Genomic DNA, 143,044 nt, shown 5'->3' on the forward strand with positions numbered 1-143,044 from the left:
TCTGGTGCCTTCCAGACTGCCTATTTTCCCTTTGATAATTCTGCTTCATATCCCTCTATTGTAACAAATCAGAGCCACCAAGATGACTAGCTACTGAGCCCAAAGTGCCCTCCAAGCAAATCACTGATCCTGGGGTGTCCTGGGAATCCCCACACAAAAGCCATATGCCTCATGTAGACTTCTTGCATTAAGACTGGAAAGATGGCTCATCAGCGAAGGCATTTGCCTGCAAAGCCTAATGACCTAAATTCAATTCTCCAGGGTCCTTACAAAGTGAGATGCGCAGTGGTGCACACATCTGGAGTTCTTTTGAAGTGGCTGGAGGTCCTGGCATACCGATTCTCTTTATCTCTCCATCCCTCGTCTCCCTATTTCTCTCTGCTTGAAAATAAATAAGATCACACACACACACACACATATGTATATATTGGCTTTTCAAGGTAGGGTCTCACTCTGGTTCAGGCTGACCTGGAATTCACTACGTAGTCTCAGGGTGGCCTCAAACTCTTGGTGATCCTCCTACCTCTGCCTCCTGAGTGCTGGGATTAAAGGCATGTGCCATCACACCTTGGTAAAATAAAAATATTTTTAAAAAATCTAGGGGGCTGGAGAGATGAATCAATGGTTAAATGTGCTTACTTAAAATCCTGCTAGCCCAGGTTTTATCCCCCAGTACCCATGTAAAGCCAGATGCATAAAATGGTTCATGCATCTGGTGTTCCTTGCAGTGGTAGGAAGCCCTGGAATGCCTCTGCTTATTTTGTCTGTCTCTTTCTCTTTGTCTCCCTCTTTCTGTCTCTCAAATAAATAAAAAATTTAAAATATTATTTAAAATCTTGTCATTTTCTCTGGTTTATGTATTACTCTCTCACAGTCACAAAGGGTGAGTCTTGTTTACTTACTTTTGTCAGTCCTGGCTTATCAGGACATTCAGTTTTGGTGCCCACCAGAGAATCTTCTCAGTGAATCTAAATGGTTAGGATTACAGCTGGGTTAGGGTTCACCTCCATTAGTCACATTTGTTATTCATTGCCTCAGAGTCCAGAGTGCTAACCATTACGCCACGAAACCTCACAGTCACTCTTTGTCTGTGAAGGAAACAGGAAACGGATTCCAAAAGTGCAGACTTACACATTCTTTTTCTAGGGTAGTTCTTGCAGTGGGCCATAAGGCTTTCTCTTCTCCAGGAGATGGCTCAGATACAAGATGAGATCCATATCAGGCAGATGTGCAAATCAGTCTAGAGTAAGAGCTAAGCGCACGTGTGTGTAACAAAGATATGAGCACTTCCACAGGCCCTGTGGTTACAAGAGTGACTAGTATTTAAGACAGTCCAAGGCTATGGTTTCTTATCAGAGATTATAGTTTTCCCAGTCAGATGCAGTTGACCGCTCAGAGGTCACATTTGCCATCAGTAGTATGCCTGGCAACAACATTTATATACCATCACCATAGGTTACCAAAGGAACAGTTATGGTGCCCAGCCTGGAAGATGGTTCACATTGACCCCTGTATCCTATATTCATGCCTTCTCATATCGAGTAGGACCAACCCATGCAATCGCCAGGCTCATTGGGGAAATATGTAACTTCTGAGGCAGCCTTATAAAACATGATTTCTGTCTAGTCTCTTGTTCCAGGGGAGGTCAGCTGGCAATGCTGTGAGGATACTGAAGCACTCCTATGAGGAGGTCCACGTGCTGAGGAACCAAGGTCTCTTGCCCACACGTGTGACAGTGCCATCTTGGAAGTGGGCCCTCTAGTCCCATCTAAGCCTTCACGTGAATACAGCCCTAACCAGGCTGGACTGAACATTTCTGTCTCTCTCACGTGACTTCCTCAGAGTCTGCCCTGTAGCTTAAGACTCTGCCTTCATTCTGGTACTTTTTTCTTTTGTATCTTTGGGAGATATTGGTGTTTCTTATTATTTTCACCACAATTCTATGTCGATGCCTTTACAATCCAAGGTCACACCTTTTCCAAACAATTATTTCCACTCTTTTGTAAACATATTTCTCAATACTGTTAAGATATTTACTATTCATGATGTACATAGGAGAAGGTGCAAGGAGGAAGATTAAAGACAGATAGGCTTTGTTCATTCCATTTCCAAGTGTTATATAGCTTGTGGTGCTTTTTTTAAACCTTCATAAAACTGGAGCTATCTATACTGAAATCCAGTCAGATGAGTCCCAAAAAGCAGATATGAAATGCCTTTTTTTTTGCGGTAGGGTCTCGCTGTAGCCCAGGCTTATCTGGAATTCACTATATAGTCTCAGGGTGTCCTCGAACTCTTGAGTATCCTCCTACCTCTGCCTTCTGAGTGCTGGGATTAAAGGCATGTGCCACCACGCCTGGCTTGAAATGTTTTTTGAGAAGTGAGAACATATTTTGAGCAGGGTGGTGCCAAGGTGATTGATACTGGTCCATAAACCTATTCCAAAATGTGTTGCTGGTGGGAGGGGACATAGGATAATAATAGAACACTATTTAAAGGCCTGTGGTGAACATACTTAAGAACCATGAGACTAAACAAAGTTAAGTGAGTTCTAATTACTTCAGGCCTTCTTGGAACAATTTTATATCCTATTATTACCTGTGTGGAGACTATAGCTCAACTACTCAAATTATTTGTTCATCTTTATTTTTTCTTTCTTTTACATTTTGAAAACTTTTTTTGACAACTTCAATAATTATAGATAATAAATCATAATCACCTCCCCTTCTCTTTTTCCCCTTCACAAATCCACTCTCCATCCTATCCCCTTCCTCTCCCAATTACTCCTTTATTTTGATGTCATCATCTTTTCCTCCCCTCTCTTCCTTCCCACATAGCCCCTTTCTAGCTTATTGGCCTCTGCTACTAATACCAACTCACACACAAGTCTAAACATTTGTAGCTAGGATCCACAAATGAGAGAACATGCAACATTTGGCTTTCTGGCCTGGGTTACCTCACTTAGTATAATTCATTCTAGCTCAATCCATTTTTCTGCAAATTTCATAACTTCATTTTTTAAGCCACTGAATAGAACTGCATTGTATAAATGTACCACATCTTCATTATCCATTTATCAGTTGAGGGACACCTAGGTTGGTTCCATTTCCTAGCTACTGTGAATAGAAGCAATAAACATTAACATGCAAGTATTTCTAATGAAGGGCAATGAGTCCTTAGGCTATATGCCTAGGAGTGGTACAGCTGGGTCATATGGTAAACCTAGTTTTAGGTATCTTAGGAATCTCCACACCAATTTCCACAATAGCTGTATGAGTTCATATTCCCACCAACAGGTTACTGAGAAATCAAGCTGGAGCTGAGCTAAAACCTCCTCCCTGTAGACCACCTGACAGAGAGCTGAAAAAAGCTATAGCTGCATGCAGTCCTATGGGAGACAGAAGTTACCAGTGGTGAAAACAATGGACGCTGCAAGCCTTAAGTTTAGCCAGCCAGGGCACATGACCACAGGGGTGCAATAGTGGCATGTCTGTTATGGGGAAAACCAACTGCTGTCTAATTGGTCTCTAGGACAGAGGGAATACATTCCTGGAACTGAAAACCTAATCAAAAGCCTATGGTGGGGAGGTCATGAGTCTTAGGAACGTAATGCCTGCTCTTCTCTGGCTAAATGCATATATTATGTTCAACAAAGTGCTCTTTACTTAGCGTTCACACCCACATATTAATGGTACTCTTGCTTTTGGTTAGAGAAACTTCTCTTTTCAGCTGGTGACCATCAGGATGACCCAAAAGGCACCATAGTGCTGAAAGGTGAAGGAGTGCTCAGCACTGAAACATCTCTATCACACCTACCAAGGCTCAGGGTCCATTGCGGAAGAGGTGGTGGGAAGAGCGGAAGAGCCAAAGGAAGGTAGGACTGCTTACAATGCACTCATTCAGACAGAAATAGTCCTTGATATCTGTGACTTTGCAGTGCCTACCACTAACTTCACGTAACAGGAGGAAAAGATGACATCAAAATAAAAGAGACAAACGGAGAGAGGGAGGGGACAGGAGGGAGAGTGGATGTGTGACAGTGAAAGTGGGGAAGGGGAGGGAATTGTTATGGTTTATTTTAAGTAGGGAAGTTGTCAATAGTGATAAAAAGAAGTTGAAATAAAAAACAGCTCGGGGAGGTGTCCTGGCCAAGTAACCTAAGACAGCGACAGTTGCTTTTCTCCTTGGCAAGAGATCTTCTTCATTCGGCGCCTGCGCTCTTCTCTCCCGCAGGGAGGCCGCCTTGACTCTTCCCTCCCAGTACCTCTGTTCATCGAATGGCAGCCCGCGTAGCTCCCCTTGGAGAGCGTCACCGCCGGCCCGCCCGCCCCGCGCGGAGGCACAGGAAGGACCCCGCCGCCCGGGGCTCGGCCTTCCCGAGACAGGGACCGGCGCCGGCTCCCGCCGCACAGCTCCCGCCGCACAGCTCCGCCGCCGCCCCAAGGGGCTCGGGACCACGCCCCCCCGCGGACCGGAACCGGAAGTGGCCCGATGGCGGAAGCGAGCTCCCGGCGCCCGCGCTTCCTCTCTAGGACCCGGGAGGGTTCCGCCTCTCGTTGGTCGCGTGGCCGAGAGGAAAGGGCGGTCCTGGGAGCGAGCGCCGAGCGTAGGCCGGACCCGGGGACCGCCCCGTGCCCGCGGGCACTGCCCGCGCCGCCTGCAGGGCGCTGGGGACTGCCGCCGTCATTGTTCCTAGAAAAGATACGGGAGGCTGGGGAGATGGCGCAGCGGATGGAGGTGCTTGCGTGCAAACCCTGTTGGCCCAGGTTCGAGTCCCCAGCCCCCATATAAAGCCAGATGCATAGTGTGGTGCAAGTATCTGGAATTCGTTTGCAGTGGCAGGCGCCCCGCCCCCCCCCCACCGCGCTTGTAAATAAATCCATGTTTTAAATACAAAAGATGCAGGAGCTCCCTGAAACTCCTCAATAATTTCTTTAGTGTGTGTGCATGCATTTTTTTTTTTATTGAGACTACACTTAATTTTTGTACAATTCGTGGCTGAAATGCCCCTAAGCTAACAGCAACAACAATAACAAAGGTTTCACCTGTGAAACCACTTGAATTTGAGCCCAGGCTGGGGCTGGACCTCTTCCCTGGCCTCCTCTCACAGAACCAGCTTCTTTGGTCCCTAGCACCAAGTGAGATTTCAAGAAAGCGGCTTCTGTCCATTGTCTCCACCCCACCCCTAACAGGTGTGCCCAGGACCAGACAGATAATCTCTATTTGACTGAATCTTACTGTCCCTGGGGTCTGCATGAGACTTCCTCCCATCCTGTGGCTGAGTGAGAATGTGGTTATCCAAGCCTGTTTCCTCTGAAGTTTCTACAAGCACTCCAGAGAACTCCTAACGTGCCCATAAAATTCAAACCCAGGAAAGGAATCCCTCCATCACATAGCTGTGAGTCACCTTGAGTTACAGGTGCTCAATCCCTTTCTTCAGTTCTGTTGTCTCTCTTCCCCCATGGGAAAAGCCCATAAAACCTCCTTTCTCCCCTTGCTCAGGGTTCCCAGGACTCCCTCTCTTTAGCTTTGTAAACCCACAGTCTTTCCTGACGTTCTGAAGCTTCCTCCCAGCTTTGCTTCAGCTCCCACCAGTCTCCCCTTGAGCTCTGAAACACCCTTCCCTTTTGCTTTGGATCTTGCTAGTGTCTCCTGGCCTAAAATAAAATCTTTCCCCCAAGCCCAGTGTGGTGGTGCATGCCTTTAATCCCAGCACTGGGAGGACAGAAGTGGGAAGGATCTCTTGAGAGTTAAAGATCAGTCTGGAACTAGAGTGAGTTCCAGGTCAGCCTGGGATAGAGTGAGAGCCTACTTAAAAACAAACAACATCACCTCAACATTCAAAAAAAAAAAAAAAAAATCTTGGATCCAAGAAACTCTTGGTCCCCTATGGCAGACCTCAAACCCCACACAGGCACCTGACCTCAACTGGCTCATTTGTTGATTTAAAAGTTTAGCTTAGTCAAATTTTACTCTTGCTCATATTTGTATTTTCAGCTCTAAAAATATGCAAGTATAAATACTGAATCTACTAAAATTAGAACTGTCTAGGTTCCAACAGCATACAACACAAATACTAATATAGTGAAATTAGCCCGTTTTGGGCAAATGGGAAGTGGCTGGATTTAAACTTGTAGAACTACTCAGCATTTTATATCAAAAGCTACTTAGTATGTTCATACTCTAACCCATGGCACCCCCTTCCCCCCGTGGAAAATTTATTCAAACAACACAAGAGAAAGGAAAATTAGTTCTGAAGTAATTTTTATTATATGTGGTGTGTGTGTGTGTGTGTATGGGTGTGCTAGGGACTCTTGCCACTGCAAATGAACTCGGGATGCATGCACCGTTTTTTGCTCCTGAGGATACGTTGGTGCTAGGGAATTTAATCTGAGCCAGCAGGTTTTGCAAGGAAGAGCCTTTATTTTATTTTTTATTTTTATTTATTTATTGGAGAGTGACATACAGAGACAGGAAGAGGCAGAGAGGGAGAGAGAGAGAGAAAGCGAGAGAGAGAGAGAGAGAGTGAGAGCAAGAAAGAGAGAATAGTCACGCCAGGGCATCCAGCCAGTGCAAATGAACTCCAGATGCATGTGCCACCTTGTGCATCTGGCTTATGTGGGTCCTGGGGAATTGAGCCTCAAACCAGGGTTTTTAGACTTCACAGGCAAGTGCTTAACCATGAAGCCATCTCTCCAGCCCAACAAGAGCCTTTAATCACCAAGCAATCCCCTCTTTCAGAGCCTAATGGGTGGCTGCTTAACTTCTGAAGGTGACATTTGGATGAATGACATTTGCATTCAGTTCTCCACCATACAAGAGTGCCTTGGACCCACACTCATCTGATACTCAGTAATTCTTGTCGGACTGGAACATTAGCTTACCAGTGTGTATTATGCAGATTAGATTCAGAACTTTGTGCCATGGAAAAGCTAGGAACATCCCAAGGACACCCAGCTCTCCAATCCTTGAGACATGTGGAACAATTATAGTTGCTAGAAAGATTTTGCACTGAGTTCAATTTTATCTTTGTGTAAACTCAGTTTTTGTTTTCTTTTTTTTTTTGAGGTAGGGTCTTCCTGTAGCCCAGGCTGACCTGGAATTCACTATGGAGTCTTAGGGTGGCCTCAAACTCATGGCGACCCACCACCTACCTCTGCCTCCCGAGTGCTGAGATTAAAGGCATGTGCCACCACACCTGACAAATTTGGGTTTTAAAAACTTTTTATTGACAATTTCCCCACATAAAGACAATATAACATGACCAGAATCCCCTCTTAACACCCTCCTTTTCTCCTCTCCCAACTTTCCCCTCCGTGAGTCCCTCGTTTCCAACTAGTCTCTCTTCTATTTTGACATCGTTTCCCCTCCTGCTATGTGGGTCTTGTGTAGGTAACGTCAGCTGTTGTGAGGTCATGAACACCACACTTCCTCTGTCTGGAAGACAGTAATGCAAAGCTCTTCTCCCCTTCCCTTGGGCCTTACAGCCTTTCTGCCACTTCTTCCTCTGTGGTCCCTGAGTCTTGGGCCAGTGTGACAGAGATGTTTCACTTGGTGCTGAACACTCCACTGTCACTTCTTCTCATCACTTTCTACATCACACGACACAATGCATCTTGTCAGACAACAGCAACAGTTCTTCCCTAGGGCTTTTGATTAGGTTTTCAGTACCAGGCATGAATTCCCTCCTGCGGAGTGAGCCTGAAGTCTGATCAGAGAACAGTTAGTTATCCCCATAACAGTCAGGCCACCACTGCACCATTTGGTACATTTGGCCAAGTGGCCTGTTGTAAAACATGAAACCTCCACTGCTGATTAAGACCATGGATAATGCTTCTCCCCTAACAGGCTGCAAGGCTCTTTCTAGTATCCTGTCAGTTGACAGGGAGGAAGCATCCAGCTCAGCTCCAGCTTGATTTCTCAGTGAGCTGCAGCCCACACATGTGGTGTCTTCAGCAGCGGGTTTGGATCACTAACCCTTAGCTGTTGCAGGCTGAACCTTTTAACTTAGCTCATGACCCCTACCACTTGCTCCTGCAATTTGTTAAGCATTTTTGAATTATATCATCTATATTATCTTGGATATTTATCATTTGAACCTCCATAGCAACCACACGAATCATTAAGAAATTGAGGTGTTGTTCACGGACATGTATGCAAATAAGTAGCCAAACCAGAACTCATTCCTGTTTCTTTGGTTCCATATCTTTGCTCTTCCTATGACCACAATATTGGGTCTCTTTTGAGCTGCCAGGTAACATTGATGGAAGTGAGTGACATAAATTCTGGCATTGTGTTCCTGGGTATAGGATTGATCTGTGGCTGCAGGATCCTAGAACAAATCTGTTAGAGAGAACAGGGTGTAGGGAATTGAGAGTTTCTATTAGTTAGGTTCTCTAGAACAGAACTGACAGAATGAATATATGTTATAAAGGCGGTTCCTTAGCTTGGCTTACACGCTTATGGGCAGGGTAGTCCAACTATGGCTGTCTGCATGCTGGAGAGGCTGAAATCCTGGTGGCTGCTTGGTCCATGGGTCTGGGTGCCTTGGTGGTCCCAGTGTGGCACTGAATGCCTGGAGGATTCCTGGAGAGCCACTGGCAGGCATGTTTTCTGCATGGGCTGCCACTGCAAAGGCTGTCCACTTTGAGGGAGATTCTCCCCACCTCAGTTAGTTCCTGGAAATGCCCTCGCAGACCTGCCCAAGAGTGAGATCTTTTACTTGATTCCCAATCCAGTTAAGTTGGCAGTGGAGATTAACTACTACAGGGTCTTTGAGAAGCGAGTGCAGGGGCTGGGGAGATGGCCGTGCTGTGCAAGCGTGAGTGTAAAAAGTTAGATGGTGTAGCAGGCATCTGTTACCCCAGGCTTCCTACAGCAAGAAGTGGGATGGAGATAGGAGCGTCTGCTGGAGGCTTGCCAGAGAGTTAGCCTGGTGAACAGAGAGTGAACAAAAGAGCAAGCCTCTATCAAAGTGGAAGTTCTTCTTGGACCATCCCATGCATGTGGTTGCATCTACACACTTACACTCACACATATGAACACACACACAATAAGAGAGAGAGAAAAAAGTTACAGCCGAGTGTGGTGGCGCACAGCCCTGGGCAGGCAGAGGTAGGAGGATCACTGTGAGTTTGAGGCCAGCTTGAGACTACATAATGAGTTCCATGTCAGCCTGGGCTAGAGGGAGACCCTTCCTTAAAAAAAGACAGAAAAGGGTTGGAAAGAAGGTCAGTGATTAAGGAGTTTGCAAAACCTAAGGACCTGAGTTCAACTCGACAGTGCCCACACAAATCCAGATGCAGAGTCGCATTTGCGTCTGGAACTCCTGTGTGGTAGCCCTGGTGCAGCCATTCTCTCTCTGTCTGTCTCTCTGCTTGCAAACAAGTAAATAAAATAAGTAAAGAGGGCTGGAGAGATGGCTTAGCGGTTAAGCACTTGCCTGTGAAGCCTCAGGACCCTGGTTTGAGGCTCAATTCCCCAGGACCCACGTTAGCCAGGCACACAGGGGGCGCACGCGTCTGGAGTTCATTTGCAGTGGCTGGAGGCCCTGGCGCGCCCATTCTCTCTCTCTCTGTCTGTCATTCTCAAATAAATAAAAATTTAAAAAAAAACAAAAACAAAACGGTATATTGAATTCCTATGTATTAAAAAAAAATAAGTAAAGATTTTTTTTAAAGGACAGAAAAAAAATTAGCACACAGGGTTGACCAAGAAGGGAGGCAGATGTAGTCATGATGGGTTAGGACATGAAAGTCATCTCTTTAAGGTGTGTAATTCAGTGGCATGTTCAGGTTATGCAACCATCATCACTATCTAATTACAAAATTTTCTCAAGAACATCCATGTTCATTAACTGGCATTCACTTCCATCGACTACTCTCTTGAGGAGTTGTATTTCTTAAAATGTTTATTTATTTATTCATTTGTATGCACTAGTGTGTGTGTGCTATGATCTCTTGCCACTACAAATGAATGCCAGACACTTACTTGTACAGCTTTTGGGATCTGGCTTACATGGGTGGCTTAGGAATTAAACCAAAGTGGCTAGGCTTTTCAAGCAAGTGCCTTTAACTGCTGAGCCACCTCCCCACCTTTGAGGGTTTGTAACTTTTCACAAAACATATTTGCAGGAGAGCTTAAATTTTGAGCCCAGAAAGAAATCTATCAAAGATTAGAAGGCCAAACAACAGAATCTGCCTAAGTTTCAGCTGATGTAATGAGATAAACACAGTGATAACTAGATGGTAGATAAAAATAGCTAGATAGATAAGGCTGGAGAGATTGCTCAGCAGTTCAGGACACTCACTTGCAAGGCCTGATTCAGGTCCAGGCTCAATTCCCCAATACTCATGTAAAGCTAGATGCACAAAGTGGCACATGTGTCTGGAGCTCAGCTGCAGGGGTGGGAGGCCCTAACATGCCAATCTCTCTCTGTGTCTCTTTCTCTCACATTCTGTCCTTGCAAATAAGAAAGAAATAAAAATATCAGAAAGGTAGACAGATAGATAGATAGATGGAAGGTAGATAGCAATATTATATGTAAGCAAAGGGAAAGGAGTCCAAGGAGGAGTTCAAATCAAATACAGTATCTAATGAAAGTGCAAGTAATCGATGTTGGAAATTTTTTTTGCAGGGAGCCAGGCATGGTGGCTCAAGTTTATAATCCCAGCAGTTGGGAGGCTGAGATAGGAAGATTGCTGTGTTTGGGGTCAGCCTGATCAGCACAGTGAGTTTCAGGCCAGCTTGGACTAAAGAGTGAAATCTTGTCTTAAAATTACAAAAATAAACCAATGAACCAAAACTGGGACATGATGGGCACATTGCTATAATCCCAGCACCGAGGAAGTGGAGGAAAGAGATCAGCTGTCCAGTGCCATCTTCAGATATATAGCAAGTTTGAGACCAGCCAGAGTTATATGAGACCCTGTCTCAAAAACTAAACTAAATAAAACAAAGAACAATTCTTTTATTCTTTAAAATTGTTTTTTGATTTCTTTATTTGAGAGGGACAGGCAGACAGAGAGAGAGAGAGAGAGAGGGAGAATGGGTGTGCCAAGGCCCAGCCACTGCAAATGAACTCCAGATGCATGTGCCACCTTGTGCAACTGGTATGCATGAGTCCTGGGAATTGAGCCTGGAGCTGGGGTCCTTAGGCTTCACAAGCAAGTGTTTAACCACTAAGTCATCACTCCAGCCCCCACCCCCACCGCCTGCTTTTTGTGGTTATGAATGTGGGATTGAGGCAGGTTCTCCCTGTAGCCCAGGCTGACCTGGGTCTTGAATGTAAGGTGATCCTCTTACTTCTAGAGTTCTGGGATTATAGGCGTGAATCACAATGAATGACAAGAAAGAACAATTATTGAAGGGATTAATTTTTTTTGTCCCTATACCTTTCCAATTTCTGGAGAAATCAAGGGGAAAAGGCAGAAGGAACAGGAAGTTGGAAAAATTTCCTACTTTGGAAAGCCATAGAATGATCCTGGTTCCCTGAAACTCTTGACTCCTTACTAAGGTGGGTGATGTCTTCTGGAGGCAGGAGGAGGGTGTCAGGATTTCTGAGCTGTGGGGTCCAGATCCCCTGACAATTGAGGCAGGAAAGAGCATGTGTGATTGACAGGAACCCCCAGAAAGCTACAGCTTGCCTTGAGCTTCTGCTAAATTCTTGTTTTCACTTCCCATCTCACTGCCAGCATCAGCATGCTAAGGTTACAGAAGCCCGCCATGGCTTCTGGCTTTTTATGTGGGGTCTGAACTCCACTACTCCAGCTTGAGTGGCCAGCACTTTATCCTCCGAGTCATCTCCCCAGACTGTAATTTGTTTTTACAATTGCAAATGTAACATACCATTGTAACAACTTCCAACACGACAGGATTAAATCAATACAAACGTAGACAATGTGGGCGGTGGCGGGGGAGTCAGATGACTGCATGTATTTCTAAGTCAGGAGATGGGTGCTGGTGTAGGTGCTGTCATGGAGCTGTCCAAAATGCTTCACGGTATGAGATGTCATCTCTGGGTGTCCATCCTGGCACAGACCTTTGACCTCTGGTGCTATTTCCTCAGTTTGGCTCACCTGTGTCCTTCCCATCCCCCAGCTCTATGTGTCACCCTGTCTGACTCTACTCCTAGAAGCTGACCCTAAAAGACAGCATCACATAGGCCCCATTGTCCTATTTGGGCCAGGCTGAGACAGTGGGAGGCTCCAACAGGAGACTGAGGGCAAGAACAGAGACAGAAGGTTTGTATTCTCCTGCAGTCCTGAGCACTTCCACAGCTCCTGGTGTCTTCTTCAACATTTCCCCATGTAACAGTCACTTTCTTGTCGCTGGGACAAAACACCCTGCCAGAAGCTGCATATGGAAGGGAATGATTTATTTCCAGTTTCCAGTTTTGACAGGAAGTTCCCTCATGGTGGGGAAAGCATGGCAGGAGCAGAGAGCCGGGCATCATGTCTTCACACCAGCAGGAGGTAAGTAAGTAAAAGCAGGCTTGGCTCTGACACTCCAAGGCTGGCTCTCAGTGGCACACTTCCTCCAGCATGGCTCCATCTCCCAAAGGTTCTCCAACCCGCACAACGGATTTGGGATTAAGGATTCAAACCCATTAGGCTAGTGGAGACATTTTACATCCAAACCACTCTGCTCCACTTCTAAGAAACTCTTAGAAGAAATTCTGCCTGGAAACAGACCTGTACATCTACTATGTTGAAATGGCTGAAATGAACTGCTTAAGGGTCTGTCTTTCCTTCCAGATTGTGAGAGACACACAAGGGCAAGGATGTCTTTCTTTCTTCCCTCCCGTCCATCCGTCCCTCCTTCCTTCCTTCCTTCCTTCCTTCCTTCCTTCCTTCCTTCCTTCCTTCCCTTCCCTTCCCTTCCCTTCCCTTCCCTTCCCTTCCCCTTCCTTCCTTCTTTCCTTCCTTCCTTCCTTCCTTTATTTATTTATGGGATATAGAGATGGCCCAGCAATTAAGGCCTTGTCTGCAAAGCCTAACAGCCCTGCGTTTGATTCCCCAGTATCCAAGTGGTGCTGGGTGCACAGGGTGGGACACACACCTGGGGTTTACTTGCACTGGCTCAAGTCCCTGGCATGCCCACTCACTCTCTCTCTGCTTGCAAATAAATAATAAATGAAAATTTAAAACATGCTATTTATTTACAAGGAGGGAGGGGGAGAGAGAGAAGGAGACAGAGACAGAATGAGTATTACAGGTACTCTTGCCATTGCAAATGAACTCCAAACAAATGCACTATTTTGGGCATCTGTCATTACATGGACGCAGAGGAATTGAACCCTGGATCAGGCTTTGCAAGCAAGTGGCTTTAACTACTTCATCATCTTCCTAACCCCCCCCTCCAAATTTGGTCTTTTAAAACACTGAGCCATCTCTCCAGCTAAAGAACCATGTCTTTTAAGCTTTATGTCCCTAGTCCTTGGGATGGTGGGCTTGAACCATGGTTGCGTTGACTAAGCATCCTGGGACATTTTATTGAGATGATCTTAGACCTTGGTGTTAAAGGGTATTTGCAGTTTATGTGAATAACGCTTCCATTGTACTTGAATTTGACTTTAATCTTTTAGGGGAAAGGTTTAGAATTATGTAGCTTGCACTTTATAATAGCCAGGGCAGTGTGATCTCAGGGTAGACCTTCATCACACCCTGTCATTGATGAGGACACACAGGGTGATGGTAATTATGACAACAGTGATAGAATGTCTGTTGACCTCAATCACAGAAGGGCTGAGTGCCAACACCAGGTCTCTATGCCTTATTAGAAGGTAATATTGGCACTTTGGGTGTTAATCTCTTTGTTGAGATATATAGTTTGCATAGTGACATGCTCTCATTTTTCAATTTTTTTTTATTTAGAGAGAGAGAGAATGGGTATGCTAGGACCTCTTGCTATTGTAGATGAACTCCAGATATACTTAGTGTGTCTGGCTTTACGTATTTGGGAAATTGAACCTGGGCCAACATGCTTCTTAAGCAAGTGCTGTCAATTGCTGAGCTATCTCCCCAGTCCTTTTAAAAAATTATTTATTTGTTCATCATGTGTATGAGAACATGTGAAGAGGTTAGAGGAATTTAATGTTGGTACTGGGGAATTGAACCTGGGCATTCAGGCTTTTACAAGCAAGTGCCTTTAACCCCTGAGCCACCTCCCTAGCCCACATGCTTTTATTTTAAGAGTATAGTTGGGCGAACTGTGACAAATTTAATTTGCGGGTGTAACTGCCACTCCCACTAAGACATGGAACATATCTGTCACTGCAGCTTCTTCCTGTCTTCCTCTTCTTACTCTGTCATAGGCCCACTTCAAACTGCACTGTCACTGTGACCTAGTGTCCAAGCAAGCTGACCTTGTGCTTTTATTCTCGAGCTGTCCCCTGTGGGGTTCCTTTGTTTGCCTGCCTCACCTGACTGGTGCCCCCCCCCCACCCAAAGGCTCTCTGATCTTGTCTTCTACTCAAGTTGGATAAGATGCTCTTCTTGTGTTGGCTGGATCTATCAGGCCTATATTATGTCAATACCAACTTATGCAGTTATGCCCCATCCCCCCCTTAGACTGTAAGCCCCTTGAGGACAGACTGGGTCACATTCTGCCTTGAATCCCACACCAGTACAATGCCTGGCCCACAGTAAGTTAGTTGTTTAAATAAATAGGTGAATTTCATCAATTTCTTTTCCAGGGAGTTTATTTTATTTTATTTAAACTTTATTTTTATTTACTTATTAGAGAGAGAGAGAAGGAAAGAGGCAGAGAGAGGAGAGAGAGAGAGAAGAGGGAGAGAGAGAATGGGCACGCCAGGGCCTCCAGCCACTGCAAACGAACTCCAGATGCATATGCACCCTCTTCTGCATCTGGCTTATGTGGGTTCTGGGGAATCAAACCGAGGTCCTTTGGCTTTGCAGGTAAACGCCTTAACCACTAAGCCATCTCTCTAGCCCCTTTTCCAGGGACTTTAATGCCACGTTACTTGATAGACGCTTTGGTTGGGAGAAACAGAGGCAGCTCTGTGGAAGGATTCACGAGAAATCTTTGCCTTTGGAAAGGCCCAGATCTGTTTTGCCTGGAGGGAGGTCTCCTACCACCTCTCAGGCCCTCTGCTGCCCTCTGCTTGGTCCCCTTGCTTTCTTTCTCGTTCTCGCTGGTTTCCTTTGCTCGCTTTTCATTTCTGCTTCCATCCAACTTTAGCTTTCAGTTTGCCTCTGCCGCTTCTTGTCTTAACGACATCTATTTGGCTCTAGTTGGCATTTGCAAAGGTGACAGTCTAGCAAGCTCATCTAATCTTTTCCAGACCCACATCCCGACCACCTCACAGGGACTGGCCTCTGGTTCATATGCCCAGTGTACTGGGTCTGGTGAGCTAAGGGCAGGTCTCACAAAATGTGTTGCTAGCAGAGAGGAGCCTGCTAGAAAAAGGAGTGTCCATGACAGCATCAGGCCCCTTGAGGCATCTCCTATCCTATTCCTGAGTAAAACCCTTTGCATTTAAAATTTTATTTATTTTTACTTATTTGCATGTGTGTACAGGTGAAGTAGGGCCTGTAGTCACTGCACATAAACACCAGATGCTTATGTCAGTTTTTTTTGAGCCTGGCTTATGTGGGTGGCTTGGGAATTGAATCCCAGATCAGCAGGCTTTTCAAACTATCTTCCAAGCCTCATTTAAAATGCCTGTCTGGCTTTATGTGGGTGGCTGTGGAATTGAACCCTGGTTGGCAGGGTTTGCAAGCAGGTACCTTTAACTGCTGAACCTTCTCCCCAGCCCCATCCTTTGCAGTTTTTTTTTTCTCCAGAGCAATTTAAGTTTTCCCATTCTTCATGCCTGGAAAGTCATTTCTCTTCTCTCTATTCAGGATTTATAGAACCGAGGAATGCTAATGCTAGATGTCACTTCCTCTCTGCTCAGGATTTATAGAAGGACAGAAGGCAATGCTAGAAGGAGCCTCTGGGTTTTTGTGCTCATGTGTATTCTAGGCCACATGAAGAAAAGCCTCCAGTGCTCCTCTGAGATCTCCTCGCAGCCCTGCAGCATGCTTCTCAGAGGCCTGGTTGGCTGGGCAGGCTCTCTGGCTCTTGGATGGACCCCTGCAGGGTCTGTATCCTCTCCGTTGGAGGCTGTGATTCAGGGGCTCCAGAAAAAAGGCTGCCAGCGGGACCCAGGATGAACCCCTTGACATTGTTCACAAAGTTGAGTCGCTGTTGTGGGAATGACTGTGTGGGAGTCGTAACATGGGCATGTCTTACGACCACGTCCATAGCATTCACCAGATTCTTGCCAATAAAGATGACCTGCGAGAGAAAATGAAACATGAATAAGGGCTTTCACTTTGAAGGAATAGTGACTGACCGGAACTTCCTAAGGCAAATCCCTTCATCCTTTTCCAACTTAAATATATCATGTGTATCACTGTATTACCCAGATGGATATGGACAGGATGGTGTTTGATATGACAAAGCTAAGAGGGTATTGCTGATCACTTCTAGGTGTCTCATCCTTTATTCTTTCTAGAAATGAAGACACAAACATAATCTGGATCAATATAGGTTAGTCAGTTGAAACAAGTGTACCCCTCTTGGAGAATGTGTGGGGAGAGGGGATGCATGGGAAACCTCTGTACTTTTTGTTGAATTATGCAATTATTCTAAAACTTCCTCTACCTAGTCTATTAAAGATGATCCAGAAGCAAAGGGCTGGGGAGATGACTCAGTGGTTAAAGGCATGTGAATCTTACTGGTTCCCATTCCAGCCCTCTGTACTGACATAAAGCCAGATGTACAAACTGGTGCATGTGCATGGAATTTATTTGCAGCACCAAGAGGCCATTGTTTGTGCTCTCTCTCATACACAAATAAATTTAAAGAAAAAATTAACCAGAAGCAAACACAAGAACCAGAAGTAAAATACAATTCGCTGGAGGCTACAGTTGACTCAGTAGAGATGATAGTGTTCCTCTCCCTTTTCCCTTCACTTTTTGTTTTGTTTTTGTCGAGGTAGGGTCTCACTCTGGCCCAGGCTGACCTGGAATTCACTATGGAGTCTCAGGGTGGCCTTGAACTCATAGTGATCCTCATACCTCTGCCTCCTGAGTGCTGGGATTAAAGGCATGTGCCACCACGCCCGGCTTTCCCTTCAGTTTTTGTAACCATCATCTTACCAATTAGTCTGCTATGTTTTTGATCAATCAATAAATAAAAGGCCGCCTCTGATCTTTTGTCCCCTTAAACATTTACTGAGGGCCAATCACTGTTATATATTTCTGTATTGGCTGCCAGAGGAACACTTCTGTTGGATATTATGAATTAGTTTTAAAATTTTTACTTCCCCCATAAAGAAACTGATGCTTAGAGCTTTTGTTTTATTCTTTTTCTTTTTTATTTTTTTAAGAGGCAGGCTAGCCTGGGCTGACCTGGAATTCACCCTGTATCCCAGAGGCTTAGAGATTTTAAAGGACTTGCCTGACATTGCTCAGCCGGTCAGGGGCAAAGCTGGCATGGGAAAGCCCCCCTGTTTCCATCCCGTTTTCTTAGTGACTACTCGGACTCACTTCTGGTCAGGGCTCACCCCAGGCTAACAGGCTTGGCTCAGGATCTTCCTGCTCCGCAGTCCCTGAGCCACTAGCTCACCTGAGATTCCAGGGTCCAAGTGGAGCGGGACGCCGCCCCCTGCTGGCCAGTGGGCGCCAGCGCAGCGCATGCTAATGAGTACGAGGCGCCGCTCGCTGATTGGCTGGCGCGGGGTCCAGCTGCTTTGCAAGTCGGCGGGTGCGAGGGAGAGTCGCGGGGCTGCGGGAGGCAGCGCGGGCCGTGCGCGCTCGGCGCCCAGCGCATCCCGGTCCCCGCCCAGGCTGGGACTGGCCAGGCTGGCTGGTGAACTTGGCGGTTTTCTTTCTTTATTTTTTCTCTCCCATCCCTGTGGTGGTCGCGACTCCAGCCAGGGTCCAGGATGACGATCCGACACCAAGGCCAGCAGTACAGGCCGAGGATGGCCTTTCTCCAAAAGGTACCCCTGAGACCCTCCCCCCCCCACTCCTGGGCCTGGCAGGTGGGCGGGAGCCAAGTCTGGGGGTCTTCCAAGGGATGGCTGGGCGGGAGTAGAGGGCGTCCATTTGGGGTCCGTGCGCGCGGCTTGATGGCACCAAATGACTTCGTGGCTGTCTGTGTTGCTTTTTCAAAGACTACAATAATTAGGTTTGTGTGTAAACTGTTTGTAGTGGAGAATCGGAAGCCAGCTCGGATGGTTTGCTGGAGGCTGAAAACAACCTGTTACTCAGAGAGGAGGATGCCTGAGGCGGTTCAGCCGAGGCTGCGCGGGGTTTGAGAAAGCTCGCTGATATTGATACAAGATACCAGATGTGAAATGAACGGCTTTTGCCATCCCCCCACCCCCACCCCATATAAAACTGCACGGTTTTAAAATAAGAGCCTAAGATAGACCTGGGAAATGGTGTGACCTGTAGGATCAAGGGCCACCCGGTTTACGATGCTCTAAGCAAGATCTCTTCTTTGAGGATGAGTATCTTTTCCCCTGTGTTGTTCCAGAAGCACAATGGGAACCTTTTCCTGTCTGTGAAAAACAACAACAACAACCAAACAATTGTTTGCAGACTCACTGCCCAGCGCAAGGCATCTCTCCCCAATGGGCATGTGAGAGATGGGATGTGCACGTGAGATGATGTGTTTGGAGACAAAGTAGTTGATTTCGTTCTGGGCTTGTGAGCTAGTAGATGTAGGAAGAGATCTGCACAAGATGAGGTCCCGGTCACTTGTCTGCCCTTCCTCCCGGCGCAATCCACTTTCTGCAGTGTCCTGTGTATCTTCTTAGGCTTATCCTGTTGAGTGGAATTAGCTGAACGCTTTGTGACACGCTGGGGCCTGCTCTGAGTCCCTAGGGCTCAGCGAGTTGCTGTAGCTGGTGACCTTCTGTCCTGACGTCAGAATCCTGGACAACCCCGGGCGGATCAGAACAGTGGGCCACAGAGGGTACACCGGTAGCAAGGCAGGTAGTAGAGATGTGGGAGTGATGTCTAACCCAGAAAGGAACGTTGTCTCAGAAAGAACCCAAACCAAACATCACCATGGCGGGGGCGGGGGTGGGGGGGGTGGGGGGGTGGGGGGGCGGTTCTCCCAGGACCACCTCCCCTTCTCCGGCCCCCAGGCAGTGTTGGCTGGCTTGAGGCTCAGAGAGCGACTCTGGCGGGATCTGCTTGCTCTTGGAGTCTCAGCATCCGTTCTCATCGTGACTGTTGAGTAGACCCCTCTCTTTCCCTTCTGAATGGGGTCCTGCCGTTTGGCCTCCTTTCCTCCACGCGGTCTCTCTCCCTTCCACCACAGTCCTCCTCAACTCCACTCTAGACTCCTTCACTTTTACCTCAGCCACCCCTCACCTCCGCCCAACCTCTCCTCCTACATCCAACCTCTATGCCTCCATCCCCGGCCCCTCTTGTGCCCAGTGTTTCCTCCTCTACCCCACTCTCCCTCACGCCTACCCAGCTCCCCTGAACTCCACCTAGTCGCCCTCACCTCCATTGCAGCCTTCCCTCTATCCGGTCTATTTTTTACCCTAGCCTCCCTCACTACTACCTCAGTTCCCCCTGGCGCTGAACTCCAACCCAATACCCCATAACCTCACCTGGCCCCCCTCACCTCTACCCCACCCTTCCCTCCTTCTCCCCTCCTTCCTCCACGTAAGTCTGCTCTCGCCACGCTTCCTCCTCTGCACTCAGGCTCCACGACCTCCTTCACACACACTGGTTTTCTTTCCCAAGCCCAATGACCTACCCGCCCCCCGTGGCTTGCCATGCTCATAGGATACCAGATGCCCTTCTTAGCCTGGCTGCTCAGGATCCCAACTACTTCCAGTTTCCGCTCCTGCCTTCCAGAAGAACTGAGCTGCCTAGGCACCCAGGGCTCTGAAGAGCACCCTTGTGTTTCTAGGAGTCCATCCCAGGTCCTCTGAGGCCTCAGGTTCCCTCCATGGGAATCTTCCCTCTGCCAGCTTCCCTCTCCTTTTCCCCATATGGGTTCACTGGCTGCTCCTCGGGGGACGGGGGGCTGACCCGTTGAATAGAGTGATTTAGGTGGGGAGCAAAACAGACATGGGCAGAACAGGTCTCTAGAGCCTGGGCCAGGGGGTCCTTAGCAATCGTCTAGCTAGAGTACATATTCATCTTTCTAGAGAAGGGTCTTGGTCAACAGAGCTTGTGCCTGGGGGCGGGCGCCATTCTGCAGTCATCCAGTGTGTGTTAGGACACGTGCTGTTTCTCTGGCAGGGCCTTCCATACATTATCTACCTGTTTTGCCAGAGAGTGGTTACAGCACTATTTTATAGAGAAAGAAACCAAGGCTCAGAGAAGTTAGGTGTCTTGCCAATCCTACAGGCACCAAATGATGAAAAATGGGGAAAATGCAGACATAGCTGTCGTTTGTCCAAATGTGATACGATGCTAGTAAACTTTCCTGTGATGTCGGACAGACTGTGGCAGCTGTAGGAAGGCCTGCCCGGGGGAGCCAGAGCTAAGAGCTAAATGATAGATGGGAGGCCCCAGCAGGCAGAAGGAGAGATGCTTCAAGCTGAGGGAACAGCATGTGCTGAGAAAGGAAGACATGGGGGTCTGGAGGGTCTGAGGACATGTTTGTAATTGATGGGGATTGAAGCCTAGGGAGAAGGCAGACGGGCAGGTAGGGGGAGGTAGAGGGCATGATAAGGAGGAGTCTTTGGAGGAAGAAGCCATTACAGAATTTAGAACAGATGAGACCTATGGACCACACAGTGACTGATGTATGTGCACATGAGGGGGAAAAGATGACATCAAAATAGAAGAGGGTGTAGTTGGAAAGAAGAGGGGATTAGTAAGGGGGGATAGGAAAGAAGGGACAAAGAAGGATGGTGGGAGGGGATTATGATCAGGGTACCTTGATTTATGGAAGTTGTCCATAAAAGATTAAGAGACTAAAGAAGACCTCTGGTGGAAGTAAGAGGAATGGTGGTCTATCTTCTTTTCCCTGAGGTAGGAGGGTTCACTCAGGGCACTCCCAGGCCGCATGGGAAATGGTGACTCCTCCCAGGGGCGAGGAGAACAGTACTCCCTGCTGCCGGTCCTGAGATGCCCACAGCCATCCCTCCATCTCAAGCTCCATGCAGCACCCCAGGAAGCACACCCTTTGCCTAAGTCGCTGCCCACCTGCAATACCAGGGCTTGTCTCAGGTGTGGTGGAGGGTTGGGGATGGGTCCAAGTGCTTGTCTAACATGCAGGAAGCCTCGGATCTGATACTCTGTACCCCACAAACTGGGTGTGGTGACATATGGCTGTAATGTCAGCACTCAGGAGTTAGAGACAGGAGGATTAGAAACTCAAGGATCCTCCTTGGCTATATATTAAGTTCAAGGCCAGGCTCGGCTACATGAGAGTCTGTTTCAAAAAGGAAAGGAAAGAAAAGAAGAGAAAAGACACGGTAGAAATACTGTAACACACATGTCTGTAATCCCAGCACCTAGAAGGCTGAGTCAGAAGGATTGTGCATTTAAGGCCAGACTGGGCTATATAATGACACCCTGTCTCAGAAAAAAAAAAAAAATAAAGAAAGAAAGAAGGAAGGAAAGAAAGAAAGAAAGGAAGGAAGGAAGGAAGGAAGGAAGGAAGGAAGGAAGGAAAGAAGGAAGGAAAGGCTGGAGAGATTGCTCAGTGTTTAAGGGCACTTGCTTGCAAAGCCTGGTGGCTAGGGCTCAATTCCCTAGTACCCACATGGAACATGTTTCTGGAATTTGTTTGCAGTGGCAGGAGGCCCTGGTTCACCTACACTTTCTGTCTCTCTTCCAAATAAGTAAATGAAAACATTTAAAACAAAACAAACAAACAACAACAACAAAAAAAAACTGTTAGAAAGGTGGAGGCTCACCCGGCCAGGGCTTTGCTGAGAGGCTTGCTGATGGGGGAAGAACAAGATAAGGGGCTCTGGCCCCTTGGGCTCTTACTGAGGTGCTGGCTGATATGCACATACATCAGCGATTCCTTGATTCCTCGTAACCATCCCAGGCCCTTCCACTTCCCAGTGCCCTTGGGATTCACCAGTAGATTGGTTTTCTTGATAACACGGGGAGAAGCCTTCCGTTTGGCAGTGGCTCTCCTGTTCGTGTGGCTTCTGGCGTTTCGTGCTTGCTGAGGCAGAGATACTGGGGCGGCGTGGGTGGACAGTGGAGACTCTCGTACCACCTGCCCATTCGGTAGTTCTAGTGGAGCACTTGCGTGCCAAGGTCATGGGGACACTATGGAGTTGAGAGTTCGGAGACACAGGCAGTGGATAAATAAGGACAGACACGTGTTACTTGGGTTGTGGTGGATGTCGGTGAAGGATACATCCTGTATGGGAGAGGTAAACTCCGCCTGGGGCGGGTTAGGTTTCACAAATGGGGGTTGCAATTGAATCACGTCGTGGTAAATTAATCATTTTCTTTCATGTGAACCTCAGTAAGACAAATAACATTTTAGGCCATTCCCCAGTACCCATGTAAAGCGGGTTGCTCTGGGTGGTACATGTGTCTGGAGTTCATCTGCAGTGGTTAGAGGCCCTGGCGTGCCCATTCTCTCTCACTCTCTATTTGCCCCTTTCTCTCGTAAACAAATAAAAAGTAACACACATGTGCACGCTTGTGACCTAGCCTGATGGTGGGGAGGACTCCTCACTGTCAGGATAGCTGGTCCAGAGAGGGCAGAGGGCGGGTTTGCAGTGGGTGGAAGGGAAGGCCGGCAGCAAGGGGGCCCACAGCTGGAGGACTTCACACAATTTGCTAAGGATTTGATGTTTCCTGTGTTTAATGAGATGCTGTTTGATGTTTTTAAAACCAGAGATGAATAAGATGAGTTAGTTTACATGCTACAAGGTGATTCTGATGAGAGGGTGTGAACGTGTCTTCATCCTGCCTGCACCTTAAAAAAGAAAAAACCAAAAAAAAAAAAACAGTGCTATCAAGCTGGCATCCTCAAAGCTTTTGACTCACTTGACTTGGGGGTGGGGGGTCCAACATTGTTCCTTCTAAAAGAGCTCCCCACGTGGTTTGAATAAGCAGCTGAAATGACAGCCCATGGGGACACTTTGGGTATCCAGTCGGGGATTTTACTGGCATCATGTGGGTAGAAAGAGACCAGATGCTAACTAACATTCTACAACGCATAGGTCAGCCCCTCAACAAATCAAAGGATCTCACTCAGCGTAGATTTGGTACCAGGAGGGGTGGCAGGCACATGCCTGTAATCCTGACCCTTAGGTGGCTATGGAAGAGTCTGCCCCTGGGTTGTAGCATACACTGGATGTCGGAGGCAGAGGAGGACAGGGACTGTGGTCTGGAAGCACTGGGGCAGGATTTGGTGGGCAGATAAGGCTAGTGCGGGACACGGGGGTCATCCCAGTAACTTGCTGAGCTGTAATCAGGACAGAGCGGGTTTGAAGGCAAAAGCCCGCCATGCTGGCTAAGCGCAGCCTGGTAAAACCGAGCAGCAGTGCTCGGGTGAGCCGGACTCCATGCGCCCAGGTTTCGTAAGCAAGATCCACGCTCCGCTGTTAGAAAAACAGTTCCATCGTTCCGAGGGCACTTTCCCCATCTTGACATTAAGTTCTGATTACTATTGTCCCCCCTGGGAACCTTCTCCACCTTAAAGGAAAATTCCAGCCCCGGAGAGAGAGAGATCTTCCGCTGTGAGTGACAGCTCCTTAATTCAAGGAGCAGCGTGGGTGTAGTGGGTGGGATGTCAAAGCCATCAAAGCTATCTCTTCTGATCCCTTCATGCTTTTGGGGTCCCCAGCCTGCCTTGGCACGTGGACACCTGGCAGAGGAGATGTGAGGCTGACATCCCTCCCCCCCACTCCCCAGCACAGGGTCAGATAGGGGCCCTGGCGTGGCCTGATTTTAGGGCATTTATGTGTTGCTTGGGAAGGAGATGGGGCTGAGTCTTCATCTTGGGAGGAGTGGGAAGCTGGCTGGTTGGGAGCAGGGCGGGAATGGCTGTGGCTCTCCGTCATCCCCACAGGGACGCTGGGTAGGGTGAAGATTGGTAGACTGTGGAGCACAAGTACCATGGACGGGGTGACTTAAATGACGGAAATGTACCTTCTCACTGTCCTGGAGGCTGGCGGTCAGGGCATGACAGGGCCGGGTTTTTCTGAAGCCTCACTCCTTGGTTTGTAAACGTGGCTGTCTTCTCTCCCCGTCGCCACACCACGTCCCCAGCTTGGGTCTAACCTCTTCTTACAAGGACGCCGATGCTCCTGGGCTAGTTACCACCCACATGACCTCGTATTGCATATGTTAGGTCAGGGCTCTACCACTGAGCTCTTGCCCCAGCTCTTGACTTGTTTATTTATTTATTTGTGTGTGTGTGTGTGTGTGTGTGTGTCAGTGTCAGAGACAGAGAGAGAGAGAGAGAGAGAGAGAGAGAGAAAGAGAAAGAATAGGTGCGCCAGAGCCTCCAGCCACTGCAAATGAACTCCAAATGTGTGTGCCACCTTGTGCATCTGGCTTATGTGGGTCCTGGGGAATCGAACCTGCAACTTTGGGTTTTGCAGGCAAGTCCTTTACCTCTAAGTCATTTCTCCAGCCCAGCTCTTAACTTCTTGATATAGGGTCTCCATATGTAGCCCAGGCTGCCCTTGTCTGCTTTTTCCACCCTCCTGCCTCTCCTGCCTCTAGCTCGCAAGGCTGAGGTTTCAGACATGTCTCGCCACCCCTGACCCTTACTTTTCAAAGACCCTGTTTCTCAAATCAGTCATATATACTGAGGTGCTGACTGTTTGGACTTCAACATATGGAATGTAGGGGACACAATTCAACCTGTAACAGAGCCTCTGAGAGATGGCGCCCTGAGCTAAGAATCCTGTCAGTTCCGGGCCAGGTGACTGGGGAGACCCCTCAGAGGAATTAATGAGAAGAAAAGTCTGAGGAAAATTGATCGGAATCCCAAAGTGCTGAACTCCTCCACAATGTTCCCCCAGGCAAGTGCAATGATCTCCCCCTCCATGGGCCCCTCCTTTATGTGAAGGGTGACACACCTGCTTGAAAGAAATCTGACTTTCCCCATTGTGATTTAAAAATAACTCTCATTATTCCTCCGCTGAAGGTTATTTTCAAATTCTTAATAACTAGTCTTTTTTTTTTAATAAGGCAAAGACAAGGAGTCAAACCTATTGGTTTTCTACTGGGGAAACTCAGGTTTCTAACTTTTTTTTTTCTGAGGTAGGGTCTTGCTGTAGCCCAGGCTGACCTGGAATTCAGAATTCACTATGTAGTCTTAGGGCGGCCTTGAACTCATGGTGATCCTCCTACCTCTGTCTCCTGAGTGCTGGGATTAACAGTTTGCACCACCACACCAGGGCCCCCTCCTTTCTTTCCTTCCTTCCTTCCTCCCTCCCTCCCTCCCTCCCTCCCTCCCTCCCTCCCTCCCTCCCTTCCTTCCTTCCTTCCTTCCGCAAATGAACTCCAGATGCATATGCTATTTTGTGCATCTGGCTTTATGTCTTTATGTGGGTACAACCTGGGATTGAACCCGGGATGACAGGTTTTGCAAGCAAGCAAACATTAAAAAAATAATTTTATTTATTTATGAGATAGGGAAGAGACAGAGAGAGAGCAAGCCAGAATGTACATGCCAGGGTTCCTGCTCCTGCAAATTCCAGACACATGCACCATTTTGTGCATCTGGCTTTATGTGTGTGCTGGAGAATTAAAGCTGGGCATTAGGCTTTGCAAGCCAGCGCCTTTGCTGAGTCACTTCCCCAGCCCCAGGTTTCTATCTTTTAAACTAGCAAGGTGGGTTACTATTTCTTCTTCAATAGATGGGCCCCTGTTCCCACTGAATGCTGTTGTCTCTTGTAATATGGAGAGCTTAATGAATGCAGCTTTCAGTTGACAGCTAATATGGACACAGGAGTGTTGGGCTTCGACATGGAAAGTCAGGCCCTTCATGGAGTACACTCTAGATCCGAGTGTCGCCATTAGCTAGGAACTGTCTGGAAAGTCACATGAATAGGAGGGCTGTGGCAAAGGTGATGTTCCCATCCCACATTTCCACACCCTCTGGTTCATATAGCTTCCTCCCTTTTGCAATCCCGTCTCCAATGTCTGGGATTGCCTCTGGTTCTCTCTGCTACTGACCCCATGACTGACATCACAGATGAATGAATTCTTCACCTTTGAGTGGGTTTGAAATAAAGTTTCTATTCCTAAGAATTCCGTGAGCTGGGGAAGTGTCCTTGCAGATGATGGAGTGTGCAGTCAGGCTTGCACAGGGAGTCAGGGAGTCGCTGGGCCTTCCTGCCTGGCTGAGCCCCTGGCCTTGAATATGAGCCTGATCTCAGACTGTACCTTGAGATCCTAGTTTATCTGCCAAGTCTGGTTTTGCAACAACTGAAACAGGAACCACCCCCCCGCCCCACCAGGGTTGAATGAGGAGGATGTTGTCCCACGCTCCTTGACAAGATGGGAGCCCTGCACTGTCAAAGGAGGCTGGCTGAGTGGGAGGGGCAGGGAGGATTTTCCAGCTCAAGGCTTCCCCGAATGACCTTTTGCCTTCAATGCAGCTAGGTTAGTCTCTCCTTTTAAATTTTATTTGCATTGTGGTAAGACCACTTAACATGAAATCTACCTTCTTAACAAAATTTTTTTTTTAAAAAATTTTAAATTATTTATTTATTTATTTGAGAGCGACAGACAGAGAGAGAAAGACAGATAGAGGGAGAGAGAGAGAATGGGCACACCAGGGCTTCCAGCCACTGCAAACAAACTCCAGATGTATGCGCCCCCTTGTGCATCTGGCAAACGTGGGCCCAGGGGAATCGAGCCTCGAATTGGGGTCCTTAGGCTTCACAGGCAAGCACTTAACCGCTAAGTCATCTCTGCAGCCCACATTCAGCTTTTTAATGTGGGTCCTGGGAATAGAACTTGAGTCCTCATGCTTGCTCAGCAAGCACTCTTATCCACTGATCCATGTCTCCAGCCCATCTTTAATCTTGGCCAATAAGTGATTAAGAAAGGCATGTTTCAATCTTCTGATTATGAATTTGTCTGTTTTTTTTTTTTGCTTTATGTATTTTAAGTCATGTTATTGGGTACAGTCAGATTTGTAATTTGATATCTCTCCAGCCCTTAACAAAATTTTAAGTGAATAATACAGCATCATTAGCTCCAAATACTATCTCGCACAGATGGTTTCTACAACTTACTCATCCTCACTTGACTTTTGTGCCCACTGACTTTTGTTCCCTCTCCTTCCAACCCCTGGAAACCAGCATTCTGAGTTGATTCTGCAAACTTTCCTGTAACTGGTACCCCATGAGAGTGCCTTGTCTGCTTCTGTGTCGGGCTTGCTTCACTGACCAGAGCGAGCCTGGTCCTCTGGGTCCGTCCATGTCAGACTTCATTTCTGTATGTGTATAGCGTGTTTTATTTATCCGGTCATTTTTTGATGTTTCCACATCCGCTATCGTGTGTAGCTGGAGCTGTGAACATGAGAGTGCAGATATCTCTTCGTGATTCCCATTTTTTCCCCCTGAGGTAGGGTCTCACTCTAGCCCAGGCTGACCTAGAATTCACTATGTAGTTTCAGGGTGGCCTCGAACTCATGATGATCCACCTACCTCTGCCTCCTGAGTGCTGGGATTACAGTCGTGCACCACCACGCCCAGTTTGCGATTCTCATTTTTGTTCCTTTGGAGGAATGTCCGGAGGGGGGATTGCTGGACTACATGACAGATCATGTGATGTAGTGTGAAGATCCATGAGGACTAGCCGTACCATGGTCTGTGCACCATTTTGCATTCCCACCTACAGTACACTGAAAGCATTGGTCCAAGTCTCCGCAGTCACCTGTGTAGAGAGGCACAGAAGTGTGGGATGGGAGCATCACCTTTGTCACAGCCCTCCTATTCATGCGACTTTCCCAGGGAGTTCCTAGCTAACGGTGACACTTGGATCTAGAATGTACTCCAAGAAGTGCGTCACTTTCTCATATCCAAGCCCAACACTTCCCATGCCAGCCCTCTCTTGGAGGATAGGCCAGTCTTCACTACCTAGGGCAATTCTGCCCACTTTCTATGCAGACTTTTTGGAATTATTTTAGGTTCCTGGTTCTTATTCCAGTCAGTACTTCTCCCTTTATCTTTGGGTGTATCATTCGATGTGTCCTTGCTATCTTATAAATCCTGCAGCATGCCTTAATGCTTAATCTCATTTAATCTTTGAGACAGCCCTGTGATGGTGGGGATTGTGATTTTATGGAGGAACAAGTCTTAGTAAGATTCAGCTCTTCTTTACACTTTCTTCCTTACCTCCTTCTCTTCCTTTTTCACTCCTTTTCTTCCCTCCCTCCCTCCTCTCTCTCTGTCTTTCTTTCTTTTTCCTGCTGGGGTTCATGCGTACTGAGCATGCATTCTACCATTGCGTCTTTCCCATTGCAATTTGCTCGAGACCCCTCACTTCTCAGTTGGAGCAGGGATTTGAGTTGAAATCACTCTGCATCCAGATTGCTTTTATATGTTCGTCAACTTTTTTGGGTGTGTGTGTAGTATGTGTGTGTGTGTGTGTGTGTGTGTGTGTGCATGGAGCATATGCACTCCGTGTACATACATGTGAAGGCCAGAGGACAGTATTTACTATGTAACCCAGGCTGGCTTCAAACTCATGGTGATCCTCCTGTCTCCACCTCTCAAGTGCTGGTGTTGTAGGTATGAACCACTATGCTCAATGGAATATATTCTTTTAATAGCTAAAACTTTAAAATGACTCCGAAGGCAACCAGGGCTGTCTTTGTGCCATCTTCCTATAGTTCAGTCCTTCCTTAGATGATTTATTAATATTCTTTGGCTTCAACTTTCCCTTAGCTATTCAGGACTCCCGAGTTCATCTCTCTGATGCTCATTGCAGTCATTTCCAGGCACCTTCCAGACATTGTGAATTCTCAGCAGCCGTTTATAGCCAACATGCCAAAAGCAGAGTTAGAAGGCACTTTCTTTTTTTTTTTTTTTTTTAAATTTTTATTTATTTATTTGAGAGCGACAGACACAGAGAGAAAGACAGATAGAGGGAGAGAGAGAGAATGGGCGCGCCAGGGCTTCCAGCCTCTGCAAACGAACTCCAGACGCGTGCACCCCCTTGTGCATCTGGCTAACGTGGGGCCTGGGGAACTGAGCCTCAAACTGGGGTCCTTAGGCTTCATAAGCAAGCGCTTAACCGCTAAGCCATCTCTCCAGCCCAAGAAGGCACTTTCTTTCCTCCTGTCCTCTCCTCTCCTCTCCTCTTCCCTCCTCTCCTTTCTCCTTTCTCTTCTCCTCTTCTCTCACCTCTCCTTCTCTCCCATCCTCTTCTCCTCTCTTCTTCTTTACTTTTCTCTGTTGCCCTCTCCTCTGTTCTCCTCTCCTTTCATTTTCTTTCCTCTCCTCTCCTCTCCTCTCCTCTCCTCTCCTCTCCTCTCCTCTCCTCTCCTCTCCTCTCCTGTCCTCCCCTCCCCTCCCCTTCTCTCCCCTCCCCTCCCCTCCCCTCCGCTCCCCTCCCCTCCCCTCCCCTCCCCTCCCCTCCCCTCCCCTCCCCTCCCCTCCCCTCCTCTCCTCTTCCCTTCTTTCCTTTTGTGGGACTGGGGAAAAAACCCTGGGCGTCATGCATTCTAAGCAATACTCTATCTCAGAGCTCCATCCTCAGCCCCTTTTTACTGTTTCTATTTCTACAACTGGCCGCTCTGGTCAAATAAGTCATAAACCTTAGCCTCACTCCTTGCTACCCTTGTGAGTACTGGTCATTTACAGGTACAGTCAGTCTTCAGTCCACTGGGCTTCAGAGAGCCCTGCTTCTTTGCCATTTTCTGGCTGCTGCCTGCCTGCGATTATTAATTCATGCGTCAGCTGTTAGCTGAGCACCATCTATGTGCCAGACTTCCGGGTAGTTGGAATACAGTAGGGAGTACTAATAGACAAAAGACCATTCCCTGAAGAGCTTAATTTCAAGAAGCAAGGGAAGATAGGCAATAAAAGATTTAATAAAGTGGTAAATTGCTTTGCATGCTAGAAAATGGAAGCTATGGTTAAAAAAAAAAAAACATGCAGGGGTTCAGGAATGCTAAGGGGGTTTCGGGTGTGGCTTTGGGTCAGTTAACCAGGATAGGCCTCCACAGTATTAGAAGAGGAAAGAGTTGCAGGGGTGGGGGTGGGGGGATGGGAATGAGCCAGAGCCAGGTAGACCTCTTGGGGAGACTGGCGCAGGCAGAGGGCAGACAGAGCAATGGCCTTGTGCCAGGCTGGGAGCAGGCTTGACACAGCGACGACCAGCAAGGTGTCCAGAGAGGCTGGATCCGAGGGAGACTGGGGGAGAGTCAGAGGGCCAGGAGGCTCCAACCACCGCAAGGAGCAGGATACACACTGTAGGATTCACGCCGAGTGAAATGGACCTGGTGGTACAATGGCCCATCAGAGAAGACCCAGCAATGGATCTGATGAAACTGTCAGGCTCACCTGGTTGCTCTGTTGCGATAGCTTGAGGGTCCGGTGGCAAGGGTGAAAGGCCCATGGCTTCTTGCCAGTCACTCTGAATGGGCCACGCCTCTTTTCCTGTCTTGGAAAACCTCGGTGTGTCTCCATGTCGGTCTGTTTGTCATGGGCATTGTATCAGTGAGTTCCTTGTTGCTGGGGCAAACCACTCAACCTCATGCAGCTTAGGGAAAAAAGGAGTTTATTTTGGCTGATGGTTTCAGAAGATAGAGTGCATCATGGTGGAGGTGCGGGGAAGCTTGGCAGGAAAAGCAGCGCAGGATCAGGAAGATGACGTCACAGCACCAGGGAGGAAGTACAGAGAGGTCAGGAGGTGAGGCTGGACTGTAGAAACTGAAGGCCTGCCTCACAGTGACATAGCCTCCTCTAGCAAGGATCCCTTTTCTAAAGCTTCCCGAACCTTCTCCAAACCAGCTGGGGATTACGTATTTCAGCGCATGAGTCTAGAGGGGCAGTGCTGTGTAGGATTCTCCTGTGACCTGGCCTCCACACGTCATTCCAGTTCATCTCTCCTCTTCTCTTTTGCGTGAGCTCACAGGTCCCTGGCCTACACCTATGCCTTTTCATGTGGTGTTCTCTTACTTTCTGTTCATCAAAATCCTTTTTTTTCCCCCCTTGGGTGGGACTGGAGAAATGACTCAGCAGTTAAAAGCATTTGTTTGCCAAACCTGATGGTCTGGGTTCTATTCCCCAATACCTACAATAAAGCCAGATACACAACGTGGTACATGCATCTGGAGTTCATTTGCAGTGGAAGGAGGCCCTGGCATGCCCATTCCCTCTCTCTGTATTTCTCTCTTAAAAATATTTATTTATTTGCAAGTAGGGAGAGAGACAGAAAGACAGGGAGACAGAGAGAGAGAGAGAGAGAGAGAGAGAGAGAGAGAGAGAGAGAGAGAGAGAGGATGGGTGTACCTCTAGCTACTGCAAACACACACTCAGGCACATGTCCCACTTTGTGAATCTGGCTTTACGTGGATAATGGGGAGTCAAACTCTAGTCATTAAGGCTTTGAAAGCCTTAACTGCTGAGCCACTTCTCCAGCCCTACCTAAAAACATCCTCTTTTTTTTTTTTGTTAAGGACAATCTGTATCAGACTTCTCCAAGCTCCCCAGGTCAGAATGCATCTGTTTGAGCCCTTCTGGTGCAGGAGGTCTGTAAAGTACTCTTGGAGTTCTGGTTGGTTTCTGCTCTGGGTTGCAAGCCTCTGGGTCCCCTTTGCATCTTTGGGTCCTGTTCAATACTATGAGAAACTTCCAGAACAATCTCATTCAGGTGGCTTTTCCTGCTGTGTCTTGCAGATTGAAGCACTTGTGAAGGACATGCAGAACCCGGAGACGGGGGTGAGGATGCAGAACCAGAGGGTGCTGGTCACCACCGTCCCTCATGCCATGACAGGTGATGTAACTTGTGGTTTGCTTTTGGCCTGGAACAAATCCCACAAAGTGGGTGGCAAACTCAGACACAGAGGCCAAGTTTGTCCAACAGCTTATGCTTGTAAATAAAGTTTTATTGGAACCGTCCATGCCCATCCACTTTATGTATTGTCTGTGACTGCTTCAGTTACAGAAATAAAATATAGTTGTGGGCTCAGCAGTAAAAGGGACTTGCCTGCAAAGCCTGATAGCCTAGGTTTGATTCCCCAGTACCTACGTAAAGCCAGATGCACAAAGTAGCACATGCATCTGGAGTTTGTAGTGACTAGAGAGACCCTGGCATATCCATTCCCACCCCCACCCTTTCAAATAAGTAAATAAAGATACTTTTTGTGTGTGTGTGTGCTCAGACTGCATTAGGGCCCACAAAGCTGAAATGTTTACTATCCAAAATCCTGTTTGGGGCGGGCAAGAGGGCTCAGCAACTAAGGATGCTTGCTTGCAAAATACTGACTATATGGTAGGAAAAACCTGGGCTTCCGTCTTCCCTCACCCTTTTCTTCCTTCTAATTTATACCGTTCTGAATTTTTCTGTGGAGGTGGGGCCCTGGTTCCGCCCTTTGTGGGGTTTTAAGGGCCTGCAGAGCATCTCTCGGGGGCATTACAGAGTAGGTGCTGGGTGTGTGGACGAGAATGCGTTTCTCTTAGTCTGCTAGCCAGGCTTTGTGATGTGGTTTTGCAGTGGATACCTGTCAGGGCAAGCTGTGTTGCTGGCAGAAGCAGAGCCTGGGGCTTGCCCTGTTGGCCCGCACCCTCGACGTAGACGTAGGCTGTCTCCTCACCTCCTCCTCCTTCTTCCCGACTGCTTGGAATGTGTGGTATCTACCCACAACTTCATTGTGGGCGTTGTCTTAGTAATTTTGCTTGTTGCTGTGACAAAACACCCGACAGAACCCACTTAAGGAAGGAAGAGATTATTTAGGCTCGCAGGTTGAGGTTACATCCATCGAGGCGGGGAAGGCAGGGCGGTGGCAGTGGGAAGCCCTCGGCCACGTGGCCCGCGCGGTCAGGGAGATGAGCGAGTACTCTGCTGGCTTCGCCCGAGACCCCAGCCTGTGGAATGGAGCGCTCCTACCTCCATCCACCTAATCTATTATTTAGAAAGCTGGCCCATCCAGCTTTCTTTTTTCTTTCTTTTTTTTTTAATTTATTTATTTGAGAGCAACAACACAGAGAGAAAGACAGATAGAGGGAGAGAGAGAGAGAATGGGCGCGCCAGGGCTTCCAGCCTCTGCAAATGAACTCCAGACGCGTGCGCCCCCTTGTGCATCTGGCTTACATGGGTCCTGGGGAACCGAGCCTCAAACCAGGGTCCTTAGGCTTCACAGGCAAGCGCTTAACCGCTAAGCCATCTCTCCAGCCCCGTCCACCTAATCTAGAAACCCCTCACCGAAATGCCCAGAGGCGATCTAGATCCTGCAGAGTGGACAATAAGGATCAATCATCACAGGGGCCAACAGACACGGCGAGGGAAAGTGCCAGCTTTTGCCCCCACCAGGCAAGTGCCCTCTTTCATCCCTGCGGCTGGCGCTTCTCCCCGACGGGGCCACCATTCCTGTGCTGCACTGGGAAGGCCCAGGACGAGGCGTTGCTCGGGGTCCTCGAGGGCCAGCAACAGAACGCTGGCTCCAGCGGAGTATTTGCTGAAGTGCGCCTCAGGGAAGGAGTGAGATCAGAGTAGCCCCGGGCATCCAAAGAGTGGGCACCTATGGGCAACCCTGCAGGAAGCCTCTGCTCTCCTTGGTTAAGAGGCAGATGTCCTTGAAGGTAACCCTAACCCACTGATGGTTATCACGAATAATTTCTGTCTTAAATTCACTAATTCTGGCTGGGCATGGTGGCACTTGCCTTTAATCCCAGCACTTGGGAGGCAGAGGTAGGAGGATTGCTGTGAGTTTGAGGTCAGCCTGGGACTACGTAGTGAATGCCAGGTCAGCCTGAGCTAGAGCGAGACCCTACCTTGAGAAAACAAAACCAAAAAGGAAAAAAAAAATTCACTCATTCTGGATTTGGGCTCTCTAGAGAAACAGAATGGATAGAATGAATTTATATTACAGCAGGGGAGAGGGTTTTTTAGACTGGCTTTCATGATTCAGGCTGGGCAGTCCGACAGTTGCTATCTTGTCTGCATGCTGGGGCGTCTAAGAACCCGCTAGTTCCTCAATCCACGAGGCTGGATGGCTCAGCAGTCCCAGTGTGACGCTGAAGGCCTGGAAGATTCCTGAAGGGCCTCCGGTCTCCAGGCAACGTTGGAAGGTGGGAGAAGCTGGGTACATGCACCGGCCAATGAGGAGCAAGGGTAACCTGATCAAAGGGAAACCCTCTCTGTGTAGGCTGTCCACTCGGAGACAGTTAATGCTTCTTGGAAATGCCCTCACAGACCTTCCAAGAGGCACGTCCCTTATTCGATTCCTGATCCAATCTAGTTGTCAACGGAAGTCGGCCACAACAAGGACCCTTCCGTGGGAGGTGGCTTGTCTTGCTTATTGGTCATCCCGTGCTTAGAGGTGGCCAAGATGAGATTACTGCGAGTCGGTTCTGTATTAGCACTGTGCAAACAGCCATGGACATGAGCCCTGGGGGTCAGTCCTTCAAGTGCTCTTTTCCTAGTGGGGTAGCCCGGCTCTTGGTTTCCTCATGTAAGGCAGGATAGCAATCCCTGTCTGGGGAAGGTCCTAGGAATGAAAGCAATGGTGATGCTCCAGGGCCCAGCATGCGGCAGATGCTTGCTTGGTGGTGAAAGCTAACAATTCCCCATCCTGTGTCTGAGAGCACCCACCGTAAAGTTAGGGGATGGAAATGACCACCCCCGTTTTGCGTATGGGGCTACGGAAGCATGAGAGGTTTAGGATCCCATCCCCCATGGCACTGAGGCCCTCTGGGAGTGACCTTGGGTTTGAGTTGGGCTCTGTAACTCAGAGTTGATATTATCCACTCTCGGTGTGGGTGAGCTGCTTTCCTGCTTTGCCCACCTGGCACACTTAGCTTCTGGAGTTGGGTGAGGATGCCCCCCTCCCTCACACGGGTGAGCTCTAGTTGCTGTAGAAACAGATCCCGAGGGAGAAGTCCGTGTCCTGTCACAGCTGTTTCAGCAACAGTAAGTGGCCATCCAACTTCTCCAGCGGCAGGGACCAGGACTTTCTAGAACAAAGGTGGCCGATGTGGAGACTGGGCCGCGCCAGTCTGCCACGCTGCTGGTGCCCAGGCCCCGCGGTGCAGAGGCTGGTGGCATTGTAAATTCATTTGGTCTATTTTGGGAACCAGTTAAGTGGATGAGAAAGCCCTCGGCTCCTCAGTGGAGAACGCTAATCAATCTGATGTCTGCCTGGGGCGGTCTTGCAAGCTGCATGCCTTTAAAGAGATACTTGGGGTAGAATGTTGGCCGGCACACCCAGGCAGGGGATTTTTAAGCGGCGGTTTCAGATGAAGAATTTTGCTTTTGAGAGCTGTCTAGGGGTGAATCAAAACTAAGAGCTATAGAATGGGAAGATATTGAAAGCAATCATGGTGTAGTGTGGGTACTGAGAGAAGTAAAGAGAGAGAAAAGGAGCAAAAGAGGAAGACAGAGAGAGAGGGAGAGAGAGAGAGAGAGAGGAAGAATGGCTGGGCACCTGGGCCTCAGGGTCTGGACAAGGATGAGATGTTCACACCTAACCACAGCTGGAGCTAGACAACTGAGTCCAGAGTCTACATATATACTCACACCCTCCGTGGAAGGCCCCAGAAGAAATCCCTTCCTCCTGTGTCAGAGGGCAGTATCATGTGTCCAGCCACTGGGCCCCAGGCAGTAGGGTCTTGGCACACTTTGCCTTGGCACACACATGCGGGGCCCAAGCTCCACCTTCAGGTTGGAGGCAGCGGTTGCGGGAGAATGAGGCCCCGAGCATTTTCGAGATGGTCTCTGAGCTGGGCAGCTTGGTTCCTCGGTCCTGAGGTGCCGCTGCCCTTCTCTCTAAGGACTGTCTTCAGATTACGAGGGCAGAGGCCCCAGGCTTAGGAGGAGGCTCAGAGCTTCCCTCGGTCCGTGGCAGCTTTGGACTTGATAGGAGAGCTTGTTTTAGGTTAACAGGTCCTTAGATAAACCCAAATTCTCAGGGTCCGAGGCGTGCACCTTCTCTTTTTAAAACATTTTATTTATGTGTCTGTGTGGGGAAGGCCATGACAGGGTGTTTTTTTTTTTTTTTATCTGCTATAAATTAACACCAGATGCATGCACCATTTTTTTTTTTTTGCATCTGTTTTTACGTGGGAGCTGAGGAATTGAACTCTGGATGGCAAGCTTTGCAAATAAGCACCTTTAACTGTTGAGTCATTTCCCCATCCTTCACCTTCTTTCTTCACTCTGCATGTTTTTTTTTTCCCCTGGTTCTTCGAGGTAGGGTCTCACTCTAGCCCAGCCTGACCTGGAATTCACTCTGTAGTCTCAGGGTGGCCTTGAACTCACAACAGCGGTCCTCCTATATCTGCCTTCCAAGTGCTGGGATTAAAGGTGTGAACACCACACCGGGCCCTGTGTTTTCTTTCCCTTCCTTCCTTTCTTCCTTTCTCTGTCTCTCTCTCTCTTTCTGTCTTTCTTTCTGTCTTCCTTCCTCTCTTTCTTCCTTCCTCTCTTCCTTCCTTCCTTCCTTCCTTCCTTCCGTCCGTCCTTCCTTCCTTTGCCAGTACACACCATACATTGTTTGCAGGCCAATGCATATGAGTTACAAGGTCTGAGGCAAGGATTCAAACAGAGCCCACATTCCATCGTCCTTCAGGATGTTACTAAAATATGCTCCCTCCTCTCACTCTGACAAAAGTGCGCTGGTGGCTGAGAGATGGTTCAGTTGTTAAAGTACTTGCCTTGCGAGACCGAGGTGGCTCAGTGGTTAAATTTACTTGCTGGGCAAGCCTGACTACCAGAGTTTGGATCCTCAGAACCCACGTCAAGGTAGACGCAGTAGTGCCAACATCTGTAATCCCTGTGTGCACCTATGGGCAACATGGGAGACAGAGGCAGGAAAATTCTGGAAGCTCACAAGACAGATAGCCTGGCTACACAATGGTAAACAACAAAAGTGGACCCTGTCTCAAAGTAGAATGCAAGGACTGACATTGGGAGCTGGTCTTGTGATTTTTATTTTTTTTGGTTTTTCGATTTTTCGAGGTAGGGTCTCAGTCTGGCCCAGGCTGACCTGGAATTCACTATGGAGTCTCAGGGTGGCCTCAAACTCAAGGCGATTCTCCTACCTCTGCCTCCCGAGTGCTGGGATTAAAGGCGTGCGCCACCACGCCCGGCTCTGTCTTGTGATTTTGATATGTGTTCCATAGCCTGTGCACCACCCTGCCACACACATCTCTCTCTCACACACACTCATACACTCACAAAGACAGGGAGAGGAGAGGAAGTTAAGCCATGTATCTGCTGGAATCAGATCATGGTGGCTCCAAATTAGAGGCTGCAGAGTTTGCATAGGATCTGTGAGTGGGATGATGGGGAGCATCTTTGAGGGTTGAGAAGATGATGGATAAGCTCATGCCATATAGGGAGGAGATACCATGCAGAGGAGGACACGGTGGTCAGGGGCTGGGTGAGGAGGCTTGGAGGAGACACCATGCAGAGGAGGACACGGTGGTCAAGGGCTGGGTGAGCAGGTTGGGATGTTGATCCAGTGCATCTCTGTCTTGCAGGAGGTGATGTTCTGCAGTGGATCATCCAGCGCCTCTGGATCTCCAATCTGGGTGAGGACTGGCTCTGCACTGAGGGCCAGCACACAGCACCACAGGGGAAGCTGAAGGAAGGTTTTGCAGGAGTCTCTACAAAAGTTACACTGTGATCAAAGAGGCTGGATCTTCATATGTAAAACAAGCTGAGTCAAAGGCAAAGGCATGATAATCTGGGCACAAAATAGCGATCATGTAAAAGGCGTAAACAGCAAGGGAAATACTTACTCAGAAAAGCCTTCCTTGGATGGGCTACTGCACACAGCTGGTTTGGAAAGAAATGATGCTCATGGGTTGGTGAAGGGGACAAGGATGGCTTTTCTGGAAGGGAACACTGGCAAGAGCAATGGTGCAGAGATGGAACTAATGGGAAATAGAGGGCTTGGGAGTGATAACATTTGCTGCATATGGAGGTGGGAGGTGGTGAGGTGGACATTTGCAGGTTCAAAAATTATTTGTCTTATTTATGAGAGAGACAGAGAGAGAGAATGGGCATGCCAGGGCCTCCAGCCACTACAAATGAACTCCAGACACATGTGTCAACTTGTGCATCTGGCTTAGAGTCCTGGGTGAATCAATCCTGGGTCCTTTGGCTTTGAAGACAAGCACCTTAAACACTAAGCCATCTTTCCAGCCCCAGGTTCAGAATTTTTGTTTTTTTGAGGTAGGGTCTCACTGTAGCCCAGGCTGATGTGGAATTCACTATGTAGTCTCAGGGTGGCCTCAAACTCATGGCTATTTTCCTGCCTCTGTCTCTCAAGTACTGGGATTAAAGGCATGCCCCACCAAGCCCAGCTTTAGGTTCAGTTTTTTCTTAGAGATAGGTATGAGGAAGCCACGGGCAGCTTTGGGGCTGGGCAGTGTCTCTAATAACTGTATGTGAGCTAGGACGCTTGACAGCTACGTGTGGGCGGATCACAGTGGGAGAATCCGAGGGCAGGCTTTAGACTCGAGAAAGGACTATTGGAGCAAGTTGGCATAAAACCCGTGGGTCTGGTGTGTGATGGGGGGAGTGGGCCTTGAAGAGAGAGGCTGGGAGAGAGGCGTCCCAGGACCTGGAAGGTGGAGCGAGCTGCAGCAGGGCGTGGCGCTGGAGGAAGAGGACGCGCTGTTTCAACTAGCGCTTCTAAGCAAGAACCAGGAAGGCTTCACTGCAAGTGATGCATCTCAGAACCAGGGCTTTGCTCCCAAGCAAACTGGCGAGGGTGGCAATTAAAGGACATATGTTGGAGAGGAAGGGTCTTGATGAGGGCTGGGGTTGAGTCTGGGGTCACTGACCGTAAACACAGCCCCCTTTCCTTTATCACTGTGAGGATGGGACTTTTGATCAAGCAGAGACCTTTTCTAACCACTCTTAGGACCTTTTCTAGATTAAAGAGCCCATAGAAGGGTCCCTAACTGTCTCCCTATGTCACCTGCAGTGGGCTACCTGTGATACCCATAAACATTCAGGCTTCACTGCTGGGGACCGGCATAGGGATTCTCCCTTTCCATTCTCCCCAGCCCAAGCATGTCCATAGTCACATTCAGTAACCTCTGCTCCAGCCTTTGGGACACTGTCCTGGAGTTTTAGGGTGCTGTGTGGGGTATGGGCCATTAGCTTCTGACACTGACCCTACTTTTACCATCCATGTCTGAACGCCATCACCGTAGAGGCACAGAACCTGGGCAACTTTATTGTCAAGTACGGTTACATTTATCCCTTGCAAGACCCCAAGAATCTCGTTCTCAAGCCCGACGGCAGCCTCTACAGATTTCAGGTGGGTCGTGTCTTGATTTTAGGGGTTAATGTGGGGTTCATCTGATTCCAAACGTGACCAGCTGGCTGGGTTTCCTCACAAATGCTGGAGGGGGCTAAGGTGGTTTATCTCATCCCGTTCCCAGGGCTCCATCAAGTTGTAACCCAGTGGCTAAGCATGTTCTCTGCTTCTCTTTGTAGACCCCATACTTCTGGCCCACTCAGCAGTGGCCAGCTGAAGACACAGACTATGGTAACTACCTCATTCACTCCTTCACCTCTGCTCTTGCCTAACTCAGTGCTTATTTGCTTGCTGCCTTGGGGTGGCGTTTGTCTTGCTGTCATCCTGACCTTTATGTTAGCTTAGATCTGAGCTGGGAGTAGAGACTGTCTCGCCTTCTGAACACAGTAGCTTGGGACAGAGGGAGGCCACTGAGCAGGTTTTGAAATTCGATGATGTTGGAAAACGTCATTGCTTTCTTTTCCAGCCATCTATCTTGCCAAGCGCAATATCAAGAAGAAGGGGATCCTAGAAGAATATGAAAAGGTACAGAGATATTTTCAATACCATTTATTATACTGTGGGAGGTAGTCATGAACTGTTTCCCTCTTACTGCATTACTTTGTACCCTTATCCTTCCTTCCTTCCTTCCTTCCTTCCTTCCTTCCTTCCTTCCTTCCTTCCTTCCTTCCACCCACTGATTTATGTAAGAACTGCTCACTGAAGTAAATTCTCCCCCACATGTAGTTTCAATTTCCGCCGCTGTAATGTGATCTCAGGCCTTCCCTTGGTGATTACTGAACAACGTGCTATGGTTTGTCCATTCATTTTGTTATGCCCAAACAACATAGTTGAACTAATACATATGATAACGGACAGCCGGGGACTAATACCTTTGAACTTGAGTCTGAGGTGTGAAAATAACAGGAAAGACTTAACTTCAGTGTAGGCGGATCAGCTTTCTCAAAGAACACGCGGGACCCACAGAAGGCTAGCACTTCTCGTAGAGAGCAGTACCCTTTCTTGTGCAATAGCAAAGGGATTGAACCCAGGGCCTCACACGTGGTAGGCAAGTGCTCTGCCACTGAGCTACATCCAAAACCCCCCTTTTTAAATTTTTTAATTTATTTTTTGGGGGTGTTTTTGAGGTAGGATCTCACTCTAGCCCAGGCTGACTTGGAATTCACTGTGTAGTCTCAGGGTGGCCTCGAACTGATGGGGATCCAACTACCTCTGCCTCCCAAGTGCTGGGATTAAAGGTGTGCGCCACCATGCCCAGTCACAACACCTTTTTAATTTTTTTTTTTTTTTTTTTTTACATTTTGAGACAAGGTCTCACTAAGTGATCCATATGGCTTTGAATTTCTGATCCTCTTGCCTCAGGGTTCTGAGTAGCTGGTATTACAGGATTTTGTTTTGTCACCAGCTCATTTTGTAGATTTTTAAATTTTACTTATTTATTTATTTGGTGAGAGAGAGAGGGAGAGAGAGAGAGAGAGAGAGAGAGAGAGGAGAAAATGGGAGCTCCAAGGCCTGTAGCCACTGCAAATGAACTACAGACACATGTGCCATATTTTGTGCATCTGGCTTTATGTGGGTCCTGGGGAATTGAGGCCAGGTTCTAGGCTTTGCAGGCAAATATCTTAATGGCTGAACGCTATGAAAAGTGGACTTCTGGACCCGGCCTGGCTGTTACATTCATGAACTCACAGCAGCCGTGGTTTTCTGCATAAGATTGAGCCTATAAACATTCCATGAGAGAAGGGGAAGGGTCTCATGAGACCCCACTCCTCTAGAGGAGCAGGTGGTGGTTGGTTACTGGGGAGGGGGCATTTGATTCAGTGGTGTAGCCACAAATGACCTCCCACCAATGCTCATTCAAGGAACCCTAGTTTAACTTAACGAGTCGTGAAATAAAGACAAGCATGAAAGTAGGAAGGAAATTGGTTAGGAAGAAGGGGTTCAGCAGGAGAAGGATAAGATAGGATAATGAGGGGTGAGCATGATCAAAATAGACTATATGTACGCATGAAATTGTCAACAAGTAAGTAAATTTTTTTGTTTGGTTTTGAAGATAGGGTCCCACTCTGGTCCAGGCTGACCTGGAATTCACTATATAGTCTCAGGGTGGCCTTGAACTCTTGGTGATCCTCCTACCTCTGCCTCCCAGAGTGCTGGGATTAAAGGCGTGTGCCACCATGCCTGGTGTAAATTCTCTCTCTTTTTTAAAAATTTTTGTTTGAGAGAGAGAGGGAGAGAGAAGAGAATGAGAAGGCATACCAGGGCTTCCAACCACTGCCAATGAGCTCCAGATGCATGCACCACCTTGTGCATCTGATTCTACACGGGTCCTGGAGAATCAAGCCTGGGCACTTAGGCTTTGTAGGCGGGCACCTTAACCTCTGAGCCATCCCTCCAGCCCCAAAAATTTAAAAAGAGAAAGGATTTCACCCTGGCTCACATGAGCATCCTCGTGAAGCTTGGTGGAGAGCATGGGCTGGACCCACGGCTGCAGTGAGCCAGGGGCATCCCTTCTGACTTACCATTCTCACTTCTGCTTTTTTTTCTCTAGGAAAATTATGATTTTTTGAACAAAAAAATTAACTACAAGTGGGATTTTGTCATTATGCAGGCCAAAGAACAGTACCGGTGAGTAAAAAGCAGGCACATCTGTCCTGGTTGTCTGTTTTCCCTCTTTACTTTGGATTCAAAGCAGCCTTCAGGGAGTACTGAGGCATAGAGAATAAAAAGGCACAGGCAGTGGGTCACACAGATGTGAATGGGTCACGGTGCTGCTGGGAGAGGAAGGTCATGGGGAAGGGTTTCCAGAGGGGCCTCAGAAGACGCTGAACCCAGTGTCGAGTAGGACGTGTCTAGGTGAAGGACAGTGATGTGGATAGAGAGGAGAGGTGGAGCTGCAGGAAGGACGTTCTAAGCAGGCAGAATGGAGCCTGGAGGTGGGTAGTGCCCTGTATAAGCATTTCCTGTGGCTGGAGCAGAGTGCAAACTGTAAAATGGGCTGAAGTTGGTAAGATGGTCGCTGGAGGTGTCACAAGAGCTGATCATAAGAGGACTTGGTGTCCAGGGCCACAGCGAGCCAGAGAGGGATTTGGAGTAAGAGCGAGGTGTAATCAGATTTGTGTTGGGGCTCACCCACTGCTCTCTCGTCTTTGCCTGTGGCCTCCATTGCAGTTGTGGCCACAAGTCCCATCAGAAGGATAAGCCTTGTCAATGAGAGCTGGATGCAAATTCTGGGGACAGTGAGTGAGTGATGGGAATGGTGTATCAGTCAGGGTGAGGTCTGAACAAACATCCCCTGATTCTCAGAGGTTGGATTCTGCAAGGTCCATCCCTTGCTTACATTCATGTCTTCTGTGGGTCGCCGGGAGGTCATAACATGCTCTCCCTGACTCCAGGACCCATTTGGAAGGGTTCACACAATCTGGACTCTACCCATTGCTAGAACCGAGACGGGACAGCTTGTATAGCTCAGTGACACCTGCTACCCGGGCTCACAAGGCACTTGACAAAGCAGGTTGTATGGTTTTACTTAGCTTCACAGGGCATTGACTAGGGAAGTTCCCATCTACCAGCGATCTAAGGAGTGAGAGCACCCTGGAGTATCTGCCAACCTGCCCATGTGCTTATTAAACCAGTGATTCCCATTGGGCCAGCCTCGCTCACCCTAACTGGCCAGCATCCTAGAAGGTCTAGACTTGGATGGGCTGCATGGTGGAGATCTGATTCTCATGAGGTCACCTGGGAATCGGGGGAATGAGAACACTGTTACACAGGAGTGGAGGGTTCACCTTGGCTCACGGTCCAAGGGCTCAGGCCACTGTGGTGAGGCGGTCACATCGGCGGCAGTGTGAGGAAGTTTGTCACGTTGCTTTCACACTAGGAAAGCTCAGCTCACTTTCTCCTTTTTATTCAGTCCAGCACCCCAACATGGATATGGATATGGTGCAGCCCACATTCAGGGTGGGTCTTTTCTCTTCAGCTAAATCTATCTGGAAACACCCTCATAGACACACCCAGAGATGTGTTTCTACAGTGGTTTCAAATCCTTCACAATGACAGTGAAGAGAAATCCCCCCATCCCATGGGGCATCTGTAAAGAGAGCTGGCATACACTAGGGTGTTTCTCGGCAAGGCAAGGCGGATGGAGCTGCCTACCCTGTCACCACTGGCCTTTGTGTACGAGGCTTCCGTTGGTGGTCGGGGGTGCTGTCCTCTTTTAGGTTGGTGTGGAGGAGATGCCGAGCGTCATCACTATTGTCACTCCTTACTCGTCTGTGTTGGGAAACTGAGGCTTAGAGAGGTTAAAGTTGCGTGGTCAAGGTCACCTGGCAAGGCAGTGGTGGGCTTGCACTGGAATGATTAAGTCCCGTCCCGCGGAGTTGGAGAGGGAGGCTCAGCAGGCGAGCGCTGGCCCAAGCGTGAGGGCGGGGCCGCAGGTTCCCCAGCGTCCACGCCCGAGCCAAGCGGGGTGCGCGTGCCTGTAATTCCAGCGCTGGGAAGGCAGAGGCAGGGGAGCCCCGGGTTTGCTGGCTAGCTAGTCTCTCCAACTCGGGGAGCTTCAGGTTCAGTGGAAGACCTTGTCTCGAAAAGTAAGATGGAGAGCCGGTGGCGCATGCCTTTAATCCCAGCACTCGGCAGGCAGAGGTAGGAGGGTCGCTGTGAGTTTGAGGTCACCCTGAGACTCCATAGTGAATTCCAGGTCAGCCTGGGCCAGAGTGAGACCCTACCTAAAAAAAAAACCAAAAAAAACAAAAAAACGAAGATGGAGAATGGTTGAGGAAGACACTTGATGTCAACCTCTGGTCTACACTTTCTTTCTCTCTTTTATTTATTTTTATTTATTTGAGAGCGGCAGACAGAGAAAGAGGCAGATAGAGAGAGAGAGAGAGAATGGGCACGCCATGGCCTCCAGCCACTGCAAACGAACTCCAGATGCGTGTGCCATCTTGTGCATCTGGCTAACATGGGTCCTGGGGAATTGAGCCTCGAACCAGGGTCCTTAGGGTTCACAGGCAAGTGCTTAAGCACTGAGCCATCTCTCCAGCCCTCTGCCTCCCACACTTTTGCACACGCATGTGTACTCACACATGTACACACACCATTCAGCGCACCACTTTTGCATTACTAATGGGTTCCAGCACTGGGCTGTGTCCAAGGACACAGAGACAGAGAGGTGCCCATCCTTCTGGTCCCTCCATGCCCTCCCCCACCTCTGCTCAGGTTAGGACAATTCCAGACGCCCCCCCCCCCCCCCCCGAGGAGCACAGAGCCTGATGCAAGCCTTCCGGGAGCTGGTGGTGCCCTTGAAGTTCAGAGCTGTTCTCAGTGGCTCCTGTCCTTTTCCACCAGACCTGGATCAATTTCTGAGCGCCCAGACTCATGGGAACGCCTCCTCCTCCCCCCAACCCCGCGCTCATTCTAGGAGCGGTGAGATGGGCGCTCTCTGGAGAGGCTGCCCTTCCTCTGACCCCACAGCTGCCCTCCCTCACAGGCTGCTCGGCTTTCAGATTTAGTGTCCCTCCACACAGCCACACGGGCCAGGTGTCGGTGCAGAGGGTAGTATTTTTGTCAGGCTCAGCCTCCTCCTCTTTATGTCGTTCAGTGCTGAGGTTGGAATGCTGGGCTCTGAGCCTGCTGGGCAAGTGCTGTACCACTGCCCAGCCACCCCCCAGCCTCCGAGCCTCCCCTTAGGAGCGCCCCGACTTTGCGTTCAGCTGCCAGCTCAAGATCTCGACTGATACCATATCTGCTTTGTGTGCAGCTGGACGTTTTCCTCTTACTATCCAAGCTCCCTCCTCTGCTATTACTGGTTGCGGCAGGATGAATCACATCCATCCCATCCTTTCCTGGCAACGTCTTGTGTCCAGTTACCTGGTCCTGTTGTCATCTGTGACCCAGCTCTGACTCCTTTCCACACCCACAGCTCTTTCCTACCAAGTGGAACCTGCCTCACTGGGCTGCCCCGTGACAGTGTCTTCCCAGACGCCTCTCGAACCAGCCGTAGTGATGAGGATCAAACCCAGGGACTCATGCATGCTATATCAGAGCTCTACCACCCAGCAGGAGCCCTACTCCCGTTTAAAAAAAATGGCTTAAAAGGCTGCAGAGAAGGCGTAGTAGTTAAGACACTTGCCAGCAAAGCCAAAGGACCCAGGTTTGATTCCTCAGGACCTGCGTAAAGCCAGATGCACAAGGTGGCGCATGTGTCTGGAGTTCATTTGCAGTGGTTAGAGGCCCTGGCATGCCCATTCTCTGCTTCTCTCTCCCTCAAATGAATAAATAAACAAATAAAAAAATTTAAGGCTTAAAAATTTTATTTATGTGTGAGAGAGAAAGAAAGAAACAGAGAGAGAGAAAGAGAGAGAGAGAGAGAGAGACACTATATGCATGTGCCAGAGCCACTTGCTGTTGCAAATGAACTCTGCAGATGTGTGTGCCATGTTGTGCATCTGGCTTTACATGTATATTAGGAAATTGAACTTGAGCTGTCAGGCTTTGCAAGCAAGTGCATTTAACTGCTGAGCCATCTCCCCAGCCCTAAAAAAAGTTTTAAGCAACTTTAAAAAAGTTCATTTATTTATTTATTTATGTGAGCAAGAGAGAGAGATTGGGCGTCTTCCCGCTATAAGCAAACTCCAGACACATGTGCCACTCTGTGCATCTGGCTTCTACACGGGTCCTGGAGAATTGAATACAGGCTGGCAGGTTTTGCAAGCACATGCCTTTAACTGCTGAGCCATCTCCCCAGCTCTTTAAGACAATTAAAATTTATTTCACTTGTGTATTTTTTGTGTATGTGTGTGGGGGCCACAGTGTGCATGTGGTCAGTGGACAACTTCAAGGTGTCTGTCCTCCACCCTTCTTGAAGCGGAGTCACCTGTTGCTGAGAATGAGCTGCCAGACTGCAAATGAATGCCACGGTAGCTGGTCTGCAAGCCTCAGACTCTCCTGGCTCTGCTTACTGTTGTAGGCAGCTGGGATCATGGATACATGAGCTGTTTTGCATCTAATCGTATGTGGGTGCTGGGAATTGAACCAGAGCTGGCAAACTTTGCAATCAAATGCTTTGTTTGCTTTTATTGACAACTTCCATAATTGTAAACAATATCCTATGGTAATTCCCTCCCTTCCCCAATTTTCCCCTTTGGAACTCCACTCTCCATCATATCCCCTCCCCCCTCTCAATCAGTCTCTTTTATTTTGATGTCATGATCTTTTCCTCCTATTGTGATGGTCTTATGTAGGTAGTGTCAGGCACTGTGAGATCATGGATAGCCAGGCCATTTTGTGTCTAGAGGAGCACGTTGTAAGGAGTCCTACCCTTCCTTTGGCTCTTACATTCTTTCCGCCACCTCTTCCGCAATGGACTCTGAGCCTTGGAAGGTGTGGTAGAGATATTTCAGTGCTGAGCACTCCTCTGTCACTTCTTCTTAGCACCGTGGTGCCTTCTGAGTCATCCCAGGGTCATTGCCATCTGAAAACAGAAGGTTCTCTAACCAAAAGTGAGAGTAGCATTAATATATGGGTATGAACAGTAAGAGAAGTGCTTACTGGGCAGTTTGGTGAGCATAGTATATACATTTAGCCAGACAGCAGCAGATGTTACACTCCAAGGGCTCATGACTACCCCGATGTAGGTTTTCAGTATCAGGATTGTATTCCCTCCAATGGAGTGGGCCTCAAGTCAAATTAGAGGGTGGTTGGTTTCCCCCATAAAAGATGTGCCACTATTGCACCTGTTGGCTCATTTGGCCTGGCTTGCAGTGTCCACTGTTAGGTATCTTCACTGTTGATTTCTCTGTCTCCCATTGAGCTACAGGCAGCATGGCTTTTTCTAGCTTTCTGTCAGCTGGTCTACATGGAGGAGGCAAGCAAGTGCTTTAAATCACAGAGTCACCTCCACAGCCTGCCCTGCTCCCATCTTTAAAACACAAACAGGGGCTGGAGAGATGGCTTAGTGGTTAAGCGCTTGCCTGTGAAGCCTAAGAACCCCAGTTCGAGACTTGGTTCCCCAGGACCCACATTAGCCAGATGCACAAGAGGGCGCACGCATCTGGAGTTCGTTTGCAGTGGCGGGAGGCCCTGGTGTGCCCATTCTCTCTCTCTCTCTCTATCTGTCTCTTTCTCTCTCTGTCACTCTCAAATAAATAAATGAAAATGAAAAAAAAATAAGAAAAAACACAAACAGGGTCATGTCACTGGACTTCAAGTAAGCTATAATGCTTCCTTCCAAGTCCACATCCTTTACAAAGCTCTTCTGATGAGCTCTTACTGTATTTAGACCATCCTAAACATAGTGTCTATAAATAGCAACACTTACTTATTATCTGCTATGCTATCCATAGGTCAGGACTTGGCAGTAAGATTCCAACTCAGAGTCTTTCAAGAGACTGTAGTCCAGCGGCCAGAGCTGGGAGCCTGGACGTAGCTGAGGGCTTTCTGGCACCCCCTGTTATTGTCCATAAGCCTCCAGGCCCTCCATGTGGTCTGGCGTGAGCTCCCTCACAGCTTGGAGACACTGGGGCAGTTGGGCGGCTCAGAGGTGGTGGAAGCTTCTGGAGTGTATATGGCAGTATGATAGTGGAGGTCTCCAGAGTGTATAAGGCAGTACGGTGGCGGAAGCTTCCGGAGTGTGTTTGGAAGTATGGCAGCTGTCCAGCGTTTTGTGGCTCAGCCTTAGAAATTACACCTGCCACGCTGATATACCATGTTGGTGAGAATCATCACAAAACCCCACCTGGGCTGAGGAGACAGTTCCGTGAGTGAAAACTTTGGTCCACAAGCACGAGGAGCTGAGTTCAGATCCCAGCATCCACTTACATGCTGGCAGAGCGTGATGGCCTGCTTGTAACCCCAGCACTCAGGAAGTGAGGGCAGCATGCCCTGGGGCAAGCTGGCTAGCTAGAGTAGGAGAACTGGTGAGATCTGAGAGACCCTGCCTCAGTAAATGCAGCGGAGAACGATCGAGGAGGGTGCCTGACGACAACCTCCGGCCTCCGCGTGCATTTGCACACGTACCACACATACACGTGTACAAAAGAAACTCTAGGGCTGGAGAAATGGCTTAGCAGTTAAGCGCTTACCTGTGTGAAGCCTAAGGACCCCGGTTCGAGGCTCAGTTCCCCAGGACCCACGTTAGCCAGATGCATAAAGGGGTACATGCATCTGGAGTTCGTCTGCAGTGGCTGGAGGCCCTGGCGCGCCCATTCTCTGTCTCTCTCTCTCTGCCTCTTTCTCTGTCTGTCACTCTCAAATAAATAAAAATAATAAACAAAAGAAACTCTATCTGACTGCAAGGGAAAGGCACCTCTGTCAACGGAAGGGGCATGGAAGAATTGTCGACATACTTAAAAGTCAAGGCAGCCATCATCCCTGTTCTATATTATAGTATCCTGAATGTTTCCTCACAACACACAATGCAATTTGCAATTCCCTATTTACTTCTTGACTATTTCTATAAGGCTTAGACCAAAGCTATTTGAAGGCTGGAGAGTATGTATTTCGTTCCCAAAAGATTCTAGTAGTGGGAACGTGTTGGGAGATGAATAAACCTATGACAGAATGAAAGAGTAAACAAATGCGATTATTAAGAAACCACAGGACCAGCTGCAAGAATTCCTGGTTCACAGGTTGTCCTGGATTCCATCTGTCCTGACTTTCCTCTGTTCTTATCTACCACAAAGACAGAAACTGATGCATAGAGCCAGCAAGGGCCACCAGGTCCTGGGAGAAGGGCTCTATTTACAAGACTGTAAATTTGTCAGATAGCATTATTGAATCCACTTATATCTCACGCTGCCTGTAGCCCATCCTCCTGAGGACTCGGGCTAGTTAACCTGGTAGAAAATCCAGTTAGGTTGTCGAGGGGAAATGGGAGTGTCCGTGTTTAATTTTCAGAGGAGGTTGGCAAAGCACCCTGCTGGAATGGTGGTGTTCACCCATCTGGCTCTCTCTCTAGATGTTATTATGTTATTCACAGTACATTAACGGGGAGATAAATCCACTGACTATGTCGTGAGGAGGGTGTGTGCGTCATCTCACATTGCCTGCTGCCTGGGAAAACAAGCAGTAATAAATGTGAGCAAAGCTTGCCCTGGAGGGGGCTGTACGGGGCCCTTGGCATGATAATGAGTGTTGCCTTCCTCCCGGAGGAGGGAAGCCAGCATCATTTCCTCCCGGAATTGCAAAAGGGAGATGGGGAGACAAGAGGGAATGATGTTTTTTTAGTCCTCAGTGGAGCTCAGAAAGAGCCCTGACGACGCCAGTTCTTGGGAGTGGTGGAGGACCAACGGGTAGGGAGAAGCTAGGGACTCCCCGAGAATGGCATAGCCCCCCTGCAGGTGGATTTTCTGCTACTGGTCCAGGCTTCGCCAAAGCAGGAAGCCAGTTTGAAGTCAGAGGGTCAAATTCAGCTCCGATCGTGTCCCTGCTCTCTCCAGTGGTGACTTGGTGAAGCTTATCTGATACTAGGACTTCATGGCGACATGATCTGTCCTCACCGTGGCCCAGTGCTCTCGGGGGAGCTGGATGGAGTCCCAGACTGTCGGAGTCAGGTCTCAGTTTTGCCATGTTCTGGGACTGTGACCCTGCAGGGCCCTCGCTGACGCTTGGCTTCAGTTCCCTAAACTGGCCAGTGGGGAGAGTCCCACAGGAGGACCAACTAGGGTCAGACGAGTTAACATGTATACAGAGAGTCTGACTGGCTGGTCCTGTGTTTATATGTTCCCATGATATCAGTGTTTACTGTGTCTATAATAATTGTGGCACTCGAGGATTATTTGGGCAGGTGGGGACAATGGCCCAGGTCATCGAGAAAGGGGCTGAGGAGATGGCTCCGTGGTTAAAGGCACTTACCTGCTGCTTGGGTTTGATCTCCCAACCACCCAAGAAAAGCTGGGTAGGAATTTTTTGGCAGTAGCAAGAGACCCTGGGCCATGGGCACCATGTGCGCACACATACACACAAATAAACAAATAAAAATCAGAAAATGATGGGGCGGGGGAGATGGCCTGGTGGGTAAAAGTGCTGGTCGTATAAGCATGAGGCCCTGGTTCAGCTCCCCAGCACCCAAGTAAAATGCTGGGTACAGTGATGCAGGCCTATGAGCCCAGTGTTGGAGAAGACAGACGATTCCTCGTTTAAATAAATTGGTGAGTTTAGGGTTCATCCTGACTCAAAAAATAAGGTAGAAGAATGAGGAAGGGCTGGAGAAGATGGCCTAGCAGTTAAGACGCTTGCTTGCAAAGCCAAAGAACCCCGGTTCACTTCCCCAGGACCCACATAAGCCAGATGCACAAGGTGGCGCATGCGCATGTGTCTGGAGTTCATTTGCAGTGGCTGGAGGCCCTGGCACACCCATTCTCTCTCTCTCTTTCTGCCTCTTTCCCCTCCCTCAAATAAATAAATAAATAAATGAAATACATTAAAAAAAAGAATGAGGAAAATATCTGATTTCCACCTATAGCCTCCACATGTGCATATGTGTGCATGCCTGCATACACACACACACACACGCACACACACCACGGCATGGGGACCATCACAAACTGAAGGATGCGAAACACGGCTGGCCTTGAACATGGCTTTTTTTTTTTTTTTCAGGACTGGGAAGGAAAGAAACAAGGCAGACAGGTATGCGCTGGACAGCCAGGAGAAGGCGTACTGGCTGGTGCACCGCTGCCCTGTGAGTACGGGCTCCCCACCTCTTCCGGGTCTCCCCACCCCTGCCCTCCTCACTCTGCTATACCTGTGGCTGCCATCCCTTCTTTTGGGGTGGCAGAGTGGGGAAGAACAGAGCAGCCGAGTTGCTGCTAAGTGTTGGCTGCCCACGTGGGTGGGAGAGAACGGGCATTGTGTCTGAGGGGGATCTACTCACGGCCTGCCTGTTGGTGGTATTTAGGGACCTTAATCAACTCATCTTTTATGAGGGCTGAGACGTTTTGTTGTTTGTTCCTTGGGAAAAGATTATAGAAAGGAATGCTGAGAGCACAGCCTCAAAGCAGAAAAATTAAACGTGGCGAGAAAGGCCAGCGTGCAGAGCCAAAGCCATCTTGTGTGTCTCAGTTGCCTCTTTCCCTCCCACGGATCCGGGTCGGCAGCCGAGGTGGGAGGAAGAGAGAAGCCGTGTGCTAAGCTTCTCGTGGCCGGAGCCACGCTGCTGCTGTGGCCTTGGGACTTCTAGTGGTCCCGAGAGACAAGCCATAACTGACAGGACTTGTCCCAGCTCATCCCTGGGAAATGGCAGCATTATCCTCCCGTCCAAAGAAGCAGGCTCTGCCGCCCCACCCAGTGAGGTTAACTCTAATGCCTCAGTTTCCCTCTATGTCAGGCCCATGTGCTGCCTCTAGCTCCTGGGAAGTGGGGAGAGATGAGAGCGAGTCTAGAAACTGAAGACCTCAGTATCAGAAGTTCTCAGAATGAGGAAGGGAGCTGGGCCAGACCTGACGCCAAAGCCTGCACATTTTTGGACTTCAGACTCCTCAGAGTGCGGCTGTTTGGGTTCTTTTCTTTGCACACTTAAACCAGACTTTCTTTGAGGTCTTGCTGCTGTGGTTTATGGGTTTGGATGGTGCGTTTTTGAGGTGAAGGTCCCAAATAGCTTGTTTGGGTTTTCTTTGCTTCTGGAGTCCCCCTTTGGGGAAAACTGGTTTGCTGATGTGTGACACGGGTCTCTGGAGCTGGGTGTGGGTGACTAGACACAGGGTCCTAGAGCTCAGACCCAAGTACGTGTCTCTCCGTTGGTAGCTCTGGAATGAGATTGTTGTGTGAACAGCATATCGCTCATGTGTTCTAGAAGTAGCCTGGTGAGGATGAGGGAAAGCGGATTGTTCACTACCCACTTTCCAAGATGCCCTGGTGCCCAGTGGTACCACAGCTGCAGGAACCAATTCCTTCAAGGATGGAGAGCGGGTTCTCCATTGTGTATAGCGCGAGTGAGCATGTCGTGTGACTACAGGCCTTACAAAGTCACATAGACAGGCTGTGCCCATGCTCTGTACAAGAGCCCTCTCCTTCCCTGGTCCCTATATCCAGGAGGCCTTTGGCAAGAAAATGAATAATAGACCACCCAGCTTCTCTCTGGTTCTCCTGGGGCAAGCTCTCCGCCCTGTCCAGCAGATGGCTGAGTGACCCTTCACAGCATGACGCAGGAGTACACAGGACAGTGGGAATGCGTGGCTGCCCTCCCCTCCCCCACCTCTACCACGACGCCCACCATCTCTCCTCCACCTCCATTGCCGCCTTCCCCTCCTCCCCGCCCTCCACCATTGCCACCATCCCAACCCTTGTCATTTTCACCGCAGGCACTGTCATGGTGGACCTGAGTGTCGAACTCACAATGTGCTAGGCTCTGTGGTCATTCTCTTATTGTTTGCAACCCTGTATAGAAGGTGGTGTTATTCCCAGTCTATTACCAGGCTGAGGCTCAGGAGGGGTTACTAATTTGCACACGATTATGTAGCTTGTACGTGCCAGAGAATCTGAACACAGAGAGCTGACTGTGCAGTCCCCTCTCCTGTGTCCGATGCTCTTTTGCCTCTCGTGACAGTGGCACCGGATGTTTTCATGCAAGTCAGCATGCTTATAGTCCCTTCCCTCCTTGGAGCATTGCTCGACTCACGGCCGCTCCACCATCAAGAGCACCTGTGTTCAGATGTGCTTCATCCCTTTGACATGGCAGTGGAGACCCAGCTTCAGAGGGAAGCTTGGCTATAAGCAGGGTGCTAAAACCCCAGGACGTCAGACTGCTCCTTCCGTCTGGTCTTCCCCACTGTTGCTCCCCTCAGTCCCAAGCCAACAGTAAGGTGGGATGGGACCACCTCCCGCACCTGCTCTCTAGACTCTCCTGGAATGCCCTCTGCCTCTTCTCGCACGGGGCACACGGCTCTCTGTCTGAGCAGCATCTCTGTCTGGAGTAGAGCAGTCTGTCTGATGCGCCCCGGAGCCCACAGCCTGCCAGACTGTCTCCAGGAGACTCCAACAAACCATCAGTGCAGTGGGGAAACAGCCAGCCCCAGCAAACCAGACAGGCTCTGCGGACATGGGGCAGGCCCTCAGGGGACTGACTGGGACCACTTGCTCTCGAGGGTGACATGGCTGCAGTCACCAAATTGATTTGTCCACTTGTTTATTTGTCTGTTTCTTTCTTTTTCTTTTTTTTTTGCATGTGCCTGTGTGTGCGTGTGTGTGCGCGCGCGACAGTGTGCATGCATATGTGTACACATGAGAATGGAGGTCACAGGTTGCCATCGGAGGTCTTCTTCATTGGCTCTCCACATTAGTCTTTAAATTTTTTTTTTTATTTATTTGCAAGCAGAGAGAGAGAGAATGAGAGAGGGAGAGAACGATAGAGAGAGGGAATGGGTGTGCCAGAGACCTTTGCCTCTGCAAATGAATTCCAGATGCATGTGCCACTTTGTGCATCTGGCTCTATGTAGCTACTGGGGAATAGGACTCAGGTCCTAGGGTTTGCAAGCAAGCACCCTGTTCTTTGAGGTAGCATCTTACTGAACCTAGAGCTCACTGATCCTGCTAGACAAGCCAGCCAGCAAACCTCAGGGATTCTCCTGTTTCTCCGTTGCCAGCGTTGGGATTACAGGTGTGTGCTACCACGTGTGACATTTTACGTGGGTGATGGGGTCTGAACGTAGATCTTCATGCTTGAATAGCACTTTACCCACCGAGCCTCTTGTTGCTGTCTTAATCTGTGAGACCTCTTATTAGGCCTTGATGCTGGGCTGGGAAAAGTTTTAGGAGCTGGGTATGTTAATTAGTAGCTGGCTGTCATTGCACCCCTACTGTGCGCCCGTGAAGATCTTGGCATGGAGTGCCTCGTTCTCATCTGACAATGGCGCTGTGAGGCAGGGAGCATTCTCCTCCAGTGACTCGCTTGGAGGCATCAAAGGCCAGAGAGTTCAACCTGCTCAAGGCTGGACTGTGAGTCCACAGGGCAGAGCTGTGACTCTGTAAGGTTTCCACCACGACAGCTCACAAGCTAGCTCACAGCAGAGGACCATGGCAACTGAACAGTCACAGAGGCCAAATGCCAGTCAGATTTTACCCCAATGCAGCAGAGTACAGCTGTGATGGCAGGTCAGCAGCGTAATGAGGAGAAATGGTTGCTCAAGCTGCCATGTCAGGGGCCGCCCCTGCCCCTCTGCTGGGCATCATCTGAGGGTAGGGCCCATTCCTTAGGCCCGGCTTTCTGGGTAAGGATTGCTCTCTGGTCATGCTCCCTACATCATGAGGTCAGATGACTGGATGGCAAACCTGAACAGCCTTTGTTTCAACTATTATAGACACCCAAGGAAGGGATGTCTGTCTTCCATTTTCTGTGGAGGTTGGGCTCAGTGCCCCATGGCAGAGAATGATAAAACAAATGATTGTATAGCTAGTCTGATGAGACATGGTGAAGCTATTAAGATAGTTTCAAAGGCCATTCCTTCCCCTGGAAAAGTAGTCTGACACGTATGGGGTATTGCATATGCTCTGGTTTTAATGAAAAAAAAAAATCAACATACGTCTTTGGATATCTACTCTCCTACATCAGATGATTACTCCAGTCTAGTAGAGAAGCAACAACGAAAACTATCATGTAAATGAATGAGTAATGTACAGAGTGCAGAATCAGCTTGTAGGAGGCTGGAGCTCTGCACCAGATCAGACATCAGGGAACACATCTGCATGGGAGTGACACGCGACGGGCGGTGCTTGGAGCAGCCTTCTCTAACCCTTCAACATGACATCGTCTCCTTGTCTCAGCCTCACTCCTCCGCCCTCTCTCTTTCCTGTTTACAAAACAATTTAGCATTCTATTTATCCTCTCCGTCCCATGCATCAAAGGGATTTAAAGCTTTAGGGAAGAGTCTGAAGATCACTGAAGGAGGGGAGGAGAATTAGAGAGTGCGCAGGAGGATGGGCTGAGAGCCACCACATGGGTCCCTCTCGGCTCCCAGACCTGCGCTGCCCTGGATTGCTGACTCCTGAGAAATGTCGCCTCCTCCCTGAGCAGCAAAAGGTCTCTCCTTCCCTCGCCCGAACCACCAGGCAGTTGGAAAACTGCCTCTTGCTTATGCCCAAGAGATGTTGCATGGGCGCCGTACTCTGGTGCTCACAGTTCTGGTGGAGGGGGGAGGCTCACAGCTCACCCATCTTGAAAGGGCTTCGGGTGTGGGGCACCGTTACAGAAGGCGTGTGTGTGCCACCTGTCTGCTGGCAGCACCCCGTGGGGACGTGGTGGCCGCTCTTGTGTCCTGCATAGTGACAGTGGCTCTGGGTAACTTTCAATTGAACACTTAGTGGGCCAGAAATGGTGTGAGCCGTAGCTCTGGTCATCATCATGGTCGACCAGAGACCACAGATGGATGAATCCACGAGTGTCTCTAAAGCCTAGACAGCCAGAGAGCTAGCCTTCTGACCAGAGACTGGCTGGGACCACTGCTCAGAGAGAGGCTGGGTGGTGGGGACAGCCACGGGCAGGTCCCTGGCCATCCCCGAGAGCTTGGGAGGAAGTGCCTCAGAAGTAGTTTAAAAAAATTTTAATTTATTTCTCGGAGAGAGAGAGAGAAAGAGAGAGAGAGAGAGAATGAATGAATATGGGTGTGCCAGGGCCTCCAGCCACTGTAAATGAACTCCAGACGCATTCACCACCTTGTGCATCTGGCTTTACGTGGATACTGGGGAATCGAACCCAGGTTTTTAGGCTTTGCAGACAAGTGCCTTAACTACTGAGTCATCTCTCCTGCCCAGAAGTATTTTTTGATCTAGCCTGACAGGTCACAAGGTGAGGACGCTGACTCCTCCTTCTTCCCAGTTTCCATCTCCCTCTTTGCCCCCCCTTCATCCTCTGGGCTGTAGCCCCCTAATTGCCTTCAAGGCAGCCTGCTGAACCGGGATGTCAGATTTAACAAGTTAAATACAGGGTGTCTGGTTAAACTTGAACTTCAGATAAATAACCAATATTTCTGTATCAAATAACATGTCAAAATCAATTTTATAGTTTTGGTTATAAATATACAACAAAGATAAACTGCTGGAGCTGAGTGTGGTGACATGAACTCATAATCATAGTGCTCAATAATCTGAGGCAGCAAAGTGAGTTTTACATCAGCTTGGTCCACATTGTGAGTTCAAGGCCATCTTGGCATAGACATTATCTTAAAATAAAATCCCCATGCTCAAAATAACCCAACTTATTAAGATATAAATAATTTGCTGTTTGTCTGAAATTAGCTGGATGTCCTAGCTTTTTTTGCTGTTGTTGTTAAGTTTCGTGTGTTCTGGCTAGTATACGAGGCCCCAGGAGGCTGGAACACTTGTTACCCATGACACGCTGATGGGCCTCCTCTCTGTCCAGTCTCCTCGCCTGTTCAACATTATACAGACAAGCACCCTAACAAACGAGCAGGGACCCTGTCTCCCTCTGCCGGGTGAGTGTGAGGTGGAAGTCAGGGTCTGGATGTCCCCAGAATGTGGCTTCTTATCATGCTCCCCTTTGCCTCGCTGGTCCTCCAGGCAAGCCAGGACCTACTTTGCCTGCATGTGTGGGCACTCTTTTAAATCCTGCTGTTTTCTTTGTCCTGGCCCCAGCCAGCTGTCCAGGTCCTCAGCTCCACCTGCTCACCATGGGGGCTGGAAGGACAAGTGTCTTGGTGGCTGCTGAGCAGATGACGGCTCCAGTCTCCTTAGTCCTTCTTGCCCTCAGAGCAGCAGAGCCATGGTGCACCTGCTCCTCATGCTCAGTACCTGGGAGGCACCAAGGATCTTGACTCCGCACAGCTCTTCCCCAACTCAGAGCCTGTCCTAGCTTTTAACCTCTGAACCAAAGACTGTGCAGTCTTGTTGCTGAGACTGACGAGAGACCGCTGCGTTCTGCCTTTCTACTCCGCTGTAGTCTGCCTGCTTCATAGCAAATGCTGACACTTGCCTGCTCAGGGGAAGTGAAAGACCTCAATTACTGGCCACAAGGAGGTGAGAGAGGCCAAGTGAGACTTGCTGGAGGACTGACTTTCCAGTGGAAAGGGGAACTGAGAAATATTTCAACCCCAGCACTCGCTCCCACTTTTTCCTGCACGATCTCAAGATGAACACGGCCCTCTGTTCACCGTGATCCGTTGGCTGCCAGTGTCGTAGCCCACTCTAAATCCTCAGAAAGACCGCCAGGGGGCTGGGGAGCTGGCTTAGCAGTTAAGGCGCTTGCCTGCGAAGCTTAGGGACCCAGGTTCGATTCCCCTGTGTCCACATAAGCTGGATGCACAAAGTGGCATGTGTGTCTGGAGTTTGTTTGTAGTAGCCACAAGCCCTGGTATGCCCATTCTCTCTCTATCTGCTTCTTTCTGTCTCTCAAAATAAAAACAAACAAACAGATAAATAAAATATTTTAAAAAAAGGAAAGACTGCCAGGTAGTAGACTTCATCTCTGCTTAGCAAGTGTGTGGGCCAGTGAGCGCAGAGGTGTGCTTTCCAAGATCTTCGGCACTGCTGAGAAGCCGCAGAACTGGGCTGGGACCTGTAGGTGCCTGGTGGAAGTCTGGACTCTCCCGAGTCATTGTGCATCCACTTCTTTCTCACTCAGCCCAAGACTTAAGCTGCAGAGTGTGGGGAAGGAGCCCTGGGTGAGGAGTCCAGAGCTCCGTGTATTGATCTCGGTGAAGTTTTACAGAATTTCATTGTTATCCGTACATTCATCTATCCATCCGTCCAATCACCTACCATCCCACTATGGTGCTGGAGATGCCATCCTCCCATCTACTCACCCATCCACAAGCCCACTATCTCCCTTTCTCCCTTCCTTTCTTCCTTCCTCCCTCCCTCCTCCTTCCCTTCCCTCTCCTTCCTCCCTTCCACAGTCCAACCATCCACTCAACCATGCATCCATCCACCTACTTATCCATCTACCCCACCCATCCACCCACCCACTCATCCATCTGCCTACCCACTACTTCACTGTGGTGCTGGAGATGCCATTTACCTGTCCTTCATCCATCCGTCTACACATTCGTCCACTCACTCATCCGCTCTTCCATCCCACTCTGCTGAGTATTAGGCAGCTATGGTAATAGGACTGAATGCCTTCAGAAAGCTCCCTGGCTCACCTAGGGAGTTTAAACATCCTCATATCTCCCATGGGTTAGGCCATAAGCCCTTCTCAGCTCAATCCCATGGTTGGCAGCTTGGCCAAAACCCAACATTGATGAGAGACTGGGGATTCTTCTCATAATGAGCAGTCTATTGTTTTTTCTTTTTCTTTTCAGCCGGGAATGAACAATGTGCTGGACTACGGCCTGGACCGTGTGACCAATCCAAATGAAGTTAAGGTAAACCAGGTATGTGAGCTGTGTTCTGCTCAGGGCCTGGGCTATGCTCTGAGTCTGTGAAGGTGTCCCCATGTCCTCCTGTGTCTGTTGTAGCAATGCTGTCTCTCCGTTGGAGACTGCTTGGTGCAGAGCCAGGAGGAAGGGGGACCTTGGCAAGGGTCCTGGGGAAAGAGAGGTCTCAAGCAGAGAGGATGGGGAATGACCAGTGCGGGCTGGTAGCTGGTGTTGAGCTTGTCCACTGTTGCAAATCTGACGAGAGCTATGAACCAATCCTGCTCAGAGAGATGCAGACAGACATTGTACCAGTAATTGTAACCAGTTCCCTGGTCCCGGGCTCAAAATCTCTGTGTCATCTTCATATTAAAATTTTTTTTTTGAGGCAAGGTTTGCTATGTAGCCCAGGCTGGCCTCAAACTTGCAGTTCTCCTGCCTCAGCCTCCCACATTGACAGGGTTAGAGGCATGCGCTGCTACGTCTGGTTGGATTTAAATCTTAGTCTGTAATGGCAGGGACCAGAATATCCATTGTCTTTCAAATCCTAGTGGGACAGGGTAGTGCAAAGCTCCTTAACCACTTTATTCCAATAAGACCCTTTTTCTAAATGGGACACATTTTTAAACAAATGGCCTATTTTAGGTTTTAAAAAATATTTTTATTTATTTATTCGCAGCCAGATTGGGGAGGGGGAGAGAATGCGAGAAGGAATGAGTGCCCCAGGGCCTCCTGCCACTGTAGAGGCGTGCACCACTTTGTGCATCTGGCTTTACACGGGTACTGGGGAATGGAACCCAGGCCGTCAGGCTTTGCAAGCAAGAATGTTTAACCGCCGAGCTATCTTACCAGCCCAGTTTTTAAAATTTTATTTTAAAGAATTGTAGGGTATAAAGACATGGGTCAGTGGATATTATGTTTGCTGTGCAAGTGTGGGAGCCAGGGTTCAGATCTTCAACTTCAACAATGCCAGGCAGGTGTGACTCCAAGCCTGTAACCCCAGGAGATCCCCAGGGCAAGTTGGCTAGCTAGACTAAAGGAATCCGTGAGCTCTGGAATCAAGTGAGAAACCCTGCCTCAGTAAATGTGGTGGAGAGCAATTAAGGAGCACACTTGACGTATGTGCGTCTCTGGCCTCCACATGCGTATGCACGCATGCTCATGTGCACATGTGTGCATACAAACATGGATGCATGAACACACACCACACATGCAGAAAAAGAAAAGGAAAAGACATGCTGTTTATAAGCTGCTGTGACATTTTGGGCCACATAATTCTTTAGGCATTGTCTTGTGTGTTGTTAGGAGGTTTCGCAGCATGGCTACCCTTGCCCTCCGAGATACCTGTGCATGCATTCCTCTCCTGTTTCTCACGTCCTCAGTCCTGACAGTCAAAAATGTCTCTAGATGTTGCCTAATGTATTCTGGGGAGGAAATCAAAGTTGGATAGGTACCAGCCTAAAGCCTGCCTGATTACTTTACATCCAACATTACCTTTGGGCAACAAGGGGCACCTCGTTCGCCTAGTGTATCTACAGTAAGGCTTGGCAGTGCCTGAAGGCAAGAGGGGGCCACCTAGAGGGGTGCGCTAGAGAAGGCAGGAAGAGAAAAGAAAAAGGGGCAGCTTTGGGACGTATAGAGAGGGCTGTGGAGTCCGCAGCCCGCATTGCCAGGGGAATTGTTGGGGCCCATGTCCAAAGTGACCCTTCCTTTGATGCATTCACGGCAAGTCAGCCTGCTTCAGCTGCCGTTTCTACAGCACGATCGCTTGTCAGATAGCAGATCATTGCTGAGCCCTCGTAGGCTTTGGTTACCATGGAGACAGAATCATCGAGTAAAATACAGAATCCGGGTGGGGGAGATGCTATTTTTTTTTAAATTTTTTTTCATATGCTCTGGAAACCTGTCTCCCGTGGAGGAGGGGCAGGTGGAGGCGGCGAGCACGTCACTGGCTGTGACGTGGGTGAGGTGCGGGGAGTGACTGAGACTCAGCTGCATGTTTGTGTGTGTGATGGGGAGTGGGAGGGGGCGACTGAGGAGCCACGCTGCTCTGTCCTAGGTGCCAGGGTCGGGATGACTTCTGGGCAGCACAGCCAAGAAGTGTCTGCATGCTTCCTGGCCATGCACATTGGAGGGAACCATGACTTCTGCCTTTCAAAACCTGGTCGTGGGTTGGGGAGATAGGCCCATCTGGAAAGTGTTTGTCCTGCAAGCATGAACTGTTGAATTCCATCCCTAGAATCCACATACAAAAGCAAAACAATCTGGGTGTGGTGGTGTATGCCTTTAATCCCAGTAGAAGTAGGAGGGTCACTGTAAATTCAAGGCCACCTTGAGACTCCAGAGTGAATTCCACGTCAGCCTGGGCTAGAGTGAGACCCTACCTTGAAAAAACAAAACAAACAAACAAGTGCTGAACATAGTTGGCAAACAGTCCCACCACTGGGGAGGTGGAGATGGGCTTGCTGGTCACCAGTCTGGCTTACTTGTTGAGGTCTAGGCCAGTGAGACAACTTGTCTCACAAAAGGTGACGTTGCCTCAAGTATGGCACCGCACACTGGTCGTTTGAATAACGACCCACTAGATTCAGGAGTTTATTAAGATTTCTTGGATTTCCAGCTGCCCAGCTAGAGGAGGTGTCACTGGGCAGATCTTAGGGCCCAGCCCTGAAGTGTGGGGGTAGATTTGAAATTCCAATCTAAAGGGATGCAAAGTGTCTGGAGTTCCGGAAGTGCCCTTGTTTGTGGTGTGGTTTTAAGGGATTTGTCTCGTGGCTTTTTCTCTCTCTGCTTGGACCTGTGAAAGCTGGCCAGCTTCTTCTGCCATTGTGGAACTTACCCTGGATCTTTAATTTTCAATAAATATCCCTTCCCCCATAAGTGTGCCTGGTGTGGAAGTTCATCTCAGGGACCTGAAGCCGTCTGCTAGTACTATGCCACGCACGCACGCACTCACACGCACACACGCACACACACACCCTAGTCCTGCTAGTGATTGCTGGCAGAGCTCTGAGTGGGGAACCAGCGCCTTGACTGTACGCAAGGCAGAGCATGGCTTCACGTGGTGACTTCTGTCCGGACTGACCCACCTCTGCTGTTTACTCACCATCTTCTCTTTCTGTCTCTCCCACCAGCTCTCTTTCTCTTGTGGGTGCGTGCTGGCTGCACGGAGCTGGAAGAAGAAAGCCCAGGGCTCTCATTCGAGCGGTCCCTCAGTCTCCCTCAGCCACCCAGGACCTGTCAGAGCCTCGGTGCGGGGAGGGGCTGAGGCCATGTGGGATGTCAGCATTGCCTCTGTCCCAGTGTCCAGTTTCCCTGTTGACCTGCCGTGAGTGGAGAGGGCCGCAGAGGATACGGAGCAGCTGCACAAGGCCTTGGGAGGGCAGAGGTTTGGTGCTCGTCTCGAGTCAGAGGAGAACTCAGGGTGCTGGCTCCCTGTTGATTGGCAAGGTTGTCAAAGCGGAGAAGACCTGGCATGAGCCAGGAGCCATACCCAAGTTGTGTGTCCCTTCTCAGTTCCCGTACCTTAGAGCAAACAAATGGGGTGCCAAGTGTGGATGTCTGACCTCCTTCCTTGGGTAGAGGGCTGGACACTGACCAGGCTGTGAGCAGTGACATGTCCTGGGCTAGCCCTTCTGCTTTGTCCCCTCCATCCCAGGAGGTCATACTGTCATCCGGTGATGAGGGGCAGAGCCCTGTGCTGAAGGGACCTGTGACAGAATTAAACCCAGCGCGGCTACTCCCTGTCTGTGTCAGCCTGGAGAAGCTCTTGAGCCCCTCAAAACCTCAGATTTATCATCTATAGAATGGGAATAATATAAGTTCCTTAGGTTCCCAAGCATGATCATTTATATGAAGTATCTAGAGTGGTTAATAGCATTTGAGGCACTCCAAGAACAGTAGCTGTTATTATCATCCTAACCATAACTGTATTGTGAGGGAGATGATGTATGGAGTCTCATAGATATTTAAAGTGTTTTCAATTATGTCTTTGTTACTGTTTTATTTTTAATTAATTTTTAAGTTAACCTACCAAGAGTTTGGTTACATTATCACATTTTTTTCTAAAAAAATTATTTTTGAAAGAGCAAGAGAGAAGAGACAGAGAGAGAGAGAGAGAGAGAGACAGAGCAAGAGAGCGAATTGGTGCATCAGGGCCTCAGCCACTGCACTAGAACGCCAGACGCTTGCGCCACCTAGTGGGCACGTGTGACCTTGCGCTTGCCTCACCTTTGTGCATCTGGCTAACGTGGGATCTGGAGAGTCAAACGTGGGTCCTTAGGCTTCTCAGGCAAGCATCTTAACCTCTAAGCCATCCCTCCAGCTCTCATTATGGCATTTTTATACATACACGTCATTCTACTTAGTTTTTATTCATTCCCTTCCCTCCCATTTATTACCCTTACCCTCCTGTTGCCATTCCTCCTCCAAATAGTGTGCTCACTTTTTTTTCTTTTCTTGAGACATTGTCTTTTGTGCCCCAGGCAGACCATGAGCTCCTGTTCCTCCAGCCTCTACCTCCCAAGTGCTGGAATTGCAGGCACGTGCTGCCCTGCCTGTCCAAACGATGCCTGGTTATACTTTCATGTTATGGTCAACTTTGACCCCATCTTGGGGGCTGCACTTAGCCAGTCTCCTCTGTCCTTACCCCTTCTCATACTTCTGTACTCGTGGGAGGCAGGGGGAGGAAATTCACACTGTACCTATGGGACCAGCACAGTTTACATGGCGCGGGGACATTGCTCTCTGGGGAAAAAAGGTGGAGGCGTGGCTCTGGGAGTGTCGCATCCTGTGTGGTCAGCCGCTCAGTCAGGGTCCCATCCGCAGAGCCACATCACTGCCGTCTTCCTGTGGCTCCTTGAACGGCGCTGGCCGGAGGATACAGTGCAGCCCTGACGTTTACTCCCGATTCACTGTGCCAGGCACCGGGCTGAGTGTTCCACACCTAGTCCTGGCTCAGGAACAGAATGGCAAGGCCATGCCCATTTCCTACTAGAGGAAGCAAGCCCTTAGGGAGTGAGAACGCTTCCAGCCACCGTGGCCTGTTCCACATCCTGCCTGATGGTCTCTAATGCCTATTACGCAAGAGGTGGCTTTTAGAAGCTTTACTGAATTTCATTAAATCCATTAAGAGAGATAATATCAGTTTCATTTCTCATATGGCAAGATTGATTCAGGGAAATTTGACTCTTTGCCCAAGGTAGCCCAGCCACCAGTGAGATTTAGATCTTTCCAGTTTATAGCTCAGTACCCCTCCTCCTCTCCCCCAGGCCTAAGTCTTAAGCCCAGAGCCACCCTCAGGTACAGATAGCCAAGGCTCCACTTTCAGAAGAGCTTTGCTTGATTTAATTAATGTTCTATTGCCATCTTAAGAATTCTTGACTCAATTTTTTTTTTTTTTAATTGGAGAAGGGTCTCTGCATTTTTATTTTTCAAATTGTGAATTGCCTCTTACTTGTTCAGGAAGTAGCTGGCAGAACAGTGGATCAGTTGTTTTCTGATTGTTGGGACAAAATACCCAACCTGAAGCAGTTTAGGGAAGGAAAGGGGTTACTTGCTCACTGATTTATCTCAGCTTATAGTTTTGAGGTCAAGGCCATCATGGCAGGAGCAGGAAGCTGGCCTCACCTCATCACAGCAGCAGGGAGAGTGGAGACAGAGTGGTAAATACTGGTGCCCACTTAGCTCTGTCCTTTTTATACGGCCCAGGAGCCCCAATCCATGGGATGGTACCACCCACAGCTAGGGCGAGTCTTCCCACCATGATGAATCTAATCCAGAAAAAATCCCTAATGGACACGTTAAGAGTTGCTGCCATGATGATTCTAAATAATCCTGCCAAAGTATCAATCAGAGATGAACTGTTACTACAGATATCTGCTTCAGATGATCACAGCCTCAGATCCCTGTCCTGGGACAGCTGCCTGCCCTCTCCCCCTTTCTGTCTGTTTTGCATCAACAGTTTCTGGATGTCCCTATCTCCAGCTTCCCCTTGTCTCCGCTGTCAGCGCTGGCCCCTGGCTCCCCACGTTCTCCCATCTACCTTTGTGCTCCTTCTCTCTCTTTGCACACTTCCTCCTGGCTACTGTCCCCCAAGCTCTTTGCTTCCCCCCCTCCTCTGGCTTCTTGTATCCTGTCTTCCAGAGGTCCCACGACGTCTCCTCTCTTGCTTGTGGCAGTTGTTCCCAGGCTCTGTCTAGTTTTGGCCTCAGAGATATATAAGCAAGTCTAGATGTTCCTCTGTTTGGGAAACTGCAACTGAGAAGTAATGAGATGTTAGAATTTTAGGAATGCAGAGTAAAGATTCCTCAGTGAGAATATATTTTTTTCAAAAAATTTTTTAAAAATATTTTTTTTGTCCATTTTTTATTTATTTATTTGAGAGTGACAGACACAGAGAGAAAGACAGATAGAGGGAGAGGGAGAATGGGAGTGCCAGGGCTTCCAGCCTCTGCAAACGAACTCCAGACGCGTGCGCCCCCTTGTGCATCTGGCTAATGTGGGACCTGGGGAACCGAGCCTCGAACCGGGGTCCTTAGGCTTCACAGGCAAGCGCTTAACGGCTAAGCCATCTCTCCAGCCCTTTTTTTCAAAATTTTTTATTGACAACTTCAATACTTACAATAAACCATGATATCCCACCCTTTACCTTTCACAATTCTGCTCTCCATCATATCCCCTCCTCTCTCCATTAATCTCTCTTTTATTTATATGTCATCATCTTTTTCTACTATTATGAGGGTCTTGTGAAGGTATTGCTAGGCACTGCAAGGTCATGGATATTGAGGCCAATTTCTGTCTGGACAGTTGCATTGTAAGGAGTGATACACTTCCTTTGGCTCTTACATTCTTTCTGCCACCTCTTCTGCAATGGACCCTGAGCCTTGGAGGGTCTGATAGAGATGGTTCAGTGCTGAGCACTCCTGTGTCGCTTCTCAGCACTGTGGTGCCTTTTGGGTCAACCCAGTGGCCACTGCCATCTGGAAAGTGAAACTTCTTTAACCAAAAGTGAGAGTAGCATTAATATATGAACATTAAGTGTAGTGTTTTCGGAGAAGTTTTGTGAGAATAACATGCATTTAGCCAGACAAGAGCAGGCTTTATACCTCTAAGGCTCATGACCTCCCCTGCCATAGGCTTTTGATTAGGTTTTCAGTACCAGGCACATATTCCCTCCCATAGATGGGCCTCCAGTCCAATTAGAGAGCAGTTGGTTTCCCCCAGAACAGACATGCCACTATTGCACATGTTCGGTCATTTGGCCTGTCTGACCAAACTTGAGGCTTCCAGTGTCCACCGTTTTCACTGCTGATGACTTCTGTCTCCCATAGCGCTGCATACAGTGCAGCTTTTTCCAGATTTCAGTTGGCTGGGCTACAGGGAGAAGGTTTTCTGCTCAACACCAGCTTGATTTCTCAGTGAACTTGCTGCCCACGCGTGTGAAGTCTGCAACAACAGGGTCTTACCATCTGTTACTCATGGCAAACCAGGGGCCTTGGCAGTAGCCTGTAATGTTTTGGAGGCAACAGGGACCTCCCTGGCCAGCAACTCATCAGTGAGAATATTCTTACTGTGTGTCACTACATGCAGGAACAGAGAAGTAGCAGCTTTTGGGAGAGCAGTGGATTTGTGTGTGAATTCCAGGGTTAAAAAACTTTTATTTTCCTCCTGTTTTATCATGAGGTAGTTTTCTTTGAATCACAGAGCTGTGTGTGGGTGTGTGTATTTCTTAACAACCTCACTTTAGAATGTTTCTTATGACCTGTCTAAGTAATAATATTGATAGTCGGCGTGTAAGATGTAGCAAATAAAACCACAAGATCCCAGTTAAATTAGAATTTCAGATAAACAGTGACAATACCTTTTAGCATAAACATGTCCCAACTGTAGCCTGTCACCGTATTTTATCTTCCAATGAGGGCTAGCATGCCAAATGCATGTATTATATTTTTAGTAACAGTGCATTAACCCTGACTAACGTCCATTACCCCGCAACATACCGGTTGCCTATGTACGCTATCTCATTTAGCCCCATCTTCCTTTGATACATGAGAAACCAGAGGATGTGAGGTGTTAAATAACTGCTCAGGGTCACACAGCTGGTGACAGATACAACCATGACTTTAAAACCTTTGTCTGGCTCTTCCCCGAACCATTCCTCACCTCACAGATCAAACTGTTTCTCCGCCTTTTAGAAGAGTCTAGAACTCGGTTTCCCTACGCTGTGTCATTGTGCACACATCTAGATGGCAAACAGTGCCCGTGTGTGACTCGTAAGGAAACTGATCCCATGGACAGCTGAGCTGAAATTCACACAGACAAGCCAAAACAGAGATAACGAAAGCCTCGGATTCAACTGAATCTTGCCACAGGCTGAGCAACCCCAATCCCCAATTCTCCCAAACCTGAAACTTTTGGACTACCAACATAATTCCACAGTGGAAAAGCTTGCACCACAAACTTTGCTGTATGCACAAAATTACTGGAAATTCTCTCTAGACTCACCTGCTTGCTGTGGGTATAAGGTGCAGATGCAGAACACATGTATTGTGTGTCTAGATTTGATACAATCCTCAAGACATCTCATTATGCACATGCAAATTTTCAAGACATCTCATTATGCACATGCAAATTTTCAAGACATCTCATTATGCACATGCAAATTTTCAAAACGTGAAAACTGAAGCACACAGAGTTCACATCACTCGGGGTACACGATCCTCACCCTGTGTCAGTTGGAGTGCGCACCACAGGCTGGAGCCCCCCAAATAGTTGGTCATCCTCGGAACCTGAAAACAGACAGCAAAACACACCAGAGGCAGAGTCCCCCCCAAAACAAGATAATAAAAGCCAATAAAGTAGATGAAATGGAAAAGAAAATTAATAGTCTGGAGAGATAGCTCAACAGTAAAAGGCACTTGCTTGCAAAGCCTGCCAACCAGGGCTCAAGGCCCCAGTGCCTGCACAAAGCCAGCAGCTCAAAGTGACTCGTGCACCTGGAGTTCATTTACAATGCCAAAATAAAAAGTATTAAAATTGTGAAGACTGATATACTGGCCCCAGAAGCAAAGAAAGACGCACACCTTATAGTCACAGCGCCCTGAGGGGCCCCCCGAGAATGACAGGGCGGCCAGAACCCTGCCGCACCCCTTTGTGCTTGTGGGCCTGAGGCTGGTCATGGGACCATGGGTGACAGATAGGAAATTTAATGTGGGTCTTGGATCCTTTGAAAGAGGGTGTCTACGACACTGGCTGGTGACCATGAACCTCGTCCTGACATAGGTCTTTAGCATCATTAGGGTTAATTAAAGATTATTTCTTATGTTTGTTTTTCATCCTGTGATTGGGGCTCTTGATCTCCTTTTGTTTTAACTGTAAATTAGATGTCCTGACAGTCACTCTACCCTGTAACAGTCTTAGCTTCCAGGCAGGGAAGGCCAGGGTGATGAGAGCAGGTGGAGAGAGGAAATGTACCGTGTGATTTCCGATTTCTCAAGGCTCACTCCTCAGCTTTGCGCCATGCAGAGGCAGGTTTGAACCATGGTTCAGCTGATGACTGGCCAGAACAGATCAAGAAAGATTCCTACAACCTCCCAGAACCTTGGTTTTCCTCTGCAGAAAAAATCATGGCATAAAACCTTCCTCCCCTAAGCTTTTTTAAAGCTCTAAGAAGTATAAACTGACTTGCAGCATTGCTGGGCAGTTATTACTACATAAAAGTCCAGCTTCCCTTCTTGCAGAGATCCTAGATCATGAGATGCTATTCAGGACACTTCCTTACTTGAGCAGAAAGGTCTGATTAGATTAGATTTAAATGCAAGTCCACTCTGGCCTGGCCCCCAGGAGTCACCATTTGAAATTTTTTCATCTAAAACATAGCCCTCTATTCAGAGAGAATGGGAACAGATGACTCGATGTGGTTGCCAAAATGTCTACATTATTGGAGTGACTGTCTTCAAGTTTTTTTTTTTTTTTTTTTTTTTTTTTTTTTTGGTTTTTCAAGGTAAGGACTCACTCTAGCCCAGGCTGACCTGGGATTCAATATGTAGTCTCAGAGTGGGCTCCAACTCACAGAGACCCTCCTACTTCTGTCTCCTGAGTGGTGGGATTAAAGGCGTGCGCCACCATGCTCAGCTAGTTTAAAAATTTTTTTTTTATTGAGCTGAAAATGTTTTATTTTATTTTATTATTATTTAATTTTATTAATTTATTTATTTGAGAGAGGGAAAGAGGTAGAGAAAGAGAGAGAGGGAGAGACAGAGAGAGAATGGGCAAACCAGGTAGTTTTTAAATTTTTAAGGGGAAGATTTCTGTCTTAAACTAAGTTTAGAAAAAGTCCTCATCTTTCCAAATCTCCAGGCACGTCAAAGACACGACTTAGATGATAGCATCTACTCTGTGTCAGGCAGGAATTGCTGAGGAGGGGAAGGGCGGGGTTCCACATGGCCCCAACTTCCTTCCCTTCATGGTGCCACATGTATTTTTAAGAAGTCACATAAATATGTAATTAAAATTGTCAGGAATCTATGAAGGAGGAGACCAGGATGTGTGAGTGCAAACTAGAGAGACACCTAAACTTTACCTGAGATAATTTTCCTTATTCTTCTACTTAGGAAAAAAAAAAAATTCTCCTTAAAACCAATTCCAGTAGGGAAAACGCTAGCCTGCATGGGTTAGAGAAGAGGGGTGAGGGCATGACATCCCACTTCTGCCCCCTTGAGTGGGTGCTTGGGTGCACGAAGCAGGGCTTTTCTACTTGGCTCGAGGGAAGCAGTTGCACCCTCACATTTCTGTCCCTTTGTAGGGAGTATTTGGCATGGATGTTAGGTAGCCAGGACTTATGAAGCCTGAAGTAGAGAGTTAGCATGGCATCAGATTAGAAGGCTGTCTGGGCCAAGACTTTAATAGGATAAGAGATCTTTTATACGAACAGAATGCCATTGTGTAACATCAAGGAGCAAAGAGAAAGCGTTAGCACCAAGCAGCCCATGGGCACAGCCACACCTAGGGAAGCCAAGCCTGGAATTGCCAGCCTCAAAGGACCGCACGGGGGCAGGAACATGGCACCCTGTTCCTTGCAAATCATAGAAGATCTAAGTATTTCAGGGGAGATGGATCTAAGTGGCTCCCAGGGGCTTCTAAGAGCCCAGCACTGGGGTGCTAGGCATACGGCACTCTGCTCAGGGGTTGGCATGGGTGCTGGGCATCCCAGCACAGGTCCTCATGCTTGCATGTCCGGCACTTCACCCACCGGACATCTCCCCAGCCCCTGACCTTGGACTTGAGCAGCAGCGCGGAGCTCAGGTGGTCAGCAACACGTCTTGGCTGACGTTGCTCTTCAGGGTTGCGGGGAGCAGGGTGGAGGCGGCGGAGACGGGAAGGTCTGTGGTAAGGATGGGCTGTTTCCTTATGGGCCAGGGTTTTTATTTTTCAAATGGGCATTTGAACTGTAATGGTTTAATGGCACCAGTTTAATGGTTTCACTTCTTTGTTTTACAGAAACAAACAATCACAGCTGTCAGAAAAGAGGTAATTAGTCTCCCAGTTCCAGCAAAGCTCCGTTTAAAACCCTCTAACCAATTAGATGTACTTTGGTTTTATGCTCTGCACTTAGTAACGAAATGAAAACCATGTGCAATGTTCAAACAACTGTTTCCAAATTAATGGAATTGTATAAGGTCCGGAGAGAGCAGATGCCCCTTGAAGTCACATATCCGAGGGATGGCCAGAGAGGATTGTGGGAACAAAGGCTGTAGTGCCTACACTCCCAACCTGGACCTAATTTTTTAAAAAAATATTTTATTTATTAATCAGAGAGAAAGAGAGAGACAATGGATGCGGCAGGGACTCCTTCCCCTACACATGTGCTGTGGATGCATGTGCCATTTTGTACATCTGGCTTTCCATGGGTACTGGGGAATTGAACCTGTGTTGTTAGACTTTGCAAACAAGTTCCTTTAACCACTGAGATCTCTCCCAGCCCTCCTGGGCCCCAGCCTTACAACTATAGGGCCATTTTGAGTCTATTCAAATGACCTATTTTGGTAAATCTTCTATCCGGGGCTTTAAATATTTATTTGTTTATTTTTTAAATTATTTATTTATTTATTTATTTGAGAGTGACAGAGAGAGAGAGAAAGAGACAGAGACAGAGAGAGAGAGAGAGAGAGAGAGAGAGAGAGAGAGAGAGAGAGAGATTGAGAATGGGCGCGCCAGGGCTTCCAGCCACTGCAAACGAACTCCAGATGCATGCACCCCCTTGTGCATCTGGCTAACGTGGGTCCTGGGGAACCGAGCCTCGAACTGGGGTCCTTAGGCTTCACAGGCAAGCGCTTAACCGCTAAGCCATCTCTCCAGCCTAAATATTTATTTTTTAAAATTTTTATTTATTTATTTGACAGAGAAAAAGGGAAAGAGAGAGAGAAAAAAATGGGCATGCCAGGCCTCCAGCCACTGCAAATAAACTCCAGATGTGTGCACCCCCTTGTGCATCTAGCTGACATGGGTCTTGGAGAATTGATCCTGGGTCCTTTGGTTTTGCAGGCAAATGCCCTAACCACTAAGCAATCCCTCCAGCCCTATATGGGGCTTTAGGTAGAGCGCCGGACAGCACTGGCCGTTGAGGTGGCGCCGAGATGGGTGTCTGGGTGGGGAAGGAGTGGTTGAGGAGAGGCATGACTCACTTCTGGGCAAAGGGCATAACTCGGATGGTAGAGGATGGCCCTTGTGAGGGGCAGGCACCACTGCTGTGTCAACCAGAGGCCCGTGAAGAAAAAGTCAAGCATCTGTTCCCTTGGGACATTTTTTAAAAATTTATTTATTTATTTATTTGAGAGCGACAGACACACAGAGAAAGACAGATAGAGGGAGAGAGAGAGAATGGGTGTGCCAGGGCTTCCAGCCTCTGCAAACGAACTCCAGACGCATGCGCCCCCTTGAGCATTTGGCTAACGTGGGTCCTGGGGAACTGAGCCCCGAACCGGGGTCCTTAGGCTTCACAGGCAAGCGCTTAACCGCTAAGCCATCTCTCCAGCCCCCTTGGGACATTTTAAAACGTATCATATACCTTTTTCCCAGGCCAACATGCTGGGCTAAGGAGAGCACTGGCTTGGATGTTGAGACCGTCTGTCTACGTGCTGTGGGTCTGAGCCCTGTTGGCATGGCAGTGCTGGCTTGAAGGAATAGAGTGTTCTGGTTCACAGCCGTGTGTCATGTTAGTGTTAGTGGGGACTGGGACACCTTCTAACGACCATCTCTCTTCCAGATCATGTATTACCAACAGGCCTTAATGAGGTCCACAGTGAAGTCTTCGGTGTCCCTTGGAGGGTATGTTCCTGATCTGTTGTTCTTGTTAAAGGATAAGAAATAAGTGTGTGTGTGGGGGGGGGGGGGGAAGAACACACATGTCTGACTTAAGGCAAACTCGGCAAGTCATGGACAGGTTGACTTAAGATCCTCAAGACCTGCGTGGTATCTGTCCAGTTTCTTGGGAGTTTATTCCTCGTTCTTCACTTCTGTCTACAGGCCTTATCTTTATCTTGTGTTGGGCCAAGTCAGGGGTGGGTGAGGTTCTCTAAAAGTCCATGGAGTCCACTAGTGTGTGGATGAGGAAGGTGGGAAGAGTTGCATGTCTAGGGACTGGATGGGGAGGGGTTGAAGGAGCCCATATTCTGGTCACTGCCCATCAGGTCATTGAGGAGTTACGTGGGTTTTGTTTCCTGTTTCAGTATGCATGCCCGTTGCTGATCTGTGATGGAAAAATCCAATGTGGAGTCAGTGGAAACTTATGTTTAATTTCTTGAAACCTCACCCTGCCTGTTCTGTATGGTCTCCATAGTGTATTTCCTGGGAGACACAAATGGGCTTTTGAACCTCCCACATGCAAGCAGTTTTCTCTCTGCGGCGTGCACTTTACTTCAGGAAGACATTGCTGGCTTTGAGATTTTCCTGCATGCATTGAAGGAAACATGGCTTATTCCTCTTATCATTTATTCTGATTGCGTGAGAATCTAGAAACAACACTGCATACCACTGGGCCTGTGTTTGGTCCAAGTGTCTTGCTTACAATATGGCAAAGCATCAGGCTTTTGCAAAAATCTTCAAAAATAGGCCACAGCTTCCCAAATTCATTGCTTTCAAGAATACCATCTCTTCTGAGAAAATGTCCCAGGTTTGGGGAGTTCACGGCAGGTACTTGTGGACCATTCCCCACATATTGATACAGGCTTTCTCTATTTCTATTTTTTAAAATATTTAATTTTTTTTTTTGAGGTAGGGTTTCACTCTAGCTCAGGCTGACCTAGAATTCAGTATGTAGTCTCAGGGTGGCCTCAAACTCATGGTGGTACTCTTACCTCTGCCTCCCAAGTGCTGGGATTAAAGGTGTGCGCCACCATGCCCGACTTTTAAAAAAAATTTTGTTTATTTGAAGGGGCATGGGCACACCAGGGCCTTTGGCCACTACCAACAAACTCCAGATGCATGTTCCACCTTGTGCATCTGGCTTATGTGGGACTTGGGGAATTGCACCTGGGTCCGTAGGCTTTGCAGGCGAATGCCTTAACTGCTAAGCCATTCCTCCCCTCCAGCCCGGCTTTTTCTATTTCTAAGATATCAGGAAATATGTCAAGTCTGGCTTCACTGGAGAGAATTTGTTTTTGTCTTGGATGGTGGATTTTTGGGGTCACACTTCAGCTAGGTGAAAGGTTTTGTATAGTAGATTTAAATTCCCAAACTTGGGCATTATTTTGCCACAGAGATAACAGGAAAGCAGAGCTTCAGCAAATCCTTGGCAACCTTGAACTTCTAAGATGGGAGCCAAGACATGGGGAAACAGAGCCAGACCTGCATTCGAAAATCCCTTCAGGAGGTGTGGAGAAGCCATAGTTTGACCTTGGGACAGAGAGTTGGCAACGGGACTGGATTGAGAGACCACACTCTGTTTCACAAGCAGAGTAGGACAGAGCTCGCCAAACCCTTGCCAACGCTGGGCGCTACTAGGACATTTTCCAGGGACGGTAGTGAGCACGTGACTAAACCGATTCTGGGAAGGAGAGCGCGCCCGTCCGAGGAACCTGCGCATTGCTGTAGCGGCTGGTGCTGAGCTTCCAGGAAACCCTTTTTCCATCTGCTTTTCAGGATTGTCAAGTACAGCGAGCAGTTCTTGTCCAACGACGCCATCATGTCTGGCTGCCTCCCTAGCAACCCCTGGATAACAGATGACACCCAGTTCTGGGATTTAAATGCCAAATTGTATGTATTTAAATGATGTACTGTTACTTTTAAGGGGAGCGTTTGCTCCCTTTTTATTGACTTGTAATCCATATACCGTACAGCTGACCCCCTTAAAGCATCCCGTTCCATGTTGTCGGCAAAGCTACGCGTGTGCGCCCGCGTGCCGTGGCGCGTGTGCGGCCCGGGGCTCTGGTCTCCTTCTACCTCATTTGGACAGGCTGCCTTGTCGTTTGCCGCCGGGAAGGCCGGATGAGCTTGTGAACTTGGCCTCTCAGACCCCTGCCCTGGGCCACCACACGTCCATCTACTTCCCACCTCTATGTTTTACCTATTCTGGGTCTTTCCTGTAGACGAAAGTATACAATAGGTGCTGTTTTGGCATGAGCCGTGTCTCATGCAATGTAACTTTTCAAGCGTGTTCATGTACTGTGAACGAGGACTTCATGTCCGGTTATGGTTGGGAATGTTCATCGTGTGGCTGTGCTACATCTGTTTCCTCTGTCAAAGGTCACTTGGGTGTTTCTGCCTTACTTTTTTGCCTCTCTGTGAGCGGCGGCGGCAGCAGTGGCCGTGTGGTGTGTGCATTAGTGCATGCACGCGCGTGTGCAGATGCGTGCGTCCTGCTGGCGTGCGTGCGGAGGCCAGAGGAGAAGGCTAGGTTATTTGTCTTCAGTGTTCCCTGGAGACACAGTCTCTCTCGGAACCTGGAGCTGCCGCTTTTGGTCAGGTTGGCTGAGCAGTGAGCTCCAGCGGTTTTCATCTCTGCGCTCCTCCCCCGGGGCTGGCGTGACAGTCGTGCGCGGCCATGCCTGGCATTTTTGTGTGGGTGCTGCGGGTCAAACCCTGGCTCTGGCTCTCTCGGGCCTTCATGCTCGTAAGGCAAGCGCTCTTACCCACGGAACCATCGCCTAGACTCTATCTCTGCCCTTTACCTCTCATGAATAATGCTGCTGCAAACCCTCTTGTATGTTCAGGGTAAAAGGGAAGGCACAGTGGGTGTCAGGGGCCGACTGGTGGCTGGGATCACAGCCTCTCCCACCCGCTCTGCTGTCAACTTCTCTCCGGCCGGGGGCTGGCAGCCTGACTCTTCACTAGGTAGTTTTTGGGTTCAGTTCCATTTCTCGGAAGGCTACTAGAGCAGACCTGGGTATGTGGTGATCCCTCAGGCCTGGGAGGCTGTCTCCTGGGTGTGAGCCCAGGGAACTTATCTATGGCTACCTCTTTCTAGAAAGTGTCTTCTTGCATTATGTGTCTAAGCAAAAGTGGGTGGAGTCTTGGGCTCCCCCCCCCCCCCCCCCCCCCCCCCCCCCCCGCCTCCCGGCCGCTTAGGCCACCACTGAGCACGGAGTGACGCTTTTATGTCATTGTCCTTGCAGGGTGGAGATCCCAACCAAGATGCGGGTGGAACGGTGGGCCTTCAACTTCAGTGAGTTGATTCGAGACCCCAAGGGTCGACAGAGCTTCCAGTACTTTCTCAAGAAAGAGTTCAGCGGTAAGTCTTTTTATTTTATCTTATTTATTTTTTTGGTTTTTCAAGGTAGAGTATCACTCTAGCTCAGGCTGACCTGAAATTCACTATGTAGTCTCAGGGTGGCCTCGAACTCACGGCGGTTCTCCTACCTCTGCCTCCCGAGTGATGGGATTAAAGGCGTGCGCCACCACGTCAGGCTTTTTTTTTTTTTTTCAAGACAGTGTCTCATGTACTCAGACTAGCCTCGAACTTGCCAAGGATGACCTTTAACTTGTAGTCCTCCTGCCTCTACCTCCTGAATACTGGGATTGTAGATGTGCCCCAATACACTGGGTTGGATATGGCGCTGGGATTGAACATCATGCATGCTAAATAAGCATGCTGCCAACCCAGCTATAACTCCAGCCTGAGTCTTTCTAAAGTAGTGTTTACTTTCCTTTTAGTAAGTCTCCTTTTATTTTATTTTATTTTATTTTATTTTATTTTATTTTATTTTATTTTATTTTACACTTAGTTAAAAAAAAAGAAACCTAGCTTCTCTGCAACGATTTCCATAACTTGCTAATGCTTTTAAACAGTGCATCCTCCTCGTACAGCTTAAGAGGTGGACTGGCCCAGGACCGGTTCTTTTCATAGGTTCACAGACCCCAAAGTCTGGGGGGAGAACTGCATCTACCCTCAGAATCTGCATTAACCCTCTTCACATTTCCCAGAACCCGACCCATCTTTACCGCTCTCACACCATCACCCAAGAGCTCCTTCCCTCCACACCCTCCTTGCCTCAAAGGACAGCTTTTCAGGGAAATTGAGGGGACAAGGTTAAAAACAAGCAAGGTTCCCTCTTCCTTGTCTCTCAGCCTGATTTTCTTTTTTTAAATTTTTTGTTTTTATTTTTATTTATTTATTTGAGAGTGACAGAGAAAGAGGGAGAGAGAGAGAGAAAGAGAGAGAGAGAGAATGGGTGCGCCAGGGCCTCCAGCCACTGCAAACGAACTCCAGATGCGTGCGCCCCCTTGTGCATCTGGCTAACGTGGGTCCTGGAGACTTGAGCCTCGAAGTGGGGTCCTTAGGCTTCACAGGCAAGCGCTTAGCCGCTAAGCCATCTCTCCAGCCCCTGATTTTCTTTAGTTAATCCACTTGAGGATGTCGTCTATTAAAGTAGTTTTATTTGTTTATGTGCACGTGCATGTGTGTGAGTGCACATGTGCGCACCAGGGCCTCTTGCTGCTGCAAATGAGTTCTGGATGCATGTGCCACTTTACGTGGGTGCTGAGGAATCAAACCCAGGCTGGGAGGATTTGCAAGCAAGTGCCTTTAGCCACTGAACCTTCTCTCCTGCCCCTTCCCTGCACCTGAGAATATCTTAAAACACCTGCTTGCCTGGGCCCATCCCTAGAGATGGTGTTTTAATAACTTGGGTGGGAATCTGTGGGTTTGGAAAGTCCCCAGGTGGTTCTAAGAGGTAACTTCTTGCTTGGCTTCTTCAGGGCCTTTGAAGTGAGTGAATTTTTAAAAAAATAATTTATTTATTTATTTATATGAGAGAGAGAGAGAGAGAGGAGAGAGAGAGGCAGATAGAGAGAATGGGTGCGCCAGGGCCTCTAGCTACTGCAAGCAAACTCCAGATGCATGCACCACCTTGTGCATTTGGCTGCATGTGGGTACTGCGGAATCAAACCTGGGTCCTTTGGATTTGCCAGCAAGCGCCTTAACCACAAACCCATCTCTCTAGCCGGAGGGTGTGTTTTAGAGGGAGGTGGCAGAACCACACTGTATGTCCCAACTCTGGGTGGACGAGACTTAAATACACTGCATGGAGGAACATCAGGGGACACGAATACAGATTGAAACCAATAGCACTAGATTGTACATTTGTTTGCTTCACAAACTTTGCTGAAATATTTACTCTCATAAGATTCATTTGCTTGCTTATGATGTCCCCAGCCCCGCAGACCCAGCTGCTCTCCTAACCTGTGTGTCTATGGGATTTGCTCCTAAAACAAACTGTGCTGGACATATTTTTAGTCTTGTTGACTGCCTGGTCCAGAATATTACATTACAACACGAATTTCTGAAAATCTTTCTCTCTAAGCAAGCCTAATTGTCATCAACAGAATAACCCACAGGTGCGTGTCCTTGACTAAATGGAAATGGTGCCATCTAGTGGTCAACAGGTGAATTACATGTCAAGCTTATTTCATCCTTGGTGCTAGAAACCAGAAATTTCCTTCTATCCCTGAGCCGTATCATCAATAGTCTCCACATGAGATTCCTGAGGATTCATCTGCGAACCACACAAAGAAGGCACCGGTTTTCTTATCTAATTTAAAATTTAAAATTGTGGTATGATACATCCCATGCACACAGCGTGACCTCCTTCCCTTATTTTATCTTACTGTGAAAGAAGCCTAGGGTGGCCTTAAGTTCACTGTGTAACTGAGGAGGGTGGCCTTGAACTTCTGATACTCCTGCTTCTGCATCCCAGGTGTAACTGAGGAGGGTGGCCTTGAGCTTCTGATACTCCTGCTTCTGCATCCCAGGTGTAACTGAGGAGGGTGGCCTTGAACTTCTGATACTCCTGCTTCTGCATCCCAGGTGTAACTGAGGAGGGTGGCCTTAAACTTCTGATACTCCTGCTTCTGCATCCCAGGTGTAACTGAGGAGGGTGGCCTTAAACTTCTGATACTCCTGCTTCTGCATCCCAGGTGTAACTGAGGAGGGTGGCCTTAAACTTCTGATACTCCTGCTTCTGCATCCCAGGTGTAACTGAGGAGGGTGGCCTTGAACTTCTGATACTCCTGCTTCTGCATCCCAGGTGTAACTGAGGAGGGTGGCCTTAAACTTCTGATACTCCTGCTTCTGCATCTCAGGTGTAACTGAGGAGGGTGGCCTTGAACTTCTGATACTCCTGCTTCTGCATCCCAGGTGTAACTGAGGAGGGTGGCCTTAAACTTCTGATACTCCTGCTTCTGCATCCCAGGTGTAACTGAGGAGGGTGGCCTTGAACTTCTGATACTCCTGCTTCTGCATCCCAGGTGCTGGGATGCCAGATGTATATTACCACAGCAAGCAGAATTTATCCAGACTCACAACTGAGTCCACCTTTAAAACAATGTCTTTGTTTTGTTTTCAGACAGATCTTTCTGTGTAGCCCAGGCTGGCCCTCAACTTCTGCTTGTCCTGCTTAGCCACTTCCCACAGTTGGGATCATGAATTGGGGTTTGTTAATACACCAGGCTCAATTCAATGTGCTTTTAAATGAGCATGTGTGTGTGCTTACATGTGGGGTGCTCATGCCTTCGTTCACATGTGTGTGGAGGCCAGAGATTGGTGTTGGGTGTCCTCAGTCATTCTCTTCTAAGTTGGGAACCCATCAACACTGTATTTCTAGAACAATTTCAACACCATGAATGGAAACCCCTTACCCATTGGAAATCCCTTTCAGGCCGAGGCGATGGTTCAATGAGTCAAGTACTTGCTGCCCAAGAGCCTGAGTTTGGACCACCCCCCACCCCTCACCCATGCAAATGCTGTGCATAGTGGCGTGAGTCTGTAATCCCAGTGCCTGCTAGGAAAAGACAGGTGGATCCCTAGAGCAAACTGGCCAGCTAGGGCAGCCAAATCGGTGACCAGCTCTTGGTCCAATGAGCAACTGCCTCAATAGATAAGGTGGGGAGTCATTGAGGGAAGCGCTGTGGGCTCGGCATTAAGGTGGCTCAGCGGGTAAAATGCTTACGGAAGAAGACATCCACCCATCAGCCTCCGGCCTCCACATGTGTGCACATGCCTGTATGCGTATTACCCACACGTATGAACACACATACACACATCATGCACACACATACAAAAGGGAAGTCCTTTTTTTTTTCGAGGTAGGGTCTCACTCTAGCCCAAGCTGACCCGGAATTCACTATGGAGTCTCAGGGTGGCCTTGAACTCACGGTGATTCTCCTACCTCTGCCTCCCAAGTGCTGGGATTAACGGCATATGCCACCACACCCGGCCAAGGGAAGTCTTTTTTTATTCTGCCTTATCCCCTATCTGCTACACACCACTGTCTTCCCTAACCCTAACCCAAGTTCTATGCAATCACAAATCTATTTTTAATCCTTATGGATTTGGCTATTTTGAAAAAAAAATTTGTAATAGGAGAAAAAAAAAAAGGAGAGAGAGATTGAGAATGGGTGCAAATGATACCCAATGCACATGCCTTCTTGTGTTTCTGGCTTCACATGGGTACTAGGGGAATCAAACCTGAACCACCAGGCATTGTGAGCAAGGGCCTTCAACCACTGAGCCATCTCTTCAGCCCAATTCTACATATTTCTTAGGAATGGGATTATATGTTATGTGACTCCTTATCACTTAGCATAGTGTCCTCAGCATTTGTCCACGTAGAAACACGGATTCCCGCTCCATTCTTTCTTTGGCTGCACAGATTCCATTGTATGAGTGAACAACATTTGTTCATCCACCCGTTAGCTCATGGGCCTCCGAATGGTTTTGACCTCTGGCTATCATGAGTCACACTGCTGTGAGCATTGGTGCATTTGCTTTTATGTACACATTTTTTTTTTATTTTTTAGAGTGAGAAATGAGAGAGAGAGAATGGAAGCACCAGGGCCTCAGTCACTGCAATCAAACGCTACATGCTTGCGCCACCTAGTGGACATGTGTGACTTTGTACTTGCCTTCTGTGTATCTGGCTTATGTGGGGTCTGGAGAGTTGAACATGGGTCTTTAGGCTTTGCAGGCCAGTGCCTTAGCCACTAAACCATCTTTCCAGACCACATTCATTTTTTTTGTGGTAAAACATTATATACATGTATATATTACAATTGACCATTTTAACCATTTAAGTGCATACTTCAATGACAATAAATACATTCACATGGCTGTTTGTAAATCACCCCCACCCACTGGCAGAACCTTTTCCTCTTCCCAAGCTGAAACCGTGTACCCATCAAATGCTAACTTCCCATTCCTCCCTCCCTCTGCGTCCACCTTTCTGCCTCTGTGAGTGTGACTACTGGGTACCTCATACAAGTGACATTGTACATTAGCTGTCCTGGCTCATTTCACTTAGAATAATGTCCTCGAGGTTCATCCACATAGCATCGTGTCAGAATCTCTGTTTTTAAGGCTGCATGGTGTCCCATGACATGTGTATGCCACACTTCATTTTATCCACTCCTTCACCTGTGGACATTTTGCGTTGTTTTCACATTTTAGTTCTTGTGATTAATTTTAAAACTCTTAGTGATTCCCTCCCCCTTTTTTTTTTGCTATGGGCATGGTGGCATGCACTGTACTTGATGTCAGGTTAAGTGGTGATCAGCGAGGGCAGTCACTGGCTTGTCAAAGGAATCTCCATCTCTGTAGAGTCACGGGGCCAATGCCAAGTAGTGTGAAATTGCGCAGCCTTTCCCAATCTGAAGCAGCTGGAGTTACTCTTGCCATTTCCCTGCGCCATGGCCTTGTGGCGCTCCCAGCTTCCTGTCTCTTGCTTCCACTCCCTGCCCTCGCTGGTACAATCGCCTTTATTTTTCCAGGTAAAACCCACCACTTGAGATCCCTGTACCAAAGTATTCCCCAAGCCTCTGGGTGCTGTAGACCATGGGAAGAGAACTTGAATTTGGGAGAAACTAAGGATTTTGATGGTCTGGCTTTTCCCCCTCAGTCCGAAAGACCACAGCCCCTCCGCCTCTGGGGTGACAAATGCCCCTGGGGCCAGGGGCTCTCCGCGCACCTTGAGTGACGTAAAGGCAGGACCCCTGGGCTAGAGGACGCCCTGGGGGAGGTTACAGAAGGTGGGCGTCTCTACGCACAGCCCAACAAGAGGGCCGGAAGTCACAGTCGTGGGGACACAAGTAGTGTCCATGAAGAAAGACCGATGTGGAGTCAGGCAGGCTTATGAGCCTCAACATACCTGCCTTCATTCGGGAAATATTTTCTGTGGGCAAATTCTAGAGTAAAGTCATGGCAAGCTGCGAGGGCGGGTTAGTAGGAGCCCCAACCTGCGTGGCGGAGGAAGAAGGGCTCCCACACTGAGCTGAGCACACCGTTTATTGCAGAGGACGCTTGCAGTACGGGCCGCTACCTGGTCCCCGCTGCTTTCCCGCATCGTGGAAGTGAGACATGGCTGCTTCCCTGTGGTCTGTTTCATAGAGAAGGTACTCACCAAGCGCAGCTGATCCCACCAGACTTACCTCCTTGTTTCCTCTTTCCTCCTTTCTCTCATGCTTGCTCCCTGCGCGCCTTTCATCTGCCTGGACCGTGCTCCTTGCACAGGGGAGAACCTGGGATTCTGGGAAGCCTGTGAGGACCTCAAGTACGGAGATCAGTCCAAGGTCAAGGAGAAAGCGGAGGAGATTTACAAGTGAGCATGGGCTGGATCTTGTGGCAAGCCTCCCTGTGTGGGTGGGGATGGAATGGATGGAATGGGAGGCCCCACACTCTTGTGGCTTGCTGGGCTCTGGTCAGCATCAGCCACTGGACCTGCCAGGCTATAAATGCCTCCCTGATGTTATAGGAGGTTTGGGGATCCTCTGAAGCAAGCCAGGAGAGATGGGTGATGACATTCTCTTGCTTTCGTGGGAATGTGTTCACGGTTTGCAAATGTAAGGTGCGCTGAGCTCCAGTGCAGAATTCAGTGTTTAACCAGAGGCGGTTTCAGGTTTGCCATATCTTATATGCAACCACAAGATTCCTTGGTGTCATTACCTTGGGGCCTCCTGGCCTGGATGTTCACATGTCTAGGTGCTGGGGTTTTTAGCTACTTCCCTTACTACTCAGCACTGGAGATTCCCAACCCAACCTGTCTTGGTTGAGCCATGGGCGAGGAGAGGTTTGATGTGGAGGGGTTTGCCTGGTTCCAGGTTAGTCCTAGAATCCAGGTAAGGAAGAAGGTTAAACTACAAGTAGATTCTGCACTGTCATAATGGAGGCCTCACCCACCTGGCTGACCCCAGCCCCTCTGGCTCTCATTCCCAAGGCTTATGTGGCCATTTCCCTGCTTCTAGGCCTCTTGACCAGTGGCCTCTGCCAAGTTCAAGCTCTTACGCATCGCCTAGCGATCCTGGGCCTGTTACGTCAGCCACTTTCCCGGTCAGGCACCTGTGCACTGGGATGGCTCTCTGACAGATGTCTTCCTCCCTCTGCAGGCTGTTCTTGGCCCCAGGTGCGAGGCGGTGGATCAACATAGATGGCAAAACTATGGACATCACAGTGAAAGGGCTGAGGCACCCTCACCGCTACGTGCTGGACGCGGCGCAGACCCACATTTACATGCTCATGAAGAAGGTAGGTGGGGTCCGCACTGACCATGTGTAGTGGCCCAGGAGCTCTCCGCCAGGCCCCCTCCCCCAGCTACCTGGAGAGTCCCTAGATTCGAGCCAAGGAGACCACACGTGGGTACTGTTCTGCTGGTAGTCCTCTGGGCCTGACCCTCTGACCTTGGAAACCACCTGCAGAAGCTCTTTGTACCTATGGATGACAAGTGACATTAGTAATGAATTGCTATCGAGCTAACAGCCGTCATTTGCGGAAGGCTTACAGGGTGCAGTCTTTGTGTTAAAGAATGGAACGTGGTTCTCAGAAAGCACCGCGATCCTCTGGAGCCTGCGGTTTTTCCTGATTCCAACGGATCCAGAGGCTGAGCTCGTGGTTTGTGCCGTGTGGTCCTGGGCAAATGTAACGCTAGAGAGTGTGGTGTCACAAAAGGAGTCAGATTGACAGCAAATCCCTCACCCGCCAGGTCCCAGCAAACACTAGAGCAGTCTAAGTCTTGGTCTTCTTTTTTTCTCGTGTTCTCTTATGTCCTGAGCACTGGGTAGAAATGGGTGCTATGGGCTCAGAAGTGGACTTCATACTGGTGGCCACTTGTCTCCCTCGGGAGAAGACCCGGGGTGGAAGAGGTCAGCGTCATGCCGTTTCTTGCTGGCCTCACCACCTCACATATGACTCGGAGCAGGGTTTTGGTGTGGGGGTTACAGGCTGTGATCCTAAAGACTCGGGTGGTCTTCTCCACCTTGGAGTTCCTATCATCCCTGGACTTCATGGTTAGGTTGGGACTAAGAACATGGATTTCTGAATTTCTTGGGTGAACTTGGCTCTGCTGGTATGGATCTGACGCCTGAAAACTGTTGCTGTCAACACCTCCCTAAACATCTCCCTTGCACAAAAATGGATTCTCTTTACTTCGCCATCCTACCACTGAGGGAAGTGGCAAGTGTCCTCTGGTTGATCTGACACATCCCCTCTCCTAATCATTGTTTCTTTTCTTGTCCCACCAGGATTCTTATGCTCGCTATTTGAAATCTCCAATCTATAAGGAAATGCTGGCCAAAGCCATCGAACCACAGGAAACCACCAAGAGAAGGCAAGTGGCGTGGTCTGCAGTCGCTGGCTGCCTGCTGTTTACAGAGGCATGAGGGCCTCTTTTAGCCAAATGGCTACTGGGGAGATACTTGCTTAATGGCAGTATTGGGAACTGGGGAGGATCACTCAGTGAATGAGTGCATTACAGTTTCAAGTTACTCTAGCAAGATCTCCCCAGTAATTCCCTCCAGCAAGCCTTGTTCCCTAATTCTGCCCCCAAAGATTTCCGATTATCAGACTGATAATTATACTTATTACAAATGGAAACGTCACTGGTTTTCTTTAATGGTCTCACTTCTCTAGCCCCAAACTGATGAAGGGGAATGAATTTAACTTCATCTTCATATTTGTGTTGTTCCAAGACCCTGGAGAGATGGCCAGTTGCACACTGGGAGAAAATGCTTCATGGTTGGCCGTGTCTTGCTGCCTCCAAGGACGATGATGTAGACGTCCGTTATCTTGATCATTCTTGCTTGTTGGAAATGTTGGTCACCTCATCTTATAGCAGCTCCGGGACAGTGGATGGCGTCCTGTTCTTGGTGGGGGCGGGGTGCACAGCAAACTGAAATCTTTCTTTGGCGGGGGAGGGAGAGTCTTCAGGGATTAAAGATTACAAAGAGTAACCAAATCACATTTTGAACGAAGTCGTGGGGCTCTGGCAGATGTCTTTCAAAACATAGCCATCTGAGGGTCCTGTCTCCACCACACTGCTCCTGTCTGTCTGTCTGTCCACACTGAGCTCCTGCAACATCTCTAGTCCATTCAGAATGGGAGAAGGCTTGGGCTAGAGTATTGTCAAAGGAGTTTAAGCAAGATTCTGCAATTTGGTCTCATTCTTGAGGAAAATGGCCGTATTGTGAGCAGGAGAGAAAGGAGGTCTTTGTGGAGCTGTTCTAGGTTCATGGAGTAAGGAGGGGAGTGCCATGTTCTCAAGTCTTGAAACCGTTTTCACTAAGCCACAAGAACGGGCTTTAACAGAGAAGTTCTACCAGAAAGTATCAGGAGTAGGAGGCTACGGTGGTGGTGGGGTCTCATATTTCTTTCCAAATACTTTATAAGGTGGGTGGTGGACATGAAAACTCAGATGGGGTACTTCCTGGGCAGCTGGGTGCCCACTGTGGCAGGAAACCCCGGTGGCACATTTGTCGTTGGTGTGAGGTGTTGCCGTTTGAGGGTGCTGTCACCACTGCCGTGAGCGAGACCCACACGTTTGGGTGCTTTTGTGCAGTGTGAGGCTTGGCTTGCATTCAGGAGGGGACTGCAATGGGCATGGACCTGTCCCATGACTCACACAGGTAAGAAAGTCTATCAGAATTTAATAACTTAGGGCAAGTGAAACCCGAGGCCCAAGTCTTACCATGAGAGGGCTGGTGGGATCCCCAGTGCCAGGCATTTCTTCTTGGTAGGGCAGTCTCTGCCTCTTTGGTATAGAAGCGAGGGTTCCAGGGGCCCACGCAGTCCAGTCTGCTGTTAGTGCGCAAATGTTGGCTTTCCAGAAGTACCTGAGTGAGGCCTCAAGGCAGGTGCCTCGGGTGTTCTCCTACGTCTTCCAAACACTTCCAGATAACAAATGGATTTCTTTTGTTTTGGCGTGTGTATAGTATGTGTGTGTGTGTGTATGGGTGTGTGTGTGTGTGTGTGTGTGTGTGTGTGTGTGTGTGTGTACATGTGTATTTCTGATGCCCTGTGTGCTCGCTTGGGACAGCCAGAGGAAAACATCAAACGCCCCTCTCCATCACTCATCTCCCTGTTTTCCCTTGTGATGGAGTCTCTTCCTATTTCCAGAGCTGCTCCTTATGAACCCCAGTGATTCTCTAGTTTCCACTCCCCCACAGGACTGGGGTGCAGGGGTGTGTGTGTGTGTGTGTCTACACCCACGTGTTCTGATGTGAGTTCTAGAGATTCACAGTCAGGTGGCTCAGGCCCTTCTGGGCCCTTGAGGCTGGTGCCGGAAGTGTACTTACTCACCCAGCCCTCTCTGCAGCCCAACAAATTGCTTTCTAAGCACCAGAGAGGGTGTGTCTGACATCATTGCCCAAAGAGCCTTCCCAGGGCCTCACCTGATATCTGGTGTCAGGGTACTCATTCTGGTCCCACCCTCCAAAGGAGGAGAAAAGAGCCACCGTTGCCTCTGGCTCTGAGGACTCCTTGTGACTTTCTCTGGGGAAAGTGAGGGAACAGACCCGGATTTTGACCTTCCAGCTGCAGCCCCCACCGCGAGCGCCAGCGCCTCTGGGCGGGCAGCATGGTTTCCCGCCGCTAAGCTGGGCCTCTGTCCTCTGTTGCAGCTCCACCCTGCCCTTCATGCGGCGCCACCTGCGCTCCAGCCCGAGCCCCGTCGTCCTGAGGCAGCTGGAGGAAGAAGCCAAAGCTCGAGAGGCCGCGAACACGGTGGACATCACCCAGGTCATGAGCAAGCTGGACCGTAGGAGCCAACTCAAAAAAGAGCTCCCTCCTCCTAAATGAATTTCTTATTCCCAAGATGGGGGTGGGGTGGGGGTAATGTCCTCGGGAGAGGCAAATCAAGAAAAGTAGGATCAGCATCTAGAAGATTCCGTCCTCCGTGGGTAGAACCGTAGGGTCAACCTGTTTCCCTGGAAAAGTCCCGGGACTCGAGAGCGGGTTTGCGAGGGTGGGGAGGTCATCATCTGACGTAGTGGCCGTGTGTCTTGCTGTCTCCCTTGTAGCCAGAACGAGGGGGGAAGCAATGCGCCGTGCAGCACCACTGACTTTGGAGGGTTCCGGAGAAGGTGCCCCTCTGCCCGCGTAGTTTGGCTCACAGCTGGGGATGCAGTGGTGGTGGCTGTGCTCCATCTGTAGTCAGGAATCAGAGAGGGATGGACTCTGGTGCTCAGCCCCCTTCCTTCTTTCGATCCGGTCGGGGACCCCGGCCCACATAGGACAGGGCTTCTCCCTTTAAATAAGGCACTCTCGAAACTCCTTCACAGACATGCCCAGCGTTTTGTTGCTATGGAGATTCTAAATCCCACCAAGTTGACCATAATGGTTAGCCGTCACAACCCTCAAGGGGCATTTGTTTAGGTTAGCTCCATGGAGCTCCTCATCCTGTCTCTCCAATGTAGGTTTTGCTTCTAAAGCACCTGAGAGCTCCCCACCACCACCCCACAGCTCATCCCAGGTCTTCCCCGGAAGGAAGCACTTCCCCAGACCCTCCACCTCTCCTTCCTGGAGAGGCATGGCTGGCATTCCTGTTCTGTTGAACTTGTTCTTTGCCACAGGCCCCTCTTTTCTTCCTGATTCCCCCTCCCCTTGTGCATAGCGTGTGAATCAGTAGCTTGTATGAACTAAGGACTCAGGCCAAAGCAGGCAGTGACCCTTTGGGGTTTATCTCTGTGGCTAGAGAACAGAGGTGCTGGGGCTGGGGAGATGGTTCAGTGGTTGAAGGTGCTTGCTTACAAAGCCTGCTGGCTTGGAGTCAATTCCTCAGGACCCACACAAAGCCAGACACAAAGGGACACATCTGTGATGTGCACGTGCACCACACACACACACACACACACACACACACACACACACAGAACAAAGGCACTGCTGCTTTCATTCACGGGATGGGGACGATGGCGGACGTTGGATATACATTGAAGAGTATTTCTAGATACTAGCTCTTCCTGTCTCTATAGCTATGGGGAAGGCCATATTTGTGGTCAGAAGTAGGGGCAGAGCACCACTCAGAGCCTGGCCTGAGACAGCTAGGAGGTGACTCTTGAAGACGGGCTTGCTCTACGCACCTGCACACCACGTAGAGGACGAGAAGGTGGGCAAGAGGCCAGCCGTATGGAGCAAGCACGCTCACCCTGTGTGTCTTATGCAGCACCTACTGTGTGCAAGGCATTGTTGAACAAAAAACACGCTGCTCTTTTCTCACCGGGCTGATAGTCGAAGGCTGACGAAAACAATGAAACCATCAGGCGGCTCTAGCGTAGTATTGAGCCACAAATGGGAGTGGCCTGCCGTAGCAGGTGTTTGTCTTCCACGCACATCGGGTCGCCTCTGTAGCTCTGTTGGTCTTGGATTGGCTCTCTCACATAGCTGGGGACGGAGAGCCAGGCTATAGAGTTCATGTGATGAGTCTGCTCTCCTCGGGTGTCCCTTGTCTTCCTGGTTCCATGGCAATGGCAGGTTTGCAAGGGAGTGAGAAGGAGCCCGGAGCTGGGAGAAAGCTATTTGACCTGAGAGATCGAGAGAAGCTTTGAGGAGACGTGTCTGCGGTGTGTCTAAGAGGGGACCAGGTGGCCACGAGGTAGAGACTGAGGAGTGTAATACCACAGGTTGTGTGGACGGAGCCCAGGCAGGTGCCGCTGTCTCGGACACTGCTTGTGGGGGTGGAAATGGCTCCCCCTGCAGGCAGAGTCAGTCCTTACCGCATCCTGCTTGCCCCTCAGCCAGAGCTCCTGAGCAGGCTGCTCTGGGGATGTGCCTTTAATTATGTAAGCATTTGCTGGTCCAGGCAAGTGCATGACGCAGATCTGGCAGAGCAGGTTGAGGTTGTACCATGGATGGCGGGGCTGGAAGGTGGGTTCCTTTCATCTGTCTAGGGGGTTCTGCCAAGGGCTTTGGTATCAAGACCAATGTTGTGCTAGGAGGTAGATCCTGGCAGCGTCGTGGTTCTTGGTAACACTGCCCACCTCATCCCTGGCTGCTTTGGACACCCTCTTTATGCCTTGCTCATGCCTAAGCCTACACGAAGTTGAAACAGCACATTTCATACACACCTCTCCTCCACTGGGCTGTCAGACTCCTGAAAAGGAGAGCCCACATCGGGTCAGCTGACGCGGGGGATGGGCGTGCAGGTGGCACGTGTGTGTGTGTGTGTGTGTGTGTGTGTGTGTGTGTGACAAGCTGCAGTGGAGCGGATGGCGAGGAGCTGGGGAGAGAAGATGTGCGGAGAGGCTAATGCTCTGGTGTCCCCCAAGAGGCAGGTCAGGAGGAGGTGTGTGAGCCAGCTCAGGAAGGAGATGAGACACGCGGGAGGCAGTTTAGATAGGATCTGATTGCAACAGGGTGATGGGGGAGAAACAACTGAAGAAGACGCAGAGACCGTGAGCCTCCAAAGCTAAGAAGCTTGTAGGCATGGGAAGAGGGCCCGGCTTTGCGGTAACTGTCGGGGGCGGGGGGACCAGGGGTTCTGAAGTGTCAGATGGAGCCCTATGAGCCACTCCTGGGAGACACATTGCTGAGACCCTCTGCCAGGCTCTCAAGAAGCCACAGGTTAGAAAAGAGGCCACCGTGGTATAACTCACAAACGGGTTATCCGAACTCTCACAGTGACACAAACAGAAGGGAGGACCATGTTGGGGTAAAAGTGGCTGGTCCTACCTGGAGCCCTCACGGAGAGCGCACCTCACAGGTTAGAGAGTTTCCTAGGAGAAGGCGGGCGCTGCGGCGGGCAGCTGAGCTTCTACTTCTCCAGCCAGGGTTTGAGTTGACGTGTAATACAATTAACCTCACCGTGGAGGTGGAGCTTCCAGAAAGATGTGTACAAAACCAATTTTAAAAATTTTTTCATTTATTTATTTGAGAGAGAGAGATTGAATACAAGTGGTCACTCTCACCAGGGCCTCTTGCTGCTCCTGCAAATGAACTCCAGACCCACTGCACCACTTTGTGCATTTGGCTTTATGTGGGTACTGGGGAATTGAACCCCTGGCCTTGCAAGCTTTGTGAGCAAGCACCTTTAACCACTGAGCCATCTCTCCAGCTTGAAAACCATTTTTTAAAATTATTTTTATTTTTTTTATTATTTTATTTTTATTTTCATTTATTTATTTGAGAGCGACAAATAGAGAAAGAGGCAGAGACAGAGAGAGAGAGAGAGAGAGAGAGAGAGAGAGAGAGAGAATGGGCACACCAGGGCTTCCAGCCACTGCAAACGAACTCCAGATGTGTACGCCCCCTTGTGCATCTGGCTAAGGTGGGTCCTGGGGAATTGAGCCTTGAACCAGGGTCCTTAGGCTTCATAGGCAAGCGCTTAACCACTCAGCCATCTCTCCAGCCCACCATTTTTTTTTTGAGGAAGGGTCTCGCTGTAACCCAGGCTCACCTGGAAGTCACTGTATAGTGTCAGGGTGGCCTAGAACACATGCAGTCATCCTCCTACCTCTGCCTCCTGAGTGCTGGGATGAAAGGCATGTACTGCCACACCTCGCCTGAAAACCAGTTTTTAAAAAATACATCTGTGCACAGGGTACCTGGGCTGACTGGGTTATCCTAAGTGAACATTGTGCACTTTTAAAATACTAACTTTCGGTCTGATGTTTCTGACAATTACTAAGTCAAAGAGAAACAAATGGTTTGATAATTCTATTATGGCATGATATAGGGTTCTTCTTGACATAGATTGTCTCCCCACTTCCAGGTCCCCACAGGAAGTTCAATTGTGTTTCTGGAGAGAGATTATTTATTTGTGTGTGTGTGTGTGTGAGCATGCCAGGATCTCTTGCCATTGCAAATTGAATGCCCGTCCACCTCCACGTGGGTGGTTGGGGAATTGAACCTTGAGCCGGCAGGCTTTCCAAGCAAGTACCTTTAGCCACTGAGCTATCCCCCAGCCTCCTGGAGAGAGATCTGTACACCACTCCTCTTCAGACGTGAAGGAAACAGAACCGGACAAAACAGCAGACTCTGTTTTCACCAGACTTACATTTTAGCCAAGAGAAACAGACAGCAGCCGACAGAGAAAGGCTCTGGAGAAAGAAGGCCAGCTTAGCAATTTTGAGCCACGGAAAGGCAGTAATTTTAGAGGGATTTATTTGCCTACAAGTAATTGTGGAAGATGTGAAAATGGGTGAGAACTCAAGGAGAGAGGACAGACGGGGAGAGAAGCGAAGGCAAAGGAAGAATCTTGGAGACCTCACTTTATTTATTTATTATTTTTTATCTTTTTTTTTTTCTGAGACAGGGTCTTGCAATGCAGCCTAGGTTGGCTTTGAACTTCCACTGTCTTCCCGCCTCAGCCACAGCGCTGGCACGGCAGGCGTGTGCTACCGCGCCCCGAGAGGCCACAGTTTGAAAGCACAAGGGGAGTAGGGAGCACTGGCCAGCGAGCCCTTAGGAAGGGTCACGGAGGAGTACCAGCAGGCGCTCAACAATCAGGACGTGGTAGAGTTACGTAGACTCAGCCAGTGCTCATGAAATAGACTCAGTGCCCTTCCACTTTAGGGGTGGTCGAGTGACCCGTTCTAGCCAGTGGCCTGAGTGGAGGCTAAGAGCTTGGTACTCCGCTCTATCTCCTGCTCCGCTGTGGCCTTAAGAGTCACCTCGTCTTTGAGGTGCGCAGCCATGGCAAGCGAGCGCCTGCTGGGCCTCACTGGCCTCCGTGGGAACACACGGTGGAGCTTTATGACGAGAAGGCAGTGAGGGTTGGGGACATTTGAGGGACAACTCAGTAGGATGGCAGGGGGCAGACGCCAGCTTTTATGGGGCTGAACGGAGAGTGTGTTGGAGGTGAAGAGGGTAGGCGATGTCGACGGCCACTTCAGAAAGTTCGGGATGAAGGTGAGGTTGTAGTTCTAACCTAGAAGATTGGGAGGAGACATAAGCACAGGGCAAAGTGGGTGTGTTTGCCGAGGGAGGGAGCAATCCCGGGGAGCCGAGAGCGGAATGAGCGTCTAGAGAAAGCCCGCAGAAGTCCAGACTGGTCCTGGGGGGAGTAGTTCATTCCCTCATGTTGCAGCTCAGAGGGGTTTTGAAGTGGAGGAAGGATTCTGAAGGGTGTCGCCCACAGGGAAGTCATTTTCCTGATCAAGTAGAATTGGAGGCATTTGGTGAGAGTGTGGTTGCAAGATAGAATGTTCTTGAGAGTCCCCGTGGGGCAAGGATGGTGGAATGTTGAGCCAAAAAGGAGTGAATAGAAAGGTTGTCAAGCCAAGAGAGGGAAGTATATCATCCACCCCCCCCTCCAGAATCTTCTATATGTTGGAAGATGGGAAAAAGAGAGATTGATTCATTTCATAGTGTCCCTTAGTCAGCTAAGCAGCATTTTTGGAGAAATCCTTGAAATTCCCAGCATGTTTTAGTGGGAACTGCTGGGGAGCTTCAGTGGGAATGAGAGAGGAGCTGGCTTCCAGAAAGCACTGACTGCTTTCCATGCTAAACTCGGGGACTTGTTTTTAGCTCCCAGCCCGACCAGTGTCCTGAAAGGAGCTGGTCCTGAAACATCATCAGATGCACAAAACTGTTGTGTTTCTAGGAGTTTGGGTTCTTGAAGGCATGTGACTTGAGAATAGTTATTCCTACAGCTGGGCTTGGCTGGCCGGGGTTGTGGACCTTGGAGTCCGGCAGACCCGGTTTTGGTATCTACAAGTTCTGTGACTCCCGACCTTCAACTTACCTGAAGTTGTCATTTCTCTTAAAGAGTTATTGAGAGCAGAGTGTCTGGCTCAAGGTAGGTGCTGGAAATCTTTTTCTCTCCTTTCTGTTTCCCCGTCTCTCTTTTTTTCTTGCTCTTTCTGGCATCTTCTAATTTGCCATGACCCATGAGTTCTAGCTTCTGTGATTGGAGGGGTCAGTCGTCTTTCTTCTATGTGACACACCAGTCAACATTCCACAAAGGTTCTCAGACGCTGGTCCAGGCTAATCGTCCAGTCAGTCAGGCGCTGCAGGTCAGCAGTGACAGAGAGAGCTCGGGTCGGGGCAGGGAGGGGAGACCGAGGGTAGAAAGGGAGAGGAGGGGAGAGGAGAGGAAGGAACGGTGAGAAGAGAGGAACAGAGAGAACCACCCTTGCTTTTGAAGGGGGGGGGGGAGGAATCAGAAAAGACCAAAGGGAGGCTGAATCCCCTGCATGCTGAACCTGGGCGTCCCTCTGCTCACCCTCTGCCCCTGGGGAGGGAGCTCAGGGGCCGCCGGTCGTCCACTTTCTCAGCCAGTTTCTGAGGACGGCAGGAGGAACCGCCTCTGTCGACGCACCATCAGCTTTGCCTTCCATCACACGGTCTGAATGTGCTCTGTCGTTGACGATCCTGCTCCATGTCACCCCCCGCCCCATCTCAGCCCCCCGCACAATAAAAAGGCCACATGCAACAGAACCGAATCAAGCTCTTCTTTGTCTGTGTCCTGCCGTGTGTCTTCTCCATGTGTCTTGCCACCGCTTTGCTGTCTCACACCCGTGGCACGTGGGGCAGGGGCTGGAGGGTTGGGGCTCCCAGCACAAGCCCACGCCTCTGTGGGAGGGAACAAAGTGGGGATTCGTGACCTCTCGGCGAGAGGAGGGAGAGAAAGCATCCTGCCTACAGGGTCCTGCGCCAGCCGGACCAAGAGAAGGGACCACCGCGGGCCAGGTAGGTGAAGAAGGATAGTGGCCACTCTCCTCACCTGTCTTGTCCATCCTGCAGGAAAGAACGTTCTGGGAGGGGAATGGTATATGGAAAAGAGGGAGAGGAGGAGGAAGGAGAGGGGGTAGAATAGGCTATATGATCTTGGCCAAGTTGCTTCATTGCCATGAGCCCTGGTCTTGTTCATTTATTTATTTATTGTAGACAGAAGGAGACAGAAGGAGAGAGAGAGAGAAAGAGAGAGAGAGAGAGAGAGAGAGAGAGAGAGGGAGAGAGAGAGAGGGAGAGAGAGAGAATGGGTGCACCAGGGCCTCTAGCCACTGCACATGTACTCCAGGTGCATCTGCCTTACATGGAACCTGGAGGATGGAACCTGGGTCCTTATGCCTCACAGGCAAGTGCCTTAACCACTAAACCCTCTCTCCAGTCCTTGGTCTTGTCTTTAAAGTGGAGTGATAAGCAGGGATTCGTGACAATTCTGAGGGAGTGTGATTCAGTTTAAGAATTCAAGGGGTTCCACTTTGTTAACTCTCCGTCTCTCTTGATGAAGCCGAACCCCTCATTTAGATAGTTTCAGCCCACTTTCCAGGACCCCAAGTCCTACTGAAATCTCGTAGGCAGTAGGATGGCAACGTGTGTCAGTAGGAACAACAGGGGTCTTGGGGTTATACAAACCTAGGCTCAGAGTCTCATTGCCACTGTCTTGACTTTTTTATTGGTATGTAACAAATGACCCCAAACAGCAAGCTCATGGGACTTGGCTGGTGTTCTCGTCCCTTGAGGCCATTATAGCTAAATAGAAGAACCTGGATAGCTTGTAAACAGTAGAAATTCACTAATCCCATTGATAATCACCACCCCAGGGCCCTATCTCCCAATACTACCTTGGAGGCGAGAATGTCAGTTGGGGAGACACAGATCTATACAGCACGTCTGGCAGGCGAGCTTCCTGGGTGGGGTTCGTATGCAGTGACTCAGCGCGGCTCACGTGGCTGCCACCTGGAGGCTTTGGAGATGAGCCCTTTTCCAAGCTCGTTTAGGTGTTGGTAAGATGCCGTGCCTTGTACTCCACTTCCTCACTGGCCATGAGAGGAGGCTGCTCTCAGCTCCTGGGAGCTGTTCTCTCAGCCTGCGGCATGGGCCGCCTATCCTCAAAGCCAGCAATGGAGCGTTTCTTCCTCATTGAACTCTCGCCATGTTTCCCATCTCTCTGACCTCTGCTCCTGGTCTCTAGACTCGGGTTTTTACTTTATTTATTTTACTTTTGTGGTATGGGGGATTAAACCCATGGTAGGCAAGTGCTCAGCTGCTGAGCTATATATCTCCAGACTCATTTTCACTTTTTATTTTGAAGCACAGTATCCCTAAATTGCCCAGGGTGGCCTTGAACTCACGGTTAGTCTACAGCAGGCTTTGAATTTGTGATCTTTTTGCCTTAGTTTCCTGAGTAGCTGGAGTTATAGGCCTTGCCACAAGACCAGGCTTTTATTCTTAGATTTCAAAGGCTCCTGTAATGAGATCAAACTCACAAAGCACTCTCTCCTCATAAAAGTCACTACTTTCTCACATACTCTGACCTTGAAAGCAACCGTCCCTCAACACATACATATAGTTCACAGTGACACTCATGAGCAGTAGAATCTTGGAGATGAGATTAGAATTCAATATGCCACATCACTTAATAGTCACGAGGTCCAGAGACGATGATGAACCCCTGTGGGCCTCGGTTTTCTATTCCCTAACCTGGAGTAGTTAGAGATTCATAGACCAGCATGTGAAGGAGATGCTTAATAAATTACTCAGGCTGGGTGTGGTGCCCACACTTGTAACCCCAGCATTTAGGAGGCAGCAATGGGAAAATCAGTAGCTCAAAAACAACTTGGGCTGCTTGAGACCTTGTTTCAAAACAGCAAAAAAGACAAAAAGAAGTATTCAGCTGTCCCCCAAGATCTTCAGTGAGATCCCAGGTTTCTCCCCCACTGTAATTTTGCTTCCTGGCAGATTTAGCAGAGGACTCCCCAGGAGGAGACCCACCTCCCTGACTGCAGAGCTCCTCAAGTTTATGGGCAGAATAATTTGGGGTCGCCCATGAGAACACACTTCCCTCGAGGAGACCCGGTGACAGTCTCCTCCCGGGATGGGCAGGGCCAGGGCCCGCCTGTGCCGTGGGCGCCCTGCGGGCTCTGTGGCGCCACCTTGACGCAGCCAGGCAGCGCCTACTGACCCGGACCCTGGGATCACTGAAGCTGGTTCCCAGGTCTGCTCCGCTGTTTCCAGTCTCTGTCTTCTCAAAGATAACCTTCCTCATTTGTAAAATGGAGATGTTTTAAAAGCTTTTCTATTGACAACCTCCATACAAATACACAATGCACCCTCATCATACGTCCTCCCTCCGCTCTCCTGACCCCCTCCACTGAGCCCCTTCTTTCCAACTGGTCCCTCTTCTATTTTGATGTCTTCAATCTGGAATTGTTTTTTCCCCCTCATATGCAGGCCTTGTGTAGGTAGCATTAGCCACTGTGAGGTCAAGAATGTGATATGTAACGGCCACTTTGAGTCTGGAAAACACTGTTCCAAAGCACTTTTCACACTCCTCTGGTGCTTACATTGTTTCCAGGCACCTCTCCGGGTAATGGTCCCTGAAGCTTGGAAGGTGGGACAGAGTTGCCTTTTAGTGCTGAATGCTTAAAGTAGAGCGTTTTGTTGTTGTTGTTTATTTGCTTTGTTTTTCAAGGTAGGGTCTCACTCTAGCCCATGCTGACCTGGAATTGAATGGATCTTAATAGCTGCCTCATTGAGTGGCTCTTGGGAGAAAGTACAGTCACGGTTATGAGCAAGGCTCTCAGCGCACAACCTCACGGTTGCTAAGCTATCACTGCACTTAAAAATATTTTTATTTATTTATTTATTTATTTGAGAGAGAGTGAGAAAGAGGCAGAAGAGAGAGAGAGAAAGAGAGAGACAAAGTGAGAGAGAGAGAGAATGGGAGCACCAGGGCCTCTAGTCATTGTAAACCAACTCTATATGCCTGTGCCCCTTGTGCATCTGACTTACATGGGTCCTGGGGAATCAAACCTGGGTTCTTTGGCTTTGCAGGCAAGTGCCTTAACAGCTAAGCCTGCACTTTTTCTTTTTTAAAGAGAGGAACTCATGCATCTCAGGCTGACTTAGAACTTGCATATACCCAAGGATAATGTTGGGATTACAGAAATGCACCACCACAAGGAATCAAACCCAGGGCTTCATGCATACTAGAAAAGCATTCTGCCATCCAACCTGCATCCCAAGTCCATGTCACTGCATCTTAATGACCATTAGTATAATAATCCAGTGGTCCCAAGCCTGGGGCTTGGCTCTGGTTCCTGGCCTGCAGGAATATGTGCGGTGGAGTAACAGCCCTGTTGCTGGTTCAGAACAGGATCTGGTTTGAACTTTGGCAAACAGGTGGGAGAGGACGGAGACACTGCATCTCTCTCAGCCCTCTGTGACCTCTGGTCTTTCTCTGCCTCCAAAAGCTGTTCTTGGATAAACCCGACTTTAGGTAGGGCCAGGCCCACTTGAATGACCTTGAGACCATGTGGGCTTCATTTCTCAGAAGTCGGCCACCTCCTAAGACCTCACCTCGGGGCTGCGCTGGCCCCGGGGGACCACTGCATGGGACATCCATATGGCTGTTTCCAAGAGAGTCTGTTCCTCACTGCAGTCACTTCCAGGTCTCTCTCGCAGCAGCTGTTCCTAAGATGCCATCCTTCTCACTTCAGGACCTCTCTCCGTGCCAGGCTTTGATTGGCATGGGACCGCAGCCGGTCAGTACCAGGGACTTAGCAACCCATGTGTCCTGCAGAGGAAAGAAAGAGGTCCTAGGAAAGCGCCTCAGTGGCGATGGCAACTTTCACTGCCTTGCTTGGCTTCGGCAAAGCCCTCCAGTCTCCTGATCCTGCCTGGCACTGCGGGGCTGTGGTGGCTGAGAGGAAGAGATCCTTCCTCTTCACCGGTGGGATTACCTCAAAGTTGCCTACTTTCACCTTGCATGCCACCCAGCTTCCATACCCAGCCTTTCTTCCCAGCCTCCCTGGCCCACTTACCCCAGGGGAAGCCTGGGCACATGCTGGGGCTGGACCTCTTAGGGTGTTATGTGGGTGGACATGGGTAGGGGTCAAGATAAAGTGTGGTCTCAGGCCCAGAGGCTCAGCCAGGGTTCAAGTTGTACTTTTTTTTTTTTTGAAGGGGGTTCCAGGTAGGGTCTCATTGTAGCCCAGGCTGACCTAGAAACTCACTACGTAGTCTCAGGGTGACCTTGAACTCACAGTGATCCTCCTGCTGGGATTAAAGGCATGCGCTACCACACTCATCTCAAGTTGTACTTTAAAAAATATTTATTTTTGAGAGAGAGAAAGAAAGAGAGAGAGAGAGAGAGAGAGAGAGAGAGAGAGAGAGAGAGAGAGAGAGAGAAGAACAATGGGCACATGAGGGCCACTGGAAACAAACTCCAGATGCATGCACCACATTGTACATCTGACTTTACGTGGGTACTGGGGAATCGAACCTGGGTCCTTTGGCTTTGCAGGCAAGCATCTTAAATGGCTAAGTCATCTCTCCAGCCCTCCAGCTGCACTCCTTGCCCCTTCCATTGCTGTTACTGTTTAATGCCTTTAGGCATTGGGAGTGTGGCCCAGTGTGAGCAAGATCCTGGGTTTGATACACACATACACATTAACAAAATAGAGTTAAATTACCCAATGCTCAGGCCGAGGCCACCGATGGAGCAAAGGTGACGTGGTGGCAGGGTGAGTAGAAGGCGTAGCTCATCGGGAAAGGGCTTAGGGGTAGTTGAGCTCAGCATGGTCACATTTCAGCACTGGAAGGTCAGTCTGTCTTGGGTACCAATGTCTTGACATGGGTGCTCGTAGGGACAGATGAGGCCTGGCAGAAGGTCTCTGTGAGGCTGTGCTGGAGTCGTAGGTGGGCTCTGGGCTCGCTTCTCAGTCCCTCCCCTGGAGGCAGCCAGACTAGACCTGCCCCCTTGCTGTTGGAAGGAGACTGACTTAGTCCCAGCGTCCTGGCAGACAGGGTCACATGACTCACTGCTGAATTTTTCCCTTTTTTCCTTCTCTACAGCCAGGCCAGCACTTGGCTCCCAGCCCCCACCTGGCCGTGTACACCGGGACCTGTGTGCCCCCTTCTCCTTCAGGCCCCTTCTCCCCATCTTGCCGCTCCCCCCGGAGGCCCTTCCCCTCGCCCAGCCGCTTCATCCGGCGGCCCAGCATCGCCATCTGCCCCTCGCCCATCCGAGTGGCCTTGGAGAGCTCCTCCAGCCTGGAGCCCAAGGGCGAAACCAGCTGGTCTGGTGGCCACTGTGGGCCTCTGGTGACCAGCGATAGCAGCGAGGCCTCCCTAGAGCCCCCCGAGCCCCGGAGCCAGCCCAGGGCCCGGGCCAAGCCCCGCGCGGCCCTGTCTCTCGGCCGGTTTCTGAGACGAGGATGCCTGGCTTCCCCGGTCTTCGCCCGACTTTCACCCAAGTGCCCGGCTGTTTCCCACGGGAAGGTCCAGCCCTTGGGGGATGTGGGCCAGCAGCTGCCACGGCTGAAAGCCAAGAAAGTAGCGAAGTAAGAAGGAAGGGGCTGTTGCTGCTGCTGGTGGTGGTGGTGGTGGTGGTGGTGGGTGCATGTGTATTTTGTGTATTGTGTGGCTGAGGGTGTGGACGCTGACTCCAAGGCATTATCGTGCTCGGGAGATGAGGAACCGAGGCAGGGCAGCAGGAGAATAGAGGAGAGCCAGTACCACAGTCAGCGGATCATGTCACTAGGCAGCTGGAAAGCCTTCAAAAGCTCTGCCCATTCTTCCTCGTGTCCACGGCAACTCTGCAGGTCCACAGGGGGTCAACACAGGAGACGAAACCCTAAGGCGGGGGTCCCAGGGTCTCCTGCCCCTCTACTCCCTTAGGTGTCCTGGTCCCCTCTGTCCCCCTGGATATCCATCTCTCCCAGCCTCCTGCATCCACCTGTCCCTGTCTAAGAGGGCCTCACAGGGACGCTTGCCCTGGCCAGTGGGCTGTGTGTCTGACCGCCACCTGAGCTGTAGCCCCTGTCAACTCCATTTCGGGTGGTCCTGCAAGGCTGACATCAGAGAGCCCAAGAGCCGGGAGGCAGCCACTGCAGGCAGAGTGGAGGCTTGGTGGAGTCTTTGGTAGTGCTGGATGCATGGCAGAAAGCAAAGTTAGAGACAGTGTGAAGCCGAGAACCAGCCTCATCGTTACTGGGTTTTGGAGGTGATAGTCAGGGGCACCTCAAAACCAATTAACATGCTCCCGTGGTTGATGCTGCCTGCCCTTAGAGGGAAGTGATAGACAGAAGTCTTAGGTTGCCATGGAGACCCAAGGAGCATGGCCTCTACCAGGATAGTGTGTGTGTGGGGGCGAGGGGGGGGGGTGACAGACGCTGCTGGCCCCTTCCTGCCTGTGCAGTTTGGAGGAGGAGTAGGGAAGCTGACTGTTGCCTCTGGGCAGGGGTGAGGACCCAGTGTGTCTGTTGATTCTTCCCAGCTGGCCCACGGCACCACTTGTTATGTGGGCCTCGGGCTTTAGCAAGTCCCCCTTCCCAGTGGCCACATGAGGCAGCTGAAGGGGGCTGAGGATTACACACTGGGATGTTCTACAGGGGCATTCTGAATTCCCCCAAGCCATAAAGATTGAAAATGAACATGAAATATGTTTGGAATCATGTTTAATTCAGCAGAAAAACACGAGTTCCCAATAAAACCGATGCCCAGAGCCAATGGCTGTCCATGTCACTTGGGGTCAGTGTCCCCGGTGAGCAGGGTTCCGCTGCCTTCCCACCCTTTCGTCACTTGCTTTCTGATTGTGCCTGAAGCTTCTTCCAGATTAAGATGGATGTGCCTACGGACAGCGGGTCCTGCCTGATGGACTCGGACGACACTGGAACCGGGGAGTCTGGTGACCGGACCACAGAGAAGGAGGTCATCTGCCCCTGGGAGAGCCTGGCTGGAGGGAAGGCAGGCTGAGCAGGGCCCTGAGCCAGGAAGAACTTCCTGGCAGCTGCCATGGGACAGGGCCCCAGGGCACACTGGCTTTTCAACCCAAGTGCATTAAGATGGCATTGGAGGGCTGGCGTGTGGGGAAGTGTGCTCTGGCTGACTTCCCCAGTGGCCACTCCTTCCCTTGCCTTGATTTCCCCTTGCCCTGACTTTTCCTTGCTTGGCCAGAAAGGCATGTGGGCCAGAAGATATCCCTTGCTGCCTTAAAACCAATAAAAGGGTTGTTTGGAATCTTCTTGAATTGAAATGTTAACATATGTCCTGCCTTGTTGGTTTTTCATGACTGGTTTTTTAAAAAATGCTTTATTTATTTATTTTATTAGAGAGAGAGATAGAGAAAGAAGTAGAGAGAGAGAGGAGAGAATACAGACAAAATGGGCACACCAGAACCTCCAGCCACTGCAAATGAACTCCAGTTGCATGCATGCGCCACCTTGTGCATCTGGCTTATGTGGGTAATGGGGGGATCGAATCTGGGTCCTTAGCCTTCACAGGCAAGCGCCTTAACTGCTAAGCCATCTCTCCAGCCCTCATGACTGATTTTTTTTTTTTTTATATAGGTTAAATGCACTTCTTCTGTTGTGTGGGCAAGGAGACACTGAGTTGCTTCCCAGAGTTCCCTTCCTGTCTGAAGGGGTTTACACGAGATGCTGCCACTGGCTGAGCTCTGGGTGGAGGCGGTCTCTGGGTGTATAATACCACATAGGAAGGGGAGCACAGGAGAGACGGTCACGCTTTTAGAATGCCAGATTCTCCAAGAAGCCCGCAAGACAGGATCTGTTGGGGGACCACACTTGTGGAGGATAAAGCGTTGCTTTTCTGGTTGTTATGACAAAATACGTAACAAAAGCAACTTCAGGAAGGCAAGGTTTGTTCTGGCCCACAGTCTGAGAGTGCAGTCTGCCATGGTAGGAAAATCAAGGCAGCGGGAGCATGAGGCGGCCGGCTCCACTGCATCTGTGATCAGGAAGCAGAGAGATGGATGCTGGTGGTCAGCTCACGTTCTCCTTTTTATTTAGTCTGAGACTTCGGCCCATGGCATGCATGCATTCAGGGTGGGACTTCCTTCTTCAGTTAAGCCTTCTTGGAAATGCCCTAATGGACATACTCAGAGATGTTTCCATGGTGAGTCTAAATCCCATCATTGTGTTGGAGCTGGAGGAGAGGAAGGGGGACTTCAGGGCCTGGTGATGATCTGACCTCTGGGGGAAAGAGGTGAGGGCAGTGAGCATACCAGAGGGTAGGGCAGTTTTAATGAAATTTTGTCCAGGCATCGTTAGGGTGTCTTTGAGTCAAAGTCATTATCAGAGGAAAACTATGAAGCAGGGAATGGTCCTGCACCCCAACTGTGCATGGTCATTAGGTGAGATCCCCCCCCATTGTAAACCCCTGGTCCTGTAAGGATGTTGAAGGACTCTGTGTTGCAGTTGCAGCAAATAAGCCCTCAATCATCTGCTTGCTGTAGCAGGAGCTCCAAGCGCTCATTTTTCTTCCAGGGCAGGCAAACAGGCGCTTCCAGGGGTGTGATTCTTGGTGTGCTTCTTCCCCACCATCTCCCGTGTCCTCATGCAGCCAGCATTTATTAATCTGACACTGTGCCAAGCCTGGGGAGTTGCCTATGAGTCGGACTCCTTGCTCCATGGGCTCATCTTGTGATTCTCAACCAGTTCTATTTTTGTTTCCCATGAGACACTGGGTAACAGTTTTGAAGGTCCAAGACTGGAGTGGGGAATGAACATTGCTACTGGCACTCAGGGTTGTGGTTCAACATTCCACAGTGCACACAGCTCCCCACAACAAAACACTGGTCCAGAATACTAGGGGCACCACTGTGAAGAAACCCCGGACTAGAGGTTCATGCTCTGCCTTTGTCTCTGGTTTCAGACAGCCCTGAAGCACATCCTCACAGGGCGCATCTGGGTTGGTCACTGGGTTTGACTGTCAACGGAATCAAGAGCCATGTGGTGAATATAACCGTGCTTGAAATTGCATGGAAAGTCCCTTGAAGAAAATTCCAGCGGTTTGCTAAACCGCTCATTATGCTGCACCCCTTTAAACTCCTAGTGTGTCAGAATTCAAGGAGTAGATAAGAGCCCCCCAGTTTGCTTTTAGCCTCTGATAGCTTATCTTATTTAGCTGGGGGTTGCTGAACCATACCTCTGCACACTTCTGAAAATGCAGATTTGGAGGGCGCATGGCCAAAACTCAGAGCTGTGGGCCAACCACACATGCATCAGTTCATCAATAGCGTTGCTCATTTTAAATAGTTGTATTTACTTTCTTGAGACAGAGAGAAAGAGTCAGACTGAGAGAGAGTGTTTGTGTGGGTGTAAGGGTGCACCAGGGTCTCCTGCCTCTGTAAACAAACTCCAGATGCATGTGCATCTGGCTTTACATGGGTACTGGGGAATCGAACCTTGGCCATCTGGGTTTATGAGCAAGTTCTTTTAACCATTGAGCCATCTCTCCAGCCCCATTGCTCATTTTGGATGCTACCAATCTGATTCCACTGGGCTCACAAAGAAGTTATTCATCAAAGCCCAGGGAAACTGCTGTCCCAGGAAGTCAGTGAGCAGTCTGGGCCTTTCTTGGAAGGTGAAAGAACCACTGGCTATTTAGCGCTTTTATTTGCAAAGCTGATCTAAAGTGAGATTATAGGAGAGGGCGACAGGCCTCACACGTAGCCTACAGCCGTCCAGTGTGCACAGAAACAAGGGGAATCTCAACTCTGGATTTGGACACTTGTGTTTATGGCTCCTCTTTAAACCCTCAAGGTCCCAAAGATGGCTAACCTCACCTGGACCCTGAGAACCAAGAACAAATGGCTCCAGGATCCATTCTTTGGACTGGGTAAAGTCTAGGCTGAAGTTCAGATCCCAGGAAAAGGAACTGACTCACGTAGGAAAGCATTTCCAAGTGTCGTACAGCTGCCCAGAGGAAGGAGGGTGGCTGAGGCTGGGCAAAGTCGAGGGAGATAAGAAATGCAGGGGTGGCTCCACTCATCCCTAGCTGTTGGTTCCATGAATCTCCTCTTGTCTGGGTATTAGAATCACTGGGGAAGCTTGCACAATCTGATGCCCAGGGCACACATTGAGTCCAATCCGGCCAGAAGGTGAGGTAGGCCTGGACTGTGTTAACTTTTCCTGTGAATCGTGAACAAACATCTCTGTACCCCAGATAGGTCACAGGACCGACCAAAGTAACAATTCCTCCAAAGTCCAGCTTGCTGAACCAGTGAGTTTTCACTGGGGTTACTTACAAGAGCACGGACGACTCCAAAACGGCTGGAACGTCGGACAGCCTGCCCAGCATGACCGACCGCCTACAAGAACCGCATCCCTGGAGCTGCGAAGAGCAGGCAGCTGGATGGGTCCAGTGGGCGAGTCTCCCCCACCCCTAGCTATTGTTACCACGTATGTAACCCCAAGGATGGGCTCTGTGAATCTTGGAAGGTTCAAGAACTTGCCCAGCCTTGTTTATTTTCAGAGTCTGTAGGGAACTCCCACCAGGATTGAAATGATGCAATTTGGAGGAAATTTCTGTGTAACAACCTGGTGTTAGTGGTCAGGGCGGCTCAAGAGCGTTGTCAGGTGATTTCAATGACCAGGTGATGCTAATAGCCACTGCCCTGGGCTTGGGCTTGAGGCTGTTTCCATGGCCACATCCGGAAGTCCCGGGAAGGTAGCTGCAGCCTCTTAAATTCACAACCCAGCAGTCAGTTGCACGGTTTCCCTTCACCCATTAGTCAGCACTTGGTCACATGACCACATATAGCTGCAAAGGAGGCTGGGGCATAGAGTCTTTAGCTAGGCCAATTTATGAGCCACTCAACTTGTGGGCGTCCAAATTTCTGAGAAGCAAGGCGATGAGAGTGGGCATAGGTGGATGCCTGCTTTCTCCCACACTGGCACTAAGTACAGTCTTGGTGGAAATGGAAGTATGATCAGGGCAGAGAGGATGCAGGAGGTGGGGTGAGGGGAGACAGGAGGGCCGGTTCGGTTTTGTTTGGCCAAATATTTAATAAAGTGCCTAAAAATGCAGCTATGCCCTGTTCCACGGCTGGTTGGGTGGCTTTTCATGAATTCGGGGTGCAAACGTACTTGCTGGAAGTCAAGCGCCGAGTGCTCAAGGTGCTGGGAAGGGCACACCCTCGTGGTACGGCCAGCCTCACTCTGAAACAGACTGAGGAACTCGGATCTGTGAGTCTCTGCGGGGTGTGACTTCTCATCAGCGTGGGACAACACTTTACTTTGCAACTTCCCCATGGGTTTTTTGGGAGTAAATACAATAGGATGGGACCACGAAGATGAATGCCCCTGGGAAAGTCCTCACAGAGCTTAAGAGGGAATGAAGCACTTGTTTCCCAAGGGCTGGATTTGTGAGTGACCTCTAGACCTCCACCTTTGCTAGACCTGCTCCTGTGTGAGACAGGCGCCGGGCACCTCCTGTTTTGTTTTTATATTTTTACTTGTTGATTTGAGAAGAGAGAGACCGACAGCCACAGGTACAGAGAGAGCACGCATGGACGTGCCATAGCCTCCTGCCACAGCCCTGCCTCCCGCAGATAAACTCCAGATGCCTGTGCCGCTTTGTGCATCTGGCTTTATGTGGGTACTGGGGAACTAAACCCAGGCATCAGGTTTTGCAAACAAGTGCCTTTAATGGCTGAGACAGCCCCGCACGTCCTGTTTATTCTTGGTTTCCAGATCCAAGCTGAAGGCGAGGCCGAATCTCATCTTAGCTTCTAACCACAGTGTAAGAGAGTGCTGTGTTCTTCCTCTGACAATTTACAAGCGCAGCCTACTTCTCCAGGGGCCCTGCGGTCTGCTTGCTCTCTGGGAAGGGGACCAGTGGCCTGTTAGACTGAAAGGAAGCTATACTTGTTTTGTAGGAAAGAAGAGAAAGACGCTAAGACCTTGTCTTGGCCATATATCGGGGCTAGAAGGGCTAGAAATGGTGAGGGGAATGAAGTCTCCTAAACACCCCTGATGCAGAGGACCAGCCCTTCACACTGGTGGCTGGCTCTTCCTCACAGTTCACCAGAAGAGGGAGTCCGGGACTCATAGATCTCTAAAGAGAGGCAACTCTCTTTAGATTTTTTTTTTTTTTTCTTCCTTCTCCCACCTGAATGCCTGTGCTGGGAAGGAAGGAAGGGCATGGAGAGGTTTTCCTTTCCTCCTTAGAAGGCCTGATGGGTGACAGGGTCAGTGACAGGGCTGAGCCTCGGCCGTGCATTTTGTCCTCTGTCCTTGGCCCCGAGACCCTGGCAATAGGCAGTGAAGAACAGCTTCTTGCTGCCCTGGTAGGGCTTCCTGGCTGTTTTGTGCAGATGGGGCCTGAGGGAGAGGCTCTCTCCTTGGTGGTTTTGGGCAAAACCTAAGTCCCTGGAAAAACTCCAGCAGAAAGGAAACTTCCTCTTCTCTTTCCAAATGTACTGTGGCCAGTAGAATCCCAGCCCTGGGGGCGTGTGTGTAAGTGTGTGTGTGAAGCTCACACTGAACGAGCTCCTCATGAATTCCTGTTCACATGTAACCCTCACTACAGGGCTGGGGGCCACAGCATCCCCATTCTTATTCTGAAGTTCTGACCTTCTCCATTTGCAAATGGTAGAATGAAGGTTTAAGTCACATTATATATACTTTCTTTCTCAATGTTGCAATTTAAAGATATAGAAAAATATAGACAATAGTGTAATAAACAACCATATGTACATCACTTAAAATTGGCTAGTAAAATAAAACAGCAACTCTATTTTCTTCCCCCATCCATCTTCCCTCCCACCCTCTATATCAACAAAAAATTTTCATTATGGCCAATTACGAAATATTTCAGATCATCCAAGACACATTTATTTTAAATATTTTACTTATTTGAACTTATTTTAGAGAGAAGAGAGAGAGAGAGAGAGAGAATGAGAATATGGGTGTGCCCAGGCCTCCAGCCAATATAAACAAACTCCAGACGCATGAGCCACCTTGTGCATCTGGCTTACATGGGGACTGGGACATTGAACTTGGGTCCTTAGGCTTTTCAGGCAAGCACTTTGACCACTAAGTAATCTCTCTAGTCCCCAGGACACTTTTAGTCTTGGTCTGTCCCCATCCTGTGACTCCTTCTCTTCCCTCCTCCATTGAGAAATGAAAAATCCTTTTAAACATATGATATGGGGTTACATCCAGAATATATAAAGAATCCCTCAAACTAATGAGATAAAAACAACCTAATTTAAAAAATGGACAAAGGTCTTAATAACCATGTTTTTTCCAGAGAAGATAAGCAAGTTGCTAGTAAACACACAAAATCACTAATCATTAAGGAAATGTGAACCCAACTCACATGAAGTCAGGCAGGATGGCACACGCCTATGATCTCAGCACATGAAGTCAGGCACATGCCTATGGTCCTAGCACGTGGGAGGCAGAGACAGGAGGATCCAAACTTAAGGATAGCCTGGGCTACCCTGTTTCAAAACAAACAAACAAACAAACAAACAGACAGACAAACAAACAAAAACCCAGCAACAAAAACTCATAGTGAGGTATATACTACTTCACACCAATTAGGGTGGCTATTATAAAACAAATAAACCAGAAAATAGCAAGTGTTGGTGAGGGTGCAAAGAAATTGAAATCCTTGGGCCAGGCACTGAGTACATGAAATGGTGTAGTAACTGTATGGTTGCTCATCAAAAATTTAAAAGGGAATTATCAAGTGACCCGATAATTCCACTTGGGGCATATTCCGTGAAGAACTGAAGGCGGAGGCTTGAAGAGATACTTGTGTCCCTAAGTCCATAGCGACGTCACTAGCAATGGCGTGGAAGAGGAAGCACGCCAGCTGTCTGTTGAAAGGGGAACGGATTTTTAAAACAGCACAAAGGCGTGTCATTCAGCCTCAAAGATGAAGGAAATTCTTGCAGTGCTACAACATAAATGAGCCCTGAAGACATTATGCTAAGTGAAATAAGCTGGTCACAAAAGGACAAACTCTGTATGACTCTACTCACACGAGACTTATCTTTTTGTCAGCTAATTTAGTAGTAGACAAAAAATTTCCTCAGTTCAATATAGCCATACATCTCTATCTCCATCACCCATCTACCATCCACCTACCCATCTGTCCAAGTTTCGCAGAGAGCCAATGAGGCATTTGGTGTGCTTTCATGAATAAACTTGGGTCCTGATCGTAAGAATGCTACTTTTCTTTATGTTTTGAAAAATATTGTATTTATTAATTTGTGAGGAGAGAGAGAGTGTGTTATGGGCACACCAGGACCTCTCGCCACTGCAGACAAAATCCAGATGCATGGCTGTAGGTGAGTACTGGGGAATTGAACCCCAGGACCAGCAGACTTTGTAAGCAAGAGGCTTTACTACTGAGCCATCTCCTGAGCCTAAGAAGTTTACTTTTAAACCAACAATACCCTGTGTTACGAGGAAGTACATAGGGTGGGAACCTAGAACACACTCTCTGGCATGTCTCTGCCTTGGGCCAGATCCTTGAGCCTTGAACATCTTCTTGGAGGTCTCCAATCTTCAGTTCTCTCATCCAGAAACTTGGGATCTGTGAGACACCATCTCCTAGAGGCTGTGTGATGATTACAATCTAACTTATGGAAAGCCAAGAGCAGCGCCTGGGAGCTGGTGACTATTTGGTGAACACTTGCTACAGAGGAGCCTTGTGGAGGTGTGGTTGGCTCCAGCACATGCACTGCCACACATTCCGTGTGTATTATTGGTTTCTCTGAGGAGCATTTATTAGAGATATCCAGAAACTCCGGAAAATAACCTCACAACGCAGCCCTCAGCTGGGGATGTGCAAGGCTCTGGGGGGTGATCTTTAGCACTGAGACACATGTACACACACATACACACTTAGCCTTCAATAAAATGTAAATTAATGTATAGAGATAGCCACATGCAATGAGAAAGCACAGAACTAAGGAGACAGCCAGTTTAGGAAGAAGCTGACAAGATATCTCTGTGTTTCAGTCCCGTCTGAGCAGACTACAGCCAGTGGGGAAGCAGGCCTTCCTATTCAGGAGCCAAGCTTCACATCCAACACCATGTAAATGCCAGAAATGTCATTAGTTTCTATTGTGCATGTTACTAATTTGATGTCAGAAGGACGTCGTGTTGCGGTTTGAATGTAAAACGTGTCCCCTAGCTTTACGTGTTTGAATACCTAATCCCCAGTTGGTGGTGCTGTTTGGGAACATTGTGGAGCCTTTCAGAAGTAAAGCTTTGCTGGAGGAGGTGTGTCACTAAGGGCAGGCCTTGGGGTTCTGTAGCTCAGCCCCACTTGCCACATTCATCTCACCCTTGTTACTTCTCCCTGGCTGATGTGGAGATGTGTCGCCCAGCTGTCTGGTCCTGCCATGCTTCCCCGCCACGATGAAACCTTTCCCAGAAACCAAAAGCTGTAAGCACACTCTTTACTTCTATGGGCTGCTTCTGACTGGGTGTTTTATACCAACAACGAGAAAGTAACTGCCTCCCCTGGATTACAAGGCTCTCTGCTTTCCTCTGCAGAGCATTTAGCCCTGGTGTCTCTGGGCTGAACCTGGATATGCCCATGTAGGCCAGATGCACAAGGTGACACATGCATCTGGAATTCATTTGCAGAATGTGCGCCCATTCTCTCTCCTTTCTCTGTCTATCTGCCTCTCTCTCAAATAACTAAATAATAATAATAATAATGATAATGATAATAATAATAATAAAAGAAATAGAACAAGACTCCCTAAAGCTGAGTGTTGCAGTTGCCCTTGCATTGCTGGGACAAAGCACTTGACTAGAAGCTAGTGATCAGACGAAAAGGCTTATTTCAGCTCAGTCTCAAAGGGTAGTTTCAGCACACCAGGGAAAGGATGGTAGGGCAGCATCTGGGCATCACGTCTTGCCACAGCAGCTGGCAGAGGGCAGCCAGGATGAGCTGAGCCCTGGAAAGGGGGTAGCTGGCTATAATATTCCCTAAACCCACTACTACCAACACACCTCCTCCAGCAAGGCTCCATCTCCCAACTTTCCACCAGCTGGGGCCCAAGTGTTCAGAACACGTGAATTGATGGGGGACATCTGGTTCGAACCACCACAGTTGATCATGTGGAAACATGCGCTGTACTGGACTAGAGTGGCTCATAAGCCCTAGGGCTGGAGTCTTATTTGGAGAGGAGAGGTCACACCAGCACACAGGAGGAAGGGCTCTGTGGGAAGATGGAGGCAGAGACAGGAAGGATGCAGCTACATTCCAAGGAAAATCATGGAAAGTCAGGCACCACTAGGAGCTGGAAGAGGCACCAAAGGGACCTCCCTTAGAACCTTCAAGGGGGGCATGGGCCTCTGTCAGTGTGGTTCCCTCCGTCCTTCTGAAGTGTGAGAGAATATCTTCCTGCTGTTTTAGGCCTCTGTGGTACTTGTTGTGAGCAATTCTAGGAAACCAATGCAGTATCTGTGTGGCATGGTCTTATTTTTCTCCCCAAAGGTGAACGTTAAGTTGTTCCCAAGTTTCCATGAAAACAAATGATGTAAATGAATCATCTGGCACATTCCTCTGCATCTTCCCAGGATAGAAATTGAAAAGAACCACTGGGTTATGAGAAGTCTGCCTATTTTAGGACCAATCTAGGACTGAGGAGATAATTCGCTCTGTAAGGGCTGAGTTCGGTTCTCAGAAACCAGCATATGAAAATGCTGTGAGTTAAAGAAAAATGAAAAGTTGGTTATGGTGTCATGTGCTTATAATCTCAGTGTTGGGGAGGTAGAGACAGAAGGATTCCTGGGGCTTACTGGTCAGCCAGTCTAGCCTCCTTGGTGAGCTCCCCTCCAGTGATAGGCCCTGACTTAAAAAAGTGTAGGGGTTAGAGAGATGGCTTAGCGGTTAAGGTGTTTACCTGCAAAGCCAAAGGATCCCGGTTCAATTCTCCAGGACCCACGTAAGCCAGATGCACAAGGGGGCGCATGTGTCTGGAGTTCGTTTACAGTGGCTGGAGGTCCTGGTGCACCCATTCTCTCCCTCTCATTATCTCTGCCTCTTTCTCAAATTAATAAATAAATAAAATATATTCTAAAAAATTAAAAAAGTGTAAAGCACATGTGAGAAATGCACTCATATCTTTCCTATAGTCTCCCTACACACATGCTTATATACTTGCACACACACATGAACTTACCCACACAGGTGCACGTGCTTAAAAGAAGACCAATCCACCATACCCAACTGCCCTTCTGGAAGTCTATACTAATTGAAGGTGCTCCCAACAAGGTCTGCAAGGGTAATCATCATTATCTCTCATCTTGGCTAGAACTGTCACTAAGATTTTGACATTGTGCCAGCATTTATTGCACCTGGGTCTGGGCACATCTGTCTAGGAGCCAGCAATGCTGGGGTCCTGATCCCCCTGCCAATTCATACCTCTGGGAGGACAGGAACAGTGGGCGTGACCAGAGAGACGTGTGGGCATGCGAATCCCTCTCTGGCTTCCAGGAATGCCAGTGTGCAAAGGTGGCCACGTCTCCGTGGGACTCTGGGTGTTTGGCCCTGCTGCCATCATTAGTCCCTGCACAAAGCATTGTGGGAAGTCCGAGAGTCTCTATTATGACATCAGTAACATTGCACATTGTGTCATTGTCATATATGCTGTTTAACGCTTGTGTCACTTGATGGTTTGTCTCCTGGAGAGAACATGAAGTCATTGCGATTGAAGACTGTCATCACCTTTGCATCTTTGGACACAGAAGAGCCTGTCTTTTGATGGTAGAGGAGTGGGAACATCTTTGTTAGGGTTCTGCCCTTGAGGCTGCTGGCACCCCCGTCCTCCCTAGTAATTGATCTATCTCGGGAGGCATACATATGACATTCCCTCCCCTATCCAATCAGCCCTCAGATGTCAGCCATAAGGTGGCCTCTTCTGGCCCTTGAAAATGCCTTAGATGCCTGGGGCACACCCTGGTCCCTTGTTGTGGGGAGTCCCGCCCGGAGTGAGTGGCTGGCTCCAGGGCTGCTGAGATGGAAGAGGCAGGCTCTACCAGAGACTGCGTACAATTCATGTTGCCATAGCAGCATGGCACTATGCCGCGCGACCCTGCTGAAGGGAGCTTTGATCTCAGGGAAGGCAGGTTTCTCCTTGCTCTTTGGTTAGCTCTGAGGGGACACTGCCTGAAGGACCAAGCTTTGCCTTTGTTCCAGGGCTTGAGGACCATCTTAGAAGCTGGGGACAGGCAGAAGAGGCCCTTAAAAGTTAACTGAGCCCTGAGATTCTAATCTGAGAGAGTTGGCATGGAGCCCTTGAGGGTGCGTGGCTGGGTGTGAAGAGAGGGGGGCAGACGGCTCTGTAATGGTGCAGTGATGAGAGACAGGGGCAGATGGGAAGGCCGCGTGAGGGGGAGCAGCGCCCAGGAAAAAGGTGGCTTACAAAGCCCTGCGCCTAGCTCAGCAACTCTCAGCACCGCGAACCCTTTACAGATTCATTTAGCGCTTACTTGCTAAGGGCATGCTGCGTGGTGGGGCTGGAGGCTACCCATGGCTTTCGTGACTTCAGCCTTCAAGGATTTTCCCAGCAGCACGAAGGCACATCCCAGAAAGACATCATACAGAATGCATTGTCACAAAGCAGAGGACAAACCCTGCCTGCACCCCGGTACAATCGGGGTGCAATTGGGGTCTTCACCAGTTTGGGTTGAACCTGAAATTACAGAGAAGGAAGCATTGTTATCACCCGGAACATCTAAGATTCAGTGCGGTCAGCTAGGGAGGGGTTGTGTTCAAGAATAACAGGGAGGGGCTGGAGAGATAGCTTAGCGGTTAAGGCACTTGTCTGCAAAGCCAAAGGACCCAGGTTTGATTCCCCAGGACCCACGTAAGCCAGATGCACAAGATGGTGCATGCATATGGAGTGTGTTTGCAGTGGCTGGATGCCCTAGCATGCCCTTTCTCTCTCTCCCTCTGTCTGTCTCTCTCAAATAAAGAAATAGAAGGGCTGGAGAGATGGCTTAGCGGTTAAGCGCTTGCCTGTGAAGCCTAAGGACCCTGGTTCGAGGCTCGGTTCCCCAGGTCCCACGTTAGCCAGATGCACAAGGGGGCGCACGCGTCTGGAGTTCGTTTGCAGAGGCTGGAAGCCCTGGCGCGCCCATTCTCTCTCTCTCCCTCTGTCTGTCACTCTCAAATAAATAAATTAAAAAAAAAAGAAATAGAAATAAAATATAAAAAAAAGAATGACAGGGGGCCTCATGTATTAGGGGGCCATAGGAGAGAATGCCATCACTAGGCCAATCCCAGATCTCAGCTTTGACAGGTGGGATAGGTGACGGGGTACCAAGGGGAGCTTTTGAGCCTGACAGCGGCGGCTCTGAGCCACACTTTTGCAAAAGGAATCAGAAGCAAGATAAGGGGTGGGCTGAGAAGTGAAGTAATAAGAAGTTTGAAATCTCTGTATAACCAAAGAGGGAAGGGACTGGCGTGCCATGCTGGGCGTCGTGAACGACAGGGTGTGCTAGGGCAACATGCTAAGCCTGGCATAGGAGAGGGAAGATCAGTTAGAGGCAGTGGTCAGGCCTGGAGTGTGACCTCCTGGAAAAGAACGGGAAAAGTTAACATGAGGTGATGCTGTGAGACCCAGTACATGAGGGCGCGGTGCTGTCCTTCCATGGGGCCGAGGAAATGAGAGCAGGAAGGAACCGGGGAGATGTCTTCCTGGCCTTGAGTCTGCGGATGCTGAGTGTAGCATCAGTATTTCTTCCTGAGCCGAACTCTTGCCTCCCTGTGGTATTTCACGTAGTGAGGTGCACTGACAGGAGGGGTGACATGCGCAATTCCAGCTCAAAGCTAGAGAACCAGAGTTGGGGTACGTATTGTGGAATTTAGACAGGTTACCTTTTGCGGTGAGCGTCTGACACACATGTGCTGAGATCGGCAGCTGCTCTCATCCTTGGCGTTCTCTTGGCTTAGCACATGCTGGCTTGGCTAAGTGCTGACATAAGGGGGAGCAGGTGAGTGGGGGCCCTTAGCTCAGCGTTCTGGTGCCAGTGTGGGGGGAGGGGAGGATGTACGCCTTCGCCTGGTGGTTCCCACAGAATTCAGGTGGGCTCACACACTGTATCAGCTTCCTCAGATCGTCCTGTGCCAGTGTGTGTGAGAAGCACTTCCCTGTGCCCATTGGTACAGGTTGGTTCAATTGGGTGCCAACTTGCAGTAGCTTGGCACCCACTCTCCCTGTAGAGATGTTACCTAGCTCACACCACGGAAGCTGGGCACGGCCACGCGTGTCTGCAACCTCAGTTCTATGGGGAGCAGAGACTGCAGGATAGCTGGGGGTTCATAAAATTTGCAGTTTGGAGAGAGACTTCATCTCAAGGACATATACAGATGAACAATAGAGGAAGGACAGCCAACGTTCTCCTCTGGCCTCTGCCTGCTTGTGAGTGCATCTGAGACTAAACATCCTCATGCACATCCCTAACACGCATGCGCACACACACGCGCACACTCGCGCACACACACACACACACACACATACACACACAGAGGGAGGGAGAGAATGCATGCAAAAAAATACAATGGGAAAAAAGAGCTGAAAAGTCACTTTACAAAATAAATCCAGCAATGGCCAGTAAGTTAAATTTTTAATATGATGCCATTATAGGCATCTTAAAATGAAAAAAAATAATAAAGTCAGTTTTGGAAGAATATAGAACAGTTTGAACTTTCACTCACTGACTGTGGGAGTGTAAAATGTCAATCATTTTGACAAGTGTTTGGAAGTGTCTCAAACGTTGAACAGTGTGAATCAGGAATTCCATGCCTATGTTTCTATTGTAGGGAAAAAAAGCCTATGTCTCCCCAAAGCTTATATAGAACGTTCTTATGTTCTTAGCAGCTTTTCCCACAACCACCCCAACCTCGAAAGCCTCCTGGGTGTCATAGCCAGGTCCTTGTTGGTGGGATGAACATTCAGGCAAACACAGTTTATGGGAGAAATTGATCTATTTCAAGCTTACAGATCCAGGGGAAGTTCTGTCAGTGGCAGAAGAAGCTGGCCCCCTTTCACAGGTCCAAGCAGAAAGAAACTACCACCAGCCAGCAAGCACCAGAAAGCAGCCAGCTGGACCCCCACCCAAGCTCACACTGCTCCCCACAGTTTTGGGCTAAAATCCACCTCAGACGCATCTTTGAGCTGGATCACAAGATCCGCTCCAGTGACACCTCCTCTAGCCAGGTGGCTGGAGACCCAAGTTATAAGCTTAATAAAAGCACCTATGCCTATGGGGGGCATGCATTTACATTTAAACCTGCACACTGGGATTCATCAATAAGAGAATCAGTATTGGTTGCTCCATGCAATGGCACAGTGCTCAGTAATAAACATTAACAAACTACTGACAAACACAGCAGCATTAAGGAATAGACCACTGGATTTATAGCCTTCAAGAGGTTTCTTGGTGATTTCACAGAAATGTAACATTATTTACTAAAGCATCCCCCCACACTGAGTCATCAAATACAGAGATGGGATAAGTGAATCATAGTTCTGCAAGCATGTAGACATCCATAAAGTGATTTTAAAATATATTTGTATTTATTTGAGAGAGAGAGAGGTAGAGAGAGAGAGAGGTAGAGAGAGAGAGAGAGGTAGAGAGAGGGGGGAGGTAGAGAGAGAGAGAGAGAGAGAGAGAGAGAGAGAGAGAGAGAGAGAGAGTCGGGTAGAGGGAGAATGAACATGCCAGGACCTCTAGCTATTGCAAATAACTCCAGATGCATTACATTGTGCAACTGGCTGTAAGTGGATACTGTACCAGGGAATGGAACTCAAATCCTTTGGCTTTGCAGGCAAGCACCTTAACTATTAAGCCATCTTTCCAGCCTTCATAAGGTTATTTCTATGAATGGCATTTAATGATGTAAAAATGCTCATAATGTGATAAATGAAAATGAAATTACAAAGCTTTTGTACACTAAAGGACACTGTGAATAGAACAAAGAGGCAACCTGCAGAATGGGAGAAAAATTTTTTGCCAGCTATACATCTGACAGAGAATTAATATTCAGGATATACAAAGAACTCAAAAAACTAAATATTAAAGAAATCAAACAACCAAATTAAAAATGAGCTATGGAACTAAATAGAGAGTTCTCAAAAGAAGAAATACAGATGGTATATAAACATCTAAAAAATATTCTACATCCCTAGCTATCAGGGAAATGCAAATTAGAACTGTTCTGAGATTCCATCTCACTCCTCTCAGAATGGCTACCATCATGAAAACAAATGAACATAACTGCTGATGAGGATTCAGGACAAGAGGAACCCTTCTACACTGTTGTGTGGGAATGCAATCTGGTTCAGCTAGTGTGGAGGTTCCTGAGACAGCTAAAAATAGATTTACCATATGACCCAGCCATGCCCCTCCTACACACATATCCCAAGGACTCGTCTCATTACCTTAGAGATACTTGTTCAATCATGTTTATTGCCGCTGTATTCACAATAGCTAGGAAATTGAATCAGCTTAGATGTCCCTCAACTGACAAGTGTGTAATGAAGATGTGACACATACAATGGAGTTCTACTCAGAGGTAAAGAAAACTGAAATTATGAAACTTTCAGGAAAATGGATGGATCTGGAAAGGATTATACTTAGTGAGGTAACCCAGGCCCAGAAGACCAAATGTCACATGTTCTCTCTCATATGTTGATTCTAGCTACAAATGATTGGTCTTCTATGTGAGTTGGAATAAAACTCAGTAGCAGAGGCCAGTAATCTAGAAAGAAGATATAAGGGAAATAGAAAGGGAGGGAGGGGGGACTTAATAGGATGGTATTGTATATATGTAAGTAGAAGAACAGGTTATGGGGGTTGAAAGGCCTAAGTGAGGTCAGGGGAAGAGATTGAGTAAGGGAAAGGTGAGGGGAGGGCTACTCTAAATCTAAGAGGGTATGGATAAGTCATATGGAACCCTACTTTTTTGGACAATGGAAACTCATGGGTTGAGTCTGGTTTATGAACATAGTTTTGTCTCAATGTTTTCAAAAGAATTAGAATTTATTTTTAATATGTAATCGAGATAGCTCATACACAAATTCAGATTCCCAGACTAGCTTAAAAGTGAGAAGATATGGGCTAGGGCGATGGCTCAGTGGTTAAAAGTGCTTGCTTGCAAAAGCCTGATAGCCCCAGTTCTGTTTACCAGGACTTGTGTAAAGCTAGCTGCACAAAGTGGCGCATGTGTCCAGAGTTTGTTTGCAGTGGCAGGAGAGTCTGGTGCACCTATACCCAGAACTCTCATTCTCAAATTAATAACTAGGTATTTGTTTAAAAATTAGAAAGTCTAGCCAGGCACAGTTGTGCATGCCTTTAATCTCAGCACTTGTGAGGCAGAGGTAGGAGGATTTCCATGAGTTTGAATCCACTCTGAGACTACATAGTGAATTGCAGTTCATCCTGGGCTAGAGTGAGACCTTTCTTGAAAAACCAAAATCAAACTAACAAACAAATATGTAGTGAACAAAGGCTTGAGAGATGGTTCAGTGGCTAAAAGCACTTTCTCTGCAAGCCTGACGACCAGAGTTTGGATTCCCAGAACCCATGAAATGCCAGATGCAAGAGGTTGATGTATGTGTTAATATACCTATGGCAATGGAAGGGAGGTTCAGTAGAACCCTGATGCACATGGGTCAGGCCCTGTCTGAAACAAGGTAGAAGGTGAGGACCCATATCCTAAGGTTATCCTCTGACCTATGCCTGCATGCCTAGCATGTACACTCTCCCCTCCCCTCGCACATACATGAGGAAAAAGTAATAGTATATGACTACCTGAGGAACATCTAAGGTTGTCCTCTGACCTCCACATGCATGTTCACACACGTGCCCATGCACCCCTTCACATGCACGCATGCATGCGCTCACATGCACACGCATACTTAATAAAGAATGGCAGGATAGGTCTTGAAATAGCAATGGTAATGTCTTATGTCAATGGTAATGAGGATTTGTATGCAGGCGATTATTGAAGAAGAGCTTCTGGGAGCAGCCAGTGAGGGAGATGCTGATGTGGGAGCAGAAAAGAGAAGGAAGGATGAGGTGGTGTGGGAGCAGAAAAGAGAAGAAGGAAGGATGAGGTGATGTGGGAGCAGAAAAGAGAAGAAGGAAGGGTGAGGTGATGTGGGAGCAGAAAAGAGAAGGAAGGATGAGGTGATGTGGGAGCAGAAAAGAGAAGAAGGAAGGGTGAGGTGATGTGGGAGCAGAAAAGAGAAGAAGGAAGGGTGAGGTGATGTGGGAGCAGAAAAGAGAAGGAAGGATGAGGTGATGTGGGAGTAGAAAAGAGAAGGAAGGATGAGGTGGTGTGGGAGCAGAAAAGAGAAGAAGGAAGGATGAGGTGATGTGGGAGCAGAAAAGAGAAGAAGGAAGGGTGAGGTGATGTGGGAGCAGAAAAGAGAAGGAAGGATGAGGTGATGTGGGAGTAGAAAAGAGAAGGAAGGATGAGGTGATGTGGGAGCAGAAAAGAGAAGAAGGAAGGGTGAGGTGATGTGGGAGCAGAAAAGAGAAGGAAGGATGAGGTGATGTGGGAGCAGAAAAGAGAAGAAGGAAGGGTGAGGTGATGTGGGAGCTCTCACCTCCCTCACAGGTGACTCTGGAGTGAGTGGCGCCTCTCAGGGTTCTGTACCACATCATCATCTGTCTACCAGCCATTTTCTCCTCTTGGCACATTTGGGCAAAGCTGCTCTAGAAACCCAAGAGAAGTCCAACCAACCATCAGAGAGCTGGGTGGTGGTGGGCAGAAGGAAAATCAGGTTGAAGCTGGTGGATGTCCTGCAGAGATGGGAAAAGGGGACCAGGGCAATCTGGACTGAGGACCTCAGCATACATTTGCCAGTACTTATTTCTGACAAGTGAGAATATGGGTGGTTTTTATCCTTTTTTTTTTTCTTTTTTTGGAGTCAGTCTCGCATGTAACCCTGGGTGATTTTGAAGTACTGATCCTTCTGCCTCAGCTTCCTGAGTGTTATGACTTTAGGAGAGACCACTTTGCCACCCTCTGGTCATTATACCTTAAAAAAAATATTTTATTTTTATTTATTTATTTATTTATCTGGCAGAGGAAAGAGGGAGAGAGAGAGAGACAGAGAGAGACAGAGAGAATGCGCACACCAGGTCCTCCAGCCACCGCAAATGAACTCCAGATGCATGCACCCCCTTGTGCATCTGGCTAATGTGGGACCTGGAGAGCCAAACGTAGGTTCTTTGGCTTTGCAGTCAAATGCCTTAACTGCTAAGCCATCCCTCCAGCCCCATTATACCTTTTAATACAGTTGTGCATGGTCAAATTTTCCACATAATTGGGCACAGGATCTTAATACTCAAATGAAAACTAAAATAAAATATGAAATCATCCCTTGACCCTGTGTCTTTCTCTAGCTATTCCTCCTTCTTGCCTTGTGGGCTAAGCATCCCTCAAGAGAAAAGCTAAGTTGAATTTCACTTTACTTTCCTCAGAAGTACTTCACATTCACTGTAGAGAAGCTAGAAAATATGTATAAGTAAAAAGTAAAATTCAAACCTCTCAAATCTTGCCCTCACAGATAGCTATTGTGTACCACCTTCAGTTATATTTTTCTAGGTATATGTGTCAAATAAAATGTATAACGTGGGCTGGGGAGATGGCTTAGCGGTTAAGCTCTTGCCTGTGAAGCCTAAGGACCCCAGTTAGAGGCTTGATTCCCCAGGACCCATGTTAGCCAGATGCACAAGGGGGCGCATGCGTCTGGAGTTTGTTTGCAGTGGCTGGAGGCCCTGGCGCACCCATTCTCTCTCTCTGTCTCTGTCTCTCTCCCTCTTTCTCTCTCTGTCTGTTGCTCTCAAATAAATAAATACTAAATTTAAAACAACTGATAACATATTTACATGCTTGATTTAAAAATATGTAAGTAAGCCGGGCGTGGTGGCGCACGCCTTTAATCCCAGCACTCGGGAGGCAGAGGTAGGAGGATCGCCATGAGTTCGAGGCCACCCTGAGACTACAGAGTTAATTCCAGGTCAGCCTGGACCAGAGTGAGACCCTACCTCGCAAAACCAAAAAAAAAAAAAAAAAAAAAAATATGTAAGTAAACATTTCGTTGGAGAATAGTTTTGGTTTCAGAAATGTTGTGAAGATAGCGTGAAATGGGCCCGTATGCCCCTCACTCACTGTAACGCAACTTGTCACTTTCCTTTGCTAGTATATTTTCTTCCCAACATCACTCCTATTTATTTATTTATTTATAATTAATTAATTTATTAATTTGTGAGAGAGAGAGAGAGAGAAAGAGTGAAAGAGAGAGAGAGAGAGAGAATGGGTGCCGCAGGGCCTCTAGACACTGCAAATGAACTCCAGACTCATGCGCCGCCTTGTACATCTGGCTTTACGTGGGTGCTGGACAATCAAACCTGGGTCCTTTGGCTTTGCTGGCAAGTGTGCTACCTACTAAGCCGTCTCTCCAGCCCTGTTTTTGTTTATTGGTCTGTGCATGTGTATGTTTGCACATGTGTGTGTGCGCGTGCTTATGGAGGCCACAGGACGTGTCACCCATCAGAAACGCTCACAGCTTTTCCTTTGGAGACAAGGCCTGTCGTTGGCTGGAGCTCAGCGATCCCGCCCCTGGCAGGCTCCTGGTCGGCGAGCAGCCCGCACCCTCTGCCCACTGCCCTGGTGCAGAGGGCCGCCGGCGTTCTGTGAGGTTTCTGGACATGAAACTCAGGTTCCTTCTGACTGAGCATCTTCCGAGCCCCTAGTCTCAACATCGTTACTTTTTGCATTTGACCAGAGCCTTCCTGGGAGTTTTGGCCAGTGTTGGTCACTATATTGTGGTGACTGCTCCATGGAGGCCGGAGGAGACTGTCAGGTGCTCTCCCCTTTACCGTTCCTTAGGACGGAGTCTCCCCGAATCTGGAGCTGCTGTATCATGAACCCTGGTGAGTCTTGTGGGTGTGTGCCACACAAGGCTGTGGTTATGGGTGTGTGTGGCTCTGCCCGCCGCTTACATGGTGCTGGGGAATCAAACGAGGTGAATCAGGCCTTCTCCTGACTGCCCTCACCATGATAGGTGCTCTTACCTACTGAGTCATCTCCTTAGTACTCCCCATTATTTTAATTATTTTTATTAGCATATATTCATTATCCATAATGGGGTAACATTAAACAATTTTCAGTATATTTTTTAATAATGAGGTTTTACTATTTTATAGGGATGTAGCATAATTTTTTTAATCACTCCCATTTGGAATTTCTGTTTTTTTTTTGTTTTTTTTTTCTTTCATGGGTATTGCTTATAAAAAGTTCCTACAGGCAGAATTGCTTCATCAAATAGCAAAGTGGTTTGAATACAAAATGTCCCCCATAGTCTCATGTGTTTTGAATACTTGGTCCTCAGCTGGTGGCAACTTGGGAAGGCCGTGGAGCCTTTGGGAGGTGGAGCCTTGCTGGAGGAGGTGTGCCACTGAGGGCAGATTTGGGGTTTATTAGTCCAGCATACTGGGTGTTCAGAACTGGCTCACTCTGACTCCTTCCTGCTACTGTGACAAGATATGATGCCCTGGCTGCCTGCTGCATTCTGCATTCCCTGCCATGAGGAAACTTTCCCTATCAATTGTAAGCCAAAATAAACCTTTTCCTGCTATAAGCTACTTCTGGTGCAGAGTTTTGCCCCAGCAATGAGATGGTCACTACTTCAAGTGGGAAGGAAACATTCAAGACTCAATGTAGCCGCCGATCATCTGGCTTTCAGAAGAATACTCATTGTAGCTACACTTAGTATTACAGCCCCATAAGCATACTCCATGTATCCCCCTCATGATGCTTGTCTGGTGATGGTTCTCTGTCGCAGAGCCTCTGGCTGCTCTCTAGGCTCCCTACTCCAGTTTTTTCTGCTCATCCTCCACAGCCACTGAAGTGGGTTATTTTTAAAGCCCCCCTTTTAAAAATATATTTATTTATTTGCAAGGAGGGAGAGAAAGAGAGAGAAAAATCGAGCATGCCAGGGCCTCTAGCCACTACAAAGGAACTCCAGATGCATGTGCCACTTTGTGCATCTGGCTTACACTGGTCCTGGGGAATCGAACCCTGATCATTAGACTTTGTAGGTGAGTGCCTTAACTGCTGGGCCATCTCTCTAGCGTGGAGGTGCTTTTTAAAAATGTTTTATTAATTTATTTGAGAGAGAGAATAAGAAAGAATGGGCATGTCAGGGCCTCTAGCCACTACCAATGAACTCCAGATGTATAAACCACTTTGTGCATCTGGATTTATGCGGGTACTGGGAAATTCAACCCACATCGTTAGGCCTTGCAGTCAAGCACTTTAACTGCTGTGCCATCTCTCCAAGTCAGAAGTGGCTTTTTAGAAATATTTTATTTAGTTACGTGTGTGTGTGTGTGTGTGTGTGTGTGTGTGAGAGTGAGAGAGAGAGAGAGAGAGAGAGAGAGAGAAGGAGAGAGAATGGATACACCAGGGCCTTCAGCCACTGTTAACAAACTCCAGATGCATGTGCCACCTTGTAGATCTGGCTTATGTGGGTCCTGGGGAATCAAACCTGGATCCTTAGGCTTTGCAGCAAACACCTTAACTGCTAAGCCATCTCTCCAGCCCTGAGATGGGCCTGAGCATGTGAACATCCTGTTCTCAGACCCTTCTGTGATTCCACAGTGGAACCCAAACTCTTAGGAATGCATCTAAGGTCGTCCCCAAGCTGATTCTTGCCCATCAGAGACAGACTTTGTTCTTCCCGTATCCCTCTCGCAGCCTCCTTCTGTTCAGGGAGCGCACAGCTGCGCCCATTCCCTACACTTGTCATGTGGCTCCTGCTTCCTGCTCAGGTTCAGTTCTTCAGCAGCTACGAAAAGCCAAACGCACCAAGTGGCACAAGCATCTGGACTTCCTTTGCAGCTACAAGAGACCCTGGCACACCTATATACACACATGTACAAATAAATAAAACTATTTTTAAGCAGGTGTCTTCGGGGGGTTGAGATGGCTCAGTGGATAAAACACTTGTCATGACAGTGTGAGTACCTGAGCTCAGAATCTGGGATCCCAGGGCCCATGGAAAAGTTGGGCACTGTGGTAGGCTGTCACCCCAGCATGCCTGTGATGAGAAGGGAGGTAGACACAGGAGAATGCCTGGGAGACCCCAGGCCAGCTGGCCTGGCAAATGCAGCAGTGAGCAATAGTGACAGTCTTTTCCTCAAATAAGGTGGAAGGCCAGGCTCAACAGCTACGGTTGTCCTCTGATTTCCACACTCATGACATAATATACATGTGCCCACACACATCACACACACACACCGCAAAACTCCTTCAGTCCCTAAAGGGATGTCTAGTGGCTTAAATGTGGAAGGTCCCTAATAGTCTCACATGTTTGTGATTAAGCCTGATACTCAATCCCCAGCTGCTGGAGTCTTCGGGAGGTGGAGCCTTGCTGGGGGAGGTGTGTCGGTGCGGGTGGCCCCGAGGATTCTGAGGACGGCCCTGTGGGGCATTCATGGCTAATTTACTCTCTCTACCTCCTCCCTGGCACGGTGACACCTGCTGTCTGCTTTTGCCACGCTTTCCCCATGGTGGTGACACATCCTCTGGAAATTGTAAGCTTAAGTAAGCCCTTTCCTTCTCTAAGCTTCTATTAGTTGGGTGTTTTGCCCCAGAAACAAACAGGTAACTTCCATAGGAGGAGAACGTCCAGTCATGGGCTCCTGCTATGGTCCGGGCAAAATGTCACGGTGTCGATTCTGGACATGTAAAGGTGGTGAAGTGACAGGTTGGTGGCCAGACTGAGAGGAGGCGAGGGTAAGTGACCAGAAAACTGGACACAAGGCGTAGCCTCTGCCCTAGTGATGACCAAGACACACCGGTTTTCTCATGGGCTCCTTTTGCTCGGCTTGGTCTTCAGATCAGATATGCATCCCAAGACTCTATTCCTTACCGTGCCAGCACGCTGTCAAGACCCCAGACGCCACAGCTTCCAGGTCTAGTCACATGCAGTTGAGTGGCTGGTCTCGTTGACTTACAGGGTCGTATGCCAACGTGACTAACTTGTGAGGTTCATGTGGTGAGTTTGTACATGTAGTCACTATGAAATTTTCTTTCTTTTAATGTGTGCATGTATGTGTGTGTGTGCATTTCCCTTCCCTTCCTTTCCTTTCCCTTCCCTTCCCTTCCCTTCCCTTCCCTTCCCTTCCCTTCCCTTCCCTTCCCTTCCCTTCCCTTCCCTTCCCTTCCCACTTCCTTTCCTACCTTTTCCCATCCTTCCCTTCCCTTCCCTTCCCTTCCCTTCCCTTCCCTTCCCTTCCCTTCCCTTCCCTTCCCTTCCCTTCCCTTTCCTTCCCTTCCCACTTCCTTTCCTACCTTTTCCCATCCTTCCCTTCCCTTCCCTTCCCTTCCCTTCCCTTCCCTTCCCTTCCCTTCCCTTCCCTTCCCTTCCCTTTCCAACCTTTTCCCATTCTTCCCTTCTCTTCCCTTCCCTTCCCTTCCCTTCCCTTCCCTTCCCTTCCCTTCCCTTCCCTTCCCTTCCCTTCCCTTCCCTTCCCTTCCCTTCCCTTCCCTTCCCTTCCTTTTCCTTCCCTTCCCACTTCCTTTCCTACCTTTTCCCATCCTTCCCTTCCCTTCCCTTCCCTTCCCTTCCCTTCCCTTCCCTTCCCTTCCCTTCCCTTCCCTTCCCTTCCCTTCCCTTCCCTTCCCTTCCCTTCCCTTCCCTTCCCTTCCCTTCCCTTCCCTTCCCTTCCCTTCCCTTCCCTTCCCTTCCCTTCCCTTCCCTTCCCTTCCCTTCCCTTCCCTTCCCTTCCCTTCCCTTCCCTTCCCTTCCCTCTTCCTTTCCTACCCTTCCCTCTTCCTTTCCTACCTTTCCCCATTCTTCCCCTTACCCCTTCCCTTCCTTTTCCCAACATGACCTTTTAATCTGGTTTGGCGACCCACTCACGGGTGCCCGGCGGCGGGTACCACGTCAAGGAACACACCGGCAACTTGAGAGCGGAGGGGTCCCTGGGGAGGCGCAGCCCGGGCGGGGCGGCGGGGAGGGCTTCCAGCGGCCTGTGGGCGCCTCCGCTTCATTGAATTTCAAACTGACACTTCTTGTCAAGAGGCTACTTCATTGGTCTCTGCTGACCGTTTTGGCACGAAGCCCAGTGGAAACAATGCTGCCCTTTTCTCTGAATAGTCCTTTGGGTCACCTCAGAGAAGACCAGGGCCGGGGACTGAGGGTGCACAGAGCAATTAGGAAGGAGGAGGAGGAGAGGTGGATTTTCAAAGGTCAGCCTGAGTATGATTAGTGATCGCCTGGAGAATTATTCCAAGTGTCTTTCCTGACTAGAAAAACAACAATAAAGGGGGGAGGGAAAAAAAAAACCCTCCCTGTGCCCACAAGTGGGGAAAGAAGTTGAACACTTGAATTCATAAGGAAAAGGGCTTGAATAATTGATACTGCCGCCATGCCAAAGATAATTTCAGCTCGCTCTCTCTATCTCACAAAGACATTTAGCATTGATTGAGATCAAAGTACGAGGAACCCCTGCTGCTCGGCTGAAAGGCAAAACGCGCAGCGGCCTTTCTCTGCTCTGATAATGTCGTCTTTATGTAGTTAATAAACTGCACACTTCAGTCAAACTGTGTCATTACAGAAGACTTAGGGAGCTAATAATTTAAAAGCCAAGAATTGCCTCTGTTCTTCACTTTGAACTAAACAACATTCTGTTGAATGAGGGGGACATCAAAGTCTTGTCACTATTTCCAGTGTGGCTCGAGCAGAAGGCCTCACAGAGTGGGTACTTCAGTCATCAAGGGTGGGGGGAAAGAAAGGGAAAGAAAGAGAAAGATTAAAGATATTGGCTTATCAACCCAAAGGCGGTACCAGGTATTTTGATTATTATTATTTGTAATGGGCCAGCATCAGGTGGCTCTCATCTCAATGCATGCTCTTGTCAAAGGGATCCGCTGTGAGCCAGGCCAGACCGCTCACTTTTCACCTCGGCCCCGCTCTGAACTTTGTCCTGAGGACTCTGTACGGCGTCAGCCCACCAGCCCTGCCCAGGTGCCACCCTGGCCTCCCCCAGTACTGTCCTGGTGGCTTCCTTATCTCCCAGTGTTCAGGCCAAAGGTGTTACACCCCCCCCCAACAAGGATGTATCTACCATTGTGTGATTCATCTGCCCTTACTTCACCCCTGAGATCCGTGGGCTTGCTGGGTGAAAGCATATACTGCGCTTGTGTTTGGGGACATTTTGAGTGGGGTGTTCTGGGATGGAGAGCTCCATTCCAGCAGCACCCCACCCCTGTGCTTGCTGCTGGCCTGTGATACTTGGTACATTGAGTGTTCCCTTAGCCTCACGTATTGTGTTCATTCAGAACAGGGATTCTTGGGGGTTCAGCAAGGGTTTGGGGTGAGATGCTTGCACAGCCGTGAAGGAAGAAGGATGGACGTGAGGAAGACCCAAGAAAGAGGGAGCTCTGTCCAGGTCAGGTCTTCACCCAGCCCCATAGGAGCCATGGGGTATGAATGGCATCCAAAGTGGCCCCCTTGAGACCAGAGGGTTGGCTTATAAACTCCATGTCAGTTGGCTGATGGCTGTGGCTGCCTGTGGGAGATGGGCTGATATTTCAGACACGCCCCACCCAAGTGGCTTCCACTGCCCAAGGACCATTTGCTGTTTGCCGTCAATACTCCCCAGCAGCTGGGGGACGATGCATCAGCCCACAGGGGAGATTTGGTCAAGGTGATGCAGAGCACAGAGTGAATTATTTAACCCAGAAGTTATGTCTTTAGGCCTTTATCCTGAGGGGGGGATCCTCATGGATTTGGAAGAAATTCTGTTATTTGCTGAGTGCAGTGGCCTAAGAGTTTGGAAGGTGGATGTAATTCCAGCCCTTGGGAGGTAGATGTATGAGGGTCAGGGGTTCATGCCCAGTCTCAGACTACATGGGGAGCTGAGGTGAGCTTGGGCTGCATGAAATACTATTGCAAAAAAACTGAAAGTAAGAATAAGAAGAGGAGGACTAAGAGGAGGGAGTGAGGCCACGCAGGAAGCCCAGCAGGTAAGAGCGCTCACCACACACGCACGAGGGCCTGGGTGGTCCTGACTGGCCCTGAGCTGCTGTGGCAGTTGCTTCCTTGCTGCTGGGACCAACCGCATGACCAGAAAGCAGCTTATGGAGGAAAGGGTTTCTTTCAGGCTTACAGTTTCAAGGAGGAGGTTTCATCATGGTGGGAGAGGATGGCAGGAGATAGCTCACATCTTGTCACATAACTGGGTTTTAATAGTCTCAGTACTGGGCTTGGGGCTGAGATGATACATCTCAAGGTCCGCTCCCAGGGACACACCTCCTTCAGCAAGGCTCCACCTCCCAAAGGCCCCACCCACTGTGGGACTGAGGACAAGGCTTCATCACAAACTCAGGAGGCTATGGGGGCTGCTCTTCATCTAAAAGACCACCGCTGTATTCCCCAGCACCCACAGAAACAGGCAGATGGGTCACACATGCTTGTATCCTCTTAGGAATAGATACTGGGCGGATCACCGGGGCTCACTGTTCAGCCCTTCTGATTGAAAAACCGGCAGCTCCCAGCCAGTGAGGAACTCTGTCTTATGAAAACAAGTGAAACAGCTAGAGAGAAGGATGAGGTTCTCCCATGGCTTCTGCATGGATGTGCAAGGAGCCTCTGTATGTGTGTACACAGTGCACACACACTTGCACAAGCATGTGCATACACCACACACATAGCACAATACAATATGCACACATGCAGGTGCAGAGAGAGAGAGGGAGGGAGGGAGAGGGAGGAAGATGAAGAGGAGGAGATTCTGTCGTTCGCACTCACCATATTCATCTTCATCAACCACAGCTGAACATGCATTTGCTGAGCACTTTCAGATATTTTCTCATTTCGCTCTTTCAGCAATTCTGTGCATATATGTCTTTCCTTTGTCCTTGCAGTTCTTTAAAATTTTTTATTGAGAACTTTACTATACAAACATATTGCATGCTGGCCATATTCCCATTGGGTTATCCTCCTAAGTCCTCCTGTCCCCCATTTATTCCACTGATGACCCTCCTCAGTGGGGGTTACTGGTATTCACTGCGGGGTCATGAATGTACCAGCCAGCCTTGTGGCGGGGACCATGCCTCAGGATATGGCTTCCTGTTCTGGGGCTATTACATGTCCACATGTCTTACATGTCTTCAGAGTCAAGAAACAGGTTGAATGAGAGTCTTATCCCATCTTGGGACCTATAGCTTGAGAACTTGTGTCCAAGAGATGTTTTTATTTATTTATTTATTTATTAAATTTTTTTTGTTATTTTTATTTATTTATGAGGGGGGGGGAGGGGAGAATGGGCGCGCCAGGGCTTCCAGCCACTGAAAACGAACTCCAGACGCGTGCGCCCCCTTGTGCATCTGGCTAACATAGGTCCTGGGGAATGGAGCCTTGAACCATGGTCCTTAGGCTTCACAGGCAAGTGCTTAACCACTAAGCCATCTCTCCAGCCCAAGAGATGTTTATTGTGGTGTTATTTATGGTCATGAAGGCTAGGAGACAAGTTATTTCTCTAGTACTGGGCACAGCAAGGTGAGTTGCTGCCCCCATAAACTAGCATGATTCACACTTGAGAAGATGCCGTAGTGACACAGGGACGGGCTGTAATTCGCTTCTAAGTGGAGCAGTGAGATCACCCAGCATTATACCCAGGGCTGGGGGTGTGCACATGCATGTGTGTTTGTGTGCACATGCGAATGGACAACAGTTTGAAAACATCAAAGGACTTGTGTATGTGTGTGGAGCATGTGTGGTGTGGCGATGTGGCGTGTGTGTAGTGCATGCATGTATATGTACAGGTGTGCGTGCACTATGTTCACACAGGGAGAGGCCAGAGGGGAACAGCAGGTGCTCTCCTCTTTCCACGCATCCACGTTTCCTTGAGAAAAAGTCTCTCTCTCAACCCAGAGCTGCCATTTTCACTGTTCCTTTTTTTTTTTTGTTTTTAGTATGCCCTAGCGATTCTTTGGTTTCCCCCACAGACATGCATGGCCATACCCAGCTGATTATGTGGGTGCTATGGAATGAAACTGGGGTGGTCTCAGGTCTTCTCACACCCTCATGTTTGTGCACCAAGTGTTGTTAACCACTGAGCTATCTCCACTGAGCCATCTCCCCAGAACCAATGAATGGGATGTTTTTCTTTTCGTTTCTTTTCTAGAGAGAGAGAGAGGGAGAGAGAGAGAGAGAGAAAGAGTATTGGCACACTAGGGCTTCAGCCACTGCAATTGTATGCCAGATGCTTGTGCCACCTAGTGGGCATGTGCAACCCTGTGCTTGCCTTACCTTTGTGTATCTGGCTTACTTGGGATCTGGAGAGTTGAACATGGGTCCTTAGACTTTGCAGGCAAGCGCCTAGCCACTAAACCATCTCTCCAGCCCAAGGGATGTTTTAAAGTCTGTATTTCCTTTTAACTTTTAATCAATCCCCTCACTGCCCTCCATCCTTTGAAGTAACATTGAGCTCTACTGATTTTTAAACATATATTTTTTTAATTTACTTGTTTAAGAGGAGAGAGAGAGAGGTATATATATATATATATATATATATATATATATATATATATATATATATATATATATATATATATGGAGAGAGAGATAGATAGATAGGACATTTCAGGGGATGTAGCACTGGACACATGCACCACCTTGTGCATCTGGCTTTACATGGGTACTAGGAAATCAAACCTGGGCCTTGGCTTTGCTGGCAAGTGCCTTAACTGCTGAGCCATCTCTCCAGCCCCAACGCTGCCGATTTTTGACTCCTGGACAGAAAGTGAAATAGAAAGCAATGGAGGAGGACCACTCTTGGGGGAAGAGGACAGGGAAGATCTAGGGGACGTGGTCCATGGACCTCTGCATCCCCTGGCCACTAACTCCTCCTCCTCTTTTTTGTTTTTAATATTTTTATTTGTTTATTAGCAAGCAGAGAGAGATAGAGAGGAGATAGAGACAGAAAGTATGGGCACACCAGGGGCTCCAGCCACTGCAAATGGACTCCAGATGCAAGCACTACTTTGTGCATCTGGCTTTACGTGTGCACTGGGGAATCAAACTCAGGCCCTTAGGCTTTGCAGTCGAACTCCTTAACCACTGAGCCATCTCTCCAGCCCCTCCTCCTCCTGTCTACAAAGGAGGGGTGAACCAGAACAATTTCTGCCCTCAGTGAACAATGGGCTCAAAGCGGGTGTCAAGCTGAGGCTGAAGAAGTATAAAGATCCTGTCTGTTGCCCACCTGAATCTGTGGACTGGAATTTATGCCCACAACCTGTGCCCAGACAGAGAAAACGGAGACAGCCTGAAACACAGCTTCAATGCTTATCACAGAGTGATTCACTTTCCTTCTTGGTCCTTTCATGTGTGTTTTATATTTTCTGAAATAAAACATGATAATTTATGTTGAAAAAGAAAGCCGATTTGAAATCTTTCTTCTCCTCCTCTCTCTCTTTTCCCCTGTCTCCCTTCTTCTCCTTCTCTCCTCGTCTAGCAACAATGGCCACAACAGTAATGCTAGTTCACATTTATTAAGGAAACTTCACATGGCCTGGACACTCTTGTTAAATTGTGTCTTACAGATAAGGCATTTGAGGCTCAGAGAAGTTAAACAACTGACCCAAAGGGACAGAATGTGGTAATAGTCAGGTTGATCTGATTCTAAGTGCTCTGCTTTCTCCACTTTATCCTACTGTCTGTCAGGGGAATTTTTTTTTTTTTCCTGCTAAACACAGAACTAACCAAAGCATTTGGAGATGGGGTTAGAAACCGCAAATGAGCACAGGTGCTGAGCAGAGCTGGCCCTGCCAATAAACAGTACAGTCCACACAAAAGGCTGGCCAGCGTGGGGCCCGAGGACACAGCTGTCTGTACAGTGGGAAGGACAGACGTGCTATAATGGATCACACCGAGGCCACAATGAAAGAACAGAGCTGTTATTCAAAGGCAAAGGCCCCAGAATCAAATCAACGCTGATCTACTCAGTGTACTTTCTGAGCAGAATTTTTAAGGTACATTTTCATTGAAGTTTGGCAGAAAGAAAAGCACATAGTGACCATGGTTCAGCCTGATGAATTATCACAAAGAGAACACTCCCAGGTCAGCAGCTCAGGGCTCAAGAAGCGAGAGTTCCGAGAAACCAGGAGTCCCTTCATGTCCTTAGCCAGGGATTTCTTTTTTCCTTGACAAAGGTAATAATGACCTTGACTTCTAACACTTTAGATTAGATTTGTCTGGTTTTGAGCTCATGGAGATGGGGCTTTTTGAATAATAGATAATGAATCATATGCTATGTCAATGAGACTTATTCATATTTATATAAGGTTTATTCATGCTTATTGGGTGGATCTGTTTCTCATACACATGTAAAGCAAAAGTTGGTATACCATGGCCTGGATCAAGTTAGCATTGTATTACACATATATATAATATATGTAATATATGTATATGTATATAATATATAGTGTGTAATATATATAATATGTAATATATATTACATACATAGAAGTCAGTAAAGTCAGAAGTGAGTATATAGAATAGTTGTTTCTCCCTGTTCCATTTTCCACCCTTCATGTTGCTTAGAGAAAGACATGTTCTTTTTTTTTTTTTTTTTTTTATGAACACAGACCTAAGAAAGGAATTGTTCAGTTGTGGGATGTATATATATATATATTTAAAAAAAATTTTTTTTCTACAGTAGTAGTTACCATCAAAAGCTTTTCCAGACTCGTTGTAGCAAGTTACATCTCTACCAGGTGTGTGTAGGAATTTCTTGCTTTATTTCATTGCCAACACTTGATATTTTCTATTTTTGTGGATATGCTGTGTATGTCGTTATCTTAATGAAGTTAAGTATCTGAGTATCTTTTCATGTGCTTTTTGGCCATCTGGACATTCCTTTTCTATGAAGTCCTGTTCAAGTTTTTTGCAGGGAGCCCTGTTTTGAAGAAGAGTCACTTTTGCCCTTTGTGGATAGCAGACTTCTGACTTTGCTCTTGACTGAGTTACATACAGTGGTCCATGTGGTGTCATTTTTCCCCTCTGCTCAAAAGTGCAGGCACCCATAAGGCTTTTCACTGAGGTACAAAACATGTACACCAGAATCTCTTGAGTTAAGATGTTAGCTACTGACCCGAGCATGCACCTGTTCAATGGGGAGCAGAGTTAAGTGTACGATAGGTTCCTTAAAGTTGTGTGGAAAGAGAGCATGCTCAGGCTACAACAATTATGAATGTCTGTGATGTGTTGGGCTGGAGACATGGCTTAGCAAAAGCCAAAGGACCCAGGTTTGATTCCCCAGGATCCACATAAGCCAGATGCACAAGGTGGTGCATGGCTCTGGAGTTCATTTGCAGTGGCTGGATGTCCTGATGCGCCCATGCTCTCTCTATCCCTTTCTCTCTCTCCCTCTTTCAATCTTTCTCTCTCTCTCAAATAACTTAAAAAAATTTGAGAAAAGATAAAGTTTTTGATGTGGGTGTACAAGGATTTGAGAGAGTCAGAGAATGTCACAGCCGCCCCAGCCAGGGCTTGTGAAGAACTGCAGCATCTCACAACATGTCAAGCCAAGTCTATCAACAAGCACCTCCGTCATCCAGAGGAATGCTGCTTGGACTATTGCCTCTGGGCCAAAAGTATCAAGGGTCAGCTGCTTGGCTGGTGGACTCTTGATACTGACCGTGTAGAGCTTGCTTTCTCCCCTCTTCCTGATGCACTGTAGCGAGAGGCTCCCACACTCTCAGAGAGTCTCTGTGCAATGCGTTCTCTCCACGAACATCCCCATCCCATCAGCCACATTACCTATTTCTCTGGGGGGCATTGAATGAAATGTGCCCCATAGGCTCCTGTGTTTTGAATACTTGGTCCTCAACTGGTTTCAGTTTGGGAGGTGGAGCCTCACTAGAGGAGATGGGTCACTAGGTTTAGTAGTCCATCCTGCCCCCTCTCTCTCCCTCCCTCTCTCTCTCTCTCTCTCCTTCCTCTCTGTTGGTATGTGAAGTTGCAAGCCAGCTGTCTGAACATACCATCCTTTCCTGCCATGAGGAAGCTTCACCTCAAAACAGTAAGCTAAATCAAACTATTCTAGGAGATGCTTTTGGCTGGGTGTTTTGTCCCAGCAATGAGAAGTTAACTGCAACATTCCCCAACCCTCCTCTTCAGCAAGGGTCACGTGGCTATCTAGTTTCCCCTATACCATTCGTTGAAGAGGTTTTCCTTTCTTGTGTGTTCTTGGCACCTTTGCCAAACATCAGTTGAGGTCATTTGCCTGGCTGCCCGTACTACTTACGGGTGCGTGCATCTACCCTGCCACTGGCATCTTTCACGGGCATTGGAATCTGTCTTCGTCAGCCTTCCAGCACAGACTGGAGACCAGCAGCTCTCCACGAATCCTCGGGAGCTCTGGGGCCGGACTGGGACTGCTGAGGACTGAATAGCTTCTGGGCTCCTCAACTCTGCAGCCTGTAGGCAGCTGTTATTGTACTGCCCAGCTCATCAACCACAGCATAATCTATGAGATCCTCTTCACAACGCAGAAAAATCATCAACTAACCACAACACTTGGGAGGCAGAGGCAGGAGGATTGCCACGAGTTTGAAGTCAGTTTAGGTTACATAGTGCATTACAGCCAGCCTGACCTACTGTGTGAGACCCTGTCTCAAAAACCAAAAGCTGAAAATGCCACAAAGCCAACAAAAAACCCAAAACTCGATCGGTCATACATGTGCGAACTTATTTCTAAGTCCCTATTGTGTTTTTGTGTCAATATCATGCGGTTTTGATTACTGCAGCTTTGTAGTAGTGTCTGAGTGGCCGTGTGATGCCACCAACTTTGTTATTTTTGATTGATTGTTCTCACTCACCAGTATCTCTTTGGGTGGCATACATAACATAGGATGGCTTTTTACAAATATTTTGTGGAAAACGCCACTGAACTTTCGGCAGGGATCAGCCCTTTCAGCCAACAACCATGTTGAAAAGAACTGGCATCTTTCCCAGTAGTTACAGCTAAAGTCCCAAAGCTCACTCACTCTATTGGCCTGGCTTTGGTCTGGTGCCCATTCCTGAACCAATCACTATGACCAATTAACTGGAATCGATGTTGTGATTGATCAGGACAGGCCAATGGTGATGGCTGACTGAGATCATCAATCACTTTAGGTGTTCGTATGGACATTTTAACAATATTAAGTCTTCCAGTCTGTCAATATGAAATATTTTTCCATTTATTGGTGTCATCTTTAATTTCCTTAATCATTTTTTCAGTGTATAGATCTTTCACCTTCTTTGTTTAATACGTGTGCATGTATATGAATGTGTGTGTGTGTGTTACTAAGGAGTGAACCCAGTGAACTCATATTCACACTAAGCAATTACTTTACCACTGAGTTCCAATCCCATCGCTCCTCAGTTAAGCTTATTTCTAACTACGTGTGGATTTTGTGAAGGTACTTGTGTCCCAGGGAGAAGTGGAGGAAACACAGGTGTATTCTAGTGTGGTGGATTAGGCAAGTGGGTATAGTGGTCCAGGGGCAGCTTTCTGTACTCCATGTCTCTCTTTCTGGATACATAGTCTTCCCTTTTCACTTTTGCTAACTCAGGCAGCCATCACCATCAACCTGTCCTGACCGATCAGATTTCCAAGTACAAATGATGGGTCATAAGGATTGGCTCAGGAATGAGCACTTGACCCCAGCCAGGCCTTCAGAGTGATCCCTGGGACTTTAGTAGAAACTACTTGAAAAGATACAAGTTCTTTTCACCACAGTCATTGGCTGAAAGTGCCAAGGAAGCTTGGAACTACTTAGTGTGAGGCTTCTGCCTGAGAGTGAGCCTAAACTGAAGATAGTCCTTTTCTTCTTAAAAAAATTTTTTTGAAGCAAGCTCAACAGACTGACCTTTTTTTTATGCTAGAGAGTGAGAGCAAGAGTGAGAGGGGGGGGAGGGAGGATGGAAGAGAGAGAGAGAGGGGAGGGGGAGATAATTGGTGCTCCAGACCTCCAGCCACTGCAATCAAACTCCAGACACTTGCGCCACCTAGTGGGCATGTGAGGCCTCACGTGCTTCTGTCACTGTGCGTCTGTCTTGCATGGGATCTGAAGAGTGAACATAGGTCCTTAGGCTTTGTAGGAAAGCACCTTAGCTGCTCTGAGACCCTTAAAACTTTTAAATTTTTATATTCATTTATTTATGAGGGAGAGAGACAGAGAGAGAATGGGTGCACCAGGGCCTCCAGTCACTTGCTACAAAGGAACTCCAGATGCATGTGCCACCTTATGCAGAAAGAAAAACTGGCCCAGCTGCCTTGCAGAGTGAGATTTCCAACCAGTGGGACCCTGGGGAAGGCCAAGTGCCGGCAGCCCCGTGGAAGGCCAGGTCGTTCTGCCCCAGAGATGTTTCGCTGACTTTTCTTGCTTCCAGAAAGGAAATTGCAGGCATGCTTGTGCTTTTCTTAGGATAGGGATTATGGAGCTTAAACTCTCCTCCAAGCCATGTTCAAGTTTTTGACTTAAAAGGGAAGTGTTTCATTTCGGGCCAAATGCGTTCCCCTCTTTCGCCCTTGCTGGAAAGAGAACAAAACAATTCAAAGCTGAAAACTGAGGGAACCCCCACCTCGCCCAAGGTCCACAGGGACCCGGCTCCCAACTGGATCCCACGGTGTCTGATTGAAGTACAACGGAATCCCTCCCTGTTTGTTCAAATGTCACTTAAAGGGAAATGTTTCAAATCTCTGCCAAGGAACTGCCCAGGGGGTGCCGTGGGATGAAGTTGGCCCTCATGGCTCTGCGGGCAGCTGAGGGCCCAGACTACCCAGGAGGGGACCAGGCCAGGTGGATCTAACTCACTCAGAAACAAAATGATGAAGAAAGGGCAGAGAGGAGAAGGAGGAAGGAAGGAAAGAGTGCAAGGGAAGATTCTGGGCAGATTTTTACACTACAGTTACAAACGATAAACAGGGGGCTTGCACTCTGGAATATTCTCTCTCTGTCTCTGTCCCCCTCTCCCCTGCCTCTTCCTCTTCCTCTCCTTCCTTCTCCTCCTTTCCCTTCCTCAGTTTCCTCCTCCTTCTTTTGTCATTCTCTTCTCCTTCCCTTTCTCCTTCTTGAAAAAAAAATAAACAAATTCCAAGCCTTCCTTCCTTCCTTTTTTCCTTCCTCCTTCTTTTCTCTCCCTCCCTCCCTCCCTCCCTCCCTCCCTCCCTCCTTCCTCCCTTCCTTCCTTCCTTCCTTCCTTCCTTCCTTCCTTCCTTCCTTCCTTCCTTCCTTCCTTCCTTCCTTCCTTCCTTCCTTCTCTCCTCCCTCCCCCCCCCCTTTCTTCCTCTCTCTCTCTTTTCGAGGTAGAGTCTCACTCTAGGCCAGGGCTGACACGGCACTGTGCTATGGTCCCAGGCTGGTCTCTAATTCCCAGCAATGCTCCTACTTCTGCCTTCTGAGTGCTGGGATTAAAGGCGTGCACCACTATGCGCAGCTTGCTTGCTGCCTACCTTCCTCCTCCTCCCTTCTTCCTTCCTCCCTTCTTCATTTTACTCTAGCCCAGGCTGACCTGGAACTTACGCTATATCATATGGCTCATGGAAATCTTCCTACCTGTCTCCTGAGTACTGGGATTCTATGTGTGAACCACCATGCCTGGCTTTGATTTCTTTTTTTAAAATATATTTAATTTATTTATGAGAGAGAGAGAGAGGAAGAGGCAGATAGAATGGGTGCGCCAGGGCTTAGAGTCACTGCAGACAAACGTGACACATGCTCCACCTTGTGTGTCTGGCTTATGTGGGGGCTGTGCAATCGAACCAAGGTCACCAGTCTTCATAGGCAAGCGCCTTAACGACTAGGCCATCTCTCCAGCCCTAGTTCATTTTATACATGTATGTAGCACATTTTGATAATACTCACCCCATTATCCCTCTTCCACTCCTGTTTCTCATTGAATCCCCTTTCTCCTGTCATGTGCTCATGTGTATCCATGCGGGTTTAATCAGGGTCACTTGCGTGAGCATGGGTGGAAGATTGTTCACTGGAGCCTAAGCAAGTTACCAGTGGCTACACTGCTGGAGAATATGACCACTCAGGCTGGAGAGATGGCTCAGCAGTTAAAGTGCTTGCCTGCAAAGCCTAAGGATCCAGGTTTGATTTCCCAGTACCCGTGTAAAGCCAGATGCATAAGGTGGAGCATGCATCTGGAGTTCCTTTGCAGCGGCCTGAGGTCCTGCCATGCCCACTCTATCTATCTGCCTCTCTCTCTCTGTCTTGCTCTGTCTGCCTCTCTCATAAAATAAATAAATAGAGCTGGAGAGATGGCTTAGCAGTTAGGGCATTTGTCTGGGGGAACCGAAGGACCCATGTTTGACTCTCCAGATCTCATGTAAGCCAGACACACAGGGTGCACATGCGCCCAAGGTGACACATGCGTCTAGAGTTCCACTGCAGTGGCTGGAGGCCCTGGTATCCTGTTTTTTTCTCTCTCTCTTGCTCCCTCTCATAAAAAAGGTCAGTCTTGGGCTGGAGAGATGGCTTAGTGGTTAAGCGCTCGCCTGTGAAGCCTGAGGACCCTGGTTCAAGGCTCGATTCCCCAGGTCCCACGTTAGCCAGATGCACAAGGGGGCGCACGCGTCTGGAGTCCGGTTTGCAGAGGCTGGAAGCCCTGGTGCGCCCATTCCCTCTATATGTCTGCCTCTTTCTCTCTCTGTCGCTCTCAAATAAGTAAAAATAAACAAAGAAAATTTAGAAAAAGGTCAGTCTGTTGGGCTTGCCTCAAAAATAAATAAATAAATAAAAAGAAAAAGAATATGACTACCCTTCCTCTAGCAACCATGGCAACCATTAACTGTCACTTGCTCCTCTGGTGGAATGGCGTCTCCTGAGCCCCTCCCTCCCCCCTGAGGGAAGGCTGACAGCTCTGGTCTTGTGCGGAGATCACAGTTGCTGGGAGTTCATGAATGCGATGACTGTGCTATGTCCACAATTGACAACACTCCTCTCTTCGTGGTTTCCTTACCACACATGCCGTGGTCTGGGCTCCGAGGTGCTGCTGGTACCCAGTCGTGGGACGCACCAGCTGTCCTTGCCAGTGCATCCCCTGGGGACGTCCAGCACAGGCGTCTGGTCACTTGTGCATCTTCCACCCAGCTATCTAAAGACTTGCCTTTCACCTGATTGGCAGTCCTAGGTGAGAGTTCGTGGCCAAATACACAGGACTTATAACAAAGGAGAATCAGTGAAGTAGGTGTTGCCAAGGGCGATGGTTCTGAGCCTCTGTGCGATCATCACTGGAACGAGGGGCCTTTTCTTCACCCCTGGAGATCTGTTAACATGGGCCAGACTTCGTCTTCTGCATCAGGCTCTCCTCCTCAAGGCATGTCGGATGGTGTAGACCTACCTGGCTCTTGCAAAACCTGCATGCCTGCCAGGATGTGACACTGAGCAGCAACTTCTGCAGTTTTGACTCGTGTCAAGCCATTGTCTCATGATGCCTGTCTGTCTGTCTGTCTCTCTCAGCTGTTGCCCATGGGAAGCCCCTACAGCAATGCCCCCCCATATTTCTCAGGATTAGAATAGTTTTTCAAGTATCAGAAGGTTCATGTGGAAGCTCACAGGTTGGACTTCCTTCTCTGCGGGCAGCGATCACACATGAGGAAAAGTACCCACTATGAGTGTAAAGATTCATCAAGTCAGCTTGTATTTTACTACCACATCTACATGCCTTTGAAAAGCCATTGCGCACTTATGTAATAACGGACAGCCAAGTACAAAATTCTCCATATGCTGATGCACATGGGAACAGCCACATCATTAAAAATTGGTGCACGTGCGTGCGTGCGTGTGTGTGTGTGTGTTTACACTGTGACAGATGTGCCACTCTGTCAGCCTCGTCAGCCTCTGTGGGACAATTGGCCAGAAGGGCATGGCTTTATTCCTGCTTCCACTGCTCTAGGAAAGTCTCCTTACCTGTCCACGGTTGTTTCCTTTCCCTTCCAAAGAAAAGTGGATCCTAGGATTGAGGTAGAAATATCAATTTCCATGTTCTCCAAAAACTGACATTCTGATCAGAAGAGACCATGCCATTTTAAAATATATATATTTTTATCTATTTATTTGAGAGAGAGAAAGAGGGAAGAGAGAGAGAGAGAGAGAGAGAGAGAGAGAGAGAGAGAGAGAGAGAGAGGGAATTGGTGCGCCAGGGCCTCCAGCCACTGCAAACAAACTCCAGATGCACGCGCCCCCTTGTGCATCTGGCTTACGTGGGTCTTGGAGAGTCAAACTGGGATCCTTTGGCTTTGCAGGCAAACAACTTAACTGCTGAGTCATCTCTCCAGCCCTGATCATGACATTTTAAAAGAGAAGAATGAAGAATGAAGTTGGAAGGCTTATTCTTTCCTTATTCCAAGATTTAATACGATACAATTGAATGATAAAGATTGTGTGGCACAGCTCAAGTATTGACCAATGGAATAGAACTGAGAATCTGTAAATAAACTCATGTCCTTATGACCAGTTGATTTTAGACAATTGAGTGAGGATTGGTGGGAACAATAATCTTATCAACATGTGGTGCTGGGTCAACTGGATACTCACAGGCTCAAGTGTGAAGTTGAATTCTTGCCTCACACCATGTTTAAACATCAACTCTGAATCGATCAAAGACCTAAATTTAGTAGTTAAACCTTTCATGGAAAACACAGATGTAAATATCTATGGCCTTGTATTAGGCAATGGTTTCTTAGACATGACATCAAGTTAAACACACACACACACATATCACACACATACATACACACACACATATACATACCTACACATACCTACATGTACCTACACATACACACAAGTATACACACACACACACACACACACACACACACACACACAAAGTGGGTAAAGGGCTGGAGAGATGATGAAGTGGATTAAGTACTTGCTGTGCAAGTGTGAAGACCGAGCCCACAACCCTAGAGCCCACACAGATCGGCGTGATGGAGTGGGCCTGTGGTCCCAGCACTGAGAGGGGTCCTGGGACAAGGTGGTCAGCTAGACTGCTTGAATAGGTGAGTGAGTTCTGAGTTCAGCAAGAGACTATGTTTTAATAAATAAGGCTAAGAGCAGTAGAGGGAGACCTGTGATGTCAAGTTCTGGCCTCCATGAGCACACACACACACAAACAAACACCCATGTGTGCACCCATACACACATGCACACACACCATGCACATGCAAGAAGGAAGAAGAAACATAGACAAAGGCTTCAAATAAACCTTCTCCAGAGAAGGTGTTGAAATGACCAGGTAACACACAGACAGAATCTCAGCATGAGCAGTCAGTAGAGAAAGGCACATGAGAATCCCGGGGGGACATCACTTCACATCCACCAAGACGTGTAACAAGAAAGATGGACAACTGCCGTGGACTGGCGCTCTTGCACGCTGCTGGCAGAAAGGTGGGATAGTATGAGAGCTTCCTGGTTCCTCCAAACATTAAACTCAGAGCTAGCACAAGATCCAGGATTCTACTCTTAATACTTAGGAGAATGAAAAAGAAATGCCCACACAGGAACTTGCGCATGAAAATTCATAGCAACATTCTTTGTACTGGCCAAAAGATAGAAATGCCTCAAATATCACCAACTGGTGAATCAGCAAGATGTGGCATAACTTGTAATGAAACATGTTTTAAGCCATAAAAAGAGAAAGGAGAGCTGGTTAAGGCACTTGCCTGCAAAGCCAAAGATCCAGGTTCAATTCCCCAGCATCCACATAAAGCCAGATGCACAAGGGGATGCATGTGTATCGAGTTTGTTTGCAGAGGCTGGAGGCCTGATACGTCCATTCTGCCTCCTTCTCTTTCTCTCTCCCTCTCTTTCTGCTTGCAAATAAATAAAAAAAAAATTAAGAGACAAATGAAATACATGTGTCACACACACCTTGGAGGACTTTGTACACACATGAAGCTAAAGAAACTAGACACAGAAAATGCCATCTATAGGAAAGATCTAGAATAGCCAAATCCCTAAAGACTTCAGTAGATTAGTAGTCTCCAAGGAGTGACTGCTAAAGGGCATGGGGTTCCTTCCTTTCCTCCCCTTCCCTTCCCTTTCTTTTCTCTTTATTTCTTCCATCCTTTCTTCCTTGTTCTTTCTTCTTCTTCTTCTTCTTTTTTTTTTAGTTTTTCAAGGTAGGGTCTCACTCTAGCCCAGGCTGACCTGGAATTCACTATGGAGTCTCAGGGTGGCTTCGAACTCACGGCGATCCTCCTACCTCTGCCTCCCAAGTGCTGGGATTAAAGTCGTGCGCCACCACGCCCGGCTTCCTTGTTCTTTCTTTCTGTGCATAGTATGTGTGGTGTGGAGGCCAGGGGAAGATGTTGCATGTTCCTCTCTGTTGCTCTTCCATCTTATTTCCTAGAGATAGAGTCTCTGACTGAACCTGGGCATCCCCAGTTTTTTGGTGAGACTGGCTGACAAGAGCCCCAGCGATCCTCTAGTCCCTGCTTCCCTCAGCACCAAGGTCACAGGCGGGCACAGCCATGTCCAGCTGTTTGAGTGGATTCTGGAGATTGAACTCCGGTCCTCATGCTTTCGAGGCAAGCTCGTTACCAGCTAAGCCACCTCCCCAGCTCAACAGCACAACTTTGTTTTTTAAATATATTTTTGTTCATTTTATTTATTTATTTGAGCATGACAGAGAGAGAGAGAGAGAGAGAGAGAGAAAGAGAAAGAGAGAGAGAGAGAGAATGGGTATGCTAGGGCCTTTAGCCACTGCAAAAGAACTCCAGATGTGTGTGACCCCTTGTGCATCTGGCTAACGTGGGTCCTGGGGAATTGAGCCTCAAACCAGGGTCCTTAGGCTTCACAGGCAAGCGCTTAACCGCTAAGCCATTTTTCCAGCCCCTTAAATATATTTTTTTATGATTTATTTTTATTTACTTATTTATTAGAGACAGAGAGAGAGGTGGGAGAGAGAGAGAGAGAGAGACTGAGAATGGGTGCACTAGGGCCTCCAGCCACTGCAAGAGAACTTCAGATGCATGTGCCACCATGTGCATCTGGCTTACCTGGGACCTGGAAATTGAACCTGGGTCTTTAGACTTTGCAGGCCTTCACCTTAACTGCTAAGCCATTTCTCCAGCCCCACAACTGTACACTTTTAATGGCTGAATTTGATGAAATGTGAATTGTACCTCAGTTTTTTAAATTTTATTTTTATTTTATTGAGAGAGAGAGAGAGACAGACAAAGGGAGAGAGAGAGAGAGAGAATGGGCACACCAGGGCCTCCAGCCATTGCAAATGAGCTCCAGACTCATGCACTACCATGTGCATCTGGTTTACACGGGTTCTCAGGAGTTGAACCTGGGTCCTTAGGCTTCACGGGTAAGTACCTTAACTGCTAAGCCATCTCTCCAGCCCCAGCCAGTTCTTAGAAAAGTTCATGGAGATGAATTTGGACAATACATTTCGAGTTCTGCCAGGAATGCCTGAGAGCTTAGGATTCTTTGAGACTCATTTTTCTTCGTCACAGAAGGATTTTCCTTAATCATCAAATATAAGTGGTACATGTGAGAGTTACTTGTCCGTAGTGTCCTTGGCCAAGACTGGTGTTTTGGTCTCATTCTTTCTTTGCTGGGTAGTGTGGCCAACGGGCACCTCATGTTCTCCTCTGCATGCAAGCCCTCTGTGCAGACAAGAGAACCATTCACGGGCTCCAGAAGCGGGTTGCCGAGTGCTGGTTCTGCCCTCTACTCACCTGAGAACTCTGGGAAAGTTCCGTGCCCTCCTGTATACCCATTTCCTCATCCATAACTGAGGTGGGTGGGAGAACTCAGTGTCAAGTTTCAGGCAGACAGCACATATACCACGTTAGTCTCTGGCTTTTCCTTTCCCGTCTTCTCCAGCAAACGTGCTCGTGAGCCAGCTCGAGTCGTGGAGGAAAGCTGGTTGAAGAGGCGGTCAGTATTTCCCCTCTTTGCTCACTCAGGGCTGGACTTTGTCTGAGACCAGCTCCCTACGGGACCACCAGGGATGCAGTTGAACTGTATCATGAGGCGCTGGGTGAATTTCTCAAGCCAGGCAACATCAATGAGTTCCCAGCTACACCCCCCATCCCTGTTACTCTCTCTCCTTCCCTTCAGAACTTTGGACGGAAGGTAGAACACCTAAATCATTTTACCATTGTGTGGTCTCACCTGGCTTTCCTAGGGACCTCCCTGTCCTGTCCTTTCTCATCCTTGAATAGAGCCTTCAGCAGAGGCGGAAAGCGCATGCTGTGGTCAGCTCCATGTTGCTGGGACGAACATCCAACCAGACAGTTTATGGGAGGAAGGGGTTTATTTCAGGCTTACAAAATCCAGGGGAACACCATCAATGACAGAAGAAGCTGGCTGCCTTTCACAGATCCAACAAAGGAAAACAACCAAACAACCAGTGCCACCAGCAAGCACAAACATCCTGACCTCAAACTGCTCTCTGCACACCGTTGGGCTGGAATGACCATCCATCCCACTCATTAAGGTTGGACTCTAGGTCTGCCCCAGTGACACACCCCCTCATAGTGGGGATCTGCCTGCTAGGAAGTTTAATCAAAAGTCACTGAGTCTGGACTGGAGAGATGGCTTAGCGGTTGAGGCACTTGCCTGCGAAGCCTAAGGACTCATGTTTGACTCACCAGGTCCCACGTAAGCCAGATGCACAAGGTGATGTAGGGGTGTGCAAGGTTGCACATATGCACAAGGTGGTGCACGTGTCTGGAATTCACTTGCGGTGGCTGGAGGCTCTGGTGCGCCAATTCTCTCTCTCTCTTTCTCTCATAAAAGAGACCAGTCTGTTGGGTGTGCCTCAAAAAATAAATGGCTAAGT

At 48.7% G+C, this 143,044-nt stretch overlaps 1 protein-coding gene across 2 annotated transcripts; it reads left to right on the plus strand.

Annotated features, from left to right (window-relative positions):
* The first annotated feature begins 17,802 nt into the window (after positions 1-17,802).
* On the plus strand, positions 17,803-100,408 carry Rgs9 (regulator of G protein signaling 9). 2 transcript variants are annotated; one of them, XM_004655138.3, is made up of 19 exons: positions 17,803-18,010; positions 31,835-31,931; positions 37,637-37,687; positions 39,323-39,429; positions 39,609-39,660; positions 39,896-39,954; positions 41,981-42,057; positions 51,031-51,112; positions 58,680-58,742; positions 70,233-70,262; positions 71,998-72,059; positions 73,872-73,985; positions 75,344-75,459; positions 81,730-81,817; positions 82,602-82,740; positions 83,733-83,818; positions 86,106-86,223; positions 98,227-98,714; positions 99,978-100,408. In XM_004655138.3, the coding sequence occupies exons 1-19, from the start codon at positions 17,954-17,956 to the stop codon at positions 100,126-100,128; spliced, it is 2,037 nt and encodes a 678-aa protein (XP_004655195.2). In that variant the 5' UTR covers positions 17,803-17,953; the 3' UTR covers positions 100,129-100,408. The 2 variants fall into 2 exon arrangements, with proteins under 2 accessions (XP_004655195.2, XP_045014910.1); XM_045158975.1 differs by having other exon boundaries at positions 99,988-100,408.
* Positions 100,409-143,044: the final 42,636 nt, after the last annotated feature.

Source organism: Jaculus jaculus, chromosome 9, assembly GCF_020740685.1.
Source record: "Jaculus jaculus isolate mJacJac1 chromosome 9, mJacJac1.mat.Y.cur, whole genome shotgun sequence".
NCBI lineage: Eukaryota > Metazoa > Chordata > Mammalia > Rodentia > Dipodidae > Jaculus > Jaculus jaculus.

Bases quoted from the DNA above. Each gene is read 5' to 3' on its own strand.
- Rgs9 (XM_004655138.3), top strand. From the start codon at position 17,954: ATGACGATCCGACACCAAGGCCAGCAGTACAGGCCGAGGATGGCCTTT. The intron at 42,058-51,030 runs GTGAGTAAAAAG...TTTTTTTTTCAG, and splicing joins CAGGCCAAAGAACAGTACCG to GACTGGGAAGGAAAGAAACA. The intron at 70,263-71,997 runs GTAATTAGTCTC...TCTCTCTTCCAG, and splicing joins TCACAGCTGTCAGAAAAGAG to ATCATGTATTACCAACAGGC.